This window comes from Balaenoptera ricei, chromosome 8 (assembly GCF_028023285.1).
Source record: "Balaenoptera ricei isolate mBalRic1 chromosome 8, mBalRic1.hap2, whole genome shotgun sequence".
In the NCBI taxonomy this organism is placed as follows: domain Eukaryota; kingdom Metazoa; phylum Chordata; class Mammalia; order Artiodactyla; family Balaenopteridae; genus Balaenoptera; species Balaenoptera ricei.
In genome coordinates, this window is record NC_082646.1 from 88,749,552 (window position 1) to 88,871,447 (window position 121,896).

Sequence of the window (121,896 nt, forward strand, 5' to 3'; positions counted from 1 at the left end):
TGAGAAATTGTTTTTAGTGAACAGATTGATAAAAATCAAAACATCTGATAATGCCAAGAATTGTCAAGGATGAGGGGAAATGTGAATTCTCAAACACAGATGATGGGAATGTAAATTGGTATAACCACTTGGGAAAGCCAGTGGCAGTGTCTTCTAAAACTGTAGATCTGCACATACCCTATGACCGCCCCCCACCCCAGGAATTCTACTTCTAGGAATTTGCTCTAGAAAAAGTCTGGCACGTGTCTACAGGAACAGATGTACAACACTGGTCATTGCAGTATCTTTTGAAATAGTGCAAAACAGAAAGTTATATAAATTTCTATCAGTAGGAGGTTAGATAAGTAATGTATGTTATGTATATGCATATTGAAAGCGAGGGAGACACTACCTATTAGGTGAAACGAATGAACTTAGATACATTTTTCAATAAAGATAAATCTTAAAAGCAAAACTTTGAAAAGGCAAGTGGCAAAAGGATACATATAGTATGATATTATGTAAAAGTTTTAAGAATACAAAGTAATAATATCCATTATGGATTCAGATAGATAATAGACACATATAATTTTAAAACCTGGTTGGGATGATTCAAATCAATTTAAAGACAGTGGGTTCTTTGGGGAAGAAGGGAGGGAAACGGGATGGAAAAGTACTTAATCATATCTGCAATGTTTTATTTCTTTAAGGAAAAATTAAATGTGTCAAATCTGGGCAGTGTTTATGGATGTCCCTGTTAGTTGGTGTATTTCTTTTGTACACTCGAAATGTTTGTGACATTTTAAAAAATAGAGAAAACAGTACTGGCTCTGTCTTCTTTTATAAACATTAAAGGATACTTTTCAAATGTTCTGTAAACAACAAAGCTCTACACAAAGGTGAATGGGTGTCCTCTTCCGCTGTCCTGACGGTGGATGTCTCATTTCCTGTGTGGCAGAGCCTGCGGCAGAGGTGGGGAGCCAAGCTGAGCCTCTCTCACCTGTTCATACAAGGTCAATGTTAAGATCAGATCCAAGAGGTCATGCTGGCTCCAGCTCAAGTGGCATGTGGAAATGGGTAGAGTCAGAAGTGTGGAGAACCAGAATAGGGAGCTAAGAAAGGCAACCAAAAGGAGGGAAAGTGTTCTACGAGGATGAAAACCAGGGCCCAGGGATCTCACCAGGCCGAAATGGAAATGGCGTGAATGAATTCTGCAGATGAGGGCTGTGGTCCACAGCAGGTTTTCAAGTGGCTTCGTAAGTTAGCTCTTTGTGGAGAATGGAACAGACAGGGGGTAGAGCTGTTATTACTTCTGTTAGATGCGGTACCTTGCAGTTCTGTGGAGACGGTTCTCCTTGTTCAGGCTGCTGCTTTGGTGATGCTTCTTGCTCTTGAGATGCAGGCTGCGTTTCTCATATGCTGGCCTCGTACTGTGGAGTAAAATGATTGTATTCACCATGAGCTAGGTGCGTGGGCTCTAGGGTCAAAGAGACTAGAGTTGAATCTACAACTTACTAGATGTGTGCTCTTGGAAAAGTTGTTTAATTTCTCTGAGGCTTCATTTTCGCATCTGTAAGACGGGGCTGATGAAGGGGCCACCTCCACAGTGATATTAAGGAATCAATTGGCAGCATGATGCGTGGCACATGAAACACTTCATGAGGTTGACCATTTTCTGCAAATAATAATAATAATAATGGTCCATGAATACCATCAGACATCTAAAAACAACAATATATTTCACCAAGTGTAGACCTTTGTCTTATTCCAGAAAAGTGTCAGGAGAGATGATACTAATTACCCAATTGACAAAAGGCAGTTGATCCTTTCTGGGACCAGTCCCTTTGCAAACAGCGCACAAGGTTTCCAGGCAGCAGCGCCTATGTCCTCGGCTGACAGTCACAGCAAATTCCTCAGCCTTGTGAAACCAGTCGGATCAGGACACATGGCTTCTAGTAATTCCTTTAGTTCCTGCTTTGGCCAAGTCTGTAAACTGAGGTAACCAAAGAAGCTGGTTCTAATATTTGGTTAAGAGAGAGACAGAGAATTAACAGAAAATGTATTCTGGAACTAGATAGGATGGTTGCACAACATTATGAATGTACTAAATGTCACTAATGACAAATTTATGTTATGTGTATTTTATCACAAAAGAGAGAGAGATGCAAGGGTAACTTCTGAGATCCACAGACTAATTCATCAGATGCAAAATTAGACTACAATTCCAGTAACGACCAGAGGAGACAAGAAGTCACTTTATGAATTGACGGAGATGCATAAAAGATGCAAATATATTGGACTTCCCTGGTGATGCAGTGGTTAAGAATCCGCCTGCCAATGCAGGGGACACGGGTTCGATCCCTGGTCCGGGAAGATCCCACATGCCACAGAGCAACTAGGCCCGTGCGCCACAACTCCTGAGCCTGTGCTCTAGAGCCCACGAGCCACAACAACTGAGCCCGCGTGCCACAACTACTAAAGGCCGTGCACCTAGAGCCTCTGCTCCGCAACAAGGGAAGCCATCGCAATGAGGAGCCCATGCACCGCAATGGAGAGTAGCCCCCGCTCGCCGCCAACTAGAGAAAGCCCATGAGCAGCAACGAAGACGGAAGGAAAGAAGGAAGGAAGGAAGGGAGGAAGGAAGGAAGGAAGGAAATATATTGTGCATAACAGATGAAAGTATTCCGTGTCATACAAGTGACCTTTAGCTTGTCAAGGTGAACTGAAAGCCAGATCTGTCCAGCCTCTAAGAAGCAACTACATATGATTTGAATTCAGCTTTATGGGAATAAACGCAATGTGACAGGTTCCACTGGTGCCCCTCTCTTGGTGTGGTGATGGTAGTATGGTTCTTCATCTCTCTAAGTTGTCTGTCATAGGACTTAACATTTCCTAAGAATGACATAAAACTTACAGACTGTTCTTTCTTTTCCCAAAATTAAAGTCAAGCATTTGTTATTTTTGGCTTCATATGCTTAAAGAGGAAATAAGAATGTGTTGCTTAGAAGACTTCTGACATAAAGGATCTTTTGCTATATGTTAAAGGGTTTCCAATTCAAGTGAAGGTTGGAGCCTCACTTTCGACCTTCAAGGTCCTGGCACAGGAGGCAGCATCTCTGGGGCGGAGAGGTTCCAAGTGCATCTCGGTGTACACAGCAGCCGTCACTGAGGGCTTATGCTGGGCCCGGCACTTTGCTAAACTCATCACAAATGTCATCACAGTTAATTGTCACAACATTCCTATGAAGGCAGAGACTATTATTGTCCACATTTTATAGATGATGAATCGGATGCTTATAGATATTCACTTTCCCAAATTTACATGGCTAACAGGTGGCAGAGCTAGATTAGAACTCAGGGCAGTACGACTCCAAGTACTGAGCCATTTAACCACTTAGCTCTACAACCTCTCTGTTCCACCTCAGTGGGGAACTGAATTTCACCATTTTTTTCCTCTACCTCTTGCTCTGCTTTCCTCTGGGCTGACTTTGTCCTCAAGTGAGTTTTTTCTTTTTTCTTAATTTTATTGGAGTACAGTAGATTTACAATGTTGCATTCGTTTCAGGTGTACAGCAAAGTGATTCAGTTATAATATACATATATTCACTCTTTGAAAAAACGGGCTTTTTCTCCATGGCAGCAAAGATGGCCCCAGCAGCTCTGGCTTTGCATGATTCTTGGCATCTGTGCTTTCCCGAGGGAGACAAAGTGTGATAATTGTCCTGGAGAGGGCTCTGTGGTAAGTTCCCTGAAAATGCTCACCCCAGCAATTCTCCCCTTTCCTCCGCAAGCAGACCACTCCTCCATTAAGATGCAGAGTCTGTTTCCTTTCCTCTTGAATCTGAGATGGTTTTCCTCCATCAATACAATGTGATGAAAGTGACATTCAGGAGCTTCAGAGTCCAGGCCTTTAAAATACCAGCAGCCTCTGTTTTCATACTCATGCCATAAAGAAGCCCAGGCTACAGTACTGGAGAAAGGCCACAAGGGGCAGCCCTGCAGGATGAGATATGTGTGGAAGGAGGCCAGTGGAGGAAAATCAAGGCCCCACAGCTGAAGTCATCAATCACCATGGCCTGGACCTTCCAGCTCAGCCCAACTGCCAGCTAAACCAGCTGCATGAGTAAATCCAGCCAACACCACATGTGGCAGAAGAACGCCCCGTCAACCCACAGAATCATGAGAAATAATAAATCATTGTTGTTTAAAGTTGCCAGGTTTGGGGATGAAAGATTATGCAGTGATTGGCTTGGCGTGGGTAACATCACATGTCCAGGAGCACATAGGCCTCTGATTGAAAAGGTGTGCTTTTCCTCCATCCTCCCTTGAAACCTCAGTGGCTGCCCATAGAAATACTAGGCAGGTGAGAAAAAAAAAACCTATGTCCACCTGCTTTGTGTGGGTTTATATTAATGTAATCTTCAGAAACAGCAAAGACTTTGGGGTCCAAATATCTGTATTTGAATACTTGGCTCTCTCTCTTTCCAATGAGTCACCATGAATAAGACATATTGCCTCTCTGTGTCTTTCTAAAAACTAGAAAAAAAAAATCTTAATTTTGCATACAGGGTTCCTTTGTGGATCTGAAGTGAGAGTTATTCCACAACATTTACTGAGCTCTTCCAATAGACTTGACAGTACCCATTACATTGTCAGCTCGTTGAGAACAAACTTTTTGTACTATCACATTTTCTAAAGTTCCAAAATTATTTATTGAATGAATAAATGGTGACAGATCCTAGTGACACAAAGACGAATAGAGAACTGATTTCTGAAAAGTTCAAAGTTAATGGTAAAGAATGTGTACAAAACTACAAAGTGGTATACAAGATTTTTTTTTTTACTATTTTACCTTTTAAATACAGTGATTCACTAATTTATTAATTAGATTTGTTAACTCTTCCCACCTCATTCCCAAGGGGATGTGCAGACGCTTTAAAAAATCATCAAATATAAAAGGATAAAATATAGATAAGAAAATTAGGGCAAAGGGAGAATAAAGGTCAGAGCAATGATTTATTAAACTATAACTTAATTGCAGCATACCTTGGCTTTTTAAAGCTGGTATCTTCACTTAAGGTAATTAATCTATCACTGCCAAGATTTCTAGAAGCAATAAAATCTGTTAACTTAGTCACCTGTAGTTTTGCCATAAATAAGTTCACTCAGATTTCACTCTACATATCAGTTGGTAAGAAAGGTCCTGGAAACCGCACCTCCTCCAATTAAGTTAAGTTGGTCAGTTCAGACTAGGAATGTAGCCACTCTGTATATGGTGATCAGGTGGGAAGCAGTGGAGACCAGCAGGTAAAAACTGGAAAGCGGCTAGTAGCTAAAAAACAAACTTCAGGCTCATGACTCTATCACTTACTAGATATATGACCTTGAGCAGGTCATCTTTCTTAGCCTCAGTTTCCTTATCAGTAAAATGGGTGAATAATAATACTGGCAACACATGTAAAAATGCTCATCATCACTAATTATTAGAGAAATGCAAATCAAAACTACAATGAGATAATACCTCATACAGGTCAGAATGGCCATCATTAAAAAGTCTACAAATAATAAATGCTGGAGAGGGTGTGGAGAAAAGGGAACCCACCTACACCGTTGGTAGAAATGTAATTTGGTGCAGCCACTATGGGAAACAGCATGGAGATTCCTCAAAAAACTAAAAGTAGAGTTGCCATATGATCCAGCAATCCCACTCCTGGTCATATACCCAGACAAAACTCTAATTCAAAAAGATACAGGACTTCCCTTGTGGTGCAGTAGTTAAGAATCTGCCTGCCAGTGCAGGGGACACGGGTTTGATCCCTGGTCCGGGAAGATCCCACATGCCACAGAGCAACTAAGCCCATGCGCCACAACTCCTGAGCCTGTGCCCTAGAGCCCACGAGCCACAACTACTGAGCCCACGTGCTACAACTACTGAAGACCGCGCGCCTAGAGCCTGTGCTCCACAACAAGAGAAGCCACCTCAGCGAGAAGCCCGCGCACAGCAACGAAGACCCAACGCAGCCAAAAATAAATAAATAAATTTATTTTAAAAAAAAACAAAAAGAAAAGATACATGCATCCCTATGTTCACAGCAGCACTATTTACAATAGCCAAGACATGGAAACAACCTAAAAGTCAGAAAGAGAAAGACAAATACCATATGATATCATTTATATGTGGAATCTAAAATACAACACAAATGAACCTATTTATGAAACAGAAACAGACTCACAGACATAGAGAAAAGACTTGTGGTTGCCAGGGGTAGGGGTGGGGAGGATTGGAAGTTTGGGATTAGTAGATGCAAACTAAACATAAGATGGATAAACAACAAGGTCCTACTGTATAGCACAGGGAACTATATTCAATATCCTGTGATAAACCATAATGGAAAAGAATATGAAAAAGCATATATATATGTATAACTGAGTCATTTTGCTGTACAGCAGAAATTAACACAACATTGTAAATCAACTATACTTTAATAAAATTAAAAAAAAATAGTACTGGCCACATAGGGCTGTTGGGAGAATTAAATGAGATAATCTGCATAGCACATAGTACATTTTCCTAAGTGTTAGCTATTATCACCATTGTAGTGAAGAGAAGATGGACTGTGGGAGGGAGAGGGTCTCTGGATCTTTGGCAGGTGTAATTTTATTGTAAGTCTGAGTAAGTGGGTATTAATTAGGACACTTTGGTGGCAAGTGGAATGTAGGTAATACTGATAGTTTGAAAATTATTAATGTGCTTTTATATTTAGTTTGTCAGAGTACATGATCTTCACCTTAGTCTTCCTGAGGCATCCTTCTGCCTAGGGAGATTAAAAGTGTTACAGAGGAATGCAGAGACGAAAACCAGCTCTGGCACTCGAAAATAGGATTTTTCTGCACTACTCTAGCTTTGCAAGTCAGGCTATTAAGAGAGGATTGCATACCTTCCTTTACCTCCATTTTATTTATCAAGGTCTCGGCTTGTTGAGTTCCAAGGAAGAAGAAGAAGGGAAAGCCTGCCCTTTCTTGGCCCCAGAAGTGTTATTAGAGGGAGGATAAAGAATAGGAAGCAAACCAAGTGTTTAAACGTGGGGTCCAGTTTTCCCTCTCTGGGCTTCAGCAAGAGTGTTTCGCCCTGCTGTCCGTTTGGGGCTCTGGGAAGGAGGCACCTTGACAGCTGTTCTAAAGCAACTAGGAGAGCGGTCACATCACATCCACTAAATTTGGTAGCTCAGCTGGGTCAGACAGAGGCAGTCTGGAAGTGTAGGTTTTCTGAGTTGCTCTCAAGCATCAAGGGGCTGCAGTAAGCCTGCTCTGCTGGAGCAAGGCCATTTCCCCCATCCCAGAAGCTGGTGGGACACCAGAGGGAGTGGACCACTGACTGGGGGCCAAATGGAGGCTGAGACAGAAGCTCATGGGTCTGCAGCCAGGAATGATGAGAAGAGGCCACGACAGCAAAGAGGAGGCCTGACTGTATCCTCCACTACAACCCCCTTCACCTCCCCCCAGTAATGTTGTTGAAAGAAGTTTGTTCTGTATGACCTTAACCCCTTAACCACTCTGGGCGGCCAGCTCCTCATCTATAAAATGAAGAGGTAGTTGGTATCATCTCCAAAGCTCCCTCTAAATCATGAAATTCCATGATTCTACCATTTAAATCAATGTCAAACCTTCTCCTAATGCATACAGTTTGTAATATTAAGACAACCTAATCAAAGTCACAGACTAAACCTGGTCTCCCATGAAAAGGAGTTATAAGGCCTGATACTTAATAAATTTCAGACATACTATTAATACCTTGATAAAAATATCCTCTGTTATTATATTCAAGTAAAAGATTAAACAGAATTAACGAGCTTCAATTTTATTAATCTCAAGGTCAGATGTTAAAACTCTATATTCCTTACTACTCAGCAATAAAATGCAGCAAACTAGTGATACATAGAACAACATGGATGAATCTCAAAATAATTATTGAGGGAAGGAAGCCAAACACAAAAGAGTATGCACGGGCTTCCCTGGTGGCGCAGTGGTTGGGAGTCTGCCTGCTAATGCAGGGGACACGGGTTCGCGCCCTGGTCTGGGAGGATCCCACATGCCGCGGAGCAACTAGACCCGTGAGCCACAACTACTGAGCCTGCGTGTCTGGAGCCTGTGCTCCGCAACAAGAGAGGCCGCGATAGTGAGAGGCCCGCGCACCGCGATGAAGAGTGGCCCCCGCTTGCCGCAACTAGAGAGAGCCCTAGCACAGAAACGAAGACCCAACATAGCAATCAAGCAATCAAGCAATCAATCAATAAATAAAACTTTAAAAAAAAAAAAAAAAAAAAAGAGTGTGCACTGTCTGATTCCATTTGTATTAAACTTTCTGTCCATAATGACAGAAGGCAGATCAGTGGTTGCTTGGGAGGGGGGTTCACAGAGGGGATTACAAAAAGGGCTGGAGGCAACTTCTGGCGGTGGTAGATGTGTTCACTATCTTGATTATTGGTGATGGTTTCATGAGTGTATGTATATGTTAACTTCGGAAATTGTACGCTTCAAATATGTGCAGATTATTGTATGTCGTTTATACTTCAGTAAGTCTGTTTTTAAAAAGATTACACTTTACAAAGCAAAAGAAACTTTATATCATTCCTTCATTTGTCAACTTCAGTAAGAAATATGTGCTGAAATGAAAATTTTAACTCTTAACTATTATATATGAGGAGAAAAAAGAAAACAGTAAAAGAGAGTATATGAATATAATATAATATATATACACAATACATAATGTGTATGATTACATGGACTCCAAATAAGTTCTCACCCTTTAATGGGTCACAACACTGAAATCAGATTAGCTAGACTTGACTAGAAAGTGGTCATCCCACAAAGTAATAAAATATTAAATCATAAGATGCCATGCAGGGGGCTTCCCTGGTGGCGCAGTGGTTAAGAATCCGCCTGCCAATGCAGGGGACAGGGGTTCGAGCCCTGGTCTGGGAAGATCCCACATGCCGCGGAGCAACTGGGCCTGTGAGCCACAACTACTGAGCCTGCGCGTCTGGAGCCTGTGCTCCACAACAAGAGAGGCCGCGATAGTGAGAGGCCCGCGCACCGCGATGAAGAGTGGCCCCCGCTCGTCGCAACTAAAGAAAGCCCTTGCACAGAAACGAAGACCGAACACAGCCAAAAAAAAAAAGATGCCATGCATTTCTGAAGTATATATGGTCCAAGATACTTAAACTTCAAGGATTTAAATAGTCACGTTGTCATTTGCTTAGGTTATGCTTAATCAGTACTTAGATGATGTTCACTTCCTTTTGGATGCTTTGCCTGCAACTATAGTAGGTTTTCACCAGTGAGCAGTTATGTATCAGGTATAGTCACCAGGTGTAAATGGCAGGTCTTCCACCTCAGATGTGGGTAACTGAGAGAGAGCAGCAGAAACGAGCACTCACCTTTAAAAGACTAAATGAGAACTCTTTAAAATGACATTTATCAATATTGGTCATGTTCATTTGTTTTAACTTTAAAAGCAATTTTAGAAATCAATATTGAAGAATAATTTGATTCTTTTCTTGCAAATTCCTAATTGTTACAACTTTTGGTCCTCTTCTTTGGAAAGAAAATCTTTTAAGAAGCAAGCACTGCAACTCACAGAGAGAGCATGAGAAAAGTGTGTCAGAGTCACGAAAACCACAAGTCCCTTGTTCTGAAGAAATGTGTGGATTTGAAAAGATTAGCAGAAGACCAGCTCAATTCATGTAATGGCATACACATTCTTAGTAAAAAATTCAAAATGCTTTTTTTTTTTTAACATCTTTATTGGAGTATAGTTGCTTTACAATAGTGTGTTAGTTTCTGCTGTGTAACAAAGTGAGTCAGCTATGCGTATACATATATCCTCACATCCCCTCTCTCTTGCGTCTCCCTCCCACCCTCCCTATCCCACCCCTCTAGGTGGTCACAAAGCCCTGAGCTGATCTCCCTGTGCTATGCGGCTGCTTCCCACTAGCTATCTATTTTACATTTGGTAGTGTATATATGTCCATGCCACTCTCTCACTTCGTCCCAGCTTACCCTTCCCGCCCCGTGTCCTCAAGTCCATTCTCTACGTCTGCGTCTTTATTCCTGTCCTGCTTTGTGTTTTCAGGGTGCTAAGCTAGTGTGCAACAAGATTAAGACCATATCCATTAGACTTTGCATGTCTGGAGTCTAAAGTTGATTTTAGATTCTACTGTTTTCTTCTTTTGTAGGCAGTGAGATTTTCAAAGCTGTGTTTCAGGGCACATGGTAACTCAGTTTTTGTAGGGATGGGTCGACAATTCCAGCTATATTTCGATTCATTGAAGGACCCCTTCATTCTGGAGTAGTTGATAACTTAAAACTCGCAAGGTCAGGACTATCCATATCTCATCATCCTGTCATTAGATGAATAGCAATGGAGAATGAGCCAGACTACCAGTGAGGGAGAAGAGTTTGCTGGAATATGGATGAGAGAGAAAAAACATATGAAGTTACCCTATTTGGGAAGGTGGGTGGGAACTCTTGGGAGGCTAGGACAAAGTGTTTAGTGGCCATTTCCTCTGCTGGTAACAGCCCTCAGGTTTTACTTGTAGGGAAGTACCCCTCCCCCATTATCAGTTGTGTGGTTTGGGTGGGACTGACCCCAGCTCCAATTCTAGGATGGATTATAATTGGCTTAAGCCACCCTATGTGCCTTGGTCACCATGGTCTTTCCAAAATAGGCACACAATGCAATCTTTTTTTTTTTTTAATTTAAAAATGTCAGCTTTTAATTGTTCATGCTAATACATAGGAATATAATTGATTTTTCTGATTGAACTTATATCCTGTGACCTTGATAAACATGCTTATTGTTAGTTCCTGTATTTTTTTTTTATACAGCATGTTCTTATTAGTCATCAATTTCATACACATCAGTGTATACATGTCAATCCCAATCGCACAATTCATCACACCACCATCACCATCCCCCCCGCCGCTTTCCCCCCTTGGTGTCCATACGTTTGTTCTCTACATCTGTGTCTCAATTTCTGCCCTGCAAACTGGTTCATCTGTACCATTTTTCTAGGTTCCACATATATGCGTTAATATACAATATTTGTTTTTCTCTTTCTGACTTACTTCACTCTTTATGACAGTCTCTAGATCCATCCACGTCTCAACAAATGACCCAATTTCATTCCTTTTTATGGCTGAGTAATATTCCATTGTATATATATACCACATCTTCTTTAGCCATTCGTCTGTCGATGGGCATTTAGGTTGCTTCCATGACCTGACTATTGTAAATAGTGCTGCAATGAACATTGGGGTGCATGTGTCTTTTTTTTTTTTTTTGCATGTGTCTTTTTGAATTATGGTTTTCTCTGGGTATATGCCCAGTAGTGGGATTGCTGGGTCATATGGTAATTCTATTTTTACTTTTTTAAGGAACCTCCATACTGTTCTCCATAGTGGCTGTATCAATTTATATTCCCACCAATGTGCAAGAGGGTTCCCTTTTCTCCACACCCTCTCCAGCATTTGTTGTTTGTAGATTTTCTGATGGTGCCCATTCTAACTGGTGTGAGGTGATACCTCGTTGTAGTTTTGATTTGTATTTCTCTAATAATTAGTGATGTTGAGCAGCTTTTCATGTGCTTCTTGGCTATCTGTATGTTTTCTTTGGAGAAATGTCTATTTAAGTTTTCTGCCCATTTTTGGATTGGGTTGTTTGTTTTTTTAGTATTGAACTGCATGAGCTGTTTATATATTTTGGAGATTAATCCCTTGTCCATTGATTCATTTGCAAATATTTTCTCCCATTCTGAGGGTTGTCTTTTCGTCTTGTTTATGGTTTCCTTTGCTGTGTAAAAGCTTTTAAGTTTCATTAGGTCCCATTTGTTTATTTTTGTTTTTATTTCCATTACTCTAGGAGGTGGATCCAAAAAAATTTTGCTGTGGCTTATGTCAAAGAGTGTTCTTCCTATGTTTTCCTCTAAGAGTTTTATAGTGTCTGGTCTTACATTTAGGTCTCTAATCCATTTTGAGTTTATTTTTTTGTATGGTGTTAGGGAGTGTTCTAATTTTATTCTTTTCCATGTAGCTGTCCAGTTTTCCCAGCACCACTTATTGAAGAGACTGTCTTTTCTCCATTGTATATCTTTGCCTCCTTTGTCATAGATTAGTTGACCATAGGTGCATGGGTTTATCTCTGGGCTTTCTATCTTGTTCCATTCATCTATGTTTCTGGGCTTTTTATCTTGTTCCATTGATCTATGTTTCTGTTTTTGTGCCAGTACCATATTGTTTTGATTACTGTAGCTTTGTAGTATAGTCTGAAGTCAGGGAGTCTGATTTCTCCAGCTCTGCTTTTTTCCCTCAAGACTGCTTTGGCTATTCGGGGTCTTTTTTGTCTCCATACAAATTTTAAGATTTTTTGTTCTAGTTCTGTAAAAAATGCCATTGGTAATTTGATAGGGATTGCATTGAACCTGTAGATTGCTTTGGGTAGTATAGTCATTCCCACAATATTGATTCTTCCAATCCAAGAACATGGTATATCTCTCCATCTGTTGGTATCATCTTTAATTTCTTTCATCAGTGTCTTATAGTTTTCTGCATACAGGTCTTTTGTCTCCCTAGGTAGGTTTATTCCTAGGTATTTTATTCTTTTTGTTGCAGTGGTAAATGGGAGTGTTTCCTTAATTTCTCTTTCAGATTTTTCATCATTAGTATATAGGAATGTAAGAGATTTCTGTGCATTAATTTTGTGTCCTGCAACTTTACCAAATTCATTGATTAGCTCTAGTAGTTTTCCCGTGGCATCTTTAGGATTCTCTATGCATAGTATCATGTCATCTGCAAACAGTGACAGTTTTACTTCTTCTTTTCCAATTTGTATTCCTTTTATCTCTTTTTCTTCTCTGATTGCCGTGGCTAGGACTTCCAAAACTATGTTGAATAAGGGTGACGAGAGTGGACATCCTTGTCTTGTTCCTGATCTTAGAGGAAATGCTTTCAGCTTTTCACCATTGAGAATGATGTTTGCTGTGGGTTTGTCGTATATGGCTTTTATTATGTTGAGGTAGGTTCCCTCTATGCCCGCTTTCTGGAGAGATTTTATCATAAATGGGTGTTGAATTTTGTCAAAAGCTTTTTCTGCATCTATTGAGATGATCCTATGGTTTTTATTCTTCAATTTGTTAATATGATGTATCACATTGATTGATTTGCGTATATTGAACAATCCTTGCATCCCTGGGATAAATCCCACTTGATCGTGGTGTATGATCCTTTTAATGTGTTGTTGGATTCTGTTTGCTAGGATTTTGTTGAGGATTTTTGCATCTATATTCATCAGTGATATTGGTCTGTAATTTTCTTTTTTTGTAGTATCTTTGTCTGGTTTTGGTATCAGGGTGATGGTGGCCTCATAGAATGAGTTTGGGAGTGTTCCTTCCTCCACAAGTTTTTGGAAGAGTTTGAGAAGTATGGGAGTTAGCTCTGCTCTAAATGTTTGATAGAATTCACCTGTGAAGCCATCTGGTCCTGGACTTTTGTTTGTTGGAAGATTTTGAATCACAGTTTCAATTTCATTACTTGTGATTGGTCTGTTCATATTTTCTATTTCTTCCTGGTTCAGTCTTGGAAGGTTATACCTTTCTAATAATTTGTCCATTTCTTCCAGGTTGTCCATTTTATTGGCATGGAGTTGCTTGTAGTAGTCTCTTAGGATGCTTTGTATTTCTGCAGTGTCTGTTGTAACTTCTCCTTTTTCATTTCTAATGTTATTGATTTGAGTCCTCTCTCTCCTTTTCTTGATGAGTCTGGCTAATGGTTTATCAATTTTGTTTATCTTCTCAAAGAACCAGCTTTTAGTTTTATTGATCTTTGCTCTTGTTTTCTTTGTTTCTATGTCATTTATTTCTGCTCTGATCTTTATGATTTCTTTCCTTCTGCTAACTTTGGGTTTTGTTTGTTCTTCTTTCTCTAGTTCCTTTAGGTGTAAGGTTAGATTGTTTATTTGAGATGTTTCTTGTTTCTTGAGGTAGGCTTGTATAGCTATAAACTTCCCTCTTAGAACTGCTTTTGCTGCATCCCATAGGTTTTGGATCATCGTGTTTTCATTGTCATTTGTCTCTAGGTATTTTTTGATTCCCTCTTTGATTTCTTCAGTGATCTCTTGGTTATTTAGTAACGTATTGTTTAGCCTCCATGTGTTTGTGTTTTTTACGTTTTTTTCCCTGTAATTGATTTCTAATCTCATAGCGTTGTTGTCAGAAAAGATGCTTGATATGATTTCAATTTTCTTAAATTTACTGAGGCTTGATTTGTGACCCAAGATGTGATCTATCCTGGAGAATGTTCCATGTGCACTTGAGAAGAAAGTGTAATCTGCTGTTTTTGGATGGAATGTCCTATAAATATCAGTTAAATCTATCTGGTCTATTGTGTCATTTAAAGCTTCTGTTTCCTTATTTATTTTCACTTTGGATGATCTGTCCATTGGTGTAAGTGAGGTGTTAAAGTCCCCCACTATTATTGTGTTACTGTCAATTTCCTCTTTTATAGCTGTTAGCAGTTGCCTTATGTATTGAGGTCCTCCTATGTTGGGTGCATATATATTTATAATTGTTATATCTTCTTCTTGGATTGATCCCTTGATAATTATGTAGTGTCCTTCCTTGTCTCTTGTAACATTCTTTATTTTAAAGTCTATTTTATCTGATATGAGTATTGCTACTCCAGGTTTCTTTTGATTTCCATTTGCATGGAATAACTTTTTCCATCCCCTCACTTTCAGTCTGTATGTGTCCTTAGGTCTGAAGTGGGTCTCTTGTAGACAGCATATATAAGGGTCTTGTTTTTGTATGCATTCAGCAAGCCTGTGTCTTTTGGTTGGAACATTTAATCCATTCATGTTTAAGGTAATTATCGATATGTATGTTCCTATTACCATTTTCTTTATTGTTTTGGGTTTGTTTTTGTAGGTCCTTTTCTTCTCTTGTATTTCCCACTTAGAGAAGTTCCTTTAACATTTGTTGTAGAGCTGGTTTGGTGGTGCTGAATTCTCTTAACTTTTGCTTGTCTGTAAAGCTTTTGATTTCTCCATCGAATCTGAATGAGATCCTTGCTGGGTGGAGTAATCTTGGTTGTAGGTTCTTCCCTTTCATCACTTTAAGTATATCATGCCACTCCCTTCTGGCTTGTAGAGTTTCTGCTGAGAAATCAGCTGTTAACCTTATGGGAGTTCCCTTGTATATTATTTGTCATTTTTCCCTTGCTGCTTTCAGTAATTTTTCTTTGTCTTTAATTTTTGCCAATTTGATTACTATGTGTCTCGGTGTGCTTCTCCTTGGGTTTATCCTGTATGGGACTCTCTGTGCTTCCTGGACTTCGGTGGCTATTTCCTTTCTCATGTTAGGGAAGTTTTCAACTATAATCTCTTCAAATATTTTCTCGGGTCCTTTCTCTCTCTCTTCTCCTTCTGGGACCCCTATAATGTGAATGTTGTTGCGTTTAATGTTGCTCCAGAGGTCTCTTAGGCTGTCTTCATTTCTTTTCATTCTTTTTTCTTTATTCTGTTCTGCAGCAGTGAATTCCACCATTCTGGCTTCCAGGTCACTTATCCATTCTTCTGCCTCAGTTATTCTGCTATTGATTCCTTCTAGTGTAGTTTTCATTTCAGTTATTGTATTGTTCATCTCTGTTTGTTCTTTAATTCTTCTAGGTCTTTCTTAAACATATCTTGCATCTTCTCGATCTTTGCCTCCATTCTTTTTCCGAGGTCCTGGATCATCTTCACTATCATTATTCTGAATTCTTTTTCTGGAAGGTTGCCTATTCCCACTTCATTTAGTTGTTTTTCTGGGGTTTTATCTTGTTCCTTCATCTGGTACATAGCCCTCTGCCTTTTCATCTTGTCTATCTTTTTGTGAATGTGGTTTTTGTTTCACAGGCTGCAGGACTGTAGTTCTTCTTGCTTCTGCTGTCTGCCCTCAGGTTCAGATTTTGTTGCTGCTTGATCTTTCACTCAGTCTTGAATTGTATCTGCTAGTTTAGGAGGGTCTCCTGTGGAGGCAGGGGTGGCTGTGGCTCACTGCGGGGGCAAGGACACAGGCAGCAGAAGTTCTGGGACATATTCCTTGGTGTGAGCCTTCCCAGAGTCCGCTGTTAGCCCGACCAAAGAGCCTGTAGGCTCACACAATGCAATCTTAGACTAGATGCAAGGAGACCTTGTGATGGGGGGAGGGGAAAGGGGGGAAGGAGGGGATGGAGGGGAAGGGAGTTTCCCTCTCATCATTGGGAACTCTCTTTCCCTGAAGAGTGATTATAAAAACTAGAGGCCTGGCCTTCTTGGTAATCAGTAACAAAATGTTACTGAGCGTTGGGGGCCCAGAGCTGCCAGGAATCCACTTTGTGGAGGATAAAGCCAGCCCAGCAGAGGGCAGAGGAAAAGCGCGGAGTGAAACAAGTCCTTAGTTGAAGTCACTTGAGCTACTGGATCAAAATATACCCCAAATCAGGGAATTTCCTGGCGGTCCAGTGGTTAGGACTCCGTGCTTTCACTGCTGAGGGCCCAATCCCTGGTCTGATAACAAAGATCCCGCAAGCTGCACAGCATGGCCAAAACAGAAAATTTAATTTAAAAAAATATATATATATATGTTTATATATACCCAAAATCAGATACCACTGTACTTTCAGTTAAATACACCAATAAATTCCCTTTATTACTTAAATGAATTTTCTGTGACTTGAAATATAAAGAGTCCTAACTAATCACTGATCATTTTGCATGGTTTGTGGATAGCCCTAAAATATGCCTAAGATTAAAATGGTTAAACTGGTAAACTGTATGTTATGTATATTTTCTCATAATTTTTTAAATGCTGCAACATCTGGAAAAAAATGCCCAAGCGTATGAGTCTAGAGCTTCTGAGTATCCATAAAATCCCTGGAAAGGTCACCCAGTTGTTCAAAATTTACCTTTGCCAAAGTCCTCTATGAAGGCTTTTTTTTTTTTCCTGCAGGTCTGTATAGGCATCCCCTAGATGGTAGCAGCTTTTTTTTAAACCATTTTTAAAAACTGAAGTATAGTTAATTTACAATGTTGTGTTAGTTTCAAATGTACAGCAAAGTGATTGTTACACATATATATATATTTTTTCAGATTATTTTCCATTATAGGTTATTACAAGATACTGTATTGAATATAGTTCCCTGTGCTATACAGTAGGTCCTTGTTGTTTATCTATTTCATATATAGTAATGTGTATATGTTAATCCCAAACTCCTAATTTATCTCTCCCCCCTCCCCACTATCCCCTTTCGTAACCATAAGTTTGTTTTCTATGTCTGTGAGTCTATTTCTGTTTTGTAAATAAGTTCATTTGTATCATTTTTTTAGATTCCACATATAAGTGATATTATATGATATTTGTCTTTCTCTGGCTTACTTAATATGATAATCTCTAAGTCCATCCATGTTGCTGCAAATGGCATTATTTCATTCTTTTTTATGGCTGAGTAATATTCCATCAAATATATATATATATATATATATATATATATCACATCTTCTTTATCCATTCCTCTTTCAATGGACATTTAGGTTGTTTCCATGTCTTGGTTATTGTAAATAATACTGCTATGAACATTGGGGTGCATGTATCTTTTCAAATTACAGTTTTCTCCAGATATATGCCCAGGAGTGGGACTGCAGAATCATATGGTAACTGTATTTTTAGTTTTTTGAGGAACCTCCATACTGTTCTCCATAGTGGTACATCTGTTATTCTTTTATTATTTCCAGACCATCTGGGCCCTAGTAAAACAACAACAACAACAACAACAAAACTAGAACTAGCTCTCAGTTGGGTGCTTGTTCTGTACAAGTACTGTGCTGAGTAATTTATGTGTATCATCTAATTTTTTTAGTAGCTATTATTCTTATTATCATACCTATTTTATAGATGGAAAAACTGAGGTTTGGAGGGGTTAAGAAACTTGCCCATGCTTACACAGGAAGCAAGTGAAAAGGCCAGGACTTGAACTCTTTCAGGGCCACGTTGAAGGGTAAAGGCTCCCCATAATAATGTTAGTTACCGGTGGAAGAAGCCAAAGAGCCTGGTCCAAAGCCTCTGAGGCATAGAAAAGCTCTAGCCAATGTTTCCTCCTCTCCAGGCAACAAAAGCAGAAAAACAAACATTGGTTAGCAGCACACATACTTCTGCATCAATTATATGAAACCCCAGGATCATTTATTTCTGATCAGAAGTTTCCCAACAAGCTCTACTTTGAGGAGGAAAAGAACTGAAATGTCTTCTGCCTTTGCTACTTTTGTACAGTCAGTGTATATGCTAGATTTGTAGTCAGCTGTGGGGTAAAGAGGATGGGAGTGGGGCAGGACAAGAGCTAGAAAGGGAGACTGAAGAGAAATTTGAAGGGTCCTGAATGACTTGCCAAGGTTATGGATTTCGAGCAAGGTAGTGACTTAGACAATTGCCCGAGGACAAAGGTGAATCTGAGATGTTGCATGAGTTGGGTTCCAAGGAGATGAACTAGGGATGCCCCAAATTCTAAAATGGGCAGATTCTATAGCGGAGACTGGGCAGACTGGTATCCAGGTCTCCAAGTAGGAATGCACTCCAATAGGAGTGCACTATTGGAATGTCCAGTCTGGGATTGATGTCCAAATGTCCAGTCCAGGAAAAAGAACAAGGAGGAGCAGTTGTTTGAATGTGGCTAAACCTGGGCACAAGGGAATGTTAATAACACCTAACATTTGAGTGATCATTTGGTGTCTGGCACCTTGCAGGCTTTACTTACACTATCTCATTTAATACTCATCTATGAGGTAGGTGTAGATGAGGAAAGTGAAATTTAGAAAGCCATTTAACTCACCAAGTTAACTCAGTTAACTCACCAAGATGCCCCATCTGTCTAGCTACAGACACCTGGTCCTTGACATAGCCTCCCTCAGTAAGGAACTGAGGAAAGGCCTTGGGACTGGGAAAAGCATCTTGGCTATTGGTCTAGGGATAAAAGCTTGAGACCATGCTCTGGTTTCCAGCTAATTAGAGTAAGTCAGACTCTGGAGGTCCTGATAATGGCAAAAGCAGAATTGATTCTCTGAGTAGCCATAACTTTCATAATTTGATCAAAAAGGAATTGCTGAGCTGTATCATAGCCCATTATCATAGATGATAGTGCTTTGAAATTTTCCATCTCTTGCATCATATGCTGACATATTGATTCATTCGGCAAACATGTACTGATGTCCTACTATGAGCTGGGCACTGTCCTGGGAGCTGGGGTTATAAAGATTAACAAGACTCAGCCCCTGTCTTCAAGTTTATAGTCTATTGAAGAAAATAAATATTGGAGAAAATAAAATACTACGTGGTGAAGAAAAGGGAACCCTCATACACTGTTGGTGGGAATGTAAATTGATACAGCCACTACGGAAAACAGTATGGAGGTTCCTTAGAAAACTAAAAATAGAGCTACCATATGACCCAACAATCCCACTACTGGGCATATACCCAGAGAAAACCATAATTCAAAAAAACACATGCACCCCAATGTTCATAGCAGGACTATTTGCAATAGCCAGGACATGGAAGCAACCTAAATGTCCATCGACAGATGATTGGATAAAGAAGATGTGGCACATATATACAATGGAATATTACTCAGCCATGAAAAGGAATGAAATTGGGTCATTTGTAGAGAAGTGGGTGGACCTAGAGAGTGTCATACAGAGTGAAGTATGTTAGAAAGAGAAAAGCAAATATCGTATAATAACTCATGTATGTGGAATCTAGGAAAATGGTATAGATGATCTTATTTGCAAAGCAGAAATAGAGACACAGACCTGGAGAACAAATGTATGGATACCAAGGGGGAAAGGGGTGGGGAGGGAGGAATTGGGAGACTGGGATTGATACATATACATTATTGATACTATATATATAATAGACAACTGATGGGAACATACTGTATAGCACAGGGAACTCTACCTAATGCACTGTGGTAATCTAAATGGGAGGGAAGTCCAAAAGGGAGGGGATATCTGTATGTGTATGGCTGATTAATTTTGCTGTGCAGTGGAGGCTAACACAACATTGTAAAGCAACCATACTCCAATAAAAATTAATTTTAAAAAATGCAATGTATGTGTTTATCCTTTTTGAGTTGGTTGAGAGGTAAGATAGCAGGGTATAAGTTATGATGTGTACCAAGGTATATCAGTCCGGGTGTAATCAGAGGAGATAAACCATAGGGTAATTGTAGCAGGGAAAGTTTAATATAAAGAATTATTAACTATAACAAGGGTTTGGAGTGATGAGGATTGGATAGTAAGAATTAAAGGGAACTCTAAAGAATATAGAGATAGAAGATATAATATATAACAGCAGGTCTATTGTGTAATATCTAATAGCTCTCACCCCTAGGATTGAGTTAGAACACTGAAGGCAGAGCCCCCAGGGCCACTAAGGTTGAGATCCACACTGTGCTGGAGAGGGCATGGCCATGGCTCCCTGGCTGGCATAGGAGGTGCCGTGGTGCTGCACCAGTAGAACTTACCAGCTGTGTCAAATCATTATGCTGGACACCTTAAACCTATACAGTGCTGTACGCTGATTATATCTCAATAAGGCTGGAAGGAAAAAACGAAATGGAAAAAAACGTGTCTTGAAGTAAAAAATAAATAGATTGATAGATAGATGGATAGACAGATAGATAGATAAAAGCCTCTTCGAGGACACTAATTATTTGTTGGCTAGGCCAGAAATAGAATTCTGGCCTCAAGTTTTAGTTGAATATTCTTTCTAATAAATACTGAAGTGTGAAGAATGGTCATTAACTCATATTAAGTGTGAGTTTTTTAATGATCAAGGAGGGTAGTTTTGCTTGAAAAGGACAGTTCACAGTTACTTGGGCTTTAAATTAATATTCAATTTATTTAAATTGTATATTTACTACCGAGCCTGCACTCTAGAGCCCGCAAGCCACAACTACTGAGCCTGCGCACCACAACTACTGAAGCCCACGTGCCTTAGAGCCCGCGTGCTGCAACTACTGAGCCCGTGTGCTGCAACTATGGAAGCCTGTGCACATAGAGCCTGTGCTCCGCAACAAGAGAAGCCACTGCAATGAGAAGCCCGCACACCGCAACAAAGAGTAGCCCCTGCTCGCCGAAACTAGAGAAAGCCCGTGTGCAGCAACAAAGACCCAACACAGCCAAAAAGAATAAATAAAATTTTTTTAAAAATTGTATATTTAAAACATGTTTTCTTAGGTTTTTTAAGTTTACCTTATAAGTGTTTATTTAGTTACAAATCTAGTAATGTTTTTTGACATTCAATTACTTTAACAGGTTAAATTCTCCCAAATAACTAGTCTCAAATTTACAAATGTAATGAATACATTTAAAGATTTTAAACGGAATTTGCATAATACCTCCCAAGCACTTCAAATAATTTATAGGAAAGACAACCTTATTTGCAAAATCTTTTTAAGCACTTAAGCATTTCTTACAAATGTAATAAATCAAATGCATTAATGTAGTAAATCAGTTTCTCTTGCAGAGAGTCTAATTCTGTTAGTAATTATCTTATATCCTTCAGGTTAAAATTACAAGTCTAAAATAAATTATATATTTCAGATAAAATAAGCTGTCTGATTATCTGATATGCCAGATTCTCTCAAATATTAGGCACTGTATCAGTCAGGATATCCTGTAGTTTATTACACAGTAACAAACAATTCCAAAAATCTTAGTGGCTTAAAACAACAATTTGATTTCTCACTCATACTACATGTTCACTTTGTGTTAACTGAGGGTCTGGTCCAGGCCCTACTCACTCTGGGACACAGGCTGATGGAGAAGGCACTAAATGGAGTGTTGCTGGTGGCAGAAAGAAAGAGAGGAAGTGGCAAATCATGTACTACTTCTTAAAACACTCATGCCAAAGTGACACAGGTTATTTCTGCTCACATTTGCTTGGATAAACAAGTTACTTGGCCACCCCTAACTCCAAGGAGGCAAGAAAGTACAATCTTCACCATATTTTTCTGCTCATAAAGTGAAGAGTTGGAAATACTTCATAAGAATAGCACCAATGGTCATCAAAGATGCTCTAAATAGGAAATGTACATGTGATCCTAATGACTAAAAGCCATAATACTAAACTTAACTTGTTGTTATTGGTTTGACTAGTCTGTTGGAGAAGCCAGCTTGTACCCACTTATTAGCGCTGATTGTTAAATTTGTAGGAAATGTGCAAACCAGTAGTTAAACAATCATTATTAAAAATTAAATTATATAAACCTACCAATAAATAAATTATATTTAAAACAAGTAATAAATACTCAAAATGCATTATTTTCTAATTATTTTACACATTTTAATATTATCTATTTTCTTGAGGTTATTTACATCTACTGTACTTGTAATGGTAGAAATAATTTATAATGGTATTTTATGGTGCATTCCTTTCCAACTCTGCATTCAGTAACATCTCATTGTTAGATTACAATTGGCCATGTTGGGAGTATATACACCACAGAAATTAACAAACACTGTAAATCAGGGTTTGATTTATTATTTTGTCAATTATCTAGACTTAAGATAATGATGGAACTAATATTAGTAACACAGTTTAAACTTAAAAGTGTGTGGTGTCTGTAACCATTACACTGTAAATAGCACAAAAAAATTGAAGAAATATTCTTCCAGTGTTTTAAAACCATTATCTCATTTAGTAAAGAAGTCAATCACGTTATTGATAAATAAGTGAAGTACTGACACCCATCTTCATTGTTTGATTTTCATCTTACCAGTTAATGTGAAGGAAACTATTTACCAACATTTATGTTGGAACTACACTTGTTTGTCAGTTGCAACCCTTGGTTGGCTATGGATGTAAGATTTAGGTAAAAATCAACCAAAGCATTTTGTGACAATTGTTACATAGAATTTAAAATAAGTATTATATATCTTATTTGTATGTTATCTTCTAGTCTTTTATAGCAATAATATATATATATATGTATGTATATAACATACACACATGTATGCACACGCAGGTACACACGTTCCCACCAGAGAGCTGGTTGTTGATAATTCGGCAGCACCATTGGGCTTACCTCCTCTCAATATACCTTCCTGAACTTGCAATCTTCTGGAAAAGGTCAAGTCCTCAATCCTTTGACCCTGAAATTGGAAGTCACTAAATTCTACCAGGGTGGATTTAGGTGATCCTTGGATTCTTGTGATAGGAAACACACACACACACACACACACGCGCACACACACACACACACAAAGTCACTGTGATAAAACTCCCCATGAGGAAAGAAAGAGCCGGGATCAGTGGGCTCACTTCTGCGTCATGCAAAGGAAAATGAAAGTCCTGAGTCTTCTGTGTCATGCAAAGGAAAATGAAAGTCCTGAGTCTATGAGAAGGCCCTGACTCAATCTCCTAAAAAGGCAGACTTTAAGAGAACAATGGTGTGGATGACGCTGAGTTGCTGTGGCACAGGGAATTCGGGGTGATCTTGGCTTAGAGCACCTTGGGGGTAAAGACCAGCAGCCCCAGCCCTGACTCTGACCTGCCAAGGTTTCAGAGAGCAGTGAGACCTAATCCCATGGCGACAGTATTGAGCAGAAACTTCTCTACACACAGCACGGGTTTTGATGCTGAAATTTCGGCCTCTGTGCATTGGTGCTGAATCAAATCTCAGAAACAGAGTTTTGGGTGAAGTAGAAAAGAATAGCTTTATTGCTTTGCCAGGCAAAGCAGGACACAGCAGGCTCGTACCCCTCAAAAACTACGTGTCCCAACCCGGGAGTATTTGATGAGAAGTTTTATAGTAACGGTTCAAGGGTGGGGTTGCTGATAAGATGAGGGTGTGTGCAGGGCCTGCACGCCTTTAGTCTTGTCCCAGGTGGTCAGTCTCCTAATCTTGATGAGTTTCTCTGGTTTCTTTAATCTGGCCTCAGGTGGTTTCTTGGCTGCTCCTCCCTTGTCTCTGCATCCCCTCCCTTCCCTGACTAGCAACTGTTCGAATCTGCCCTTTGGAACACAGGGAAGGTCATGGAGGCTGGGGTCTGTTCCCTACAAACAAGAAACGGGGGATAGAATTGCCTCTGTGCCCAGGAGCCCCACAGGATCCTATTTGGTTTCAGTTTCAACTGCGTGAGCAGACAGCATCCAGGAGCAAATGTAGAAAACTTCAGGCTCAAGCAGGTCAGTCTGACTTTCAGCTCCAAAGCTTCGGAAGCCAAGCTATGCTAATGCCCCAAATCTTGAAGGTTTTTGGCTCTGAGTAGAGTTTTTGTGTCATATGACATTTTTTTTTTTTCTAGAGAAGTAGCAGAAGATTGATTTTGAAAAGGAAGAGGGGAGGAGAAAAGAGGAAGAAGAGAAGGAGAAGGATGAAAAAGACTGGTTGCCTGGTCTTTAAGACCAACATGAAGCTGGTATTCAAATCTAGCACCATGGCAAAGGGCAGGACATTCACCCTTAAAGCGGAAGTGGAATGGGAGTGAGGGTTCTCACATAGACAAATCTTGGTAGGTTGCCAAAGGGTAATGTCCCAGCCTACAGGAGAGGTTGCCACCAAAGCCAGAAGTACAGAGATAAAGGCAGAGAATGCTTCCTAAAGAAAGAAGTACTTTAAAATAGACAGTCTTTTTAAAGAACTGTTTTCTTGCCCTCTAAATTTTAGGCCCAACATCAGACAAAGAAAGCCTCAGTTCCTCTGACCTAAATTATAGCTCTAGATCTTAGCTAAATCATTTAAACTCTCTGATTCTCCATTCTCTCATATTGGTAGAAGCACACCTACCTCACTGGATTATTGTGCAGATTAAGTGAGAACACATATGAAGTGCTTGGCACATAGTAAGTGGCCAGGAAACGGTAGCCATGATTATTTCTACTTAGGCCTTTCAATCAGAATTAGACTAGTGATACTTCATACTAGATTTTTAAGTCTGAGAAAGTACTTGACTTTACTTAGGACTTATTTTTTAATTATTTCCTTAAAATTAGTAATTGTTTCATTAATGATTTCTTAAAAAAAGTGGACTTTCTGGTGGCGTGATGGTTAAGAATCTACCTGACGATGCCGGGGACACAGGTTCGATCCCTGGTCCGGGAAAATCCCACATGCTGCGGAGCACCTAAGCCCGTGCACCACAACTACTGAGCCTGTGCTCTAGAGCCCATGAGCCACAACTACTGAGCCCTCGTGCCACAACTACTGAAGCCCGCGTGCCTAGAGCCTGTGCTCCGCAACAAGAGAAGCCACCGCAATGAGAAGCACGCGCACCGGAACAAAGAATAGCCCTTGGCTCGCCGCAACTAGAGAAAGCCTGATTGCCACAACGAGAGAAAGCCCATGTGCAGCAACGAAGACCCAAAGCAGCCAAAAATAAAAATAAAATTTAAAAAATGAATTTATAAAACACACAAAAAATAAAGTTATTAAGAATGTTTGATTAGAGAAGGTTACCTGGGACTTGGGAAAAACAATCCAATTTGACATGTAATCCTATACAGGTACCATCACTCATCTTATTTTACGTTACCTAAATTTCAGGTATAGTGTATAAAAAGCAAGAAGTAGCCTCTAAAGTACTATGAAAGCAAACTCATAAAGACGTGTGTATTTTGGGAAAAAAAGTACCCCTGGTTATTCTGTTGTGTACTCATAAATATTAATTTGAATGAATGGATTTCCAATCCCCTAAACTGCACAGTGGAGAACCTCTGGGAGCAAATTCAAATTCTGTTGCCAAGTTGTGCTTACTTGCCCTCATTTCCAGTTAACTTTAGCTTGCCCAGAGGGTACATGGCACAGCAGTTCAGAACCTTTAAAGACTTACCAGACAGATATTTCACTTCCTCGTAGGTCCCTGGCTCTGTAAGTGTTTGCCCTGCCCTTGCCCAGAGCCAGAGTACACAAAGGTACTTAGGAGTGGCTCCCTTCTTTCCCACAGTCAGTTAAAGGGAAGGGCCCAATATGAATCCAGTCTCAGGACTTCCCTGGTGGTCCAGTGATTAAGACTCCGTGCTTCCACTTCAGGGGGCTCGGGTTCGATCCCTGGTCAGGGAACTAGGATCCCACATGCCGCGAGGTGCAGCCAAAAAAATAAATAAGGAAAATAAAGAAAACCAAAAAATCCTGTCTCATCTTGAGAAGTTACAGAAGTGGGGTTAGTTTTTCTCTTTTCGTGAGGACTAACAGGCTAAGTTAGTGTAACTTTGGGTCATCAGCCTCCTCTAAAGACCCTATAGAGTTCTTTGTACCTCTCTAGGACACTGGTGCCTGAGGGGGGGAATTCTATCTGCAATCCCCAGAGAGTCAGTTGGGCTCTGACTCAAAATGCCACTCCTTTCTCTACTATACTTCCTGCATTGTGTTCAGACTAAACTTCCAGCATTATTTTGACTCACATTCTAGTGTTTCTGCTTGAAAGAACTCACATGACTTCTCCCTCTACCAGCAGACTAGGAGCAAATGATGGCCAGGAGTGATTCATGGACATGTGTAATTTTCCCTGGGAATTTAACAAATGTTAGGAGGGAGGGAAATCTGAGAGATACCATACCGTCTTCATATCAACTAAGTCAGGGTTTGGAGCTTTGAGATTCTGCAGTTTACGTTCAGAAATGTTGCCAGAACTCAAGCCAAGGGTCAATGAGGTTACTCTTATATGAATATCCCAAATTTCAGTTCTCCAATCCCCCCCAGATATTTTCAGGAAAAATCTTAGAAACTATTTGAATCCCTGCTAGTCAATTAGGTAAGGTCTGGAAGCATCAAGATTAGGGTTATTGGTGTAATCGTGACTCCATTTACATAATCCAGCTTGTGAAGTCTGAGACCTAAGAGTTATCAGCAGTCCTTGGTTGCTGGCAGTACTTGGTTGCTTCAGGCAAGATCACTGTTTCTCAGTGGAGCCAGACACCTGATTAGATCACTGCTGAGACTCCACAATACCAGCCCCAACAGTTCCACTGGGATGCAGCTTTAGGCCAGCCTCTAATTCTAATGGATTTAGTATAAATCTCCTTCAATTTGTTAGGTAGCACTGCTCTGTACTAAGCTCCTGAGGGGAATGGTCCATACTAAAGATTTCATAATAAAGATTCACCGCCCCCATGCTGAATGTGCTAAGGCCACTGGTGTCAAAACAATACTGTCTAGAGTGAATGGCGCCAAGCCCTCTGTCCATTAGCTCAGAAACTGACATCCTCCAGGAAGCAGTTGGGACTAATCTACTCTGCACTCTCATCCCTGTTCTCATTGCCGCATTAATCACTGGTCTTCCATTATATCCACAGTCTGAAAGTGTGGTCCTTGGACCAGAACATCCACATCACTTGGGAACTTGTAGTGCAAACTCTCAGGCCCAACCCAGAATCTACTCAATCAGAAACTCTGGGAGTGGGGCCTAGCAATCTGTATTTTAACAAGCCCTCCCCGTGATTCTGATGCACTGGAAAGTTTGAGAATGACTGCATTATACCATCACCCCCATAATCTTCCCTATTTCCTCTTCCTGTTTTGGTTCCCCACTGTTCTAATACACACCTCCCCACCCCAGCTCTACAGTGTGCCCTCTGGAGCACTTGCTCTGTGATCAGCCAATTCCCCTGTATCTACTACACCTTCCAGGAATGTTCTCCATATCTCCTTGCATTAACTGAAACCCACTCCCTTCTACAGCAGCCCTCTGGGATGGTGGATCTGTACTCACATCTATTTACTGCGGGACAGGCCCTCATCCTCCTTCTCTCCATCATTATTTCTAGACCATTACTTCTACCCCACCCTCTTGTAAAAAATCCTCTTCCTTTGAGGCTCATGCCCTGTGGTTATACCAACATTCCCCCTCCTCATCATTCAAGTCTTTTGTACCAGGCTCATCCTGGGTCACTTCAAAGTCCAGAGTGATGGCTTACACCCAAGCCTCTCAATTTTTTGACCATCTTATCTCCACCGACCTTCTCCTTTGTCCTCTACTTTGCCCTTTGAAATTGCTTTTCCTCCCATATCACAAATATAGGCCTCCCATTCCCCAACCACAGATTCTTGCATTACAGTTTGCTTGGTCAGCTGTTTCCATTATGTTCATTCTCCAACCTCTTTGGGATACCTAGGCCCAAAAGTTCCCCCGTAACTCTCTTTACATTGTCATCTCCTTGGTTTCTTACCCAACTTTGATTGGACGGTCAATCATTTCAATCAGTCTTTTGCAAATATCTTCATTTACTTTGTCCTTCTGATCTTTTGTCACTACTCTGGCCAAACCCAACATGGTTGACAGCTCGTGGTGACAGAAAATAGACATATAGAGATTTAATACGTGTTAGCTCACGATAAGTGCTTTGAGGAAAAATAAGTGCTGGGAAAGGGGACAGAAAGTAACAAGGGTGGGAGGGCAGTGCTATTTTAGATGCAATAGTCTGGAAAAGAATCACCAAAGAGGTGGCTTCTGAGCAGAGACCTGAAATGAGGTAAGAACCATGGCATGGGAGGACATTCCCAAGAAGAGCAGATGCAAAGACCTTGGAGTGGGAGTGTGCTTTGCCTGTCAGAAGAAGAGCAAGCTGACAGCATGGCTGGAATGCAGAGAATGGTAGAAGATGAGGCTGGAAAGATATCCAGAGGCCACATCATGAAGGCGTTATAGACCCAGATGAGGACTTGGGACTTGGTTTGTCCAAAGAAGCCATTGAAGAGTTTTGAGCAGCTAATTGAAATAGTTCGACTTTCTTTTGAAAAAATTACTATGTAGAAAATATACTGTGGGGAAGGCACAGCTGGAGCTGGGACATAGTGATGGAAATGCCACTGTGGTCCAACTGGGAGATGAAGGTGTTCAACTGGGCAGGTAACCATACGCTTTCTCTGTACTTTTCTCTGAAAGTGCAGTCCCTGAACCAGCATCATCCATATCCCCTGGAAACTTCTAATGCAAATTCCCACAGCCCCCGCCCGCCCCCCTGCCACTCATCTACCTACATTTATTAAACTTCTGATCCCTTACGTCTCCCCTCATTCTCAGTAAATAACCCTCACTTTCTGCTTCATGGGAAAAAAAGAAAAGAATCCATCATGCAAGAATTCCTTCAATTTTGGGCTACCATATCTATAAAATTATTTCCTTCCAGTCTATCCATACTAAACATGTATCCCTCCTTCTAACTGTAGCCTTTCCTTCTATCTGTGAATGGCATTCATGCAGGCTCATCTCTGCCAACATGTTAAAAGTAAATAATTTTCCCCACTTCCACCTCCAGCCATCAGTCTGTCTATCCCAAAGCCAAACATCTTGGGGACTTCCCTGGTGGCGCAGTGGTTGAGAATCCACCTGCCAATGCAGGGGACACAGGTTCAGTCCCTGGTCTGGGAAGATCCCACATGCCACGGAGCAACTAAGCCCGTGTGCCACCCCCTCATGTTGAATCAATTACCACATTCTACTTATCCTCCCTCTGACATACATGGAATATATATTAAATCCATTCCCTCCATATTCCCCTGCCAGTGTCTCGTTCAAGCCACGATCACCTGTCGCCTCACTGATTAAAGTGGCCTCTTGTATTCCTGCATCCATATTTGCCTCCCTCCAATCCATTTTCTATAAAACAGCCAGAGTGATCTTTTAAAAATGCAAATCTGATTAAACCAATATATCTTGTTTCACTCCCCTGGGGTTCAAAATCAGGTCACATTCCTCTTAAATGTTCAAATCAGGTGACTTGGAGCCTTCAACTTGTCTCCCTTGTGTGATAACTTCACATTCCAAAGGTTCAGATTGTCTTAATAAATGGAACTGGAAAACCTGCTCATATTCTTTTTGACTGCTGTGACTGTCGGTAAAACACCAGACTTCACTGGTCCTCTGTCCTTGGGTAGTCCTTATCCATTGCTGTATGATCTGCAGTGACCAGGCAGGCACAAATGTCCACCAAATAGCCCCGGGTAATCCTTATTCAGGGAAAGAAAGTGTTTCGATGATCTAGGCTCCACAGTATTTCAGTTCTGGAAGTAGGGGGAAAAATCTTTCTTTCCAAGGGTTACATTCATCTATGATGGCTCAATGCCATGGTGAGCCTGTGACACAAATGTTCAAGCTCTTCCCTTACACAGCACATTTAGTTCACTCACATGGATAAGGAGTGCTGGTAGGTGTCAGAATCTGCTTACATTTCCCAAGGCAAAGCCTTAATGTCTTTGTGAATTAGTGTGTGCAAATTGATTGGTTCCTGTCCAAGTTTATTCCTGCAGCATTTAAGGCTTAAATGCAAGGGGTGTCACCAGAGGCCAGCAGCATGGGGCCCAACACTAATCAGGATGCACTTGAAGCCTAAGGAGTTAGTTAATGGTCTACTTCTTTCTGAGAAAGAAGTTCATTTTTTTCCTTCCAGTTTTATTGAGATATAATTGACATACAGTACTGTATAAGTTTAAAGTGTACAGCTTAATGATTTGGCTTACATACATCATGAAATGATTACCACAGTACTTTTAGTGAATATCATCTTATGTAGATACAAAATTAAAGAAATAGAAAAAAATTTTTTTTTCCTTGTGATGAGGACTCAGGATTTACTCTCTTATAACTTTCATGTGTAACATACAGCAGTGTTATGTTTATCATGTTGTACCTTACATCCCTAGTACTTATAACTGGAAGTTTATACCTTTTAACTGCCTTCATCTAATTCCCTCTCCCCCCAACCCTCTGCCTCTGGTAACCATAAATTTGATGACTCTTTCTACAAGTTTGTTTGTTTTTGAAGTATAATTGACCTACAACACCATATTAATTCCTGTACACAACATAGTGATTCAATATTTCTATACCTTTCAAAATGATCACAAAGAAATTCATTTTTAACCAAAATCTTCCTGACACCCTCTAGCTCCTGTCTTTGGTAGGCTGTCTAATGACTAACTCAAGCTGGAAACACAGGAGAATCCCAGAAGCTACCACTCCCTCAACCCTCATATCTAATCAGCCACCAATCCTTGATGACCCTACCTATGAATATCCTTAGAATTCAGCTCTGGCACTGTTTTAGCTCAAGCCCTATCTGTTCTCTTGCTGTTCTAATCAGTTCCTACAGGTCACCCTGGCTCAACTTCCAATCCAACCTCCATGCTGCATTCACTGAGCTTTCTAAAATACAAATCTGATCCTGCCTCTGTTCTGAGATGCATGAAGCAGGAGTCCAAATTGACAGGCATCAGAGGAATTGTAGATTATATGCAGATTTTGTATGTGCATTTTTCCAATGAGATGGCCTATTTTATTCAGAACTTCAGGGGCATATATTTCCATAAAAAAGCTAAGATCTACAGTTTGAGCTCAAGTTGTTTATCTGGGATGAAAGGGATTTTTCATGACCTGGCCACTGCTTATCTGGCCAGTCATATCGTCTGCATCTCCCTCCCTGCCGTTCCTCCCCAATTAACACTCCAACAATATAGAACTGCTTATGATTCCGAAAATACGCCATATAATTGTATGCCTCCATGTGCTTTTGAGCATGTTGCTCCCTTTGCAATGCCTTTCCTCTTTCCTTTACTCACTTTTGTCTGCTTGTAAAATTTATCTTTCAAAATCCCGCTCCGGCAGCACCTCCAGAGAGCCTTCCCTGGTTCCCTCCCATAAAGAGTTAACCAATCCCATTTATGAGCCACCTCTCTTTCTTATATAGGCTTCTGGTTTGCCTGTGTTTTTGCTCATAAAAAACTGAAATATTTTAAGGAGACATTTTTATTGAAGTATAACATACCTGCAGAAGCGAGCAAACCATAAATGTGCAGCAGCTCATTGATTTTTACAAAGTGAATTATACCTGTGTAACTACCCCTATGATCAAGAAATAGAACATTGCCAGGACCCCAAAAGCCTCTCTTGTGCTTCATCTGTTCTGATTTCTTTTATCATAAATTAGTTTGCCCATTTAAAAAAGTCTCATAGTCTTGTATCTAGCTTCTTCGATTCAACATTCTGGGTGTTAGACTCGTCCATGTTGTTTCTAGTAATGGTGGTTTGTTGATTTGCAGGGCTGTATAGTATTCCTTTGTATGAATACACCACTTATGTATCCTTTTTCACTACTGATAGACATTTGAATTGTTTCCATTTTTAGTTACTAAGAACAAAGTTGTTTTGAACATTCTTGGCTATGTCTTTCAGTTACCATGTATAAGCATTTCTATGAGGTATTATATGTCCCAAAGTGAAATTTCTCCATTATAGGGTATGTGAATATTCAGCATTAGGCGACACTGCCAAATACTGTTATAAAGCGGTTGGGTCACTTTATACTCCCATTAATAGTGTATGAGAGTTCCAGTTGCTCTATATTCTCACCATTACTCATCCATTTCAGTTTCCAAATTTTAGCTACTTTGGTGACAGTGTAATAGTACCTCCCTGAGGTATATTACACCGAATTTTATTTCTGTCTACCCTTCTCAATACTGCTTTCCTTGAGGCCATGAGACTATGTCTCATTCATCATCGTGTGTCAACATGGATAGTATCTGGCACACACAGGGTGCTAAGGAAATGTTTTTTGAGTGAACACACTGTTGGAGAAGTAATAAGGGGCTAAGAAGTCTTCCTAATGCCAAAATCAAGCTGTTTAGGTAAGTGACCATCTACATTGCCTAAGTTTAAGTCCTAATCATCAGACATGTTTGAGTGTCCACCTACTGCCAGTATTATTCTTCTGGTATTTTCTCAAGGACTCACTAGCTAGATACTTCATAGCATTGACCAGGAATGTATACACCAGAGCTGTGACAATTCTAACCACAGAGTTAAAAGAGAGCGTGAAATACAATTGTATACCTCCTGCTTTCTGACAAAATCTAAGCCATCCAAAGCAGGGAAGAAGCTAATCCTTATTTAAAGATACCCAGTGATACAAATCAAACCCACAATGAGATACCATTTCTCACTGAGACACATTTACTAGGATGGCTATAATCAAAAAGATGGATAAAAAACAAGTGTTGGTGAGGATGTGGAGAAAATGGAAATTTCATATATGGCTGGTATGAGTATAAAATAGTGTAGCTGTTTCGGAAATCAGTTTGGCAGTTGCTCAAAAAGTTAAAGGTTGAGTTACTGGGGCTTCCCTGGTGGCGCAGTGGTTAAGAATCCGCCTGCTAGTGCAGGGGACACAGGTTCGAGCCCTGGTCCGGGAAGATCCCACATGCCGTGAAGCAACTAGGCCCATGTGCCACAACTACTGAGCCTGCGCTCCAGAGTCCGCATGCCACAACTACTGAGCCCGCGTGCCACAACTACTGAAGCCCACGTGCCTGGAGCCCGTGCTCCACAAGAGAAGCCACTGCAATGAGAAGCCCATGTTCTACCACAATGAAGAGTAGCCCCCACTTGACACAACTAGAGAAAAGCCCAAGCATAGCAACAAAGACCCAGCGCAGCCAAAGATAAAATTAAAAAAAAAATAATAAGGTAGAGTTACCAAAAGACACAGAAATTCTACTCTAGGTATATACCTAGAGAAATGAAAATTTGTTCACCTAAAAACTTGTACATGAATGTTCACAGCAGCATTGTTCATGATAACCAAAAAGTGGAAATAAGCCAAATGTCCATCAGCTGATGAGTGGATAAACTGTTATGTATACATACAATGGAATATTATTCAGCCGTAAAAAGGAGTGATACAACATGGGTGAATCTTGAAAATATTATGCTAAGTGACATAAGTGAGACAGACACAAAGTGAGACACATTCCATCTATACAGAACGTCCAGAATAGGCAAATCCATAGAAACAGTAATTAGATTAGTAGTAGCCAGGGGCTGGAAGAAGGGATAAATGGGGATTGATGGATGATGGGTGCATGTTATCTTCGGGGTGATAAAGGTATACTAAAATTAGATAATGGCAATGATCACATTACTCTGTGACTACTCTAAAAACCACTGTACACTTTTAAAGTGTGAATTTTATGGTATGTAAGTTATATCTCAGTAAAGCTGTTATACAACACTTTAAAGTGTTAAATTTTACTTTTCTGCATACTTCTTATTTGAATTATTTGCAGTAAGCATGTATTACTCCTGCAATTTCAAAAAAAACTGAAGTTTTTTGTTTTTTGTGGTTTTTTTGCCATGTGGCATGTGGGATCTTAGTTCCCCTGACCAGGGATTGAACCGGCACCTCCTCCAGTGGAAGAGTGAAGTCTTAACCACTGGACCACCATGGAAGTCCCCCAAAACCAAAGTTTTTATTTTTTTAAATAAATTTATTTATTTATTTTTGACTGTGTTGGGTCTCCGTTGCAGTGCGTGGGCTTCTCATTGCAGTGGCTTCTCTTGTTGCAGAGCATAGGCTCTAGGCGCGCGAGCTTCAGTAATTGTGGCTCGCAGGCTCTGGAGCACAGGCTCAGCAGTTGTGGCGCACAGGCTTAGTTGCTCCGCATCATGTGGGATCTTCCCGGACCAGGGCTCGAACCCATGTCCCCTGCATTGGCAGGCGGATTCTTAACCACTGCACCATCAGGGAAGCCCAAAACCAAAGTTTTTAAAAATACGTTTATGATTTGTATTTTTTTTTCTTGTGAAGATGTTGCACAAACATATTTCTTGTCACGTTAACACCTCTCCCTTTTTCTCTCATTAACCCAGCCTGGTGTCCTAAAGAACTGGTGTCTTTCTTCTTTAGGTGGATGTTAGCCCAGCGTTCATGAAGGGAAGCGTAACCAGCTCTAACCAGAAGAATGCCAAGGAATATGATCTTGCAGTAGGACAGGGTTTTGAGGGGCATTTGGTTTATCTAAGAAGAGCCTAGAGGAAAGGTGGCTGGTTCCTTCCCTCACTGTCCTCTGGAACAACCTCTTAATGAAGTTTGACTAGCCTATCCAATATCCTCATCTATTTTTTCTTTTCTGGCCTCTTGAAGAGGAAAATACAAAACAACAAGCAGCAGCATAAACCACGATATTCTAGTATACTACTGTCATCATTGGTTACTTTTAAACGTTTCTTCTCCCCTTAGTTTTTTTCCTTGCTCCAATCGTTTAAAATAAATCTCTCTAATCCGGTGCTTCTCAAAACGTGGTTTCCAGACCAGCAGCATCAACACCACTTGAGGACTTGCTGGAAAAGTAAAATATCTTCCCGTCCCGCATCTGCACGAGGCGTCTGACACTCTGGGGGTGGGGCCCCGCCAGCAGGGCGTTAACAAGCCCTCCAGGTGATTCTGAGGCACAGCCCCTGTTTTAGCACCGCTAAACAGTGCTTTTTCTTAGCCAGCAGCTTTTCAGTATAATATACAGTAGTAGGCGCTACAGATTTGCTGAGTCACCTTCCTTTCCCTTAACCCTAACCGTCCATTCACCACTCTGGATTCTTTCCCCAGCCTGTAGCCTCAACATCTTCTCTCCCATCTTGGAATCCGATTGCTCCTTTCCGATTAGCAACTCAGGTGTGTGGCCCTTTTCAATGTGTCTGGCGATTGCCAATAATACCCTATGGAAGAGATCCTCATGGCACTTCCTGGGAAGAAAGATAAGAGGATATCATGAAAAGAGCTATTTTTGTTTAAACATTTATGGCACTTATTATTGTGAAAATAAATGCCCCACTTTTATTCACAAACTTGAATGTGCAAAGAGGAATTTGATTTTTAAAACACATATTCCTAGGTCTCAGATTCTGGTTTGTAGATGCAACATCTGGGGTGGAGTCTGGTCGTCCTCATTCTCACAAGCGCCCCAGGTGATTCTGAAGGTGGTGGGCTTGCTTCCTTTGAGAAACACTGCACAAAGCTGGAGAACTAGGGTGGGGCTTGCAGACCTCTCCCCTTTGCAAAGTCGACACTCACTGGAAAATCTATACAATTAAAAAAAAAACGTAACACGGGACCTACACCTTTCTGGAACATTTTTCATGTCTTTAATTTAGTGGCTTAGTGCTTAGGAAATCTTTAAATCAAGTTCTTAGACTCTCAAGATTTAAAAAAAAATGTTATTAACACCTGAAGGGTAAACCATTAATGTAGGGGGAGTTGTTCTTTTAGATGTGAAAGTTATTCTTGAACAATACATATCCTGACTAGTTGTAGAAACAGTCCTGAATAAAGTACCTTTATAATATACTTATATTCTCCTAGTATGTAACTTTGAGATATATAAAGTTTTATTCCTTCTAAAGTTTGTGAGGCAGTTGTCACTTTGAAGGAAATTCTTTTTCTTCGATTATTGTTTGAAGTGGACTGCACGTATTAGTGGATGAAATGAATATATATACTATATATTGCCTGAAAGAGACCATGACCGTGCATCAGTTGCTAGGATGCAAGATGATTATCTGTTCCCAGTTCAGTGTTACGTCCTGTCACACTTTCTAAGGATTGTTTTTTCTGCCAGTGTCATCTCAATATTTTTACTTGTGAAGTGCTGGAACAAATGACTATATTTTTGGTCTCATAAAATAAAACAGAGTTGCCCAACCTCAGCATTATTGGCATTTCGGCCTTAATAATTCTGTGTTGTCCTGTGCATTGCAGGATGTTTAGAAGCATCCTTGGCCTCCACCCACTAGATGTCAGTAGCACCTCCCCCTCAAGTTGTGACAATTTATGAATACCTCCAAACAAGTGAATGTCAACTTGGGAGATTAGTGTTATTAAAATATCAATATATTGGGTATAACTTTAATACCAAGGTTTTTGGAGAAAGTGTTTTCCACTTACATATTCTGCTCTCCCACTGGTTTGCTGGGAAAACACTTTAATTTTCCTATGTCTTCAGTGATACAGTGACCCCAAGTACCACATGGCTTTGTAGTGGAAAAAAAAGGCAAAAAGAGAAAGTGTTAAAAATTCACATAAACATAGCTTTAGTCGCCTTTTTGTCAGATGGGAAATAGACAAATTTGGTTTGCTGGGACCATGGCACAGGGCTGGGCAGAAGTTAAAGACACTGCTTTGCCTTAAATTTGTTGTCTTCCTGGACCTGTTGACCTGAATAAACAACTACAAGAATGTCAGAAAACCAAGGACATGGGATTGGGAATAACATATTGTAGGAAGTGAGAGCACAACAGCTATGTATGTCCACCAAGTATTTCTCGTTCACCTGGTTCCCTTCCAGGCATCTGATAGGATAGCATCTCTTGGTTGGATGGGGCCATGTGACTCTTCATGGCTAATGAGGTGCGAGCACACAGACACAAGTCTACCCTGTCTGGATTATTAAATTGACTACTTGAGAAACCCTCGAGTTCTTTTTCCTCGTGGCATAGTAATCAGCAACACTTGAGATATGGTTTTTCCATCAGCCTGAATCTGAGTGCTGTGAGCAGAGCCCTCTGCTGAAACATGATGGATGTGTATCATTTGTTTTAAGCCAGGGATTGGCAAACTTCTTCTGTAAAGGGTGAGATAGTATTTTAGGTTTTGCCCATCATAATGTCTCTATCACTACTACTCAACTTTGCTGTCCTGTGGCATGAAATCGGCCATAAAAAAATATGTACGTGAATGGATGTAGCTGTATCCGCCCCCATCCCCAAACTATTTACAAAAGCAGACAGAGGGCCACTTGGCCCAGAGACTATATTTTGCAGATCCCTACTTGAAGTCAGAGAGCTTTCAGGATTGTTACTGCAGCATAACCTAGCCAATCTTGATATACTGTCAGCTGTGAGATGAACCCCCAAATGAGTCTTCATCATCTGTGTTGTCATCTATCCTGCTCCCTCTCAACAATGCACTTTCTCTTTTCTTCAAGCCTAATTTAACTGTCCAGAATCTTTGTTTCAGTAACTACTATTTCATAATGTGCGAAAGAAAGGCAGAAAAGGCCTTTCCTTCTTAACACCTAATCACAAGGCCTCTTCAGCTCAAACCTGAATCACCAAAGGTTGCCAAGTCATTGGTTCTCATATTTTAGCAGGCATCAGAATCACCCAGAGGGCGCAGATTGCTGGGTTTTACCCTCAGAGTTTTTGATTCTATAGGTTTGGGAAGAATTTGTCTAGTAGTGTAGTTCATGTCTGATCTTAAAGACACTGATCAAGTTCTAATAAAGCAGTAATTTTTTTCCCCCCCCAAACTTCACCAGGCATACAAATTGGCTGAGCTTGTTAAAATGCAGATTTACCTCAGTAGATTTGAGGTGGGGCCTGAGATTTTTTTCAATTTATTTAATTAATTAATTATTTTTTTGGGGGGGCTACATTGGGTCTTCATCGCTGTGCTCAGGCATTTTCTAGTTGCAGCGAGCAGGGGCTACCCTTGGTTGCGGTGTGTGGGCTTCTCATTGCGGTGGCTTCTCCTGTTGTGGAGCACGCGCTCTAGGTGCGCAGGCTTCAGTAGTTGTGGCACGTAGGCTCAGTAGTTGTGGCTTGTGGGCTCTAGAGCACAGGCTCAGTAGTTGTGGCGCATGGGCCTAGTTGTTCCACAGCATGTGGGATCTTCCCGGACCAGGGATCGAAACCATGTTTCCTGCAGTGGCAGGCGGATTCTTAACCACCACCGGGGAAGCCCTGGGGCCTGAGATTTTGATAGTGATTAGTGGTCAGGCTAAGTACACTAATTGCTGCTAGGAGCTGAAGGATTCTAATCTCCCTTTTTAGCCCTAGGCTTAGCATAGTGTTTAGCTTAGTGCCAAGCACAGTTCATGTGCTTAAGTCTTGAATAACCTCAGGTCCACTTCGACTTCACTCACACCTAACTGGTTAGCAAACCCTTTTGGTTCTACTATCATAACGTATAAAGCATACAACCACTTGTCACCACCTTTACTGTAACACCCTGACCTTGGCCACCACCATCTCTGGGCTGGATTATTTCAACAGCCTCCTAATTGGGCTCCCAGCTTCTGCTCTTGCTCCACCCTCCCTCTCACTTCTAATACACACTTACTGTAAATTCTTTATATAGCAGCAAGAGGGATTAAGACACAGGTTGATCACGTGACTCCTCTGCTTAAGACTATGCACGCAGTGACTCCCCATTTCACTCAGTAAAAGCCAAAGTCCTTACAATGGCCTATCAGGTTTTACCTGACTGGCCCTCTTTTATGTCTTTGACATCATCTCCTACTCTGCTCTAGCCACTGTGGCCTCCTTGCTGTCCCTTGAACCCACCAAGCACACTCCCATCTCAGATCCTGGGCACTTGGTTTTCCCTCTACCTGGAAAAATCTTCCTCCAAGATAAGTGCGTGACCTTCTTCCTCACTTCCTTCAGTGTTGGCTCAAATGTCACTCAGTAAGGCTCTTCCTGACCACCCTATTTTTTTTCTCTACCTCTTCACTATTTACTTTTCTCCCCACTTAAAATGTAAGCTCCATGAATACAGAAATTTTTGTTTTGTTCACAATCCCTAGCATTACAGAGTTCCTAAGACATAGTTAGGTACTCTATAAATATTTGAATGAATAGATAACAGACTGCAGTTAACTGGAATATCTTGAGGCTGGAGGCTGCTGCTATTTCTCTAGGCTCCCTCAGGATACACTGTGCTAACCAGTATTACTCATTTTATTCCCCAGGGAACAGTGGTTTGGTAGAATCCTTTTCTAAATCCCCTTTTCAGGAAATTTAAATTATAAATTGGTCATTTACTGTTGTCATACAACATTATGTTGCTGACTTGTCCACTGATTATATTCCTTTTAATACATTGTCTTCCAGCACTTGGCCTCTTTCTTGTTCACCGTCCACAGCCTTAGTACAAGGCTGTAATAATTCTCTTGGAGGAAAAAAAAAAAAAAAAAGTCTCGTGTTTCATTTAACATTCTCTTAAAAGTTTTAGGTAAATCTAAAACAAAAGGAAAAAAGTCTGATTCGTAATACTCAGGCCTGTTGGGTACATGTCATCTTAAGAGAGCTGAATATTATTTTTCACGAGTCCAGAGTTTTAAGACTTAAAAAAAAAAATCCATCTTGCTCATTTCAAACGCGTTCTACAGAGACCTCCTAGGTTACCAGGTGATTGTTTTGTGGGGGAAGCGGCAACTTGTCTTTAGACCTTTCGGGGTGTGGGAGTTTGCTTGCTCTGCATACAGAAGGAATTCTAGAAGGTGGGACTGCACCACCCACCCCACGCACCCCGCACTTGCAGAAACCTTTGCCCCCCCGTGCCGACCCCTCCAACCCCCACCCAATAAGGGCTCTTCGCAGGGCAGTCGCCAGCTCCAGATCCAGCGGCTTGACACCTATTGTCCCCGTTTGGACGTCAAGCGACTTCGCCTGAAGGACCCTAGCTTCCATTTCGCCCAAAACTGCAGGCACCGCTCTGGCAGCCTCCCGGGGGCCGTGCCGAGCTGCACCGGGCGGCCGCGCCCCAGGCCAGGGGCTTGGGCAGGCCGGGCGGGAGGCCGAGCCGGCCCTTCTCCGCAGGCGTTCGCGCCGGGCAGCCCGAGCGGCCGCGAAGGCCCCCACCCGCCGCTTCTCCCGCCCCCTCCGCCCCAGAGGGCTGGTTGCCTAAGTCCCTCCCGCTCCCGGCTCTCCGGCTCACTAGCAGCGGCTCTCGGTGCATCGGGGACCGGGCGCAGCGGCCTGTGCCCAAGGAGCGCACGACACTGCTCGGAACGCACCGTCACCCTTGCCCCCTCAGCCGCCCACTCGGGATCTCCAGCGGCCTCCGCGCGCGCACGGTGAGCGCCACCCCGGACCAAGGCGCTGAAGGGGAAGCGGGCCGCTGCCCGGAGTGTCCTTTACCTCCGGATCGGCTGGATCTTCGCGAGGGGCTCGCTCCTCAAGTCTCCCCACCCCCCCACCCCCGATCATTTCCAGTGCCCTTCTTCACCCTTCTCCGCCCCTCAGCCCCGACCTCTCTCTTCCCTCCCTTCCTCGCAGGGCGGCGAGAGCCGGCCCTCCCCGGTGGGGACCGTTGCTTTGGCCGTTGGCGGCCGGTGCTGCGAGGCCCCGCCCCCGGCGCGAGCCTCAGTGCCCCGGGGCGGGTAGGCCGAGCCGGCTGCCCGCGCGGGGGAGGGGCGGGGCGGGGGGCGGGGCGAGGCCCGTCCGGGCGCCCCGCTGGCGGGTGGCGCGCGCGCCCGCGGCCCCTTCCTGCCCCGGCGGCGCGCGCCGGCCCCGGCCCCGGCCCCGTCCCCGCCCCCACCCGCTCGCGCAAGCTCCCGCCCGCTGCGCGTTTTGTCCCGCGTCTCGCCCCGTCCGCCGCCTGACTCGCCGCTCTTGTCCTTCCTCCCGCTTTTTCTTCTCTCTCCTCACGGTCTCAAGATGCCCTCGGCCACCAGCCACAGCGGAAGCGGCAGCAAGTCGTCCGGACCGCCACCTCCTTCGGGTTCCACCGGGAGTGAGGCTGGGGCCGGGGCCGCCGCGCCGGCTTCTCAGCACCCCACGACCGGCACCGGCGCTGTCCAGACCGAGGCCATGAAGCAGATTCTCGGGGTGATCGACAAGAAACTTCGGAACCTGGAGAAGAAAAAGGTGCCAGGAGTTGGCGGGGAAGGGAGGGTTTGATGCTCCGACCCTGACTGCCGCAGCCTTCACTCTCCCCGTCTCGGACGCTTCCCCTCCACCCGGCCCCCAGCCCCCAAGCCCGGCCTCCCCAGCAAACCGGAGCTTCGTGCGCAGAGAGCGGGCTCCGCGGGGAGGTGCTTGTCACCTGACCCTGACCCGGACGCGGCGCTGGCCCCCAGGTCTCTTTATGACTCTCCTCGTGCTGGGGACCAGGCCCTTGGCCTTTGGGACTGGGTTGTGTGAGGGTGGGGGCCTGTGCCGTCGCCGGGCGTAACTGTGCGATGGATGCCCCTCTCTCCGTGGCCGAGGCCCCATTTCTTCGAGGGGGTCAGCGGGGGGAAATGAAGAGGTCCTGGGGTGGGGGGCGTTCAGGGTCCACCCGACTGCCTCGTGGAGTTGGGGCTGCCTACGTCCTGTAGCCTCGGGGCTTGTTCGCTCCGTTACCAGGTGCTTGAGGCCTGCGCCGTGGCCCCTCTTCTCCGTTGGGAGGGAAGTGGACGGAGGATGGCTTCTCCATCCGGCCCCTTTAGAGGAGGTCTTCGATTTGCTACTCCCGCCCCCATCTGACCGGCGCCCTTACGTTGCCTTCTTTGTTTCAATTGTCTGGGTGCCCCCGCGAGGCTCACGCTCCACTCGATCCCGGGAAGATTTTTTGCAGCGGCTTTTTGTCCCTCTGGGACACGATAAAGAGGGATAGGAGGGCGACCGTACCGATCGGGACTCGGGGGAGGGGGGGTGGGTCCGGGTTAGACGGAGGGGCTCGCTGGGCCTCTGGGCACATGGAGAGCGCGTCTAACATGGCGGCGGCTGCGGGGAGAGGGAAGAGCTTTACAGGAGCTGCATTGTGAGCACAAAGCGAAAGCAGAGGGGGAGGGCAGAGACCAGGCAGCCGCCCCAACTGGCCTCCCTCAACCCCCCATCAAAAAGAAAAATCGAGCCACACCCACAGTTTTTTGGATTCAGTGTTCAGCCAGTCTAGGTCACACAGTGAGGTTTGCCTTCAAGTTGGCCTTTTGTTTTATGCTTTCAGCGCAGGACTGTGCCAGCTCTGTTTAGAGGGACACGTGTGTGTGTGTGTGCTCCTGTGTGTGTGTTTGTATGTGTAGAGAAAGGGTCTTGGCAGAGTGGATAATTCAACCTTCAGTAAGGTTGGAGGTGGAAAGGGAAAACGAATCAGTAGTACAAAAATGGGGTAATTACATCTGTGACTATTAGGCAAACTTTTGCATTTTACCTTAAGAAAATACTTTCATTTAATAGCTTCTGCTTGTCTGCCTCTAGTAAAACATTTATTATAGCATCTTGAATTTTGAAGAAGTCATTTTAAAATGTTTAATTAGCCAGACACCTAATAGTGTTACTTAAGATGTTGAGATAGTAACTACTTGGCTAAAATTTGGGCTCTGGGAAATAACTTGAAGAACACTGGTGATATTTAGGCCTTAATTATTTTAATTGCGTGTTTAATGATTCATTTTACATTTTGGGGGGAGTTTTAAAACATTTTTAGAGTTTTAAAATTCTGTCTTCTGTGTGGTTTATTATAAATGAGTTAAATGATAGATTTATCAGTATTAACAAAGCAACAAAAGCATTTTAATTGTGAAGGAGCTGCATTTAAATATGTAATAGGAAAAGCACGCCCAAGACCAGTGTCTTCTGAGTCTGCCATCTGATTTAGTTTTTGTAATCTGTATTTGAAATTGAGACTTAGGTACCTTTTAAAAACATCTTAATGCAGCAAATAATCCTCTCAATCTGGTTGTTGCTTGAATGGTTTTCGTTTTCAGAATTCCTAAGAAATCTGTTTTCTTCTAGGATGGGAATCAGAAGATAAATATTAATGATGTAATATTTTAAGTGTGGACATCTTAATATAGGTATTTATATTTTAATGGCTGAAAAATGATTCTTGTAAGATGTTTATAATAAAAATCAAGCACTGATCAGCAGGTACCTTAGTTGTGAGGTGGCTGTTAGATTCTAGTATGCATCTGAAAAAATTAGAAATCTAGTTTCATAAGCCCTGTGAGGCCCTGAACCATGGCAGGTCATTCACATGTATAGGTTTGTATTACTGTATATTGCCTACCCCCTCCCCCCCCAATTATAGAGGAGAAAGTAATGTAATTATTATTGCAGAGATTATAGACTAGGCTAGTAAATACTGAAAAATTCCCTTGTAATGATGGAGATTTAACATACTACACAAAGTAAGAAATGAATTTCATATCTTTTTTTCTATCTTCTCAGTGTTTGGTTGCTAGATAGCGGAAAGGTCAAATTACAGTTAAGTGAGGCTTTTTGATAACTCATAGACTGAGCCCCTTACTTCTTAAATAGTTGAGTTGGCAGTACTGATGTTGTGACTTAATTACAATTAAAACTATAGGTTTTACTTTTTGAGAAACTCAAGGCATTTGGGTTTTCCTGTAATTAAAGCACATCTAGTTCCTAGTTTAAATGGAGTTTTTTCTATATCTAGATGATTTACTGTATGAAAGGATTTAACTGTGCTTCATTTTTTAACAGTGAGCATTTCTAATACACCTAAAGTAGTATTTACTTTACAAAGCAGGTTTGAACCTTTTTAGAAACGCTTGTGGAGTAAAGGAAGAGACTATTTATAACTGGATTCCTTTTTACTTCAGTTCCTTAAGCAAGTTATATTTGAGTTGTATTTTAGTTTTGACCTTTTCATAGGAGCCTTCTGGACAAAATGCCTTTTTCCAGGGATTCTAAAATCAAGTATTCTGATAAAAATTATTGCTTGATAAGTAACATCACAACGAGACATAGAGAATTGGAATAATTTTATTGTACTTCATTGAATAAACAAAGTTATTTGTTAATTTTTTAGTAAGTTGAGCCGTTAGAGGAAAGCTAAGCATCTGTCCAGTGAGAATGCATGCTTAACTTTGATGAAATATGATCCTATTATGTAATGCAACTAAATGGCATGGTGGTTTTTTGAATTTGGGCTTATAAAGACTTCATGAGTGTTTAGCATAGAGAAGAAATGCAGCTATAATAAAAAGAGTCAAGTGTAAACCTCCATTCACCAATCTTTCAACTGATTAAAGGACAAGTAATGAATTGAGTGATTGCCTAGTTTTCTTCATCAGTTTCTTGGCATAGAACTGGGCCCTAGGCTATGCAAGATGATATTTTGAAACCAAGTCTTAATTTTAACTCAAGAGAGAGCTCATTTATATGGTAAGATGTAATCAGTTTTGATGTAGTATAAAGGACGTTTTAATAGATGACATTTAAAATTGTTATACTCTTTGCAAATATATTAAGTTCAGACAGTAGTGACTTTGGTAGGTGAAAGATTAATCAGTGTTGTCTAACAAAATGGCCTGGCAGTTTTGTAACCAATAGGTGACCAGAAATGATAGCCAAAGTGTACTGTTTTTCATACTTACTTCCTAAAGTCTTTTTGCTCTTTTATATCTTTGCAGTTAACATTATTCTGAAAAAGGATGCTATCTGTGTTAGAAAGGATAACATTTCTTTCCAGAGCAATGCAGTATGCCTCTATTTAGAATTTTCAATGCAGCTGTTGTACAGAATTCTTTTACGTATTTTGAATAAAAACATTCATAATTGTTTTATAAGCAAAATCTTTTCTTGGGAATAACATCTGAAGTTTTTGTTGACAGTTAAAATCTCTGATGTGTTGGTTTCTCCATTGGTTGCATGAACTATTCCTCTGCAATGCAGAGGGCAAGATTACTTTGTTTTGCATTCACCTTGTCACAGAAAAAAAAAGTATAATGCTTAATTTGTTCCTCTCTGCTGTCTGGGTGTGCTCTGTGAGTGTGTGGCATAGAGAAGTGTTTAAAATTTGAATTTGGAAAGGAAAAGGTGTGAATTCCGTCATGTGATAACATCACTGACTTTTCGTAGAATGAGAGTAGAATCCTAAGCATGATAATGAGAATGTATTGTCTTAACCTGGCCATATTATTTTACTCTAGGATCATTCCCATGTGGCAGATATTTCGATCAGAATACATTTTGTGTGACTTAGAGATTAAGCATACAATTTGTCATAATTTTACGTAATTAATTTCTTAGTTTACATTTAGAACTAGATGAGGATTAGCCTAGTACTACTACATCTTTTTTTTTTTTTTAAAGTCACGTTATTTTTTTTAATTTTTTTTATTTTTATTTATTTATTTTTTTAAGCCAATTACAAAACTGCATGTATATTATTGCACTTTTATTAAACTATATGCATTTTTTTTAAGCAGTGTGATTTTTTTTTAAATTAATTAATTAATTAATTTTTGTCTGTGTTGGGTCTTCGTTTCTGTGTGAGGGCTTTCTCCAGTTGCGGTGAGTGGGGGTCACTCTTCATCGCGGTGCGCGGGCCTTTCACTGTCGCAGCCTCTCCCCTTGCGGAGCACAGGCTCCAGATGCGCAGGCTCAGTAGTTGTGGCTCACGGGCTTAGTTGCTCCGCGGCATGTGGGATCTTCCCAGACCAGGGCTCGAACCCGTGTCCCCTGCATTGGCAGGCAGATTCTCAGCCACTGCGCCACCAGGGAAGCCCTCTTTTTTATTTTTAAACAATCACAAATGTGGCTCTTTTGAAACAAATATATATTTTTTAAGTATTCGGTTTTTTTTTTTTATTTATTTATGGCTGTGTTGGGTCTTCGTTTCTGTGCGAGGGCTTTCTCCAGTTGCGGCAAGTGGGGGCCACTCTTCATCGCGGTGCGCGGGCCTCTCGTTATCGCGGCCTCTCTTGTTGCGGAGCACAGGCTCCAGACGCGCAGGCTCAGTAGTTGTGGCTCACGGGCCCAGTTGCTCCGCGGCATGTGGGATCTTCCCAGACCAGGGCTCGAACCCGTGTCCCCTGCATTGGCAGGCAGATTCTCAACCACTGCGCCACCAGGGAAGCCCACTACTACATCTTTTAAAAAAATTAACAAATACTTGCAAAAGTTTAAACTTACAACAATATGGCCTTAATTTTATTATCATACTATTACAGAATCTAAGATATTTTAAGAGCTTAAAGCCATCTGAGAATTTATTCCAATTTATTTTACAGAAGAGGAAATTGAGATGCTCATGTAAAATGACCCAGGTTGAAATGGGTGAATTCCAAGGTCTCTTGTAATGTTTTAGAGGGATAATTAGAATTTGTAATGCTCTGCAACATACGTGTAATTTTTCATGTTTAAGCTGATCCTGTAGAACCAAGTAAAGCCTTTTACTTCAAATACTTTAATGTTAGAGCTCCTAGGTTCAAAAAAGCTGAAAGCAAAAGAAAAAAGCTTTTTATTTTTTCTTTGATAGACCTTTATTAACGTCTCATTGTTAAATTTGTGTTTGTAGGCTGTCTAGGTAATGGGCTCCAGCAACTAGCAGTACAGGTGAAGTCCCATTGTACCAGGTATCATTGGGACATCCTTATTGTTGTAATGAAATGAACTCTTAAAGTTTAAACTTTGAAGTTTCTCTTTATGCTTAGGTAAGCCCCAAATACACATTTGCCAGTCTCTACTCAAATTTGGTATGTTATAGACCAGAAGATTTGGGGATAGCATCACCAGTAGAGAGATATCAGAGGTGTGCCAACCTTTACATCTTAATTCTTGTCTTCCAAGCTTCTGGATATTTTTTAATAATTGGTTTCTTTTGGGGGAGGAAATGAATAGTATGTATGCAGTAGAGAAGAATGAGAGGAGTAGCAGAAGAGAAGGTCAGCCAAAGTTGGAATTGTAAGGTGCCTGACTTCTCATCTTTTTATTTCTCCCACTAGCTATATACCAGTGCTTTTGTTGGATAGAGCATGAGTGTAAAAACATAGATGAAAGAGACCTTATTGAGCAGAGTTCAGAATTGGTATTTCCTGGGGAAAGGGGAAGGTACGCTTCTTGACCATGCAGTCTGCTTCCTTTAACTTCTGTGCTACCCATTGTTTGTACACTTCCTTTACATTTTTATATTGCCTTATGTTCTTACCTTATGTATTTTTCTAAATAGGTGGTAAGCTCCTGGAGGGCAGAGACTATTACTAACATCATACCATGCCTTGCATAGGGCATATGCTAAATCAGTATTTGCTAGTTTGGGTAAATCATTACATAGAAGTATTTGTAGCTTCATCAGTAAAACCCTGTTAAAATGGATTAATCTATGAGGGGGAAAATGCTTTTTGTACAGAGCTGTTTACTTGCACTGTTTTTTATTGAAATGGGATTTTTCCTGAAGGATTTTCTTTTCTTTTTTTAAGTGAGTAGAGTTGATGAGTAGGCAAATAGAACACACTTATTTTAGAATGTAGGTAGTGTAAGCAAGGTTTGTTAATAGTCTTAGGAAGGAGGACGGATGATTGTTGGTTGGTATTTGAACCATTGTAAATTATTAGAAATTACATCGCATTCCCCTTAATACTCTTATCCACACATAGAAATAGCTGAAATATACTTTAATCATTGGGAAAAAATCTTTGGTCTCCATTTTAAATGAATTACAGTTCACATCTTTCTACATTTATATACTCCCAGCAGAGTATATAAACCAGTTGTACCGACTCATCCTAATGCGTAGTTTGATTAAAGCAACTAATAATTTTCAAAAGACACTTGTTAAGATTGTCTATGATCATTTGTTTTTCTCTTCTTTTTTTTTTGATCATTTGTTTTTCAAATGCACAAGCTTTATTTAGACTTTATAAGAATATAATTCAAAGTAGGTGATGCTGAAACTCTTTAAACTTTTTCATTTTCCTGCTAGGGTCAGGTGCTTCCATTCATTCAGACTTAACTACATATTTACTGCCATGGACAAGGAATGAAGGTTTTTGCAGGATCTTTTTTTTTTTTCTCTTTTCAGTTGGACAAAAATCTTGTCAAATTAAGCTCCTTGTTAGTTATCTGCCTGAAAAATTATCTTACGGTGGGACCTTAGATAATATCTAGTTTAGCATCCTTTTTCTGTTGTTCAGTGTTCAGGAATCCTGCAGTCTTGACAGGTATTCATTGAGCTTCTGCATTAATCATTCTTCTAGGGCCTGGTAGAATGCTCATTTTTCAGTGAAAGTCTATTTCATTTTTGGACAACTCTTTAAGTTCATGATGTTAGAGTTACATCCCTGCCACCACTGTTTAATACCTACTGTGTTTTCTGTAACAACTCAAGACTTCTGCATGTGAAGGCTTCCAGCATTTGAAGAGAGCTGTTATGAATCATCAGTGGATTGTACTGTATGTTCTCTCTACCTCCCTTTAAAAATTGAAGAAACTTGATTGTTACTACCTTTCCTGTCTCCTATGAATTTTACTAACAACTAAGTCTCAGTTGAATTGGTGGAAGGTGGATTGGAGGCAGGGTCAGCTGCCTACCACTGTGTGGGCAAAGTCAGAACTGATGTTTCTAGGTGAAGAACAGGAATGCAGGGATTGGGGACTTGAAATAATGTGTAGAAGGGCCACTGAAGATTATGAAAAGATGAGAGGAAGAGAAATCTTTGTCTTTTCTGTGTTTCCATTTGTCATTCTACAGGTTCTTTCAGTACTACAGACGTGATTTATTTGGCCTGGAGACGTAAAATAATTTAAGATATAGCTAGGCGTTCTTACCACTTTTGTTATTTTAGACTTCATTTTTAAGTATTCTGCCTCAGTTTGGAGATCCCCTTAATTGAGAACAAGAGTTACATAGTTTCCCAGATAGTGGAGCGAAAGATGTTGTCTCTCCTAATCTTTTTTGTTGTGACTGTTTACAGTTGTCTAGTTGAAGAATTTTTGGTTTTTGGAGTCATCTCTTTTGCCATTTCTTTTTAACTGTTTAATTAAAAAATATTTTTAAAATTATTCATCTGTGTAATTTGTTGGTTATCACAGGAAGGAAGGAAATCTCTGGAGAACAGCTATTTTGGATATTTGTCTTCTGGCACCCTCATGGCACTGTAGTGAATTTTTAAAAAACATTTCAATAAAGTAACTTTGGTAGTGATGAAAAAATGTTTGGGAAGAATGGAAGATCTGGGTGTACTGTGATTCTGGAGAAAGAAAAGGAGGAAAACAGCAGGAGGGCAGAAATGAAATGTAGCGGTGGCTGGAATACAGAGTGGGCAAGTGTTGAGGCACACATAATTTTTCTGGGATATATGACCTTAGGCAAGTTATTTAATTGCCCTTTCTTTCAGTTTCCATTCAGATGAAATATGATTGATAATAGTGCCTCCCTGATATTTTAAATTTGAATGTGGTCTGTCACATAACGAATACTGTCAACTATTATAGGCAACAAAGAAACAGGAGAGTAGGACTGGACAGCACTTGTTGGGATAATTATTTCTCAGTACTACATGACTATATAGTCTTTTGACATTTACTGGGTAATGTCTGTCCCACCGCTATCCCATGGTTCTGCTTTAGAGACTCTGAGTAATCTGGAGAATGGCCTGATTTTTTATCTTGCTCATATGTGGTGCTATAAATGAATCTTTAATACATTCAGGATGCTCAGTAGTTGAAAAAGGAACCCTAAATTGAATTTTCAATATAGATATTTCAAGATAGAATCTAAGAGGGCAGGTTTCAGTTATATCAATATTGTGGTAGGCTTTCTGATTAAGATATCTGATGCTAGAAAAACGACTACATTCTCCTGAAAAAAAAAGTACTTAATATTCATTTTATGTGGATGATATGAGTAGTTAACAAATTTGTCTTTACTACTTTCTAAGTTAGGAACCATGTTCTAGCTTAGGGGAGAAAAAAAGCTGTGTTTGTCTGGAGTCCTTTACTCCTGTCTTTGCCTCTCTGTTTTTGTTGGGGTTAATGTTGGATCTGTCAGTTTGACAAGCAAGTCCTTATTTATGTAGTGACTAAGTTCATACTACCAATTTTAACCCCAAATGAACAATTTTTCTACTTGTATTTAATGCATAGATCCTTATTTTGGCTGCACAGAGGTCTTTTTGCACCCTTTTTTGATGACAGTATTCCATGAAGATGTGTACTGTGAAGCTGAGTTTCACAAAGTAGCTGCTTTCTCTGTTTATTTACCCCTTAACCTTCCAGTTATTGCTGTGTGACAGATTACTCTAACACTTACCTCATCGCATCATGAGCACAGAAGATGCCTGTCAGGGATTCAGACAGGGCATGCAGTGGGGTTGACCTGCTCTATGATGCCTGGGGCCTCAGCTGGGAAGACTCAGCCTTGTTTACTCACATGTCTGATGCCTGGGCTAGGATGACTTAACACTAGGATTGCTGACCAGAATTCTTATATGAGACCTGTCTTCATAGCTTAGCTTCCTCATAGCATGGCAGCCTCGGGGTTATTGAAGTTCTTATATGATGGCTCAGGGTTCCAAACATGATTGGTTTTAGTGACCAGCAAACAGGGCAGAGACGCAGTGCTGTTAATGACTCAACCCTGGAAGTCATACGGGATTACTTCCACTGTACACTGTTGGTTGGCGCCCACTCAATAAAATGGCAGAGGAATTGGATTAGTTCTTAATGGGGCAGTGCCAAGGTCACATTGTAGAACAGTATGTGGGAGCCGTCTTTAGAAAATGTAATCTGCCATAGATCTCTGGGTTAGATGAATAGTAAATTTCCTATTGTGTAGAAAATTGGAGCTTTTCTGCTATAGGGTATCTTGTCCTAGGATAATATAGATTCATACTCAAGGATTATTATAGGTGAAAGTCCTGACAATATCCTGAAATCTAACAATCTTAACATCTTTTATATAGCACAAGATTTTAATTTTTTATTATATAAACTATATGTCTATTGCAGAATATCTAAGTGTACAAAAAAAAGGGAAAAGATTCCACCTATAATTGTACCACTCAGGTACCATTCTTAACATTTAAAAAAATCTTTTTGTTTTTCATACATATATGTGTGTATATATATATATATGAACATTTTTCAGGAGTTTTAAGTTCTCAAGACATTAAATGACAAAGTTAAAGCTAGGTATAGGGCTTCCCTGGTGGAGCAGTGTTTAAGAATCTGCCTGCCAATGCAGGGGACATGGGTTTGAGCCCTAGTCCGGAAAGATCCCGCATGCCACTGAGTAACCAAGCCTGGGCACCACAACTACTGAGCCTGCGCTCTAGAGCCGGTGAGCCACAGCTACTGAAGCCAGTGTGCCTAGAGCCCGTGCTCCGCAACAAGAGAAGCCACCGCAATGAGAAGCCCGCGCACCGCAAGGAAAAGTAGCCCCCGCTCGCCACAGCTAGAGAAAGCCTGCATGCAGCAATGAAGACCCAATGCAGCCAAAAATAAATAAATAAATTTATTTTTTTTAAAAAAAGCTAGGTATATAAAACTATCCCTTGTGGGATATGTAGGACATTCACTGTGTATTAATGTCCTGATCTAGCAACAGTTTCCTTGAAAAATGTATAATACCGTAAAAAGGGAAGATGATAAATGCAAGGTATAAGCTAATAGTAGTTTTTCTTTTGCCTAGTTGCTAGAATTTTAACTGTGTACTGACACTAAATTTCAGGCCCCCCTTCTGTTTGCATATCTTCTATTTGTATATTTCTAAATAGTGGAATGCAGATTATAATGCTGTTATTGCATCCTAAATCATAATTAAAAGCAAATCTTAACTTGTTTTTTATTTCTTAAAGAAAAAGTAGCCTACCCTTTTAAAAAAATGAATGAACTGTCTTTGTTCCATCCTCAGAGTGTTTGAGGCAATTGAGCTTATCTTTTGCACGTGGGGTTAGGCCTGTCATATCAGTGTAAAAATCTTGATTTTCATCTGGTAGACTTGAATTTTATATGTGTTTAGTTGGAAGCTTGTTGATTGTGTAAATAGTTCACCTAAATAAAATTGGATAGTTTCATTATCCTTTAATGTTTTAATGATTGTATTGATTTTATTTACCTTCAGTATAACTAAGGAATTGTGATAGGCTGTTTCATTTAGGATAGAATGGCTGTGAAAGTTGACTACTGTCTTCTGCCATAAAGAAAATGGATCATTTGACCTAAAACACCTTTCTAGCATTGCTTTTAAACTTGTTTCTGTGCCTCTGAATTTTATCAGACCCTTACTTTGTATTTGGTTTCATTATTTTATTATTGCTAAGGGTAAAGTATTACATATGTTTGTAATTTATTGTGATTATTAAAAAAAATTTTTTTTTTTTTAATTTTTAACTTTTATTTTTTAAAAAAATATTTATTTGGCTGTGCTGGTTCTTAGTTGTTACACGTGAGATCTTTGTCGTTGTGTGCAGGATCTAGGTCGCTTGCCAGGGATGGCACCTGGGGCCCCTGCATTGGGAGCACAGTCTTAACCACTGGACCACCAGGGAATTCCGCCCGCCCCCCCCCCCCCCGCCCCCGCCACTTAATTTAGATTTCAACTTATTAAAACAATACCTGAATTTTTAACTGTACTTCAGTACCTGAGTATCTCCGCGGGGGGCGGGCAGGGGGTGCTTATCTAATAGTAGTAGCCTAGGAAACCTCCAAAGTTTTCAACTTAGTGGTGGGGGTGGGGGGGGGGAGATGACCTTGAACCAGAGGCTTAACTTTTCCCCCCCCACTTTTGCACATTAATTACATTTGTGAGAAAATAACAAAAGCAAAGCTGTTGACTAGTGTACTGTGCCTGTAGGTGATACGATAGCTTGAAATTATTTCAGTTCAAGGGAAATGAATGAGGCACATCAAAGACAATATGCATGTGTGTTTATTCAGGAAAAATAAACTCTTTTATGTCACTTACATGAATTTTTAAAAATTAATTAATTAATTAATTAATTTTGGCTGTGTTGGGTCTTTGTTTCTGTGCGAGGGCCTTCTCCAGTTGCGGCGAGCGGGGGCCACTCTTCATCGCGGTGCGCGGGCCTCTCATTGTCGTGACCTCTCTTGTTGCGGAGCACAGGCTCCAGACGCGCAGGCTCAGTAGTTGTGGCTCACGGGCCTAGCCGCTCCGCGGCATGTGGGATCTTCCCAGACCAGGGCTCGAACTCGTGTCCCCTGCATTGGCAGGCAGATTCTCAACCACTGCGCCACCAGGGAAGCCCACTTACATGAATTCTTTGGCAGGGGTAGGGAGAGACAAAAATTTAACACTTAATAATATGTCTGATGTGCTCACTTCGGTGTAACTGGGATTTTAACCAAATTGTGGCCCTCACTCATGTGGATGAGTATTATATGCCGGGGCCATCTGATGCATATCTTTTCTGAGAAACCTAAAATATAAGCAGCGTTTCTTCATTGGCTTATAATAACAGTATTTGGTATCATTCAGCATGGCTGGGGTATTTAAATTCATTTTTTAACTCACAATTAAAGCTATTTTATATACTAACTTAAACTGTAGTATATCTAAAAAGTATATTTATGGCAAGATTTGAGACAAACTTAGAGAATTATGTGGGTTTGTTATTTTAGCATGGTTAAGCTGGTATATACTTTCAGTATGGAATATAATTATTTTTTTTCTTTTAATATAGGGCAAGCTTGATGATTATCAGGAACGAATGAACAAAGGGGAAAGGCTTAATCAAGATCAGCTGGTAAAGATGTTATATTTTTATTAAGATTTTATGCTCATTAATTTTAATAGGAAAATTTTGTGTTTCTTTGTGTTTCCAGTAAAGTCGGGTTCTTTCTTTGTTATTTTAGGATGCTGTATCTAAGTACCAGGAAGTCACAAATAACTTGGAGTTTGCAAAAGAATTACAGAGGAGTTTCATGGCATTAAGCCAAGATGTAAGTAAAAAATAGCATATATGTTTATGAAATATTAAAAATGAGGGCAGAAAATTTTATTTGTCTCTTTGAGTTTTAGTTCTTGCATTACTGTTGATAAGCTCTCTGCAAGGGGGAGAGGATTGGATCCAATTATATCTAAGATGCTTTCCAATTCTGTAAAGTTTAGTGTAACACCTGAAAGTGCCTTTTAAAAGGACTGAGTTTCATATATGACAGACATGTATCGTTGGTTTAAAAAATTATCTATGCAAATATAACAGTCAGCCTTCTGTATATGCGGGATCTTCATCCAAGGATCGAAATCCTAGGTTGGTTGAATCTGCAGATACAGAGTGCGTACTGTAAGGGACTTGGAACATCCATGGATTTTGGTATCCATGGGGGGTGGGGTGGGGGTGGTCCTGGAATCGATTCCCCTTGGCTACGGAGAGATAACTGTATAAACGTGATAGACATTTATCTTCCATGTATTCCTTTATGCCTCATGACTATGTTACATTCCCATTAACTATCAGAAAATAAAGACACCTGTTGATATAATGGGTAAGTACTTTCTCCATAGAGATCTTAAGGGATGTGGCCGACTAATATATTGCATTTGTATCAACTCTTCATCCAACAAAGTGGTGTGTTTTTCCCCAAACATCTTTTGATGTGACAGAAGCCTTTGGGAACAGGATAAAATTAAATATGAGCAAAGTCAAATAATTGGTTGAAAGTTGAGACCAGAAAATTAATATCCTTCTGAATTAGTATTAGCTTATTTGGAGAAAGGCTTATAACAACGTTGAAATTTAAAGTTGCCTCTGATTTGGTGAAATGAATAAACAAAACCGTTTATTATGTGATGAGAGACAATGCAGTACAGAGATGAAGAGTTCTGATTGGAACCAAACTGCCTGATTTGAATCCTGATTCTACCACTTTTACTTAATAGCTGTATGACTTTGAAAGAGTTATTTAACTTCTCTATACCTGTATCGGTCAGGGTTTTCCAGAGAAACAGCCAGTAGGGTAGAAAGGAAAGGGTGGGAGAAAAAGGGAGAGGGGAGAGGCAGTAATAGTGCCTCATTATAGGGTTGTGCTTATAACAGTAAAAATGGCAGTAATAGTGCCTACCTCATTATAGGGTTATGCTTATGACAGTATTTGACGTATAACTAATCTATTTCATGCACTTAATATTATTGTTACTTATTAAATTTGATTAAAGGTGGAAAATATTGATACCCCTTAAAACAGAGTAAGGGAAATTTAATTTACACCCAAGTAGGGATTTGTTCTGCTTAGCTTAGATCAGAGCCTCAGGCTTGATGAACCCTGCCCAGTTTCTTGTTTCTGATTTAAAAAAAAAATATGGGTCACAGAAGTAGAATTGCTATATACAATTTAATATAGAATCTATTTTTGAAGCTACTGTCACTATGTAAATGAAAATACCTGTATCCTCCTTTGATTCTTTTTTTAACACTGGTGTTTTCAGGAACTTTTCACTGGGCCTTTAACTTCATTGGCAGTCCTTTTATTTAACTCTGATCCTTTGTTGCCCTTTCCACAGTTATTAAACACTTCTTTTGTTTTGCATTCAAGAGCTTCTTTAACCTAGTTCCAGCCTACCTTTTCTAGTCTTCATAGTCTTCCCTACTTGAACTCCTCATCCAAAGTGGCTTTCTTTATTATCTTACTTCTTTTGCTTTCTTGACTTATTTTCTCCTTTCTGCCTTTCTTCCTAGAATGGAAGTGGTGGATTGTTTGGGATGAGAAGGTAGTAGTGGGTTTGACATCTTCTTGCGAGTCAATAGTAGGCAATTGGAATTAGTATTTTGAACCATTTTTTCATAGAGATAGACATAGATAAGATTTTTTTTTTTATTGTGGCTGTGGTTGGGTTTCTTTTTTAATTGTCTTAGAACCTTAATTAAAATTTTTAGTTTTTATACTTTTTATTATGGAAAATTTAAAAACTAAAGAAAAGACTAAAATGAACTCACATTTACCTATACCTAGCTTTTACAGTTACCATGATTTCATGGGCAGTTATATTTCGTCTATACTCACACCTACTCCCTTGCTGCCTGCCTGCTAGATTATTTTGAAGCAAATCCCTAATATATTGTTTCATTGATACCATTTCCATAGTGTAATACCTTCTAGGAAAAGATGTATTTTGAATTTCTAACAGCTACTGAAAACAGATTATTTATTAAACTGTTTTTAAGTTGGGAGTCATTCTTTTGTATATCAAGGTCACATTTAACTCAATGAATGAAATATGTCTTATTTACACTGGACCTGAAATTGATGTAAAGGAGTTTCGTAAAACTTATTTCTACGTCTATGTTTATATTCTTATGCAGATTCAGAAAACAATAAAGAAGACAGCACGTCGGGAGCAGCTTATGAGAGAAGAAGCTGAACAGAAACGTTTAAAAACTGTGCTTGAGCTGCAGTATGTTTTGGACAAATTGGGAGATGACGAAGTGAGAACTGACCTGAAGCAAGGTTTGAATGGAGTGCCAATATTGTCTGAAGAGGAACTGTCGTTGTTGGATGAGTTCTACAAATTAGCAGACCCTGAACGGGACATGAGCTTGAGGTATAGTGGTATTTGATAATAGAAATTTCTAAATGTTGTGTTGAGCAGACAACTGAAAGGTAATTAACTAGCTGTTTTATTATTATAAGGTTGAATGAGCAGTATGAACATGCCTCCATTCACCTGTGGGACTTGCTGGAAGGGAAGGAAAAACCTGTATGTGGAACAACCTGTGAGTATCACTGACAACTTTTGATTTTGTGACTAAGAATCTTTAAAATTTAATGTAAAATAGATAGCTAGTGGGAAGCAGCTGCATAGCACAGGGTGATCAGCTCCATGCTTTGTGACCACCTACAGGGGTGGGATAGGGAGGGTAGGAGGGAGACGCAAGAGGGAGGAGGTATGGGGATATATAGCTGATTCACTTTGTCATACAGCAGAAACTAACACAAGATTGTAAAGCAATTATACTGCAATAAAGATGTTAAAAAAAAAAAAAGTCAAATTCATAGAATCAAAGAAGGAAATGGTATTTTCCAGGGGCTGGGGGGGGAGGGGGAATGGGGACTTACTAATCACTGGGCATAAAGTTTCATTCAAGCAAGATGAACAAATTCTAGAGGTCTGCTGTACAACATTGCACCTGTAGTCAACAATAATATATGGTACACTTAAATTTTGCTGGAAAAAAAAATTTGTTAAAAGGTAGATCTCATGCTAAGTGTTCTTTCCACAATAAAATAAAATAAAAATAAGTATTAAAGATATTTTAGAACTGTGTAAATAATGTTAATCCACTGTTTACTTTTTGGTTTATTTCCTTTTTGTATCTTTTTGTTTATTTTTTGCAATTTTTTTGTGTGTAAGTCAAAACACCAGCATCAACCGACCAAAAATCTATAAAGATGGGAGTCCTAAATTAACATGGTTTTGTTCATAACTTATTCTGCTTGAGGTGGACAGATTAACACCAAATTGACTTTCATTGTTTTTGGTATTAGATGGGGACTGGTTTTTCCTTACAGATGAAATTTTGTGAAAAACATTTACTGCACCCCATACATTCTGCTCATGGTCATTGCCTTAGTCTATCTTTAGTTTTTCTTAGACTTCTGCTAATTTGGGACATTCATTTTTTTCTATGTTTTTTAAAAAGCTAATATCTAGGCCAGTATTCTATATGTGAACTCCTTAACTGTAAATATGCAGTTGTATGTTGATTTTTTTTTTTAAATAAGGATATTTTTAAGTTACACTACCTCAGTAAATTAGGAATTTTAGATTTTAACCTCTTAGTAAATCAGGGAATAGATTCTTAGCTATTTTTTTTTCTTTTTTTAAATTTTTATTTATTTATTTATGGCTGTGCTGGGTCTTCGTTTCTGTGCGAGGGCTTTCTCTAGTTGTGGCAAGCGGGGGCCACTCTTCATCACGGTGCGCGGGCCTCTCATTATTGCGGCCTCTCTTGCTGCGGAGCACAGGCTCCAGATGCGCAGGCTCAGTAATTGTGGCTCACAGGCCTAGTTGCTCCATGGCATGTGGGATCTTCCCAGACCAGGGCTCGAACCCGTGTCCTCTGCATTGGCAGGCAGATTCTCAACCACTGCGCCACCAGGGAAGCCCAGCTATTTTTAATGTCGATTTAGGGAAGTAGATTTTTGAACATATTAAGGCAAAAATATCTGTTTATACCCTATTTTTAGCTATTTGGTTGAAATGAGCTTATACTCTTTTTGGCAAAACTGTATGATGTAATTTGGAGTGTATTTGCTTTAAGGAGATGGGTAAATCAAATATGAGGAACCATTGCTTTTGTGTCTTTTCATGTAAGAAATCATTTTCTTGGTTTGTTAACTTGTGTTGTCTGTATTTCTTCATTAAAAAAAAACTTTGGCTTCTTGATTTTAGTTCTGCTACAAATATATACTGAATTCCCCACTTGAAGTTTGATTAGAAAGCAGTTGACATGTGTATAAACTTGTTAGCTTCAAAAAGTAGCTTTAGGTCAAGCCTGATAAAATTTTCATGAGCACTATTGAGGAGTAACAAGGGTTAAACGGTAAGCCGTGGCTTGTTTTGGTGTTACTTTCTACCTGGCCTCATTCCTGCATCTGAGGAATGTAACATCTTTATAGTTAATGGAAAGATATAATTTAATCATATTAGTGTTTTTATGTGCATTCAGTTTTCATAAGTTTTTTTAAAGTAGTTCTGAGGCAGGAGATTCTGAAGCAGGGGGAAGGAAAACATGTGAAGTGTTCAGCATTCAAAAGTTAATAGTTATTGGGACTTCCCTGGTGGTCCAGTGGTTAAGAATCCGCCTTCCAATGCAGGGGACGCAAGTTTGATCCCTGGTCGGGGAACTAAGATCCCACATGCCGCTGGGCAACTGAGCCCGTGCGCCACAACTAGAGAGAAGCCTGCATGCTGCAACTAGAGAAGAGTGAAATATCCTGCATGCCGCAACAAAGATCCCGCGTGCTGCAGCTAAGACCCGACACAGCCAAATAAATAAATAAATAAACGTGTGTGTGTGTGTGTGTGTGTGTGTGTATATTTAAAATGTTAATATTTATTTATTTATTTACGTATTTATTTGGCTGTGCTGTGCAGCTTGTGGGGTTTTAGTTCCCTGACCAGGGCTTGAAGCGGGCCCTCAGCAGTGAGAACACAGTCTAACCACTGGACTGCCAGGGAATTCCCGATAGCTTAACTTTTTTTTTTTTTTTTTTAAATATTTATTTATTTGGTTGCATCGCGTCTTAGTTGCAGCTCTCGGGCTCCTTAGTTGTGTCATGTGAACTCTTAGTTGCGGCATGCGTATGGGATCTAGTTCCCAGACCAGGGATCGAATCTGGGCCCCCTGCACTGGGAGTGTGGAGTCTTAACCACTGCGACACTAGGGAAGTCCCCCTATAGTTTTACTTTTAATAGCATTAATTTTATAATACTTTGATATAACGTCCCTGAAGTTTCATTTTTCTGTATAGTGACCTATTAATAGTCTTGCTCTACATCTACTATACAAGGCCAGGAAATGGAGATTAAATCCTGACACAAACCTTCCCCCACCACCCTGTCCCCTTTGCGTACCAAATTCTGACAATTTTATTTGCCTTTTAAATATCTTTTGAATCTACTTCTCTTTCTCTACTTTTCTGCTTTTCTGTTGTCTAATGCAGTCTCTTAACTGAATTCACCATCCATTCCTCTTTAAAATCTTTTAATGGTTTTATTTTAATCACATTTTATATACATTTGCCCTTAGTTTGTAAGACCTTGCATATTCTGGCTCTTACCAGTCTCTCCAGACTCATCTTTCCTTATGCTTTTTCTTACTCCCTATGCTCCAGCCACAATGCATACTTTAATTTTCTTGCATTTGGCACCCTGTGTACAGGGCTTTGTAAATGCTGTTGCCTCTGCCTTGAAACACTTGTTTCCTCTCTACTACTCATCTTTCAGATCCCAGCTCTTGGAGCCCTTACACCAGAAAAGCCTCTCATGGTCTCTCCCTGATTAGGTCCAGTCCATTGTACTTCTGTGTAGTACTTTTCACAGATGTAATGTTACTGTTTTTGTGAGTATTTGATAACTCTTCTTTATTGGACTGTTCGCTTAGTGAAGGCAGATACTGTATCTTTTACATACCTCTCTGTAGCCCCAGTGCCTAGTTCATTGCTTAACATACAGTTAGGTGCTAAATAAATGTTTATTGAATGAATAAATGATAATTGTCAGGGTTTTTTTGGACTAACTTATTTAAAATACTTAAAAATTTAATACAAATAATTTCTTGTTCCCTATTATTCTGTAATAAATTTCTGTTGGAATTTAATGGTTTTATGTTTTTAAGTAACAGTTGATGGGGTTGTTTTTCTTACCACTATATTTTGTAGAACGTTGAATCTTTTAAGTCAGGCATCCTCAGATAGTCCAAGACTATAATTAATATTCTGTTTTTAGATAAAGCTCTAAAGGAAATTGTTGAGCGTGTTTTCCAGTCAAACTACTTTGACAGCACTCACAACCACCAGAATGGGCTGTGTGAGGAAGAAGAGGCAGCCTCAGCACCTGCAGTTGAAGACCAGGTAGCTGAAGCTGGTGAGTATTCAGGTGGATATGAACTTTAGTTTAGGGTCCTGGTTTTACTTTCCTTTGCCACAAGTTCAAGCTATACATTTATTTAGTTGTATTTGTACACTTAGATTTTTAAAGAAACTTTAAGCATGACCAAATATTAAGACAAAGCATAAGAGTAATTCCCAGAGGCATTAAATATCAGTTGTTTATCTTATTTTTTAGTTTTATTTTTAAAATTATTTTATTTTTGGCTGCGTTGGGTCTTTGTTGCTGTGCACAGGCTCTTCTCTAGTTGCGGCAAGCGGGGGCTGCTCTTCGTTGTGGTGCGCAGGCTTCTCATTGCGGTGGCTTCTCTTGTTGTGGAGCACGGGCTCTAGGTGTGTGGGCTTCAGTAGTTGTGGCACATGGGCTCAGTAGTTGTGGCTCGCGGGCTCTAGAGCGCAGGCTCAGTAGTTGTGGCGCACAGGCTTAGTTGCTCCGTGGCATGTGGGATCTTCCCGGACCAGGGCTCGAACCTATGTCCCCTGCATCAGCAGGCGGATTCTTAACCACCGTGCCACCAGGGAAGCCCCTATCTTGTTTATGTTGATCACTGTTACAGACTGGTATTTCTGTTGCTGCAGTATTGCTAGGCTGGAGTATGGATGAGGGAGCAACTGTTGTAAGGTTTTTCAAATAGATTTTTGGCTGATGTACGCAGATTTATTGCTGCTTACAATGCCAGTATATGAGGTGAATGGTATGAGGTTTTGTTCTGTTTTTTTTTTTTTTTTTTTTTTTATAATTTATTTATTTCTTTATTTTTGGCTGTGTTGGGTCTTAGTTTCTGTGCGAGGGCTTTCTCTAGTTGCGGCGAGCGGGGGCCACTCTTCATCGCGATGCGCGGGTCTCTCACTATCGCGGCCTCTCTCGTTGCGGAGCACAAGCTCCAGACGCGCAGGCTCAGTAGTTGTGGCTCACGGGCCTAGTTGCTCCGCGGCATGTGGGATCCTCCCAGAACCAGGGCTCGAACCCGTGTCCCCTGCATTAGCAGGCAGATTCTCAACCACTGCGCCACCAGGGAAGCCCCATCTGTTTTTTTTTTTTTTTTTTATGATGGAGTGATTATAACTCCATTATCTTGAACTATAAATTCCTCAGTCACCAGAGATCTATTCTGGCACCTAGCACATCACTAATAGGTAGGTAAGCACTTACTGTGAGGACTTTTATGATAACGTAAGATGATGAATAAAATTTTGAATACTATAGGGAGCATTGTTGGAGCATATATTTTATAATGGGTAAAAGCATGGATTCCAGAATCAGACTGCCTGGATAAAATCTTGGCTACAACACGTATTAGCTATGTAACTTTGGGCAACTTACCGAACTTCTCTGTACCTCAGGTTCTTCATTTAGGAAGTAATATGTAAAGTATGTATACAGTGCCTGGCACATGGTAAGCATTAGGTTGAAACCAGAAGGGAACATTACACATCAATGGAATTTATGGTTGCAGATCAATATAAGGCAGTAAGGCAGTCTTTTTTTTTTTTTTTGGCTGTGCTGTGAGGCTTGTGGGATCTTAGTTCCCCAACTAGGGATCGAACCCAGGCCCAGGCAGTGAAAGTGCCGAGTCCTAATCACTGGACTGCCAGGGAATTCCCAAGACATTTTTTTCCTCCCTTACCACTTTTACCAAGTAGATTAAAATGGAGACTAGGATGCTGCTTTGTTGGCATTATACTTGATCCAAAATAATTACTATTGAAACTAAAATAATTGTGGAATAAATGGTAAAGAAAACAACTTTCTGAGTATTTTGTTGTAAGAATAATAAAATACAGAAACGTACTGTTAACTATAACTTTGTAAATAAATTCAGACTATGTGATGGTGAGCTGTTTACTTATTTGGATTTAAATGAATTGTTAACTTTAAAAAAGTTTTCTTACACTCTTTTGTATCATTTTTTAACCTCTTAGAACCTGAGCCTGCAGAAGAATACACTGAACAAAGTGAAGTTGAATCAACAGAGGTATGATTTTTATTTAATGCTAGCTTTCCCTTTCTGCCTTTCAAACAGAGGTCTCAAACATTTACTTTGCTTTGCAGTATGTAAATAGACAATTTATGGCAGAAACACAGTTCAGCAGTGGTGAAAAGGAGCAGGTAGATGAGTGGACAGTTGAAACAGTTGAGGTAAGAGTTCTCTGTTACAAGGTTGATGTCTTTTGTCTTTAATTAGTAATTCTTATCTCTCCTAAGAACAAATTTAGATTAAGTCTTTTGCATTCTTAGTACATTTATTAGAATAACAAACTCATTATGTAAGACTGTTCTGTTTAAAAGGTGATTTGTTTGTCTTTGTGGATATTTAATATAATCACTGCTTTGCTGAGCCAATTACAAAAAAATATACAAATATCAATTTATAATTTATGGGGTTAATCTGTCTATTAAAGTACATGATTTGTCTGTTATCAGGTTGCTCTATAAAAATCTGGGCTCCCACATGGATAGCCTTCAGAAAGACTACCTTACAGGGGTACGTTGGAGTGTCATCTTAGACTTCTCCTTCACCCTAGTGCTGTTTGGTTACCAGGCTCTGTTAACTCAGTATTGCTTACAAAGGAAATAAGGTTGTGACCTGCCGAGGCTTAACAGATATGACTTGCCCAGGCTTAAAAGCCAGACAGAGGAATATAAATTTGATGTAATAAAAATTAGTGATATTTCTCAGCAGAGCAGGGAATTACTAAAAACAATAATCAGGAGAAATTATTAGAGCTAGAAAAATGACAGGTAGAGTGAGCTTTGGCTTTTGTAGCAGTTTTGATGAGGTGATAGAGCTTGATCCTATGGTATTGCCAGAGAGAATGAAATGATAGGAACTCAAAGCTTGATGATAATAATAGCTAACATTTCTTGAATGCTCATTATATATCAGGTACTGAGATAGATATATATTTGATATAGATATATAGGTTTGCTTAATATAGAAAGCTTAACAGTTTAAGCAGAACACATGATTTTAGGAAGTTATCACAGGTAGTCTTTCTTGAAAGCAGTTTACAAGGTAAATCTGAAATGCTACATGGTGACCCTTTGGAATTGGGAACACTGTAGAAGTGATAGCATTGATCAGAATGTTAAATTTGGCATAATTTGGTCATGTTGAATACATTCAAGTCTGCTATTCTGTTTACAGTGTAGGTGGCATATGTAATTTGGGGACCAGTCATGATGATAATGAGTGGAGCTCTTGTCATTCTACCAACCTGGTCCCCTCTCCTTCTCTCCCACTTTAGGTGGTAAATTCACTCCAGCAGCAACCTCAGGCTGCATCTCCTTCAGTACCAGAGCCCCACTCTTTGACCCCAGTGGCTCAGGCAGATCCCCTCGTGAGAAGACAGCGAGTACAGGACCTTATGGCGCAAATGCAGGGGCCCTATAATTTCATACAGGTAGGTGCAGTTTAGTCAAACACTATGACAGAAGGGTAAAGTGTTTACATTATTTAACTTAATTCCATTATATTCTACCTAAACTTACAGGATTCAATGCTGGATTTTGAAAACCAGACCCTTGATCCTGCCATTGTATCTGCACAGCCTATGAATCCAGCACAGAACATGGACATACCCCAGCTGGTTTGCCCTCCAGGTTAGTAATGATACATGTTTATGTGAGAAATAAAGTATAGAGCCAATGCTTTCAGTTTTTGTAAAGTTTATGAAAATTAATTTTTTTCTTTTTAATGCTTAACTTTTAGATCTTGTATCTTTTATTTTAAAATATTTATTTATTTATTTATTTGTTTACTTTGGCTGCGCCGGGTCTTAGTTGTGGCACGCGGGATCTTCGCTGTGGCATGCGGGATCCTTTTTTTTTTTTTAGTTGTGGCATGCGGGCTTCTTAGTTGCGGCATGCGGACTCCCAGTTGCGGCATGTGTGCGGGATCCAGCTCCCCGACCAGGGACCGAACCTGGGCCCCCTGCATTGGGAGCATGGAGTCCTACCCACTGGACCACGAGGGAAGTCTCTATCTTTTAATTCGATGAGAAATGTTACTGTTTTTTCCTGTAATATGAATAATAACTGTAGTTCCATCGTTGGTGGTGGTGGATTTTTTTTTTTTTTGTAACTTTATTGGCGTACAGACATACAGAAAAGTACATGCAAATTTATAGCACAGTGAGATTTCACAAACTTGAACACGCCAGCACCCAAAAGTGGAACTTTACCAGTACCCCAGAAGCCTACTTGTGTTCCCTTTTAGTCAGTAGTTACCTCTCTCCTTGCCCCATTAGTAACAACTTCTGACTTGTAAAACTGTAGACCTGTTTTGCTTGTTTTTGTGTATAAATGAAATTTTGCTTGGCTATTTAAATTTCAAAATTAATCTAAGAATAAATCTAGTATTAACAGGTGTCTTTCTCTGAAGGATGATTGCAGCTTTTTAGGAGAATTTCTGAACATTTTATTACTTAAATAAAAAATGAGATGCACTAGTGGAGTGGGTAAGGGAATGCTCAAGAGGAAAGTGGAAGAGATAGTAAGTTTCAAACTCTTACTAGTCTTACACCATTATTTGAAACAGCAGCATACTAAGTATGGTTGGTGCCTTTATATCAGCTTAAGTGGAGCATCTCTTTAGGACTATTAGTAATTTTGAGTCTTGTTTTTTTCCTACAGCATGTCAGCATTAAGGGCATAAAAGTTGAACCATGTAAAGTAACACATTTAATGTTGTTAATCTTAAGTGTCATAAAAGGAGTTGCTGGTAATAGCATGTTTAATGAACACAGTCAATATGGTTAGGATTTCTCTAAAGTAAAGGGAGCTCATATCTCTACCAAGAGTTAGAAAACAGATCAGTGTTCATTTTTTGAGCTCTGCCAGAGGAAGAAAATACATAGTTTTCTTAGCTGCGCCAGTCAACACATGCAGCACTGATGTAACCTGTAAAGCTGTTTAGATGTTCAGGTAAGGCTGAGTTCACTAGACTCTCCAGTGAAAACGGATGATTTCCAAATGGCTAACGAAAAATACTGTATTTTTGATTATCTGTCTAACGGTGATTTGGGAGAGTAGTGGAAGGGTGGTGAGGGTTGGCAATAATATGCACATTGAATTGAATATAGGCTTTTTAAAGGTATGTTTTTATTTTTTCCAGTGGAAACATTTGAAATTATATTGAAAGTTGATAATATTAAAATGTTACTGAATATTATCTAAAAGTTTTGAGTAAGAGTAATGCTACTTTATGGTTACTGCTTTAAAAGGCTCTTCGTGGGTAACATTAGCATTGATTCTTACCATTCTGCTCTATACCTCTTCATTAGTACTGTCTCACTAACACTTTGCAAAACAAAGTGAAGGCCATTGTGACAGTTGACTTACAATGACTATCAATCGAAAATGCTCACTTGAAAGCTAAAATCCTGCCTATACTTCCCCATTTATTTTCATGATTGCTAAAAAGTTTATATAGGATTTGGCTATAGAAAAATGACTTTAAAGAGCAAGTAAAGGTATTTAGACATCTCTGAAGAAATTTGATTTTGTATGACAGTATTTTTTGATCAATTTTGCAGTTCATTCTGAATCTAGACTTGCTCAACCTAATCAAGTTTCTGTACAACCAGAAGCTACACAGGTAAGAGTGATACGAATATTTTTGCAGGTTTTTGTTTTTAATCACTTCTTGGGTCTCTTTCTTAGTTAGCTTATGAAAACCAGGTAGGAATTTGATAAGTGTCTTAAGTCTGGCATGGGTAGCTATCAGTCTTTATTTCCATCTTTACATTTATTTTTCTTTTGATGAACTAAAAAAATATTTTTGTTAATCCTTGTGTTTTATAATTATAATGAAGGAAGAAGGTTTTTAATGTTGAACTGAGAATTTGAGAAATATTTTAGATTTCATAATTTTTTAAAAATTTAGTGTAGATGTTATCTACGATTGTGGGGAGCTTCATAACTGGACTAGGGTTTATTTAACTTTGAGCTTTAATAATATATATATTTTTGCAGTTGTTAGGTTTTATAGTCTCTTTATCGTATCTATTTCTTAGCCCTGTATGTATTAAAGGTGGTTTATAACAGAATGAAGCTTTGATTTCTTTACTTCTTTGTAGGTTCCTTTGGTTTCATCCACAAGTGAGGGATATACAGCATCTCAACCCTTGTACCAGCCTTCTCATGCTACCGAGCAACGACCACAAAAGGAACCAATTGACCAGATTCAGGCAAGTTCTTTTACCAGGTCATGTAAACTTGATGAGGCAATTATACATGAATTGGGTGGAGGTAAATAACTGTTACTATAGTGTCTCTTCGTTTTGGCCCCAATGCATGCACTGTAGTATTTTTGTTTCATAAAATAGTTGAGCTTCTTAACATACGTATGGGTAGTAGACTTGGCTTAGTTTACCACTAAAGTGTGATTATTCACTTTGTGTTTAGGCAACAATCTCTTTAAATACAGACCAGACTACAGCATCATCATCCCTTCCTGCTGCTTCTCAGCCTCAGGTGTTCCAGGCTGGGACAAGCAAACCTTTACATAGCAGTGGAATCAATGTAAATGCAGCTCCATTCCAATCCATGCAAACGGTAAGCAAATTAATTCAACTAACATTAAGTGCCTGGTGTGTACTATCTTCATGCTAGAGTCTCAACAGAAAGTCTTTATTTAACTTTGTGCTTGAGTCTGCATCTACCCTAACTGTAGGGTATATTTAATTGAACACAAACTCATTTTTTTCTGTTCCCAGAGATAAATTTGAGTCTTAAGAGTTATGTGCCCACATCTTCTTGTTTTGTAGTTTCACCCTTTTGATTTGATTAACAAAATTTTAAACATGAAAAAAGTAGACTAGTATAACATCTATTATATATATAGATCATTACCTAGATTTAACAGCTGTTTACACTTTGCCATATTTGCTTAATATTTTATTTTACTGAAGTATATCTCAAAGTAAAGTAATGGACATTATGATACTTCACCCTGGTTCTTCAGTAAGCATCTCTAAATTGCAGAATTTCTAGAAAGTAATGATAATGAAAATACTGTGATTGATGGGATACAGCCAAAACAGTGCTCACAGGAAAATTCAGAGTTAAATGCTTAAGATACAATTTTTGATTAAAATATCAATAAAAATAAAATAATTATTTAAATTAAAGTTCTTAGATTTAATTTCTGTAAGTGATATTTTATCAGGGGTTTGCATCTTTTAAAAAGATTTCTCATTTATAATAGCATTTCCAAGGCTTCTGATTATATGTCTTTTTAGATTTTTAATCCCCATTTATACTCTGCTTTAAGTGCTGTATGGTATATATGTATTTTCGACATTGAGGTGCATGAACTGAGGGTTGTGTTTGTGTGTGTGTATGAGAGAGAGAGAGAGAGATGTCTGAGACTTCTGTAATGGTCTTTCTTACGTTTCAGGTAAAACCAGAATTGAGATCTGCCATGTTAAAAGTAGGGAAATGATTAGCATAAAGGGAAGAACTAATCATTTACTTTATTTACTTATAGGTGTTCAATATGAATGCCCCAGTTCCTCCTGTTAATGAACCAGAAACTTTAAAACAGCAAAATCAGTACCAGACCAGTTATAACCAGAGCTTTTCCAGTCAGCCTCACCAAGTAGAACAAACAGAGCTTCAGCAAGAACAGCTTCAAACAGGTAGGAAAACCAGTGTCACCTCCTTGGCTACTTGCTTTGCAGTGCAGTTATTGACAGTGTTAGGAGAGTTTGGACTTTTGAGTGGCAGTGTCCAAGAGTTTTTGTTTTGGTAGTAGACCATATGAATTTTTCATTGTTGATCCTGAGTAAAATCAAGCCCATATTTGCTGTATGTGAATTATGTGCAGTTTTTGGAGGCTTTATGCCCATTTTCCCTTGGTTAGTGAGTTTTCATAATATCCTATCCTATTTCATTATGTGATTTTAGTGGAATTAAACTTGCTATTCAAATTGTGATCAACTTTGCTCTTAATTGCTAATTATTTGAAGCCTGCTGGCATGATACCTGGCAGCAAGTTGGTTATACAAAATTAAGCAGTAAAGGCGTTGGTGTGGCTGCATTTGGTGGACTAGGTTGAAACAAGGTCCTTGTTGGCAAGTAAGGTCATAATTTGGCCAATTGTCATACCTATCACAATAATAATGTGGATAGAGATATTTTAGATTTCTTATATTTGTAAGACATAAATAGCTTTTTAAGGTCTTTGGTTATTTAATTCTTAAGAGATTTAATTGGAATCCCACAACAAGCTAGCAAACCCTATTAAGAATCATAGGAGTTAATACTTTAATTTTACTGGACTGACTGATGTGAGTAACTGGACTGACTGATGTGAGTAACTATCTCTAATTGTCTAATTTCTTGACAGACCTGGGTCAACATTGATTTTTCTTGTATATCACTGTAGTATTCAGCATCACTAATCAGGGAGGTTGCATCAACCACAGTCTGACAGAAATTTGGCAGTTATGCTATCTGTGTTTTTGAATGATAAAACTGGACTTCTTGTTCTCAGGCTCCTTTAATTATTCATTGCCATGTACAGGCGTACCTTGAGGATATTGCAGGTTCGGTTCCAGACCACTGCAATAAAGCAAATATCTCAAAGTGAGTCACGCGAAATTTTTGGTTTCCTAGTGCATATAAAAATTCTGTTCACACTATACTATAGCCTATTAAGTGCGCAATAATAGCATTATGTCTAAAAAAACAGTGTACATGACTTAATTAAAAAATACTTTATTGCCAAAAAATGCTAACCATCCTCTGCAACCTCACTGAGTCATAGTAGTAACGTCAAAGATCGCTGATTACAGATCACCATAACAAATCTAGTAATGAAACAGTTTGAAATATTGCAAGAAATACCAGAATGTGACCCAGAGACACGAAGTGAGCAAGTGCTGTTGGAAAAATGGTACTAATAAACTTGCTCTACACAAGGTTGCCACAAACCTTCAATTTGTAAAAACAAAACAAAACAAAACAAAAAAAACGCAGTATCTGTGAAGAGCAATAAAAGAGAAGCACACTAAAACAAGGCATGCCTGTATTCATAAGTTGGTTGTGGAACGGATATATTTGGTGCCTTTAGACATTATGCTAACATGCTTGCTGTTTTACCTTTTTTTCAGATGGTGTAATGAAATTAAAAATTACTATATATCATTTGATTTGGTTAGTTTGGCCCTTTGTGCCGGTTGATTTCAAGCTATCTTGTTCTTATATTCTACTTGACATTACTAATTGACTATGAAGCACTGGACTAGATAACCTTTTGTTACCATTTCAAAATACACATTATTTATGAAACTTAACTTCATAACATTTACAGATATTTTCAGTAAAAAATCAGATCAGCCCGTATGCTTTGCTCAAACACCTCCACCCTACCACTCTGATCTAGGCAGCCATCAGCTCTTATCTGGAATATTGCAGTTGTCTCCCTTGACGCTTATTTTAGTCCAGTCTTTCCTCCACACAGTAGCCAGAGTGATTATTTTAAAATGTAAATCAGATGTCTCTCTCCTGTTCAGAACCTCCCAGTGACTGCCAATTACATTTAGAAAACAAATCCAAAGTCTTTACCTTGGTTTATAAGATCCATGATCTGGCTCCTGCCTTGATTCTGTTGTATATCCTATATTTTCTTCCTTATGTGCCCATACCAGCCACAAACACAAATTCTCTCCTTTCTCAGGGCCTTTACACTTTCTTTTCTTTTTGCCTGAACCTTTTCTTCCACTGATGTTTGCATGGCTTGCTTCTTGACTTTTACGTCTATGCTCAGATATCACCTCACAGAGACCTCCCTTCATTGCCTTGTCCAAATGTAATGTGCTCACTTTGGTTACTCATTTATCCTACTTGGTGTTTTCCTTAATAACTTATTACCTGATAGTATAGATGTTTTTACTTGTATGTATATTTTATTTACTTATTATTTCCCATTATTAAAACTTCATTATGGGCAAAGATTATGTGTTGGCAGCTAACTCATCCCTTGTGTCTAGGACCAGGCCTGGCAGGTTGAGGGCATTCTGATATTTGTTGAACAAGGCAGTGTATCCCATCATTCCAGAAGTTTTGTTTTAATCTGAATTAGTATCTAGTCAGGAACAACATGAAAAAAGGATCTGGCAAGGATCTTTGGCTATTTTTTATGGACTAGTGTTTATGCTTTACACGCACTCAAATAGGAATTCTGGTATTTTTAAATAAAGATCACCCTTTAATTGTTCTACTTTGAGTTTCTTGCAGTGAGATGTGACCAAAAAGCATAATAAAATTCTTATTGATAAAAAGTGAGTCGAAAATTCAGTTCTTCTACTTTTTACTTGCATATGAATGAATCTTTTTATTTTTTATTTTTATTTTTAAAAAATTTTTATTATTTTTTGGCCATGGCACATGGCATGTGGGATCTTAGTTCCCCCACCAGGGATTGAATCCGTGCCCCCTGCAGTGAAAAGTGTGGAGTCCTAACCACTGGACCACCAGGGAGTTCCTGAATGAATCTTTTTAGATAGAAAATGTTACTGGTACTTGTGATATCTGCTTATAAATTTAAATTTTGGGAATATAGTAAAAGGTAATTTATGTAGAAAGAGCACACTGTGAATAGTGTATCTGGTCCATTACATAGTTCAAAAAGGAGCCATGACCCCTTCTGTTCCTAGGCATTCTCTAGCTTTTTCATTGCAAAATATCATTCTGAGAACTAATGAATGTGGGTTTCTTGAGGTTATAAAATAGCTCAGCTAAATATTTTCAAGACTCACATCACCTTTTCTCTCTGCCCAAACATGGGAGATCTGGGCTGACTAGAGGCTGCTGACTGTTTTTGTTCCTGGGGTGTGGGCCTTCCTTTGGTCTGTACCTTCCTCACCTCCCAAAGATACTGTTGCACTGTTTTTTCTTCCCTGTAAATTATAAACATTGGGGTAATACCTGAAATGTACCTTGGTATTTCATTTTTGAAGGTTTCTAGATTTTAGACTTCTCCCCATTGTGGAAGGAGGAGGGGTATAAGATAGTGTGGACCTTCTAGAACCTTCCCTTCACTCCAGGGGGTTGAGTGCCAGTGTGAGTACCATTTAACTCTCTTCTAAATTGGCTGCGCTTTAAAAGTACTTGAAATGTACTCAAGTATTAGGGCGGGGTGTAAGTTGAAGGCCTCTGCTGATTTATCTTTGTAATTGAGTATTCTAGCATATAGCTGCTTAGCTATGGGAGAGTATGTTTTTGTATGTTTTAATAAGTATCAAGGAAAATTTAAAAGAATAAGAAAACTACCAGTAGGAGCTTTATAATGAAATAATTAAATGGTACAAGATGGTAAGTGTTTCAGTACGTAAGATCTTTTGACTGTTGCGGGTCTCTTGTGCTATAAGCAGATGCCTCTCAGAAGATGTTTAATAATATAGCCTTTCAAGTCATTTGGAAGGATAGAATCGTGTGCTCTCACACAATGTGCGCTTTCAAAGGTTTGGAATTTGTTGGAGAATTTTATTGCCTTTCGTGTAATACAGGAGAAAGACAGGGACTTGATTAATGTGTAGTTTTCCCTATTAATATGAAAATTTCAAGACAGAATTAAACTTTGAGGAAACTGTGTAAGACATTTCTTAAACCAGAAAGCATGTAGGAAATCAGACAAATTGTAATGAGCTGTGTGTGTGTGTATATACATATGTATGTATGTATGTTTTTCTTTTATAGTGGTTGGCACTTACCATGGTTCCCAGGACCAGACCCATCAAGTGACTGGTAACCACCAGCAGCCTCCCCAGCAGAACACTGGATTTCCACGTAGCAGTCAGCCCTATTACAACAGTCGTGGTGTGTCTCGTGGAGGCTCCCGTGGTGCTAGAGGCTTGATGAATGGATACAGGGGACCTGCTAATGGATTCAGAGGTAAAAACAAAAACAAAAAGACCCCAGAAAGCAAGTTCATGTTCTTTTCTGACTTGCATAATATATAGAAATATGTCATATGATTTTTAGGAAAAATATGTATCTCTCTGCATTAGCTTCTTATGTACAACATAAACATTTTTAGTATGTGTTGATACCGTCATTTAAATTGGCAAAATTGGGACTGAGTTTTTTTGTATGTATTAAACCCATGTCTACCACTGTCCTGTAGGGGATATTGCTTTCTATAAATTGTCAGACCTTATGGAGATTCTTTGTTATTTTTTTGTGTGTATGTGCATGGATGGGTGAAAATTTCATCTTCTAAGGCAGTTAATGTATAAACAGATTGGATCAGGATAAGAAATTAGTTTGAATAACTAGCATAGCTTACAATTTTTCAGTTTTTCCCTTGGTCAGTAATGAGAAAGTAAAAATTCCCTTTGAAGATAAGAAAGTTGTTTTTTATTCTTGTCCTAAATTTTAGGAGGATATGATGGTTACCGCGCTTCATTCTCTAACACTCCAAACAGTGGATATACACAGTCTCAGTTCAGTGCTCCCCGGGACTACTCTGGCTATCAGCGGGTAGGTAAAATTGTTATAAAATATAAACCTGACCTAAATACCCCGATGAAAGGGACTAATGTAGTTGCTTGATGCACTTGAGCAGCTAAGTAATTTGGGGCTAATTTTGTACCTTGTACAAGATACTTCCTTGTGGAGAATGTGATGACTTTTGCTTTTCTTAGCACTCAATATAGGTATTCATTTAATAGAGGCTGGTAAAAACAGTGATTTTTAAGAGCTGAGAAATATATCTCATTGATCTTGAGAATAGAAGTACGATTAAAGAATAACTTGTAGTAATGCTATATTTAAATGTCTAAAAGAATAAGAATTCTGTATTCTATAAGTGTTAGACTGTAAGAATAGAGATAGATGGGTAAGCATTAGAAAAGTGCCTTTTCTTCAGTACTAACTAGCTTGTCTTTTAGGATGGATATCAGCAGAATTTCAAGCGAGGCTCTGGGCAGAGTGGACCACGGGGAGCCCCACGAGGTAATATTTTGTGGTGGTGATCCTAGCTCCTAAGTGGAGCTTCTGTTCTGGCCTTGGAAGAGCTGTTCATAGTCTGCATGTAGGTTACATGTTAGGAATACATTTATCATTTCCAGACTTGTTGCTAGGGATTAAATGAAATGCTCTGTTTCTAAAACTTATCTTGAACCCAAATTTAATTTTTTGAATGACTTTCCCTGTTACTATATAAACTGTCTTGAAAACTAGAACATTTCTCCTCCTCAGAAAAAGTGTTTTTCCAACTGCAAATTATTTTTCAGGTCCTAAAACCTGCTAAATGTTTTTAGGAAGTACTTACCAAAACATTTTTGTAAGACATTTTTGGAATGAGATTAAACATTTATATAAATTTATTATTCCTCTTTCATTTTTGAAACATGCATATTATATTTTAGGGCCAGAAACCCTTTAATGGCCGGATAAGCCATAGTTACATTTAGAGAACCATTTAGAAGTAATAGAACTAATTGAAATTTCAATGCCTTTTGGACCGTTATTAGTGATATAAATGTCAAATTATTTCTGACTTTGAAACAAAACCTCCAAAATCCTAACTAACTAACAGAACTATACTTAAAAATTATAGGTTTTAAGAGTTTTTGGTTTTTGTCTATTACCATAGGAAAACTGCTTACTATTTGGGTAGGAAGTCAATCTAACAGAGGTATCGTTTCATATGATCTGAAGTTCTAAATGGTTCTCTGATTGGAGGGAAGTAAAATTGAATAGATTTCCTCTAGATATTGGCCATAACATGTATAAAATGTATGTTAAGGAGGAATTACAAAGTACTTTGATTTCAATGCTAGTAGCAACTGGCCAGCAAAAAAGGTGCATTTTTTTTTTTTAAATTATGGATCACTTGAGAATTACTGACTTGAAGTATCAAAGGATATTTGCATGTGAATGTGGGTTATGTTCTTCTTTCTCACCTTGTAGCATATTCTATGAAAGTTGAGTTGACTGGTAGCTAAAAATCTGTTTTAACAGCATGTAAAAAGTTACTTTATCTGTTACAAGTCATTATACAATTTTGAATGTTATGTAGTTTCTTTTTAACAGTTTAGGTAATAAGGTCTGTTTTTCATTCTGGTGCTTTTATTAATTTTGATAGTATGATGTTACTTACTTACTGAAATGTAAGCTAGAGTGTACACTAGAATGTAAGCTCCATGAGAGCAGGTACCTTGTCTGTCTTCACTGCTGTATCTATTTCCAACGCCTGATGACAGTGCCTGGCACATAGTAGGCACTCAATAAATACTTGTTGAATGAATGAATGAATGAGTACTGGTGGAATACTCCATTAGCTCTACTCTTCTTTTAGCTAGAGAACATGAGCAAATTTACGCATGACAACTTCCAGGACAGGTGAAACTTGAACACTGAAGAATTGACCTCTTAAACCTAATAATGTGGTGACAAGCTGCCCACATGCTTCTTGACTTCAGATGAAAATCTGCTTGAAGGCAAAATAAATAATATTTGAAAGAAAAACCAAATGCCATTTTTGTCTTCTAGGTCGTGGAGGGCCCCCAAGACCCAACAGAGGGATGCCGCAAATGAACACTCAGCAAGTGAATTAATCTGATTCACAGGATTATGTTTAATCGCCAAAAACACACTGGCCAGTGTACCATAATATGCTACCAGAAGAGTTATTATCTATTTGTTCTCCCTTTCAGGAAACTTACTGTAAAGGGACTGTTTTCATCCCATAAAGACAGGACTACAATTGTCAGCTTTATATTACCTGGATATGGAAGGAAACTATTTTTACTCTGCATGTTCTGTCCTAAACGTCATCTTGAGTCTTGCACATGATACTCAGATTCCTCACCCTTGCTTAGGAGTGAAACATCATATACTTTAACGGGGTGGTATCTCCATAGTTATTTTAAGTGGCTTGGAAAAAGCAAGATTGACTTGACTTCGGATAAAATCTACAAATCAGCCCTATTATTCAGTGGTAATTGACAAAACTATTTCCCTTGAAAGGAAGATGGAAGGAGTGGAGTGTGGTTTGGCATAACAACTGCATTTCACAGCTTTTCCAGTTAAATTGGAGCACTGAACATTTAGATGCATACCAAATTATGCATGGGTCCTTAATCACACATATAAGGCTGGCTACCAGCCTTAGGGTTTGACACAGCACTGTTCATTCTCTGGCCAGACGACTGTGGTTAAAAACACATGCAAATTGCTTTTTAACAGCTGATACTGTATAAGACAAAGCCAAAATGCAAAATTAGGCTTTGATTGGCACTTTTTGAAAAATATGCAACAAATAAGGGATATAATCTGGATGGCCGCTTCTGTACTTAACGTGAAATATTTAGATACCTTTCTGAACACTTAACAGTTTCTTTGACAATGACTTTTGTAAGGATTGGTACTATATATCATTCCTTATGATGTACATTGTCTGTCACTAATCCTTGGATCTTGCTGTATTGTCACCTAAATTGGTACAGGTACTGATGAAAATCTCTAATGGATAATCATAACAACCTTGGTCACATGTTTTTCCTGCAGCCTGAAAGTTTTTAAAAGAAAAAGATATCAAATGCCTGCTGCTACCACCCTTTTAAATTGCTATCTTTTGAAAAGCACCAGTATGTGTTTTAGATTGATTTCCCTATTTTAGGGAAATGACAGTCAGTAGTTTAAGTTCTGATGGTATAAGCAAACAAATAAAACATGTTTGTAAAAGTTGTATCTTGAAACACTGGTGTTCAACAGCTAGCAGCTTATGTGGTTCACCCCATGCAGTTAGTGTTCCAAATTTTATGGTTATCTCCAGCAGCTATTTCTATAGTACTTGCACTTATCTTTTGTCTAACCCTAATTGAATTATCCATTTCTCATGGAGGTATTTGTATTCAAAGTGGTGATTTTTTCCCATAGATGTATAGGGAGAGTCCCAAGTTTGATGAAGAGGACAGTTTAGTAATTTATGTACTATGTTGAAATTTGTGCTAGCAGTTGGAGCACTAGTTCTGTGTGCCTATGAACTTAATGCTGCTTGTTGTATCCCACTTGGACTTCATGGAGAATTAATCCCACCTATTAAGCAAAGGCTACTAAGTTAATGGTATTTTCTGTGCAGAAATTGAATTTAGTTTTCAGCCTTTAGCCAAGGAATTTTTCCAGTAGGTGCTCAGCTACTTTTAAAAAAAGAAAAACAAAAAACCCCACAAAACCATTCTCAAACGTTCATCATTAGACAACTGGAGTTTTTGCTGGTTTTGTAACCTACTAAAATGGTTAGGCTATTGAACATTCCACATTCAGAAGATTTGTAGGGTGGTGGGGAAGCGGGGGGGAATCTTCAATGTTTATTTTAAAATAAAAGAAGTTCTTTTCTCATGTGTGGTTGTGGTACATCATATTGGAAGGGTTATCTGTTTACTTTTACAAATAAGTATTTCTTCTGCTAGCACCTCCCCTTGTGTGCTTTAAATGACATCTGCCTGGGATGTACCACAACCATATGTTTGCTGTATTTTAGGGGGAAAGATAAAATATTCGTGATTTACTGGGTAATCCCTATAGATGATGTATGCTTACAATCCTTCTATATATAAAACTAAATTTGCTATCTGTGTAGAAAATAATTTCATGAAATTTAAAATCAAAATTGAAGTAAGCAAGTTATTTATACAGTGATCTCTATGAATCAGTTCAGAGATGGGATGGAGGAGAAATGCTTTCTAGGTTTCAAACGTCTATGCATTAGTGCAGATGCTGTGAATATGTAAAGGTGTTAGTAGTTTGATTATTTCTATGTATGTTTTTAAAAGAATCGTTTGTTCCTTTTGAGATACTATGCTTTTTTTTCTTTTTTTTTTTGGCATTCTACGTAGTCTAAAGCTTTTATGCCTCAATTCAGACTATATTTTTTAAAGCAGTGCCTCATTATGGGGCAGAGAACTTTTTAAAAAGTCCTATTAAGATCTGAGTCTTGGTACTAGGTGTTCTGTATAATATGTGAATACTTGTCCTACCTGCAGAAGGCCTTGTTTGGGCAAATGCATATTCTAGCAGAGTTGAAAGAAAATGATTGTCACACGTGGCACTGTAGCTTCTTGGTATAGCAAGACTCCATATATAAAGTACTTTGAAGTAAATGCACAGTATCAGTCATCTCATGTGGACAATGAGACTTCTATTTTAAAGCTTTAAGGTAGAGTGTCATTGATTACCTTCGTTAGGGCATTTTTTTTTTCATATCCTAATATCCCTAAAGAATATGAAAGTTTTTCTGATCATCGTATCTTGATATTAAAACGAAATCCGTTAAATATTTTTAATCAGTTAGCTTCTGCAGTTCTTTTGTCTCCTACGTATATGACTCTGTTATGTGGGAGACTTCACTTAGAGACATGAGAATGTGTGTTTATTCTCAGAAGGCTAATGAACTGAGATGCTCTGTCGACAAGCAGTTCATAAAATGTAGAAGGTAGTTGAGTAGTCAGCCTCCTAAGTGTCTTAGGAAATTTGTATTGTTCATTATATTTTCAGTAATATATCTTATTAGGGGAAATGGGATACAGGTAAGCACAGAGTTAAAACCCTTCATTTCATCTTTAAGCTTCTGAATCCCCATCCCACTTGAGTTCTTATTAAGAACTCTGAAGTTTTACTGACTGTAAGTTATACCAAAAGAATCAGTATTGCCCTTGAGCTTATCCCTTCTAAAGAGTTAATGGGGAGGGAGACCCCTCAGGAATATGAAAGTAATTTGTTAAGCCTCATCTCTACACCCTTTCCCATTTTGAATTCTACAAAACTACTGGTAAAGACTAGTGAATGTTTTAAATTACATTAGATTAAATTATATTAAAACCTGATACCTTATTGTCCTTGAGTGAAGTTTGCTTTAGTTGTTTATACCATCAAGCAAAGCTCTAAGTGAAGAAGTGCTACTTGTGAGAGGAGAGGAAAAAATTTAAATCTCTGGTAGCCTTGCCTTACTTGTTAGACTACTACATTCTTCTCAATTGGGATTTCAGTACCTTACTTTAACAGCTGTTCTGAAGCCTAATCCAGTCCCATGCAGAAGACTGGCTCCTTAAGTTTGTAAGTAGTGAAAGACCACCTGATTTAGTAAAGACGATTTTTAGTGTTGTGTTCTTAACTTGTAATACTGGTTTTCTTTAAGTATGGTGTTTTTATTAGGGAGCCACTGTATTAAGTCAGTAAACTAACGCTTCATTCAGCAAATTTGGGTACTCTTTGCCAGGCCACCATTCCAAGCACTAAGCATTCAGTGGTGACAAAATCACTGTGGTTCCTGCTTTCATTGAACAGTCTAATCAAAGATACTGATGTGATGACGCTGAAGTATAGCAAAAGCCATGATGGAGCAACATGGTTGATGATAGATACTAAGGCCATGATAGGATATGACCCAGTTAAAATGATCAGGGAAGACTTTTGAGAGGAATAATTAAGACTTGAAGGATGAGGAGCAGTAAACTAGTAAAGAAGGGGAGAGAACTGCGTGTCCCAAGTCCAGTCTCCAGTGACTGAGAAAGGCTCTCTGGCTCAAGTGAAAAGAGTACAGATTTAGTAGAGCTAGAAAGAGGCTGAAGCAACAGTAAGGGCTACTAAGAATAGCTTTGTAATAAGTTCTAGTCCATGTTAAGTTTTGTCTCTAACAGTTGGAAACAAGATTTCTAAGCTGTGTGTATAGGGGGTGGGATTGGGGGGGAGGATGGTGGGTCACCTAATAAAATTGCCATTTAAGAACACTCAGTGCATGGAATTCCACTGTGGTCCAGTGGTTAGGACTCTGCGCTTTCACTGCTGTGGGCCCGGGTTCAGTCCCTGGTTGGGGAACTAAGATCTTGCAAGCCTCGTGGAGCAGCAAAAACAAAGCAACAAGACAAAACAAAACCCCCAAAACAGTGCAGTGTTGAGAACAAAATATATGGTGCAAGAGATGGCTATTGGAGTAGCCCATGTAAGAAACGATTACAACATAAAGTGGAGGGTGGTAGTAAATGGGATTCTACATATTTCCTATCTAACTGGCCACTGCTCAGTATCCTTTGCTGAGTTCTCCAGGCCTTGGTTGCAGACTTCATCCCTAGCTAACATTCTTCCCTAGGTGATCTTATCCAATCCCACGACTTTGACTACAATCAGCATTTTAGTCACTCATAAGTATTTCTAGGTCCCAAACTCCCCAAAACAAACTCCTACTTAATATCTTGCTTTCAATGTCATGAGTATTGGAAATTGATTTCTTGGTGAACCTACATCCAGTTGCTCATATCTTTGATTTCCTTTCATACTTTGTATCTATAGTCCTTCAGCAAATCTACATGTGGTTCTACCTTGAAAATACATCCTGAGTCAACTAGCACTTGTGACCACCACATCAGAACAGGTAGCTACAGTGGCTTATAACGGTTCTCTGTGTTTCTACTCTTGCTCTCCTGTAGTATAGTTTTTTGCATAGCAGCCAGATTGAGCCTTTTAAGAGGGCAAATCAGATTTTGTCACTTCCCTGTTACTCAGACCCCAGTGGTTTCCCATCACACGTAGAATTCAAATCTGTGGCCCACATGCCCTTCAATTATCTGGTCTAGTTTCCTACCATTTTTCCCTTTGCTCACTGTACTCTGGCCACACTGGCTGCTTTGCTGAGACTTTTACCATCTTGGAGTCTTCATGTGTTACACTTAACTAATGGGAAAGCTTTTCACTCCACTGTTCTTAAGGCTCATTCTTCCTAAATTCAGGTCTTAACTCCAAGTCACCACTTCAGAGTCCTTCCAAGTCCACGTCTAAAGCAGTGCCTTATTTTTTACTCACTGGATACTTTTTTCTTAACACTTTTCTTACCTAGACTGTAAGTTTCACAGGAGATAGGACTGTTTTGGTCACTTTATCTCTTGTGTCTAGCATATTGACATTTTTGTTGAGGGAATTATAAAAAAATACAATGGGTGGTGCTGCTGATTACATTAGATTTGGAGGTAGAGAATTACATTCTGCTTTGAGGAAGGAGTTTAAGGAAGAAAGGCAAATGAATTCGGCTTCAACTTTCTGATTGAGGCATCGAGAAATGTTAAGCAAGCAGTTGGATTTGTTAAATTCAACGATCTGGCCCAAAAAACCGTAACTACATAGGTGGCTCTTCAACCGCTTGACCGAGTTCGTCCGAGACGGGTGGGGGAGAGGAAGTAACTAAACGAAAGCAGAGCCCCAAAGCTGGTTTTCAGAAGAACGCCAGCATTTGACAGCCAGATACAGGCCTAAAGGGAGCCTGCCAAAGTACAGGAGCAGCAATAGTGGGTAGAAAATCTACGGAATGCCAGAGAGGTCTACAAGGTCATTACTGAGGATGGGGAGGGTCAAGTGAGCTGAATGAGACAGGTCTGCTGATCGAGTTTCCCCATCTTATCACATTAAAATAGTTATTTTAAGTAAGAGGAGTGTCAAAATTACGCAAGATCCCCGGAGCCAGTCATCTCGCATAACCAGGCTAACACTGAAAACCCCAGACCACTTACCGTGTGCTGCCCCGGACCTGTCTGGGCACCCGAGCTAGCCCCAGCGCACTGACAGGCCCTGCGGGTGCGGGCATCTGCTTATTCTGCCCTCCGTAGTCACGGTCTCTTAATTTTGATACGAAGAGGCAACTTAGAACGGGCACCACAGCTACGGCGGGCAGAGACTAAACCGCGCAGCCGCAGTTGCTGCAGCTCCGCCTCCCGGGCCCATGACGTCATCACGCAGGGACAGGGGTGAAAAAGGTCCCCTCTCACTCGCCGTCGCCGCTCCGTTAGTTCGCCAGCGCACGCACCGTCTACCAGCGCCTGAGCTGGACGCGCGTCGCCGAGGGAGGTAAGTTGTCAGTCGGCGACCAGGCATCCGCTAGGGGCAGCCCGTTGCGCCCGCTTCTCCCGCAGAAGTTCGGTGCCCCCCACGTGCTTCCGCTTCGCTGCTGGCTGGAGTCCGCCCGGCTCGGGGCGCAGGTATCCATCACGGGATGGCTGGGGATGGGTGCCGAGGTCGGTGTCTGTGTCCTTCTTGGGCCCGGAGGAGACTGGCTGGCTCCAGGACGAAGGCTCTGCATCCGTGCTGATGCCCGGCCCATGCCGACTGCCGCCCCACCCGGGCGCTCCTAGATAACAGGACCCTCTTCCCCAGTAGGCGGCCACTCTCGGGAGTGCTTCTCGAGAGCTCTTGGCGGGTTGCGTGGCTTGATCTCCATCCTCTAGGGGCTCTGGGGGTGGGGTGGGGTGAGTGGGTGGGTGACAACACGTTTGCTTTCCGCGGAGCTTGCCCACAGTTCCTGATTGCAGCACCTGGCACTGAACTGAGGCAGTCTGATTTCATCTAGATCCTCCCACGCTCTTAGCTACTTCACTCTGCTCATTCGTTTATACTCCGTATTCAGCAGGCACATTCAGGACTTTGTTTTGTTTGCCAGTGCACCTGGAATGGTGCCTGGCACATAGATGCTATGTATATTTGTTAGACTAATAGATGAATGAAAAATAATCATCTTTCTCTTCCTTCAAGGCCCTCCTCATCCATTAAGCCTTCCATGGCAACTCCAGCCCACAGTAATCTCAGACTTTCATCAGACCACTGTAGCAATTAGTTTTACATCTAATTTATCTGTCTTTAGACAGATTATCCCTCATTTCTTTCTCTTAAATATTTTCTTTAAGGAAAATGAAAGCTCCTCGAAGTCAAGGCTTTATCTGGTACTACTTCTGGGGCTCCCACAGTAACTAGAACAAAAAGCAATAATTAGTTGTTGATTGGTTGTGGGGTCTTTGTGTGGCCCGCAACTCAGCTGACAAGCTGGTCAGGTTGGTGAACTGGAAAGGGTTCAGGCTTTGGAATCAAGGGAGGCCTGAATGTGAATCCTGTCTCCGTCACTTTTCTTCCTTGGGGTACTTGAGTATTTATACTTGGTCCTTTCTTTATAAAATAGGAGCCATTGATTATGACATAGTGGTTTTTTTTTTTAAACATCTTTATTGGAGTATAATTGCTTTACAATGTTGTGTTAGTTTCTGCTTTATAACAAAGTGAATCAATCAGTTATACATATGTTCCCATGATGACATAGTGTTTTACAGTTAAGATCGAACTGCTAAAATCCATGTTTGCATTGAGAGGTTAGAAAGACAATTAAGGCAGGGTTAAGGTTCAGTTAATGAGCTTTAGGTGTAGAATGCAGCAAGCACTGAAGTTTCTAAGTAACACGTTATTTTTACTTTTACATTGTAGAAGCATAATTGATATTTTTGATGTTTCTTTCGTGTATTTATTATAATGATACAATGTTCTATCATATGTAATCATAATAACTTTTGAAATCTCTCTGTACAGGCTTCAGTATAGTTTTCCCTCCTTTGAGGAAACAGATGGCCACATTCCATCATAGTAATAGTCAATTGATTACTGACTTTGTTAGTAATACATGTGAATTTAAAAAAAACAACACAAAACTCCAAAAAAACAAAAGAACAAAATAAGAATCATCTGTTATCTCACCATCCATAAATAACTACTTTACATTTTGGTGTTTTCTTCCAATCTTTTTTTTTCTATATACATATTATGTACATGCATATCCTGCCATGTTATCCTCTAATAAGCATCTGTATCCATATCCTTAGATAATATTTGAAAATGATTTTGAACAAATTTTTTTGAAAACCGCTTTATTTTCCCATAGATATATCATACATTTTAATCATTCTTTTTTTGAACATTGTTTCCAATTTTTTTTTTTTTTTAAATATTTTTAGATTTATTTATTGATCTATTGATTGATTGCTATGTTGGGTCTTCGTTTTCTGTGCGAGGGCTTCCTCTACTTGTGGCAAGCGGGGGCCACTCTTCATCGCAGTGCGCGGGCCTCTCACTATCGCGGCCTCTCTTGTTGCAGAGCACAGGCTCCAGACGCGCAGGCTCAGTAATTGTGGCTCACGGGCCTAGTTGCTCCGCGGCATGTGGGATCCTCCCAGGCCAGGGCTCGAACCCGTGTCCCCTGCATTAGCAGGCAGATTCTCAACCACTGCGCCACCAGGGAAGCCCTGTTTCCGATTTTTGAAAAACTCCTCTATAAGGGTGTGAATTACAGCTTCCCTGTTGACTTCCCATGCCAAGGGAACATTTTCTTCACCTTTCCAGCCTAAGTTTCGTAATTTAAAAAATGAGGCTGATGTCTTCCCTAGGGAGCTGTTTGAGGGTTCAATAAGATGATACTTATAAATGTGCCTAGCTCAGCCCCCCAGCCCCACAGGAGGCAGCCAGCTAATGTTCCTCACCCAGAACCTGGATGTTCATGTCCAGTTGTGTCCTTTCCTTCTGTTTCAGTGATAGTTTTTCACCATGCATCGGAAGAAAGTGGATAACCGAATCCGGATTCTCATTGAGAATGGGGTAGCTGAGCGGCAGAGGTCTCTCTTTGTCGTGGTCGGAGATCGAGGAAAGGATCAGGTAAGGCCTGGTAAATGCTTCCTGACTTACTTTGTATCCTGTCCCAAAGAGTCAGCATGTTACAGACACTCTGGGGTTTCACACATAATGACTGGTTTTCTTTAAGTGAAATGCCTAGTGGGATCATTCCTTTACTTATTGGAAGTGATAAATACTCAATATTTAGAATTATTAACAGGCAGGTTAACAGCTTTTGATATGTGGGGTGGTGGACTGAGCACAAGGGTAGGTGTATGTGAGCTGGCTTCTAGTCCCCGCCTGGGCACTGCTGGCCTTGTGGTCTCGGGCCTGGCTGTCCCGGAGGTCTCTTTTGGTCCTGAGATGCTATGGCTTTTTTCTTTGGCAGGTGGTCATACTCCATCACATGTTGTCCAGAGCAACTGTGAAGGCTCGGCCTTCTGTGCTGTGGTGTTACAAGAAAGAGCTGGGGTTTAGCAGGTAAGCCATGCCCTTTGAGCGTCCCATCCCACTTCCCATCCCTGCTCGTTAGTTAAATGTTAGGAAATGATTCTTTGGCATGGTTTTTCAGGGATTCTTAGTGAAGGTGCTATCTCTGAGGACACTCCCAGTAGAGAAAAATAATAGAGCTGATGCCCTTTCTTCATTCCTGACAATACATTTCAGATCCTTTTCATGCTCTTTTAAGTCCCCAGCCCAATTCCTTGCTTTCTGCACACGAGTTTTCTTCTTAGTTTTCTCAGCTGATCAAGCCCCTCTAATAACGCAGTTTCCTTCAGTTGCTCTTGGAAGTTACCAACGACCTGATGCCTAATGCAACAACTTTTCCCCCTCTTTCTCCTTTTTTTTAGAGCTCTTCCTCTAGTAGTCCACTGCTGTTTTTGACAATTGGCTGTTCTTATTTTTTGAAGTTGTGGACTTAAGACTTCTTATATAGTAAAGAGCAGACCTCCAATACAAACACACTTAGGCACAAGGGGAATTTACTGAAGTACAGTTGACTCTGAAACAATGTGGACTAGAACTGCAGGGCTCCACTTATACCCGAATGTTTTTCAGTAGTAAATACTACAGTACTACGTGGTCCGTGGTTGGTTGAATCCTCTGATGTGGAGGAGCTGCGGTTACGGAGGGGCCAACTCTTAAGTTAGACTCAGGTTAACCCCCAGGTTTTTCAAGGGTCAGCAGTATATGGGCTACCTCCTGAAGCCTACGGGGATGAGATTTCAGCTCTTCCGCGGGGGTGGTATAGAGCCGCAGTGCTTACGCTCCAGTCCTTGCTCAGTCTCTCATCTCTGCGTGTCTGCTTTGTTCTTTTCCCACTTCAAGGCAGCTTTCTGCCTTCTATGGTTCCCATCGCAGAAACACCACTTGAGTTTTACGTGGTTTGGGTGCAACGACACAGAAATCAGTCTTCCTCCCAAATTCTTTTGGAAAGACATCCACCCCTGGGCCAGAGGAGGTGGGGTGGGTCACCTAGTAGGAACCTGGCAGTTCTGCCTACGACTGTGTGTGTGGAGGAGTTTGGGGTGTGGGGTGCTGTTCCTTGGCAGATAAACCATTATAAGGTCACCTCGGAAATGCTCTCCTTTCTTTGCTACTGTGACACTCAGACCACCTTCCTGAGCTCTTCTCTCTCCCCGAGCTCATCTCCTTCCCTAAACCCAGCTCACCTGTGTGGTTCTGTCCTTGGGCCTCTTCTCCCTCCTTTATCCCTCAATATATGTGTCTCTGGGGTAGACTCTGCTGTGGGGAAACCCCCTGCGAAATTGGGCAGTTTACAGTGTTTTGGGCAGATTTGCCTTTCAAACTTAACCCACCTGCTTTCACTTTTAAAAATCTCTTCTGTGCTTCTTACAGCTCTCCTACCCCTGTCTTGAGCATTAGGTTAAGGCTGATGCTAAGTCATGGGCTGAGGAAGTGGGGCCCCAGGGGGAAGGCCTTGGCTCTACTATTCAGTTAGCGAACTATGATAAAATTTTGGTTTGCTGTAACCCTTGATTCTGGAGTTTTCTTGTTCTCTCCTTTCTCTAAAAGAAAGAGTTAATTGACAGTTAGGTATTCAGAGTTTTTTAAGACAAAAGAAAAGTTCAGGGATTTCTGGGAGATGTCCAGATTCCGTTCCAACCCTTATATCCTCTATCAGTATTGTCTTAGATTAGAGCTGCCCTTGAGGACTTGATCCCACCATCTGGGAAGGAAGTGGATGAATTCATTTAGGAAAAATGAATAAAGTAACCCGCCATCACAGTGCCTCTCCCAGGTTCTCTGGGAAGCGGTGCTGTGTGGTTGAAGCATTGGCTTGAGACTGAGGTAGTGAGGCCACTAAGGTTTGCTTTCAAGCTCTGGCTGAACGTGAGGTTTAGGGACTCCCATTACCCTTTTTGTAAAGTAAAGTATCAAAACGGCAGGGTTCTCACGCAGACTTACACTGTCTCCCTCCGAAGCCCGTCTGCTCTAACGCCTCTTTCGTTTCCTGCAGCTTTAAAGTGAGGGGATGAGCACTACGATTTCCAAGTTCCCTTCTAGCTCTGAGGGTCTAAGTGGGTGATCGTTGAGCCTGTCCCCTGCTCCCAACTCTAGCCTCTCTGGTTAACTGGCTTTCATGGGATGGGGGGTGATTGCAGTCATCGGAAGAAAAGAATGCGACAGCTGCAGAAAAAAATAAAGAGCGGGACGCTGAACATAAAGCAAGATGACCCCTTTGAACTCTTCGTAGCTGCCACAAACATTCGCTACTGCTACTACAATGAGACCCACAAGATCCTGGGCAATACGTTTGGCATGTGTGTTCTCCAGGTGGGTGACTTGCCCCAGCCCGTGACTGGAGTCAGAGTGCTAGGGAGTGCCTGGGCTGCCTGGTCACCCGCAAGGACAGGTGTACAGAGAGGAGAGGAGTCACGTGTACTCCCTCCGCCAGAGCTTCCTCCGTGGAGGCCTTGGCCACTTTCCACAGGAGCTTGATAATTCACCAACAGAAAAAGAGCATTTTCTACCAAAAGCGGCACTGGTCTAGAGATACCCAAACTGGCAGTGGCGCTCCATCACAACTGGGTCTAACCAGCTTGGTAAAGCACTGAACTTTGAGTGACCCTAGGACCCCAGATCCCTATTAGAACTAACTGAAGACTTTTGTGACCAGAGAGCAGTGGGACTTGTTTTAACTAACTAGGTACAGACCCGAGTACTCGGACGTCCTATCCAGAGTGCTTGACTGAATGACCACCCCTGTCACCGCCCTTCTGGTCCTTAAAGTCTCCTAGCTTTCCCCCCTCAGAGAAGTAGCTGGTGAGTTTCTTCACTGGTATGTATTTTCTCTTGCCTGGCAAGTTAATAGATTAAGTTTCACATTTTTCTTTGTTTTGAGCTCTGGTGGTCTTTGTTTTGTTCTTTGATTCTTTGGCACCTGTGACTCCATCCGCCTCCCCCCCCCCCCCACCACACCCACCAAAGAAAACATTTAAGCACAAATCCTCACATGTAAGCACAGGTTCCCATAGTTTGATATGTATTTATTATATGCATGCACTACTATGATTACGTGCATCATAAAACATACCTTATGAAATATAAATTAAGAAATGAGGTGGGAAATTTTGAATAGAACTTCTAGTTTTTCCTTTCTGCATTCCAGTGGGCTGTCCATACACTGCTGGCTTACATCCCACCTTGGAGGCTGAAAAGAGTGTTTTGCCTGTTCTCACCCCATCACTGACTGGTAGGGAGCTGCTTTTGCTCACCAGTTACCAGGCGAAGTGATGGTGGCTCCTTTAGGCAGCGGCTCCCCCATGTGGTGCAGTTGAGTTTTGTCAGACAGTTTCCATCTATGAACAGAGCAGAAAATGAGTGTGAGGTATTTCTGAAATTCAAGTGTGAATCAATGCAGATTGGAGGACTTCTTTCCAAATAAGATTTTATGAGGGATTACGGGAAACACTTTGACATGTAAAACCGGGTATACCTCTTCTCCAGGGCTGGGCTCTCTTCTGTGTCCCCTAAGTAAGGGACTGTGTGTGTGTGCGTGTGTGTGTGTGTGTCCTGGTGAGTCAGGTACGGGGTATGGTCTTGAGTTTGTACTCTGAAGCCCTCCTTGTACCTTATCGCCTGGCCCCTGGTTAAGCTTCCCAGCGGGTGCTCTTTGCAGCCAGTTCTAAGGTTTCCTTTTCCCAGGATTTTGAAGCTTTGACTCCAAACTTGCTGGCCAGGACTGTAGAAACAGTGGAAGGTGGTGGGTTGGTGGTTATCCTCCTACGGACCATGAACTCACTCAAGCAGTTGTACACGATGACCATGGTAAGTGTCCGTTTTTTTCTTTAACTTGATTGTGGCGGTTCAAATCAATCTGTGTTTTTGCTGCTTTCTTTTAAGAACTCCTGCTGAGCAACTCCAGTGAGCGGTCAGTATAATTTCTAGGCTGGGAGCTCTTTGACTGGAGCTAATGAGGAAGTTTCTGCAGAGAAGCCTCAGTGGCCCTGGGTGTGCTTAGGAATCTGTGAATTTTGCCTTTGCTTTCAGGCATTTGCAGATTCTACACCAGTGAGATTCGGACATGATGCAGCTGTTGTGTAGTTAAATTTCTAAAACGGTATTCCACAGAGAGCCACGCCAGTGCCTACATTTGTGCGCTACAAGAAGGGGACCACGCGCAGGCGTCCTCACCTGCCCTCAGCCTAATGGGTCGTGGAGGGGCATTGCCATCCCGCTCCCGGACTGGCAGAAACCTTGACTCCAGGGGGTGGGGGGGGTATGTTTTTTCTCCCCAGGCTGAGGGAGTGGCCGGAAGTGTTTCCCCGGACGCGGAGCTGGCTCTGCCACGTGGGTGTGCCGAGCCGCAGGCTCGGAGTCATTCACTGTCCATTGCCAGCTGCTCGGCAACTGTTAGGCTTGGCCTCAGGGTTTCACGAGCTGCGTTCGCCTGGTGAAGTGGACTTCCGTCAGATCTCAGTGCCTGCTTCCTGTCGCCCCACCCCCCACCCCCTCGCCTCACCCCAGCCCCTCCGGCCTCCTCGGAGGTCTTCAGGTGTGCCCTCTCCTCTCAGCACACTCTCGCCTGAGGGCCTTCGTGCCGTTCCCACGGAGTGTCTGCTGGCTCACTGCGTTCCAGTCCCTGCCCAGATACCACTTCCTCGGTGTGCGGCCTCTCTCACACCCTGTGTAGAATATGTGGTTGGCCTGTCACTCCTCAACCTGTTTTGTTTTGCTTCAAAGCATGGTACAGCCACCTCAAGATAGACATTTATTTGTTTACTGTCTGGCTTCCCGTGCCAGTCTCCAAACTTTATGGGAGCAGGGACTTCGTTTTCCTCCCTGGTATATTCCCTGATCCTGGAAGGGTGCCTGGCCTTTAGTAAGCCCTCCTGAAATATCTGCAAACGAGCGAATGTCTGTGCCCACGTCACTTTGTTTGTTCTTCCTCCCTCTCTTACTTGGCTGCCTGCTTACCACCTCAGAGGGCCTTCCCTCTCTACCCTATATAAGTTGCCCCCCCCTCCCCACCCCCCCATTGGCTGTCACTGCATCCTGTTTCTCATTCAAAGCATTTGCCAAAATTTGTATCTATTTACTTGTTTGTCTCCGTCCAACCATTTGACTGTAAGCTTCAGGAGAATAGGTTTCATGCTTTACTAAACACCGGTGTGTACCCAGCTTGTCTGGCGTTGGCATGTGCATTTTATTGAACGAGTGAATATGTTTTGTGCTGCTGGATAAAATGTGGGAACAGTCAAAGGTGAGGTGAGGGGACATTTGTTGTGATAAGAAACATTGCATTTAGTGTCTGAGTCCAGCTACAGCAGATCGCATCCGGCCAGTTTCGCATGGCAGGTTAGGTAGGAGTAGATTTTGTTTCTAGCAGCATCACTGGTGCCTCTTTTACCCCAGGGTTGTTTGCTGGAACTTCTTCACACTTGGATGCTGAACCTCAGCGCTATCTGGGTGCCTCTGTTAATGGATGTTGTCCCTTTTAGGACGTGCATTCAAGATACAGGACGGAGGCCCATCAGGATGTGGTGGGAAGATTTAATGAGAGGTAGGTCTGGAGCACATTTCTCACTTCCTCAACTGTGGGAGGCACAGTGGGAGGAACATTTTCATCTTGGGCCCAACTGAAAGCTGTGCTCTGTCTCAGGGAAGGTAGTACAGGAGCCCCAAATGGTGAAATTCCCAATAGCAGCGGTAGTTGTGCAGCTAACTGAAAGCAATAAAAGTGAGTGGAAGGCTGGGGCCTGGATTCTGTCTTGCTTCTGGCCCTTACCAAGTCTCTCTCCCGCTCTGGCTTTTAGCCTACGCATCTGTCAAAGGGGTGATTTGTCTGGACCACTCTTTTCCCAAATGTGTTTCACAGAACACTGATGTTTAAGAGGGACCTTATGACAAAAGGGTTCTCTGGTCCAATATGTCTGGGAAATGCTGATATGGTTTTTCCTTTGTGAGGGTTCACGTGAGCCTGTTGTAGCCTCTGAAAAGTCTCACAGCACCAGGGACCCCAATTTATTTGAGCACAGAGCCCTTTTTAGGGAACGCCAGTTAGCAACACGTGAAACGCCTTAAGAAGAAAGAAGCCATGTCGTAGGTCAGTGGTTCTCAACCGGAGCAGTTTTGCCCCTGGGGAGACTTGGCAGTGTCTGGAGACGCTTTGATGGTCGTGACCTGGGGTGAGGGCGGGAGGCTGGAGGCAGTAGAGGCCAAGGGTGCTCGCTGAACAGCTTAAAAGGCACTGAAAAGCCCCTCCAACAAAGAATTATCTGGTCCAGAATCTCAGTAGTGCTGAGGTTTAGGAATCCTGGCCTGGGTGAACTGTGCGACCTAATTTCAATCGCCTCTGAGGCTGCTCAGTAGGAGTGGGCCTGGAGGTCGCCCAGCGCTACCGGCTGGAAGGGAAGCCTGTGAAAGTAGTGCGGGAGGCCCTTTTCTTGCAGTTGTGGGAGAAGCTTGGATTTTATAGCCAAACACATGTTTTGCTACACGCAAAAATGTTTGTATTATAGTGCTAGAGGGAGCTTTCCCCTCCACCCTTTCCTTTATTTTCTCCTCCTTGTGGCAGAAGGTCAGTCCGTTTGTGTATGCGTTTGTTTCCCTGTGTGGCTGGTGAGCACATGTGGGGTGGCTTTGGTGTTCCCCATTCAAGGAGACACCTAGTGCTAACGGGTGAGCCTGGGAGGATGGGGGAAGGGCCGGGGCACCCTGGAGCAGCGGGCTTCTGCACAGTAGGAACCCTTGTAATCAGTCTCTTAAGGGAGTTCCCCGTTTGCTTGTTTGCTCTATAAAGCATGTTCGGGCTTCGTAAAGGAGGCTGGGAATCATCCGGCACTGCCCTCCAGATGATGGTGTTGGCTTTCTCCAGCTTTCTTAGAGACGTGGGGCTAGATGATTTTCCTGAAGAAAAGCCCTTCCCTTGTTGTGCAGACATTGCCCTCAGCACCTCACGACTGTGGTTTTGTTCCTCAGGTTTATTCTTTCCCTGGCCTCGTGTAAGAAGTGTCTTGCCATCGATGACCAGCTCAACATCCTGCCCATCTCCTCCCATGCCGCCAGCATTGAGGCCCTACCTCCCCAGACCCCGGTGAGCTGCCGGGGGCCGGGAACATGGGGCAGGCTCCGTTTTCTGTGCTGGCTCTCCCGGCATGGCGGCAAACCTTCTCCTCCTCTCCTCTCTGGTAGGAGGAGAGTCTTGGGCCTTCTGATCTGGAGCTGAAGGAGCTGAAGGAGAGCTTGCAGGACACCCAGCCTGTGGGCGTGTTGGTGGACTGCTGCAAGACCCTAGACCAGGTGAGCGTGTGTTCGGAACATCCCCAGCCCAGTCTGCACAGCGCGGAGGGGAGAGACAGCAGGCGGAGAGTGACAGACGCCAAGTTAGAACAAGGCTTGGCTCCTCCGTGGGCGAGGACCCTTTTCTGTTGCTCACACTCAGGCACGCAGCAACAGCATGTATTCACGACAGAGGTCCAGGATGAGCTCCCCCTTCCCCACGTTAACAGTTCAGGGAGCTGGGGGTTGGGGGGAGATGGGTTACATTTATGGAGGAATGCCACAGGCACAGGGTGATGGACCTGTGTCCTTTCATTTTCATTAAGTTTTTTTTTTTAATTAATTAATTTATTTTTGGCTGCGTTGGGTCTTTGCTGTCGCGCGCGGGCTTTCTCTAGTTGCGGCGAGCGGGGGCTACTCTTCGTTGCAGTGCGCAGGCTTCTCACTGCGGTGGCTTCTCTTGTTGTAGAACACGGCCTCTAGGCTCACGGGCTTCAGTACTTGTGGCTCGCGGGCTCTAGAGCACAGGCTCAGTAGTTGTGGCACACGGGCTTAGTTGCTCCGTGGCATGTGAGATCTTCCCGGACCAGGGCTCGAACCCGTGTCCCCTGCATTGGCAGGTGGATTCTTAACCACTGTACCACCAGGGAAGCCCCCATTTTCATTAAGTTTTGATGACATAAAGGTTTTTGCTTATGCCTTGTTCGTAAGTGAGGAGAGCTGGAGGCTCCAGTGTGAGGGCTGATGAGGGCCCTGTGGTGAGGGTCCTCTGTGTACCTGATCTCTAGGTACAGACAGCAGGCTGGGTGGGAGCTGCCAGGATGCATTTCTGTGCTCCCTGAAGTGGCCAGGGCCAGTAAACTTGGCTTCTCCGGTGGTTCCTGGGCGGTGATGGGAGCTGAATGCATGTGGCCCAGAGGCCTGCAAGCTGTCGGGTGTGTTCAGGGTTCTGGTCCAGCCTGAGCCAGCCAAGCAGCACAGGCCTCTCTCAGCACTGGGCTTTTCCCTCCTGATGGAAAACAGCTGCAGTGATGCCGCCCACTTGGGGCTGAGTCCCAGTAGGGTCGTTTCCCTTTCCATGCTGGAAGCAGAATCACCAACCACGCAGCTCTCTCTGCAGCACAGGCTGCAGGCTCTGGGTTGCTTTCAACCACTTCCTGGTAACTTCTTTATCACCAGAGAGAGGGAGTGAGAGAGAGGATGGGGAAAGGGCAGAAGAGGGAGAAACTATAATACAATAGTATTGTTGTAAGAAAATAAATGACCCATGGCAAAATAATTTAAAAAATCAGTAAGTAGGAAAGTGTGCATTAAAAATGGAAAGTGGTGTTTCTCCTTGGCTGTCCTGCTCTGCAGAGACAGCTGCTGTTAATGGTTTATTGTGTGTCCTTTTGGATCTTTTTCTGTGCATATAAATGGGTATTTTTAAAGTGTGCAAAGGGAAGGTGATCCCCATTAGACATTTGGCTTGATTCCAGCTTTTTTGCTATTATAAGTAATGCTGTTAGGACACTCTTACAGATACATTTGTGGGCACTGTCTCTAGGATAATTTAACAGGAGAATTGCCGGGGTAGAGTATGTGTGCGTTAAAACGGGTGTCATGCCAGGTTATGGAACCCGCACTGTGTATGAAAAGGCCTTTTTCTCTGCAGTCTTGCCAACACTGGGTACTGTTAAATTCGTATGTCTTTACGAATCTGATATGGGAACGTAGGATCATTGTTTCAATTTGTTGTTACTTTAGTTATGAGAGAAGCAGGCACTGTTTTCATATAATTACTGGTTGTTTTGTTGGTTTTTATAAACCACTCTGCTTTTTTGTATTGGTTTTTCATTTTAGAATATTATTTTAGAGTGCATTTTTAGTCCAGATTTCATACCCTTTTATTATCTTTGTGGATTTTGCCACTTATGTTTTATCAGAGTTCTTCACTTTTCTACTCTAAAGCAAACAGCAAGAGGATAAAATACAGTGTTCAGCCAAGGCCAAGTTAAGGCGAGTAGGACCTGGATCCCCTCTGAGTGTTTCCATCTGGAGAGACTCTGGCTTCCTGAAGCCCCTCCCCTTCCTTCCCTTCCTTCCGCCTGGGACTGCGTCTTATCAGTATCTTCTGAGTGTCCATGCCCAGTCATGTAAGGCAGCTTCTTCAGGACCAGGCAGGCCAGGCTGGACCATCTGGCCTTCTTCCCAGTCTCAGTGGCCTGTTCCCCCGTGGGGAGCAGAGGCTGGCCCCTGAGTAGTGTTGTGGTCCCTCTTCTCATTAAGTGCCACTGACACTCCTCTAGGCAGAGGCTCAGCAGTAAACAAGAGGGACACACCTGCTTTATGGGGCTTACATTCTGGTGGGATGAGGAAGACAGGGAATCAAGGAAATAAGCAAACCACGTATTGTAGTAGAAGGTGCTGCGTAGGTGGGGAAACATGAAGAGCAGCGAGGAGGGATGGGGAGTGCCAGGAGGAGGGAGGGGTGCTGCGGGTCTCCGTGTCGTGGTCAGAGGGGGCCTGGTTGAGCAGGTGCCCTTTGCGTGGGCTTGAAGGAGTTGAGAAAACGAGCCACGTGGCTCTCTGCAGGGAGAGTACTCCCGGCGGAGGGTCACCAGGTACACAGGCCTAAGGTAGGTTCTCCTGGTGCGCTCGGGGACTCACAAGGAGGCTGAGTGGGCTGAAGCAGAGCGAGTGGGTGAGGGTAGGAGGAGACGACGGAGGTCAGACCGTGCAGGCCATGCAGGCCCCTGGGAGGGCTTGGCACTTACTCTGTTAGCGATGGGGGCCAGCAGAGAGTTTTATGCTTATGGTCTCCGCACAGCTGTCAGAGGGATCCCCAGGCTTGCTTTATTTATTTAATCCCAGTTATCATGTTTTTTCTTTTTTAAAAAAAATTTATTTATTTATTTATTTATTTATTTATGGCTGTGTTGTGTCTTCGTTTCTGTGCGAGGGCTTTCTCTAGTTGCGGCAAGCGGGGGCCACTCTTCATCGCGGTGGGCGGGCCTCTCACTATCGCGGCCTCTCTTGTTGCGGAGCACAGGCTCCAGACGCGCAGGCTCAGTAGCTGTGGCTCACGGGCCCAGTTGCTCCGTGGCACGTGGGATCTTCCCAGACCAGGGCTTGAACCCGTGTCCCCTGCATTGACAGGCGGATTCTCAACCACTGTGCCACCAGGGAAGCCCTCATGTTTTTTCTTTTTAAACAAATACACAAATTATTTATCCAATTGAAGGAATTCTTGTGCTTCTGGAAGCCAGCCTTAATTTTAACAGGATCGCCTTGTGCTGTGTTGAGTCTAGGTTGTAGGGGAACGAAAGTGGGAGCAGGACTGATTAGGAGGCTCCTGTAATAATGGCGGCGGGACAGGGTGGTGGCTTTGACCAGAGTGGTGGAGGAGGAGGATGGTGAGGAATGTAGAATTTTTATGTTTTGAAGGACGTATGGACAGGATTTGCTGATGAATCAGGTATGGGAGAAAATGGAGAAGACTTTTGGCCTAAACAATTGGACAGTTAGCTGAGCTGGGGAAGATCGTAGATGGGGGAGGATTGGGGGGGATGTTAGGTGTTCAGTGTGAGATTCTATTAGATGTACAGGTGGAAGGCAGAGCAGGGGCAGTTGCGTGTATAGAAGAGTCTGGCGTGCGGGGAAGAGGTCTGGATGGAGGTGTGAACTTGGGGGTTATCAGCACCTAGTTGGTGTTTAAAGCCTTGAGATCCAGACGAGACGATTAAGGGAGTGAGAGTCCAGGTGCTGGGCCTTGCTTTCTGGCCAGTAAGAACTCCCCTGCAGCCCCTCCGCCCCCGAGTTAGCCTAGGCATCAGCCTGAATTCTCCGTGGCTATGGTGGTAGATGGCTGGACCTTGGCCTTTCTCAAAGCTCACCTAATATGTTTCTCTTTCCACAGGCCAAAGCTGTCTTGAAATTCATTGAGGGGATCTCGGAAAAGACCCTGAGGAGTACTGTTGTGCTCACAGCTGCCCGAGGAAGGGGAAAATCTGCAGCCCTGGGATTGGCTATTGCTGGGGCGGTGGCTTTTGGGTAAGGGGGTCCCCATGTTTAGGCACTGTGAGCTGTGAGGGAGCAGTGTGCAGGAGTAAGGGGTCAGGGGACAGGGAAGCTGGGTCTCCTGGGTCTGAGCGGGCTCCTGTGTGATTTCTCTAGATCTTGGGTTCCTGTCCAGAAAGAGCAATGCTGTTTCCCCCAAACCCCCAAAGGTGCACATATATGTGTGCATGCACACACAGACACACACCAGGGCCAACTCACTATTTAGAGTTGAACAAACACACAAGAGCAAAGAAATGGGGGTAAGAAACTTAAAAACTCTCAGGAGATGAGCATGTATATGACCAGCTCTGCTGACTTAGAAAAGTACAAGTTTGACGTTTTAATGATTTTGATCAGTAGAAGATCTTGTTTGCTTCTGAGGAGCTGCCTTTGAGTGTGACGTTCTTTTGCATTCTTTTGTCCTGGGCGGAGGACTTCTGCAACTGCCAGGAGAGCATGCACTTCCAGCTTCACAGACATAAAGGATGGACCTAGAATTTACCATGTCCTATATGCATTATCTTCCTTGGTGCTCCTAATTAACAATGTTAGCGTTTCATAGATGGATAAACCCAGGCTCAGGGAGTTTCAGTGGCTCACCCAAGACCCCCCCCAAGTCAGTGCTGGTAGTGCTGGGGCTGAACTTGTAGTCCTTTGTTTCTCTTGCTGCTCCAGCAGTACCACTCAGCCCCGCCACCATTAGCGTCCTTTACATTGAACAAGGATCCCTCAGAGGTTAACTGTGGCCTTAGCCTGAGCGCAGCTGAGCACTTTGGCTTCACGGTTTGAAACCCTCACAGCACAGCTAGTGATGAGAGTGAAGCCCTCTCTCGTCCCAGGGCGCAGGACTGGGGAGCCGCGTGCTGGCCCTGGCGCTGAGGGAGCGGTCCCCACAGTGCCCTCAGCAGGGTGCTTTCACAGATGCTGGTAGCTGATTGCTGGGATGTGCTGCCTTCAAACTGGTAATGCGTTTTCATTAGGTTGGGAGGAAGAATACTCTCAGGTCTGGAGTTGCTTTACTTTTCCTCCCCAAAACATGTGTCCTGATTTTTTTTCTGCCACCGTCTCTGGTTATCCCCTGTGTAACAGGGGCAAACAAAAATGTTTTCTTTTTTTAAGTTCTCTAAACATTTCTTAGATTTCCTAATTACTTTAAAAAAAAAAAATCCTCCTTTTGTTCAACAGGTACTCCAATATCTTTGTTACCTCTCCGAGCCCGGATAACCTCCACACTCTGTTTGAATTTGTATTTAAAGGATTTGATGCTCTGCAGTATCAGGTAGGAAATTAGGATAAGAGCTTATTTTGATTCCATGCTGAGTATAAATGCAGGTGAAGTCTTTAGAATGCAAACTTTCTTAATATTTAGTTTCTAAAGCCTGTTTCTGACGTTTGGCATTGGTTTGGCTCTTTCCCTATTAGGAGCATCTGGATTATGAGATCATTCAGTCTCTAAATCCTGAATTTAACAAAGCAGTGATCAGAGTGAACATATTCCGGGAACACAGACAGACCATTCAGGTGAGGCTTGTTCTAAAACCCTGCCACGTGGGGCCAGTGTCCTGCTGTATATAAATGCTCTAAGACGTCTCCTTTTATAGTTGTTTTATGTGCTGTGTAATTGCATATCTTTTAGACAGCATTGTTGTTTTACGGTAAACGTGTTCCAGATTTTCAGCCTCTTCTAAAGAAAAACATTCAAGCAGACTACCAAGTGTATGTAGCCAGATGGGAAAGTTGTAGTTTTGTCCCTTGAAAATTGAGTGAGTAGGATTGTAAGTATGCTAATCAGCTAAGAGAAATAAAATCATTTTTTCCGACATCATTTCTAATTTTGCTTAGTTACAGCAGGTTTTGAAATGATGCATCTGTAGCGAGGACAATAACCTCACCATTTAAAAGAAGAAAAGTTCTTCGTAAAATGTACTCTGAATCTTTGTGGTTTAGCCAGTGGCCTACTTTCCTTTTTAAACAGTGTTTCCCCGAAAGCTCTGTGAATCTCCAGTGCTCTGTAAGCCTGAATGGTCTGTACTTGTCCAAAGGCTACAATTTTGTTAAATCATGACAGGCTTGCAGAAGGGATGGAGGCCCGTGGGCTCCTAATGGAGCAGGTTATTGATCACTTTTGGAGTTGGGTTGGGGTGGGAAGTGGGCCAGGTCAACTTGGCACTTTACGCCCTTGACCTTTATGCCTGTGAGACATTTGTATATGTCTGTCAAGGAGGTATACCTTTTGTCAAGGATCCAGGTTATAAATAAGGTTCAGTGTTTGTGCCTTTTTCCCTCAAGGACCTTAATTTTTTTCTAGCTAGGTCTCTTTCTAGACTCTCTTCTTTCTGTGCGTTTCTTCCTACTTTGGCCTGGTTCTCTCAGCTGCGGGGAAGAAAGTCCAGTGTTGGGGTAGGGCGGGGTGAGGGGCAGGCTGCAGGCCGTGAGAATACAGAGATCTGTTAAAACTCAAGAAAAATACACAAGCCAAAGAGGGAAAACCTTTCCGTGAAATGCCTGGCTCAGCCCTTGCCGCTCCTTGGATCTGTCATCAGAGACCTTCTCGTATTACCAGAGTCCTTTTGTCTCCAGACTGGAGTTGAAGTGCAGAAGAGGTGACCTGACTTTATGAGGCTACATTTGTGTCCCTTTGAGACCTCTTCTTTCTTGCTGGAAATTGCGATATAGAAGAGTATTAAATTAAAGTTGGCTGTGCCTCTCCAGGGGCCTGCTTTCTGCTGCTTTTATGAGGTGCTTGTTTAGTTTTTCTCTGTAAGGATCCAAGATGTGGGGCCCTACTGAGAACATGTATCCTGCTGTTGGAAATGAGTGGGGTCTCTGCCTCCTGACCCATCAGCTTCCAGCAAAGCAGTTAAAAAATCTCACCTGTAATGGAATACTTGAAAACTACAGGAAAGCACAGAGACCAATATAAGATAACACTCAAGTGCCCAGCACTCAGGCTTAAGAAATGCTGATGTTTTGCTGTTTGCTGTGTTTGTTTCATGTTTAAAAAGCCACTCATATTTTTGTTTTAAAGATCTGAAACCTCACAGACACGGTTGAAGTCCCTCTTGTACCCTTCCCCATCCATTCCCTTCTGTCACTCCCCATACTGTGCTCTGAGATTGGTGTGTTTCCTTTCTTTTTCTTTTTTTTTTTATACATTTATTTATTTATTTTTGGCTGGGCTGGGTCTTCATTGCTGCACGCGGGCTTTCTCTAGTTGTGGCGAGCGGGCTTCCCATTGCGGTGCATGGGCTTCTCATTGCAGTGGCTTCTCTTGTTGCGGAGCACAGACTCTAGGCGCGCGGGCTTCAGTAGTTGTGGCTCGCGGGCTCTAGGGCGCAGGCTCAGTAGTTGTGGCGCACAGGCTTAGTTGCTCCGCGGCATGTGGGATCTTCCTGGACCAGGGCTCGAACCCGTGTCCCCTGCATTGGCAGGCGGATTCTTAACCACTGTGCCACCAGGGATGTCCCTGGTGTGTTTCCTTTCAATTCATGAGTTTATATTTCACTACATAATTATGTATCCATAAATGGTAACATACTATACTTGTCTTTTTTCAGCTTGCCTTTTTTCACTCAACATTTGTTTTCAAGTTGGTCCAGATTGAAGCTTGTAGATCTGGTTGATTCATTTTTAAGCACTATATGAGCACATTACAGTTTATTTATATGTTTCTAGAATTGGAATTGTTGGGTCTTAGGGTATGCGTAGATTTCCATCTTTCTCGGATTTTGCGAAATTCTCCTTTAAGGTGTTTGTACATATTTACCTTCACCCCAGCACTTTCTTGAGTTTTTGTTTCCCCACGTCCTCACGAACACTGGGTGTTTTACTGCTATTTAAGTTTTGCCTGTCTGCGTGTGAAGTGGGGGTCTCCTTGTTGTCTTCAGCATTGTGCTGATTACTAGTGAGGTTGAGTACCTTTGTTTATGTTAGTTGGCTATTCAGGTTTCCTCTCCTGTAAAAATACCTCTTCATAGACTTTTGCAAACTTTAAAAAGAGCAGGAACCCCTGTAGGAACTGAAAGCGTTGTTTATACGCACAAGGGTGCCAAGCTCATGGCAAGTTTGTGACATTAGATGGCCCAGCTAATAATATAAATAAGGATGTGTGAGCACTAAGAAGGTTATAAGTCTTAGAAGTGTCCCCACCAGTGCAGGGGGACCTGGGCTTTATATTGACGTTGTCAAAGCAGGACACACAGTACCCAGAGTGTAGGAGATGCTTGAGAAACCTGACATCCTCCCCTTTAGCCATTGCTGGGGCCAAGCTTGCCTCTGGCCCACTGGCCAGAGTGAGGCTGGGGAGAAGCCTGAGAAGGGAGAGAGGAGAGAAAGGGAGGCACCACCTATCACTCAGCCAGGTCCCAGGTAGGGCATTTTTACAGGTTTACCTAATTTTTTTCTCAAGCAGCCATCAGGTATTTCCTCCGTTTTCTGGAGAGGAATCTGAGGTGCTGAGATGAAGTGACCTGCCCAGGGCCACACAGTCAGTGGTCGACCTGTTTGGACCCAGGCGTCTGACTCTAAGCCCATCCCCGCTTTGCCCTGCCAGGGAAGAGCGAGAAGGAGGAATGAGAGAAAGAAGAAATGGGACAGGGGAGAGAGAGTAAAGAGAGGCCTTTATGGTGACTCACTAGTGATCACAGCCATGGTATCAGGTGGCCAAGCTAATAGTATAAATTTTTCTTTCCGGCAGTATATACATCCTGCAGATGCTGTGAAACTGGGCCAGGCTGAACTTGTTGTGATCGATGAAGCTGCTGCCATCCCCCTCCCCCTGGTGAAGAGCCTTCTGGGCCCCTACCTTGTGTTCATGGCATCCACCATCAACGGGTGAGGCACCTTGGGCAGGAGCCGTTGCTCCCATTGTAGGTTTTGCCAGTTAGATAGCATTTAACGAATGTGACCTGGGCCTGGGTGGGTAGGGCTGATTCCTGAAGTTTGAGTCTTTGGGGCTCTGCTGCACTCTCTCCTCGGCCTTCTCCTTGGCAGCTGGCCCCTTCATAGTAAACTATAGCTCACTTCTGGTCTGAGCTACGGCCCACCAGAACAGGCAGCACCAGACTGAAGAACTTCATAACCCAGCTGATGAGTGTCTCCTTCTGTCCATAGGCCTGATGAAGTTCTAAAGGGCACATGGATGGCAATACCGGTGTCTTATCTCTGAGGGTTATGTGCAAATATAGTATTAAAGTAACTGTATAGTTATCATAAGAAAGCAGGATCGAGAGCTTTTTTAAAATTTTGAAATATTTAGTTCTTGTTTGCTATAGAAAAGCTAGAAAGGTAAGGTAAGCAAAAAGAAAAATCACTGGTGATCTGACCATATAGAGACAGCTTCTGTTAGAATTTTGGTGTACATTTTCTGTGCATTTATTTAACTTTTTCATTTTGAATAAGAACATAAACATAGTTTTCATAATGTTTTGAATTTGCTTTTTTATGTAAAGAATATACTGGGAATTCCCTGGCAGTCCAGCGGTTAGGACTCCGAGCTTCCACTTCTGGGGGCCTGGGTTTGATCCCTGGTTGGGGAACTAAGATCCCGCAAGCCGTGCAGCATGGCCAAAAAAAAAAAAAAAAGAATATACTGGGAAATCTTTCCTGGTCAGTATATACATATCTTCAATAATGAAAAGATTTCTATATGGAAGTCACATCTTGAAGAGATAATTCTATATTATAGATTTATTATTTGACTGCTTTGCTTATACTGAAAACAGTTAAATAAAATGGGTTTTACTTTTTTGTGATAACTGCTTTATTGAGATATATTTAAAGTGTATAATTCAGTGATTTTTAGTATATTCATAGAGTTGTGCAACCATCACCACAGTCAGTTTTAAAACATTTTCATTACCCCAGAAAGAAACCCCATATCCTTTAATTAACATCCTCCAATTCCTTCCTATCCCCCAGTTCTAGGCAACCACTAATCAACTTTCTGTATCTATGGATTTGCCTATTCTGGGCACTTTATATAAGTGGAATCTTGGAATGTGTGGTCTTTTGTGACTGGCTTCTTTCACTAACCATAATGTTTTCAAGGTTCATCCGTGTAGCTTGTATCAGTACTTCATTCCTTTTTATGGCCAAATAATATTCCATTGTATGTTTATGCACATTTTGTTTTTCCATTCATCTTTTTGATGGTCATTTGGGTTGTTTCCCTCTTTTGGCTAGTAGCAGTAATGCTGCTGTCAACATTCATGTACAGGTTTTTGTGCAGACATGTTTTCTGTTCTCTCGGGTGTATACCTAGAAGTGGAACTAGTGGGTCAAATGATAACTTTCTGTTTAACTGTTAGGGAACTGCCAGATTGTTTTCCTAAGCAGCTGTACCATTTTACATTCCTATCGCAGTGTCTGAGGGTTCCAGTTTTTCCATATCCTTGCTAGCATTTATGTCTTTTTGATTATAGCCATCCTAATGAGTATGAAATGGTATCTCATGTGGTCTTCATTTGCATTTCCCTGATGGCTGATGATGTGGGGCATCTTATATGCTTATTGGCCATTATTTCTCTTCTTTGGAGAAGTATCTATTCAGATCCTCTGCTCATTTTTCTAACTGAGTTGTCTTACTTATTATTGAGTTGTATGGAAGGGTTCCTTATATAGTCTAGATACAAGTCTCATATACATGATTTACAAAAATTTTCTCCCACTCAAAAACTTTCTCCCACTCAAGAAATTCCACTTTCTTGATAATGTTTTTTGAAGCACAAATATTTTTTTAGCTTTGTTGCTTGTGCTTACTCTTTTTTTTTTTTTTTTAAATAAGTAAATGGAATTCCTTTGAGAATGCTTTGTTATATGGGGCAGGCAGGAGGAATAAAGCACTTCAAAATTTAATTTTTTGATCATTCTTTAAAAGTAGTATTTGAGTTAGAGGAAGTATTTATACAGTATCCTCATTTATGATAATGAATACTATGAAACAGTGTAAAACTGAAAATTAAAAAAACCCTGTGGTCACGTGTGCTTGTGACCAAAGACAAGGAGGAAATAACAATTGAAAAGAGCTGGTTCAGTGATCAGATCATAGATGATTTCTTTTCCCCAAATTTTTTGTTACTTCTTCACGTCATCTTTTAAATGAAAGTAGTAATGAGAAAAGTTACTTGGGTGGTGGATTTGTTTAATCTTAATGTTTCCAAACTGGAAATGCTCTCTGTTCATTTTTTCAAGCATGGAACTTCTAATAGCAGCTCTTATTAATTGGCCATTTACCTGTGTTCCAGTTCCATTATGCTAAATCCTTTGTTCACATCATCTTCTCAGTCCTTATTTTTTAGTTCACAGTACAGTCCTGTGAGATGTGTGAAATAGTCCCCTTTTGAGGAGGAGGCTAAAAGGGGTTGGGTTCCTTGTCCAGAGGTACTAAATGGACATGCCAGGACTTGAGCCCAGGCCCAGAGGTGAGCCACCATGCAGCCCTGCCTCCTTTGGGCATGGAAGTTCAGAAGTGACAGGGCTGTCCTTGGCCAACAGGAGTCTGGCATTTCATTAGGATGAGGAAAGTAGTTCTCTGTCCCCTCCTAGAGAGTTGATTTGGGACCTCATGCCTGATTGCCTTTGCTTTTGCTCCTAGCTACGAGGGCACTGGCCGGTCTCTGTCCCTCAAGCTAATTCAGCAGCTCCGTCAACAGAGTGCCCAGAGCCAGGTCAGCACCACCGCTGAGAACAAGACCACGACGACCGCCAGACTGGCATCAGGTACCCCTGGAGCTCTGAATGCGCCTGCAGTGCACAGCAAGTCACTTCACACTCTCCTGCGGGACCCTTCCCCTCATGACCTCATGGGCGGTAACAGACCATCTGACCATCAGGCAGAGAGGTTGAGTCCCCAAGAGGTGAAGTTGCTTTTCTCTGAGGAACAGCAAACCAGTGACCAGATGGGAGGCTGACCTGGGCCTTCTGGTGGCTAGACTCCTGTTTGTCACCATCTCAGGGCATTGGTTGCATTGACTTAGAGAGATCCCCTTGGGATTGGTGTCGAGGCAAGTTGAACATCCACCAGAACAATTTAAAACCACTCGCTTTAAATTCTTGAGCCATATTTTGTGAGCACCATGTGACAGAGATAAAGTAGAACATTTGCCTTGCTCTTCTGGACAAAAAGTATTTACTAGTTGTTCCTCACTGTGTGTGTGTGTTTTGCGGGGAACAGCGCGAACCCTGCATGAGGTTTCCCTGCACGAGTCGATCCGATACGCCCCTGGGGACGCAGTAGAGAAGTGGCTGAACGACCTGCTGTGCCTGGATTGCCTCAACATCACTCGGATCATCTCTGGCTGCCCCTTGCCTGAAGCCTGTGAGCTGTATCCTCCTGGGTTCCATTTGCCCTGTGAAAGGGAGAGGGGGCAATGGAAGGGTTGAACAAAGGGTTTTGGCCCTTTGCTTCATAGGCTGCTGCTCTAGGGAGAGGGGAAAGTTCAATGTTGTTGATTTCCCTTCTTTTCCTCCCTAATGTGTTTCTGCTCAGAACCAGGGGCGCCTCTTCCCAGGTTGAGGGAAACCCACATATCCAGGTGACCCTTGGAAGTAGTGTGTCCTGTTTTGGCTTCTCTTTGATTTGCTCTGGTTGCTTAACTCCAGATCCAGCTACTATGTTAATAGAGATACGCTCTTTTGCTACCACAAAGCCTCTGAGGTTTTCCTCCAACGGCTTATGGCCCTCTACGTGGCTTCTCATTACAAGGTAACTGCATCTAGCCCTCGGGTGAACTTTAGCAGTGAATTCCAGCACTGGGCAGTGCCTTTTGACTTGGCTTTTTGCATGTTTTGTTACCCAGTGGCTCAGGTGGCCATTCCACTGGGACTTGAACGTCCTGATGTTGGCAAGGTCCAGGGGTCCTGCTGGAGGGGTTGCATTTCCCATTTTTGTTCAGGCTTGTTGTGGGCTCCAGCTTTGCATACAGAGTGTGAGATTTCTGCATGTAGCTCCATGTGTGGTAACTGGAGAGGGTGGAAAGTTTTGCCCATTTAAAAGGGGTACTTACATTTCTTGCCTGGTGGCTAAATGGATGGGCTGAGATGACATAGCAGTTGTAATCCGGGGGCTGCTCTTTGACCTGAGACCAGACCTTATACCCCCTGGGCTGTTTTTAAGGAGCAGTGAATGAGAATTTGGAATATTTGAAAGTCTTAAAAAGGCACATTGGGAAGGACACTTTTTGAGTGTCTAGGTAGCTTTTCTATGAACACCCTTTAAACGGAAAGCTGCAGGGTTGGTGTTAGAAGTGGTGAGAGGTTTTCTTGAAATAGCAGCCTCTTACCACGAAGAAGTTCGCTTCCCAGCTGTGAAGTATATAGCACTAACTAAGCAGGTCTCTGCTCCGGCTCTGCAGCCTCAGCACTCGTGGTGAGGTGAGAGCAAACGTTGGAGGCTCAAGTCCCACTTAAGCCCTTACGGAGGGTCTCAGGCTGGCTGGCCAAGATGCTGGAAAGGCGCTTTGACGGGTTTCAGCACATCACTTGGCTCTGGGGAAGGCAGTTCTCCAGTCATGACTGTGGAGTAGCCTCTCGAATGAGGACGGGATGAGGAGTGCTTCTCACTGACCGTGTTGGTGCCCCACAGAACTCTCCCAGCGATCTCCAGATGCTTTCTGATGCACCTGCTCACCACCTCTTCTGCCTCCTGCCTCCCGTGCCCCCCACCCAGAATGCCCTTCCTGAAGTGCTTGCTGTCATCCAGGTACAGAAGCTGAGGTGTCCTTGTGGCATTGATTTTGGGACCCACTTAGGCATCAAGGATTAGTGGTTCGGTAACCGCAGCGCAGAAGGGGAAGCTGTTGATTCCTGGTCTCAAGCCTAGTGACTGGGCGTATCCAGGCAGGCGACTAGGGTGCATCAAAGGAAACTACCACCCAGACAGAAACCCAAAGCCCCACTGTTCATGGATGGGTGAAAATCAGAACTGGCCACCGTATTTTGACTTGCAGCTCCTAAAACAGAACTTTGTTTTCCTCCTTTATTACTAAAGCAATATATGCTACTTGTAAAATTAGAAGACACAGATTGGAAAGATGTTTTTAATGCCTAGCCTGTATTTATGCATTTCTTTATCATTTTTCCTGTTCATAAACATGCGATCATAGTATTTGGTAATCTGGTTTTTTTTTTCAATGTGTCAGATATTCATAATCTGCATAATTTTTAAGGCTGCATTGTATTTCATGACATGCACGTATGGTACTGTGTTTAACCATCCTTCTGTTAGACCCTGGAGTCACTGACTTTGCACAGTTCTGTAGAGAGCCACGTGAGCATCCTGAGTCTTAATTGATGAGCTCACATGTACACCATGTGTGGAGACCCTCTTCTAGTGTGGTTTTGCTCTCTGGGCCAGGAGGATGTCAGTATTCTGCCTTCTTAGTGACGGTGTCAGGATGCCCAGGGGACACAGTCATGAAACTTCTCTTGGAAACGGATGAGTCGGTTACAGGGTTAAGCGTGCGCTGGAGTGGAAACAGCCGGCCTAGTCAGAGCAAGGGCAGAGTGCTGGTGAGGTTCTGGGAGTGGCTCTGAGCCTGGAGCCGGCCTTTCTGTCTGCACTGTCCTGCTTCCCCAACAGGTGTGCCTCGAGGGGGAGATTTCTCGCCAGTCCATCTTGAACAGCCTGTCTCGAGGCAAGAAGGCTTCGGGGGACCTGATTCCATGGACAGTGTCGGAACAGGTGACATGCTTTCCCTGGTGTGTCTGAGCGAGTGAAGCTGGCGGTGCTGGAGGCTGTCTTTTGTTGCTTAGTTACCGGCTTGTGTCTCCCCCCACAGTTCCAAGACCCAGACTTTGGCGGCCTTTCGGGTGGAAGAGTGGTTCGCATTGCTGTTCACCCGGATTATCAAGCGGTAACGTGTCCTCGTGTGTGCTGTAATTAGCTGCGGCCGTGTTGCTGGCCACTCGTCAGGGCAGGTGTCCACGGTTGTTTAAATAGGAAGCTGGTCAAGGAGTAGCAGATCCAGGTCCCCCTCTGCTGTGGACGGTTTGCCCGGGGCTGGGGGTGGGCGGGCAGGGTGATTGTATGTGCTCAGTCTTTGTGAGGACAGGGGACTTGTGAACCAGATCTGCTTCCCGTAGTTACCTCCCATCTTAGAAGTCCTCACCGAGGAGTTAGCTGTAGAGTCATCGGTTCCGAGCTCACTGATCTGTGGACCAGAAAGCATGCTCAGCCATCCTCACGTTCTTGATGGGCTGGACAGTGCGAGAGTGAGGGTCATGCCACGCTAGGTCTTAAGGGTCTCTGCTTTGACCTTGTTGAGGGGTTTCATTGGTTCTCTTTGCGAAGTGCAGTTTGACCTGGAGTGAAGGCTTTCTAGAAGCAATACAGGGGCAGAGAAGTGGTGTAGACACTGAGGACATCTCTCTTCCCTTTGCCTGTTTCCCTCCGTGTTTGCTCACAGATGGGCTATGGCAGCCGAGCCCTGCAGCTGCTGCAGATGTACTATGAGGGCAGATTCCCTTGTCTCGAGGAAAAGGTCCTGGAGCCCTCACAAGAAATTCACACTGTCAGCAGTGAGGTAAGCATCTTCTGGCCGAGCTCCTGGTTCCGGGGAGGGCCACCCTCTGGGTCTTCAGGAGTATCACCAAGAGCTGTCTTGTGGTCTGGGCTCTCTGAGCAGTAGCAGCAGAGTTCCTCTCTGGTTTTGGAGAAGCTTCTCTTTCTCCAGCTGACACTGAGGCCCTCGGATCACCAGCATCCGCCTCACCTGGAGACCCTTGACCACTGCCCCAGACCTCCTGAACCCCAGGCTTGGGGTGGGGCCCAGGAAGCTGTCTTAGCTCCCAGGTGATGCTGACCCACATGGCAGCTTAAAGCCACCACTGTGCACTCTCCTCCTCTTAGTACTGAACCCACACTCAGGGAAGCTCTTTCCTTCTGGGTAAGAATGCTTAACGCTAGGAACTGGGACAGCTTTTCACACGGGTTCATTTGATTTTTCACAGTGTGCCTGTTCAGGAGGTGGGAGGTGGGAAGGGGCTTATACTTAAGGTCGGGCTCAGAGGTTTGTCACTTCCCAAGACACAGAGCCATCTGGTGACAGACCTGCATCTTCAGCCCCCATCTTCAGAACCTTACCTCTGTCTCTTTGTAAATGCGTTTGGCATTTCTAAACCGTGTGGCTGTTTCCTGAATTCTGGGTTTTGAGCAGTGTGAGTCCATGCTTGTCTAGGGGTTTGGTATCCTTAGGAATGATGACTGGACTTAGTGGTGATTTTACATTTTAAAAACCAAGACACCTGTCCCAGTTTTTGCTTTGTTCGTCCAGAGCTTGGTGTGGCAGGGGTGCTTGGGAATGTCACTAACCTTCCTCTCTCTCCGCTGGGTGGACGTGCTCTCCTCTCTGGCATGCAGGCTGTCAGCTTGCTGGAAGAGGTCGTCACTCCCCGGAAGGACCTGCCTCCCTTACTGCTCAAACTGAACGAGAGGCCTGCCGAGCACCTGGACTACCTGGGGGTGTCCTACGGCTTGACCCCCAGGCTCCTCAAGTAAGCGTCTGCCTGCCCTTCCTCCCGCAGCGTCCCTTTGGCCTCGGTGTCCTGAGAATGAGAGTCCTGTGGGCTGCGTGTCTGCCTTTGCAGTGGTGTCAGCTGTCCCTGACGCCCCCGCACCGCTGCCTCACCCCCCGCCCTTCCCAGTCTGTGTGTCAGCCGCTCCTAGAAGGCACACGTGGTGACCTGCTCTCTGTATCCTTTGCAGGTTCTGGAAACGAGCTGGCTTTGTTCCTGTTTATCTGAGACAGACCCCGGTGAGTGAGGCGTCTGGCAGAGGAGGGGGGTGACAGGTGTGTCCTTGCAGAGCCCTGGTGCCTCCCGCTGTGCCCTGAGTGGTGTGCCTGTGCTGCCAGGAGGCCGCTCTGAATGCCCCCAGAGCAGCCGCCCTTACGGAGGGCCACGCGGTCACTCTCCCCACTGTGCACTGTAGCGACTTCGTGCTCCACGCTGAGGTGGCGGAAGTGCACGTGGGCTTGTTCACCACGTTCTGGAATCCTGTCACTGGGGGCCTCCTCGAATTTGTATTTTTTAAAAATAGGAAGAAAAGTGGTTTTAGGGGAGGAGTGCATACTATAAGCTGGTATCTGAAGGAGGGATGTGCTTGTGTGGACAACAGAGCCATAGAGGATAAAATGGAAGATGAGAGAGTTAGTGGCTGTCAGTTCATTAAAAAAAAATTTATTTAGCACGTGCACTGAATCAAGCAGTGAGCAAGACAAGCCGTGAAGCTTATTTTCTAATGAGTAGAAATAGGCAGCAAAAAAGTGAGCAAACAAGAAGTATTCAGATAGTGACAGTGTAATGAGTGGTCAGGCTTCTGAGGAGTGACCTTTCAAACTGCAACCTGAATGATCAGAGTGGACCAGCCACGTGACAGTCCTGCCTGCAGAAAAGTGAGCGTATTCAAGCAGAGGGCACAGCAAATGTGAGGACCCGAGGCAGAAAGGAAGTTGGTGATTTGAAGGAAACAAAAGGCCAGTGTGGCTGGAGGGCCCTTGAAAGGAAAGGGTGGTGATTCACGGCGGGGCAGGTGGGTCTGGGCAGGGACTCTGCGCTCCCTCCCCATTCAGGTGGAGGGAGGGGTTAGAGGGAAGGTGCTGGGGCTGCCGTGTAGACGATGGACGGTGGCCCATGAGTAGAGGTGGGGAGATGAGCAGCTTGGCTGGGGAGGACGTGGTGAGGGGAGAGAAGGGCCAGATGCCAGGGGTGTTTGGGAGGTGAACTGAGAAGAGTTGAAGGATGGGGGTGTGGAAGGTAAGTGAACAGAAGTATCAAGGGTAGTTCTTTGGGTTTTGGCTGGAGAGACTGGCTGAGAAACTGGGTGTTGGAGGTGCTGTTTCCTGAGATAAGACTCAATGGGGGGCTTCCCTGGTGGCGCAGCGGTTAAGAACCCGCCTGCCAGTGCAGGGGACATGGGTTCGAGCCCTGGTCTGGGAAGATCCCACGTGCCACGGAGGAGCTAAGCCAGTGTGCCACAACTACTGAGCCTGTGCTCTAGAGCCCGTGCGCCACAACTACTGAGCCTTCGCTCTAGAGCCCGTGCGCCACAACAACTGAGCCTTCGCTCTAGAGCCCTCGAGCCACAACTACTGAGCCCGTGTGCCACAACTACTGAAGCCCACTCGCCTAGAGCCCATGCTCCGCAGCAAGAGACACCACCACAATGAGAAGCCCGCGCACCTCAACGAAGAGTGGCCCCCACTCGCCGCAACTAGAGAAAGCCCGTGAGCAGCAACGAAGACCCAACGCAGCCAAAAAATAATAATAATAAAATAAAATAATAAATAAATTAAAAAAAAAAGACTCAATGGGGTAGGACCAGATTTGGAGGTGGAAGTGGGAATTGTTTTTGGCATAGTAAGTGTGTGATGCCTATTAGACAGCCAAGTGTGGAAGTATGGAATAGGCAGTTGACTACAGGAGTCTGGAGATCAAGGAAGAGGTCGGGGCTGGAGACAGATTTGAGAGCCATCAGCATACTCTTAATAGAATATACTCTCGGGGTCAGGGACTTTTTTGGTGCGGGGGGGTGATGTCTGTTTTCTTCACAGCTGTAACCCTGGCACTTAATAGCATCTGCTATGTATAGTACATGTTCAGTAAGCACTTTTGTTCAGTGAATAAGTATTTAAAGCTGTTGAAAGTAGGGGCTGAGCATAAAGAGGGTGAGTCCTTAGGCTCTGCAGCATTTAGAGGAATGAGTCAGGAAACACAGCAAGGGAGGCTGAGGAGTAGCCATGATCTGTAGGAGAAGGGCAGGGGCTGTGGTGTCAGAATCCAAGAATAACGAGCGTTCCAGGAAGGGGAGTCATTGCTGTCAGAGAACAAGTAAGGTTAGGACAGTTGACCACTGGATTTGTCGGCGTTGGTGATCTGAATAAAGGCAGCTTCAGTGGAGTGGCGGGATCAACCTGACCAGGGAGAATGGGAGGTGAGGAAATAGACTGAATACACGATTCCTACACCAGCCAAAGGGAGCAGAGGAATAAGGTAGCTGGGGGGGGGAGATTGGAGTCAGGGCAGGTTTGTCAGCCGGGAGATTCCAGAACATGTTTGTTTGCTGCAGGGTGTGATCCTGTAGAGATCATGCAGATGCAGGTGAGGGGGGCTGATTGCAGGACTACAGGCCCAGAAGAGGCAGGAGGGTAGGACCTGGAGTGCAGGGACAGAGGTGGCCACCGCATCCCTCACAACAAGAGGGAAGCAAACAGTGGGCACAGAAGGTATTGGTCAGCTGGTGGAGTTGGTGCTGGGAGCATGAAGAAGTTCTCCTGATTGCTTCTGTTTTCCCAGAGAGGGGAGGCCAGCAGCTGAGAGGGAGTGTTGGAGGTTTGGTTTTGGAGAGTTCAAGGTCAATATCCAAGGGTGGCACCCATCTTGAGAGTTCAGAGCTGGACTGATGAGGACCACTGGGTGTGTGGCTGCTTCCACGTGGGCAGGAGCAGCTGTAGAGGGGCTGGGTCCTTGTCAACGACCCTGGTCAAAGCTGGAATGTAAGTTTGGTGGTCGACTGCAAGGAACACACAACCAGTGAGTTCAGCGTGGACCACGGTATGTCCCTGTGGTCTTGTACTGTGCACTGCTTGTTTGTGACTTGGTGGTGGCGTTTTGTTACTTGAATGCCCTTCAGTTGAAATCCATTAGATATTTTTATGGTGTTGGGCTTCGTGGTTGTTGTGTAGTAGAAATTTTAAAACCTGTGGTTACTGCTTTAGTACCTAAAGGAGCCTGCACTTGCAAACCTGTTGCCAGCAGGGGAACTCTTGCCATGCTGTTTTTTGGCCATGCAGTTTTTGCTGCGAGCACCCAAAACACGTTGATTGGGTCATGTGGAGTTTAAGCTGTAATGCCTCTCGGTTCAGAATCTGACCTGATGTGAGCAAGGGGCTCACAGCAGAAGACATGCTCCGAAGGTCTGAGCAGCTTTGCGCCATCGCTGGGGCACCTGCTCAGAAGTTGCAGGGCAAAGTGGTCTCTGGAAGCTGTCGTGTAGGCAGTGGGCCCTGCGAGAATGAAGGCGAGGCTGCCTCTCCTGCTGGGGAGGAAGCAAGGGCCCTTGTGAGCGTGCTTGCCCTTCAGCAGTGACAGGTCCTTCATAAAAGGGGGTCGTGGTGCCAGTTAGGGATTTGTGTTTCCCAGAATGACCTGACCGGAGAACACTCGTGCATCATGCTGAAGACGTTGATGGACGAGGATGAGGCCGACCAGGGCGCCTGGCTCTCTGCCTTTTGGAAAGGTGAGTGGGAGTGGAGGTGGAGGGTGGCCAGGTGCAGGCACAGGGGCCTGCAGACCTCTGACACTGTGTGGTTGAACCCCGCAGATTTCCGAAGGCGATTCCTAGCCCTGCTGTCCTACCAGTTCAGCACCTTCTCTCCTTCCCTGGCTCTGAACATCCTTCAGAACAGGAACATCGGGAAACCCATGCAGCCGGGTGAGCTGGTGGGGCGGCCGAAGGGCTGGCGGGGCTTGGTTGTGTGGAACAGGAGGTGGGCATGGGGTCCAGGAAGAGGGCTGGAGTAGGAATGGAGGGGCTGGTTCCAGGCCTGCATCTCCCCGACCCGCCTCTGCTCAGCAGGCCCTGCTCCGCCTCAGGGCCGCTATCATACACTGTGCCTGTCGCCTTCATGACAGGACTTGCAGGGTAGGACTTGGCTTTAGAGGTGTAAGTAGGCCTACAGCTGGTCAGTTATGGAACCTGATCTAAATCCTGTGAGCTAGGGTAACTAGCTCAATTCTGAGGCTCAGTTTCCTCATTCATGAAATTGTAATAAGAATATGCTGTCAACCTTCTGTGGCCAACACACAGAAGTGCTTTGGGCATGTAGATTCTGTCTGAATATTTAAAATACCAAAAAAGGTGCAAGGGATCATTAGTGTTAACAGCTGTGGGGTATTTTTTCCCTCTTGCTAGTTACGTGTATGTATACCCTTTTTTTGGGCCAATTATATTTTGGTGTAAAAGTCTGTTTGTCGAGCTGGGTGGAGCATGCCTGTTTCCTGTGAAGCTGCGTCCTGAGAAGTGACGAAGTGGGGAAAGTGTTGCATTCCTCTAACCCCAGGGCACGGGAGCCTTTCTTGGTCTGATGTGTTGGCGTGGAACTCTGAGCAAGGGTGACACACCGTCTGTCCCCCTCCCTGCGTGGACCAAGCTGCCTCCCCTTTGCAGGAGGAGGGTCAGGGCGGCCCAGGGTGGGCAGGCACTTTCAGGTGGCTCCTCTCCAGTTCCTGCTGAAGGCCCGGTGGAGGAGCAGCTGTTGGGTGCCACCTGGGACCGTGTTGTGAGTGCCATCTGGGAATCTCGTCGGACCCTGCAAGGGCGTTGGGCTCACCTGACTCGTCTGGCTCTGTCGTATGTCCAGCCCTGTGCCGGGAGGAGCTGCAAGCACTCTTCCTCCCCTATGACCTCAAGAGGCTGGAGATGTATTCACGGAACATGGTTGACTATCACCTCATCATGGACATGATCCCGGCCATCTCCCGGATGTATTTCCTGAACCAGCTGGGGGACCTGGCCCTGTCTGCTGCCCAGTCGGTAGGTTACCTGCTGCTCGTGTGCTGGTTTTGTGGAGCAGTTTATATGCTGGGTGTTGGTCGGATGCTTTGACATAACTTTGTGCATTTAATTCTTCGTGGTGCTGTTGGGGGGGTAGTGGTCTCACCTTTTACACGTGGGGACTCTTGGGCTTTCCAGTCGAGCTGTGTGCCCAGCAGTACAGTAAGTAAGTAGAAGTGCTGCAGTCTGGACCCACGTTCTTCCACCCCACCACGTTGCCTTGATTCTTACTCTGCTTCATCAGAGGTCTAGGAGCACCTTGTACTTGTAGCGTAGCCGTAAGGCAGCTGTTTGCCGGGATAAGAAGTTAGTTTGGAGATTTCAGGAGGAGGGAGTTTTCCTGGTGGTTTCAGTAACGGGATGAATGGGAAGATTCCACAATTGTGTCAGTCAGTGTTTTGGTCGAGAGAGAGTAACTCTGGTTCTTGGTGTCGTTTTAATGGGCAAAAGCCTGTCCTGGCAGCCACTCCAACAGATTCTCCGTCCCCCAGGCTCTTCTCTTGGGGATTGGCCTGCAGCACAAGTCTGTGGACCAGCTGGAAAAGGAGATCGAGCTGCCCTCAGGCCAGTTGATGGGACTTTTCAACCGGATCATCCGCAAGGTTGTGAAGGTAACCTCAGCTGAGGGCAGGGCTTTGGCCTGTTTTGAAAAATGTGTCAAACCCACTCCCTGCCCCAGGATGCAGAAATGTTAACATTTGGCTGTGTTTGCTGCAGATCTTTACACACACACACACACACACACACACACACACACACACACACACAGATATGGGGAACTTCAGCTGGATCTGTAACGTTCCGTGTTCTCTCCCAGAGGCGTGCCTGATAGGAGTGTGACACCTCTCCAGTCGGTGATTTCCTGCTCCTCCCGTGAGCGTGTGTACTCCTAAACCGTGCAGAGCGCGTGCTAAGTGACTTAGTGACGAGTGACTGGGTCTCTGCTGCTCCTTCATCTTCTGCTTCTCGGCCTTGGTCTTTTGTAGCTGTTTAATGAAGTGCAGGAGAAGGCCATCGAGGAGCAAATGGTGGCAGTGAAGGCCGTGGTTATGGAGCCGACGATGAAGACGCTGAGTGACGACCTGGTAGGAACACCGAACATCTGCCCCCTCCCCTGTAGGAAGAGTCCCCGGCGCTAGTGTTCTGGGGGTGTGGGGAGCGCGCTCCCCGAGTCTCCCTGCCCCTCGCGTGCACACCCGGTCCTTGACGAGGCCCCCAGCTGAGTGCATGTGCGAGCTGGCAGTCCGGCAGCTGCTGTTGTGAACTACTTGTTTGATCTTATAGGTTTTCAGAAGGCACGTTTTATATTCATACACACTTCAGTAAGAGCTGCCTCTAACGCTGTGGGGGGAAACGTGCAGAAGGAGAGGCCTGCTGGTCGTCGCGGTCACGTTCTGCCCCCTGGCCTTTTCCTGGGATTTGTCCCCTGCCTGACTCTGACCTACTCTCTCTATGGGACTTCGACCACAGGATGAAGCAGCAAAGGAGTTCCAGGAGAAACACAAGAAAGAAGTGGGGAAGCTGAAGAACCTGGACCTCGCTCAGTAAGGCCCCTCGTGGGAAGCACGGAGCCTCTGCTGGTTGCTTCTAATTCGCTTCCTGGGTGCCCTGGAAGCTGTGTTTCATGGGATCATTTTTAGAAGCACTAGCAGCTAAAAACCTCCTAATTGACTAATTGCATAATTTTGAAGGCTTTGTTTTCCCCAGATGAGCTCTGCCACTTTGTAAGTCATGCCTTGCGGGTCGTGCTCCTGAGATCCCTTGGGTCCCATGTCATGCCCCGGGCCCCCAGGGAAGGGGGATTCTGAACCATGAGCATCCACTTTCAGTGGCCGCTTTTTAATATTTGGCTTTTGATGTGAATTTGTTTGAAGAAAGGATCCTACTGCCAACGAACCAACAAAACCCCTTGTTCTAGAACCCTCCATGCCCTGGAGATTGCAGTCCTCTTTGAGCTGCAGCTATAATGGTGGTACCCGCCCGGTAGATGGATGTGAATAACCGCTCCAGACTTGGTGGCCTCTGAGCCTCTTTGACCTGTAGTCCCGTTGCTGGGTCATTAGTGATGGTGGTTGTTGGATGTGAGATGGAGGTGGCCAGGAGGTCCGTGGGCAAAGTGTTGAGCTCCGCCCACAGCTTTGCAGCGTCAAAGCCTTGACTTGTCAGGACTGCTAGATCCCAGAGAGGTGGGGCGAGGTGGGGCAGACAGGGCCCAGTCCAAGGGCGTGTGGGCTGTGGAGGTGGCGGTGAGCAAGGAGATGCTGGGGGTGACAGGCTCCTCTGGTGGGCGGTTGCTGAGAGTCAGGTGGGAGAAGTCGGGCAGCTGCCTTCTGTGCGGATCGACCCCTGCTAGCAGGCCTGACCGTGCTTGTTCCGGTGAAGTTCCTGTCCCCTGGAGCTCAGCTGCACGCCTGTCCCCTGCTCTCTGCTGTTCAAACGCTGGTGCAGCTCAGCTTGGCTTACGTGGTAGGACGTGTGTGATGAAAACGTTGTCACTCTCTTACTTTCTTTTAAGCGGCCTTCTCTTCTTTTGAGCAGGCTTTGATATTTCCTTTTATTTTTTAGATACATAATCCGTGGGGACGATGAAGAATGGAATGAAGTTTTGAACAAAGCTGGGCAGAATGCCTCAGTTGTCAGCCTGAAAAGGTGAGGGGCTGGCATACATCAGGCAGGGGAGGCATTCTGGCCTGTCTGCTTCGCTGGTAACTTTCACTAGGAAATAGGAGGTTGGAGCAAAAACTTTGAGGAAAGTCACTATTCTTTCCTTTGAGGGATGCTATTTTTGTGTCATAGCTCCCACTGATCAGGCAGGGCCGTTGCTTAGGCCTGGATCTCTGCATCCCTCGTATTCTCAGACATGCCAGGGAGACAGGCTTGAGAACAGCCCTGGAGTTGCCGCTAACTGAGCACTTCCTGGGGGCTTTAATGCAGCAATCCCCTTCATGCTCAAAACAGAGGTGGCTTTTTTCTTACATCACTGCTTTATTTATTTATTTTTATTGACGTATGATTGATTTATAATGTGTTAATTACTGCTGTACAGCAAAGTGACTCAGTTATACATATTTATACATTCTTTTTCATATTCTTTCCTAATACGGTTTATCACGGGACCTTGTTGTTCATCCATTCTGTATGTAACGGTTTGCATCTGCTAATCACAAACTCCCAATCCATTCCTCTCCCACCCACCTCCCCCTTGGCAACCCCCAGTCTGTTCTCTATCTCTGAGATTCTGTTTCTGTTTTTTTTGTTTTTTTTTCAGGCTTATTAAGCTTGACCTCTCTAAACTCACCCTTGCACTCTACCCCCTCAAACCTGGTTATTATTTTGCTTTTTTAATAGGGTTTTATGTGTGTTATACACATATATAGTTCAATTCGTGTATGTCTTTTTTGAAACTTTCCTTGATAAAACACACAGCTTCTTCGTTATTTGTGCTTCTTTAAATTGCTGTGGCCCTGTCTTTTTCCCAGATTTGCTCTATTGATCTCTCTTTTTTGTTTCCCCCTTAATATTTATTTATTTATTTATTTTGGCTGTGCTGGGTCTTAGTTGTGGCATGCAGGATCTTCCTTGCAGCATGCAAGATCTTTTAGTTGCGGCATGCGGACCTCTTAGTAGTGGCATGCAGGACTCTTAGTGCGGCACACACGCCAGATCTAGTTCCCTGGCCAGGGATCGAACCCGGGCCCCCTGCGTCGGGGGTGTGGAGTCCTACCCACTGGACCACCAGGGAAGTCCCTGTTTCTGTTTCATAGATAGGTTCAATTTGTGTCATTTTTAGATTCCACACATAAGTGGTATCATACAGTATTTGTCTTTCTCTTTCTGACTTATTTCACTTAGTATGATAAACTCTAGTTGCATCCATGTTGCTGCAAATGGCATTATTTTGTTCTTTTTTACAGCTGAGTAGTATCCCATTGTATATCTGTACCACATCTTCTTTATCCATTCCTCTGTTGATGGACATGTAGGTTGTTTCCATGTCTTGGCTATTGTGAATAGTGCTGCTGTGAACATAAGGGTGCATGTACTTTTTGAATGATAGTTTTGTCTGGATATATGCCCAGGAGTGGGATTGCTGGATCATATGGTAATTCTATTTTTAGTTTTCTGAGGCACCTCCATACTGTTTTTCACAGTGGCTTCACCAACTTACATTCCCACCAGCAGTGTAGGAAGGTTCCCTTTTCTCCACACCCTCTCCAGCATTTGTTATTTGTAGACTTTTTAATGATGGCCATTCTGACCTGTGTGAGATAGTACCTCATTGTAGTTTTGATTTGCATTTCTCTGATAATTAGCAATGATGAGCATCTTTTCACATGCCTATTGGCCATCTGTATGTCTTTGGAGAAATGTCTCTTCAGGTCTTCTATCCATTTTTCGACTGGGTTGTTTTTTTTGTTTTTAAGTTGTACGAGCTGTTTGTATAATTTGGAAATTAAGCCCTTGTCCATCGCATCATTTGCAGATATTTTCTCCCATTCTGTAGGTTGTCTTTTCATTTTGTTTATGGTTTCCTTTGCTGTGCAAAAGCTTGTAAGTTTGATTAGGTCCCATTTGTTATTTTTCTTTTTATTTCTTTCTATTGCCTTGGGAGCCTGACCTAAGAAAATGTTGGTATGATTTATGTCAGAGAATGTTTTGCCAATATTCTCTTCTAGGAGTTTTATGGGTATATCACTGCTTTAAAGATGAAGTAACTGAGGCTCTCAGGTGTTAAGTGACTTCCCAAGAAGCATATAGCTAGTAAGAGGCAGAGCCAGAATCAGGATGAGGTTTGTCCATTGCAAAGCCCAGAGTTTTACCTGTTATACTCTCCTTCCTCTAAGCCAGTGGTTCTCAAAGTTTTGGATCTCAGAGTTCCTTTATATCATAAAAATTATTGCGGACCCCAAAGGGCTTTTGTGCATGTGGGTTTTATCTATCAATATTTCCCATTTTTTTAGAGACACAGATGTAGAGAACAAACGTGTGGACACCAAGGGGGGAAAGTGGAGGTGGGGGGAGGTGGTGGTGGTGGGATGAACTGGGAGATCGGGATTGACATGTATACACTAATATGTGTGAAATAGATAACTAATAAGAACCTGCTGTATAAAAAAATTAAATTAAATTAAAAAAAATGTCCCATTTTAGAAATGAAAAACTGAGAAATTTTAAAAAATGTTTATTCAGAATTAACAGTCATGGACTCTATGGGTTTTTTGTTTTTAAAAATACCTTTTTCATAAAAATTTTAGTGAGAAGAGTGGCATTGTTTTACATTTACATTTTTGCGGATCTTTTTAATATCTGGCATACTAGAAAGCAGCTGGATTCTCCTGTCTGTTTCTGCATTCAATCTGCTGTGCTATCACACATCTTGTAGCCTCTGGAAAACAAAACAATTGGGAGAGAATGAAAGTGGAAGAGGCAAATAATGTATTAGGATTATTATGAAAATAGTTTTGACTTTGGGGCCCACCAGGAGGGGTCCTGGGGGACTCCAGGACTCCCTGGACTACTCTTTGAAAACCTTCGCCCTCAGCTGCTTCTCTGCAGAGCTGTGTGTTTGTAGATGACAGTGGTTCCGTGGGGCGGCACCTTCACTGGAGTTTCCCTTGGGAAGATAGTGAGGCCTCCCCTGTCCTGGGCCTCTGGAGATGAGGCTTCCACAGCTGGTTTGGGGGTTTGTGGGGGTGGTGAGTTCTTGGCATTGCCATAAACAGGGTCCCCTGAAGAGTTTATTTGGAAAGAGGAAATCTTGTGACTCTAGGAGCCATAGTTCCCAGAAATCAGATATTCTCTTTTGCTGTCTCCGTGAATCACTGTGCTATCTGGAAGATTCCAGCATCGGTGCTAGCCTCATTTTCCTGATGGTCTCTGATGTGGCACAAAAGCCCGCTGTCAGTGTGTCCTGATTTCTGGTTTGGACAATACGGCAGATGCGGCCCAGGGCCCGTGATGGCCGCGTATTGAGTGTGGCGGCTTTGAACAAGGCCGGCTCTGGGCCTGGTGTGGAGACAGCCTGCTTCAGTGCTCTGCAGAGCTCGGTCTCTCCCGCTGTTGGTTTGGCTGTCACTGCCCCTGAGGAGCCATCTGCATTACCCAGTCTGTGTGGCCATTCATGCGCTTGAGGGGTCTGGGGAAACGTGAAAGCTTGCACTTTTGGAGGTAAGAATGCTGATAACTGTCGTTCCGAATTCTTTGAGGCCTTTCTTCTGTCTTCTGAGCATTCACTTCATTCAGGTGATGTTAGGTCTCAGGACAGAATTGCTCACCCTCCCCTTATAGGGAGGTGTTTGTTTCCAGGGCAGAATGACACTGGAGAGAATCCTTAACCTATAAGGGGAAAGGAAGGTGGCCATTTGCTGAGTTATTCTCATGTTAATCTATCTGTGAGGAACCTGCCGGCCAGCTGAAATGTGTACCCGAGTTACTATTCCTTTGGGTTTTCTTCTCATTTAGGAAAAATAAAATAACACATCAAAAAGTATTGTATGGTTTTCCTGGGAGTTTCGTGCTTTGTATTAGGGACTGTCCTCAGAGTCATTGGGATAATAATATGTCTGGTTTCCAGCGTAATCCTTAGTGGTAAGTGGTGGGAAGGAATTTTCCTCATAACGCCTTAGATTTTCCTTAAAGTCTTGGGAGGGGGAAACGTGCAGATTTCAGGAGTTAAGGCGTAGATTTGTTTCTCCACAGACTGAGAGCTTGGTCAGGGCAGGAGCTGGGTTGGTGTGGTGTACCCCCAGACCCCAGCACAATGCCCTGTAGGGCTGCGGAGGACATTGCTGTGTGACTGCACGTTCTTACATCACGTTTCAGATGGCGGAAACCCTTTTTCAGACAAAGCAAAGCAAGCTTAAAGCAAAGCAGCCTGAAAGGTTACAGATCCAGGCATGCTTCATTCTTTCTCTTTCTACTCCTGTTTTTTCTTCTCCAGTGACAAGAAAAGGAAGTTGGAAGCCAAACCAGAACCCAAACAGAACAAAAAGTTGAAGAAAAACAGAGATGTGAAGAACAAAAAAGATACAAAACTGAAGTGGAAGAAATAGTGGAGAGTAACTTGGGTGTCGGTGGCTGACTCGTAAGGAGATACCCTGACTTTCTGAACTGTCTCTGGCTGGACTGAGTGGCAGCTGACTAGACTATTAAAAGCAGTCGCTTCTGAATGGGTCTGCTTAGAACTCGATGGTTGGCAAACCTCCGGCACCGTCCCTCCTCCCCCTAGTCCAGGCCTGGCTTTCCCATTCGTTCATATTTTGCTTTGGGCCCAGGTTTTTCGGTTCCTTCTCGCACGTGTAGAAGCCACGCTGGCTCTTGTCCCTTCTCGGGCGTCAAGTACACGGTCTTCTGGGGATGTTCAGGAGGCTGCTGGGGGAGCACCGGGGCCTCTTGTTATGAACTTGTCCAAACTCCCTGGGGCCTGGAGCCGCAGAGGCTCTAGTGCAGCCAGGACTGGCGTCCTGGGACCCACATTGCCATGTGCCGTTCCTCTCCTGGCCCTAGCAGTGGCCCAGAAAAGCCTGAGTTCTTAGGATAGGAAGGATATGACATCTGAGTCCCCAATACCTGTTATTTCATCCATTTGGGAAAAAATGTTGGGAAAGACCCTTTTGCTGGCAGGGGTGAGGGGGTTAGAGAATCTATTTTTAATAAATTACATCCTAGAAAGATCAGCTGCCTGTGTGCTCGTCAACTGAACGTAGGCGGAAGTTGCACTTTGCTCATTTCTTTTGGTGGATCTTGGCTGCCGGTACACTTGGGAGGGTGCTGGCATCAAGGCCGAGGGTGGGCAGCGTGGCCAGGGCTTACTGACCCAGGAGCCCATGGGAGAAGTGGCTGTGCTGACCGGTGCTCGCTGTGGTGGTTCCGAGGGACTTGGGATGGCACCTGGAGGCCAGCTAGCTGGGCCTCTTCTGCCTAGCTCCTGTCAGGTCGTTTGGTCCTCTCCACAGAAATTATGTGGTGGCTTCATGTGTATTTTGGAATGTTTGATGGTGTCTGCTTTCCAGTCCCGAATCTGATACCATTGTTATTGAAACCTTGACCCTGCATCCCCAACCAGGGATCGAACCAGGGCCCCCTGCAGTGGAAGTGTAGAGTCCTAGCCACTGGACGGCCAGGGAATTTCCCCTCTGCTGGTGCTATAGGATTGTTCCTCATCCACGTCACCAGGTGCAAAGAGAGCTCAGAGTGGAAGTCAGTTCCGTCGTGCTCTGGTTCTGATCCGCCTTTCTCCCC

General features: G+C 42.6%; 2 protein-coding genes across 4 annotated transcripts; both read left to right on the forward strand.

The window, feature by feature from the left end:
• The first annotated feature begins 40,467 nt into the window (after nt 1-40,467).
• CAPRIN1 (cell cycle associated protein 1) lies at nt 40,468-78,733 on the forward strand. The gene is made up of 19 exons (XM_059931363.1): nt 40,468-40,662; nt 41,246-41,455; nt 53,965-54,027; nt 54,137-54,223; nt 56,584-56,822; nt 56,912-56,994; nt 60,732-60,869; nt 62,816-62,868; nt 62,946-63,032; nt 64,142-64,297; nt 64,388-64,496; nt 66,431-66,492; nt 66,974-67,084; nt 67,302-67,451; nt 68,386-68,536; nt 72,600-72,794; nt 73,282-73,382; nt 73,793-73,856; nt 75,399-78,733. Exons 2-19 carry the CDS (start codon nt 41,246-41,248, stop codon nt 75,461-75,463), a joined length of 2,124 nt encoding a protein of 707 aa, XP_059787346.1. The 5' UTR covers nt 40,468-40,662; the 3' UTR covers nt 75,464-78,733.
• Nucleotides 78,734-81,652: 2,919 nt separating this feature from the next.
• On the forward strand, nt 81,653-121,331 carry NAT10 (N-acetyltransferase 10). Of its 3 annotated transcripts, none has more exons than XM_059931365.1 (29): nt 81,653-81,740; nt 84,237-84,359; nt 84,706-84,797; nt 86,945-87,116; nt 88,488-88,610; nt 90,284-90,345; nt 91,764-91,878; nt 91,977-92,084; nt 95,962-96,095; nt 97,290-97,383; nt 97,527-97,625; nt 100,801-100,937; nt 103,699-103,823; nt 104,278-104,428; nt 104,712-104,808; nt 105,688-105,804; nt 106,684-106,785; nt 106,883-106,957; nt 107,510-107,626; nt 108,463-108,596; nt 108,808-108,856; nt 112,242-112,338; nt 112,423-112,533; nt 113,462-113,634; nt 114,147-114,266; nt 114,642-114,740; nt 115,126-115,199; nt 116,221-116,304; nt 120,596-121,331. In XM_059931365.1, the coding sequence occupies exons 2-29, from the start codon at nt 84,252-84,254 to the stop codon at nt 120,705-120,707; spliced, it is 3,081 nt and encodes a 1,026-aa protein (XP_059787348.1). In that variant the 5' UTR covers nt 81,653-81,740; nt 84,237-84,251; the 3' UTR covers nt 120,708-121,331. The 3 variants fall into 3 exon arrangements, with proteins under 3 accessions (XP_059787348.1, XP_059787347.1, XP_059787349.1); XM_059931364.1 differs by lacking the exon at nt 81,653-81,740 and adding an exon at nt 81,747-81,871; XM_059931366.1 differs by lacking the exon at nt 81,653-81,740 and adding an exon at nt 81,938-82,045.
• The last annotated feature ends 565 nt before the right edge of the window (nt 121,332-121,896 follow it).

Coding starts and splice junctions, on each gene's coding strand:
- CAPRIN1 (XM_059931363.1), top strand. CDS start 41,246: ATGCCCTCGGCCACCAGCCACAGCGGAAGCGGCAGCAAGTCGTCCGGA. Junction 41,456..53,964: donor GGAACCTGGAGAAGAAAAAG/GTGCCAGGAGTT, acceptor CTTTTAATATAG/GGCAAGCTTGATGATTATCA. Junction 56,995..60,731: donor ACCTGTATGTGGAACAACCT/GTGAGTATCACT, acceptor TTCTGTTTTTAG/ATAAAGCTCTAAAGGAAATT.
- NAT10 (XM_059931365.1), top strand. CDS start 84,252: ATGCATCGGAAGAAAGTGGATAACCGAATCCGGATTCTCATTGAGAAT. Junction 103,824..104,277: donor GACCGCCAGACTGGCATCAG/GTACCCCTGGAG, acceptor TGCGGGGAACAG/CGCGAACCCTGCATGAGGTT. Junction 106,786..106,882: donor CATGGACAGTGTCGGAACAG/GTGACATGCTTT, acceptor CTCCCCCCACAG/TTCCAAGACCCAGACTTTGG.